Source organism: Equus quagga, chromosome 3 (assembly GCF_021613505.1).
Source record: "Equus quagga isolate Etosha38 chromosome 3, UCLA_HA_Equagga_1.0, whole genome shotgun sequence".
In the NCBI taxonomy this organism is placed as follows: Eukaryota; Metazoa; Chordata; class Mammalia; order Perissodactyla; family Equidae; genus Equus; species Equus quagga.
In genome coordinates, this window is record NC_060269.1 from 65,413,834 (window position 1) to 65,558,012 (window position 144,179).

General features: G+C 38.5%; 1 protein-coding gene across 2 annotated transcripts; it reads right to left on the reverse strand.

Moving 5' to 3' along the window:
- Nucleotides 1–10,700: 10,700 nt before the first annotated feature.
- On the reverse strand, nucleotides 10,701–92,301 carry PPP2R2A (protein phosphatase 2 regulatory subunit Balpha). Of its 2 annotated transcripts, none has more exons than XM_046656387.1 (10): nucleotides 91,986–92,301; nucleotides 90,085–90,159; nucleotides 40,658–40,755; nucleotides 27,133–27,298; nucleotides 21,099–21,211; nucleotides 19,982–20,159; nucleotides 18,540–18,704; nucleotides 17,436–17,605; nucleotides 14,944–15,035; nucleotides 10,701–11,701 (listed from the first exon to the last, which is right to left on the reverse strand). In XM_046656387.1, exons 1-10 carry the CDS (start codon nucleotides 91,990–91,992, stop codon nucleotides 11,422–11,424), a joined length of 1,344 nt encoding a protein of 447 aa, XP_046512343.1. In that variant the 5' UTR covers nucleotides 91,993–92,301; the 3' UTR covers nucleotides 10,701–11,421. The 2 variants fall into 2 exon arrangements, with proteins under 2 accessions (XP_046512343.1, XP_046512344.1); XM_046656388.1 differs by lacking the exon at nucleotides 91,986–92,301 and adding an exon at nucleotides 56,355–56,484.
- Nucleotides 92,302–144,179: the final 51,878 nt, after the last annotated feature.

The window sequence follows — 144,179 nt, forward strand, 5'->3', positions numbered from 1 at the left end:
TGAGGAAGCTAAAGCTTAGATACATGGAGTAGCTTGGGCAAGGTTATAGAGGACTAATCAAAAAGTCAAGGTGTTCTTATTCATTCATTCACTCAATAAAATATTCTCTGAGCATTTATTAAGTGCCAGGCATGTTTTGGGTCCAGATCACTGCAGTTAAGAAGTCAGTCAAGGCCTCTGTTTTGTAGCTTCCTGTCTCATTATTGAGACAGATCATTATCAAATGAGTGATGGACATTCCTTCAGACAGTAACAAATGCCATGAAGAAAGCAGAAGACCTGGAGGTTGGTGATCGAGAAGGCAGTGGCTTTAGTCTGGAGAAAGCTCTCTGAGGACTAGACATTTGAACATAAAGGAGACAGCATTATGATAGTCAGAAAATTGGCATGCTCAGAGAAAAGAAAGGAGGCCGTGAACGGGAGCAGAGGGCACAAGGGAAGAGTAGAAGATGAAAAAGGAGTGGGAGACAACAGCGTATTATTTAGGGCTTTGTAAACTACAATAGGATTTCCTTGGTATACAGAAGAAGGTTTCAGTTAAGGCAAACTGAATTACTGAGTAAAGCCTGAATTACTCCCAATAGCCCTGGTAAATGTCCCTTTCTCATGTTTATTATAAGGAGAAAAGCCACATGCAAGTGAGATCCTAGTTAGTGGCAGAACCTGTGATCTAGCTCCCCACTTTGGGGGAAGTCTTGAGGATGAGTCTGTAGAGTAAAGCACGTTGTCACGAGGGGAAATTAGTCTTGTATATTTGAGTTAAACTGAGTCTGGATGTTAGAGGGTTTGTACATACTACACTGTATGTCCTTTTTCCCATTGTCTTTATTCAAAACCAGTTAGATAATAAATCAGGTAGAATGGAAGCTAAAGTTATTGCACACTTCATACGTGCTAGACGTTATAAGTACTTCATAAATTTCCTATTTCTCTCAACAATCTGATGAGTTAGGCATTACTACTATATTACAGATGAGAAAACTGAGACACTTGCAAGTACCATACACAAGATGACAGTGATAGAGCTAGGAGTTGAATCCAGAACGTTTGACTCCAAAGCACAGACTCACAGCTACTATGGTCCCTTTGCATTTTAGCACAAATGTGAGTGAAGCAACCAGTCTATTCTGACTGTAGTTTAGTTTCTTGGCCTCCAAGGCACTGTCTAGAAAAATGGCTCTGGTTGGGCCGGATCCTTCTTTACCCAGAATTACAGAGATCCCACCTGGACACACGTTGAGATACCCTACACCATCTGCACTGCCAGGCACACTTCTTCAGAACCTCTTATTAATCACAGAGTTCCTACTTTCATTTATGGGCTTATACAAAGTTCAATCTATGAGGTTTAGTTATTTAGCAGTTGACTTTTAGGGAGGATTTGTTTCCTTTCAAACGCTCACACTAAAATGTTGGCTGCCTGTGTGTTAATCTAGAGAATGGTCTCTCTCAATTTATAGTTTTACCCTCCTGTCAAGAGGAAGTTAAGATCCACAAGTATATCATGCAGAAAATGTTTTATCTTGATCTCTGAAGTTTCATCCAGTTCTAGAACTCTGCAATTTTATTGCTCTTAGAAAAATCAGCACCAAACTTAATATAAATCAGTAAGGAAATAGATGTTTTGATCCAAGATTTGGGGAACTGCTTTGGTACCTGTAATGCTGATATCTAACTTAGGACCTTAAGCTTGTTTCAATATCCAACAAAGCTTTGTCTACAACCTTTCTGGTGGACAGTTATAACACCGTGTATCCAGATTTAAAATGTATAGTCTATTGATCTAGAACTTTCACTTTCAGGAAATCGGTATAACAAAATAATCAGAGTACTAGATGTCTGTACGTGGATAGTCATTGCAGCATTATTTGCAACAAAACATCAAGACGTGGCCCACAGGAAGTCAATTTAATACATGAATGGCATATCCTTGTAACACAGTCATCAAAAGTGAAAATGTTTATCAGTGATGGGAAAATGTGGGCCATAATGTGAAAATAATTTACAAACAGTATTAATAGCCTTCTAGTTTTTGTATCTATGAAAGCAAAACAAACGATCTCTGAGATGTGGAATTATGTATGAACTTTTTTTCTTTTCTGGCGGTCTAAAGTAGTGGAGACGGCTGTGGGCTTTGGAGGCGGGCCACATAGGTTTAAACTTTGGCCCTACCACTTACTAGTTGTGTGGCTCTAGGCAAGTTACTTGAGAAAATTAAATGAGTTAATTTATATAAAATCCTTAGTACAGTGCAACTATCATCATCATCATCATTACCATTATAAAATGGGAACAAAATACATTTGTCTACAATCTCAGAAAGGTAGCGTGTCTAATACAGCACAAAAAAACATGGAATCTGGAGTAAAAAAAACCTGCGTCCAAGCTTACCGGTGGTGAGATCTTGGGCAAGTCATATCCTGAGCCTGATGTCAAGGGTAGAATGGGGAAAATAATCCTCTCTCACCATCTCAGAGATGTAGTAGGGATCAAATGAGATGTTTAAGAGTGCTACATAAACCATGATGTACTCTGCAAAATACCTTATTATTAATTATGAGTATTGATTCCATAATATCATACCCAATTACAAGTAATTTTGCCTGGTTTTGGCCCTAATTCTAAAGCAGGAGAGGTGCTAACTCAAATGATTACAGAAGGAAGAGAAGTAACTAACTGCTGTGGAATAAATTGCAGAGTAATCTGTTGAGAGGCATTCTCATCCACTGACTCAATAAACTTGTCTGCAAGATAGGTCAGCACCCGGCTGCCATGTGAGAGTAGAGAGAAGATAAGAGGAGGAAGAACTTTGTTATATTTTCTTAAACTGGCAGGGTTCCTAGTGGAGCATTCCATGACATCCTAACCACCTTGTTCTTTGCTACTTAAGATAACTGCGTAACCTCATCAGTGGATCCATTCAGGCATTACTAAGTAGACTGTTGGGCAACAAGAGAGTTGGATCTAGATTTGGGCTAATAAATTATTTTCAAAGATACTTGAGGAAGCAAAACGTCACTTGGAAAACTTCATTCTGGTGCTTCATTTTGCTGACTCTGCTGGGCAATTCAGAGAATAACACAGTGATAATACATCTCAGTTTCCCAAAAGGAAGTACATTATAGTTCTTTTCGTAGAGTTACTCACAGCTGTGTGACCCTTGACAGCAGAGTTTTATATTCTGTCATCTTTCAAATGAGGAGGTTGGCTTAATGAAATTTGAGCTTCCTTTAAGCAATAAAGTAATTCTTTATTGATCTATAAGTCAAGATTAGTTAATGCCAATGGGACACATTCTTTGGTAATTTGGAGTGAATACTTTACCTGTAATAATTTTTACCTATTATAATCTTGATGGAGTTCAGAATTAGAACAAGAAGGATGTTTTGGAAAAGACAGTGACCACCACGCAGATGCCTCCTCACCTCTTGCCACTCCACCCTTCTCCACTGGAGTGGCTGAGAGTACACTGGGGTGAAAGGAGCAAGACCACGTTAAAGCATTGAGAGAGACAAGATCAGCTCATTTAATCTCATGAAGCTGGCCCAGTCTTGACAAAAACAGCTACTCACAAAAACTAGAGATCAATCTCATTTAGAATACAGAAATACAATTTCAAAAATATCATTCATCACTTTAGTAGTTCAAAGGGGAAAAATAAACTCAATAGACAGCCACAGCATTTGGTATTGTTACATTTGATTAAAAGAGAAAAAAACTTAGTAAAAATAAGACTAGTGAGAGTTTTTCTTAACACGATAGAGTATTTCAAATCAAGAGCCCACGTTATACTCAATGTAAAACATCAAGTCTTCTGTGAAGTCATGAAGAAAACAAACATACTGTTTCTGCCCCTCATTAAGCATCATTCTGTAAGTTTCTGCAATTAAAGCAGGAAAGTGAAATAAGAGATATGATATTGGAAAAGAAATGAAATTATTTGGAGACAATATAATTATACAAAACACCAAAGAATCAACTGACATACTAACTAGAATTACTTATTGCTCTAGTTAATGGCTAAATTTAAAATATAGTGAAATTAATATCTCATGTATCATTAATAGAAATGAAAATGCAATGAAGAAATAAAATGATACATAATAAAAGCATTAAATGTAAAAAGTGAATGGAAAATAACTTTTTCTCATTTTAGGTTGGGGAAGGACCTAAATGTAGGAAGGACCTAACCATAAATGAAATAAAACTCTTTGACTACCAAAAAAAAAGAAAGATGAAAACCATATTATATGTTAAAGGAAGCAAAAAAAAGCCTGGGAACATTTAAATATATTATAAAGATAATACAAATTCTAGCCAGACTGACCAAGAAAAAAAGAGAAGAGTCAAATTACCAATATCAGGAGTGAAAGAGGAGACATCACTATAGACACCAAAAACATTAAAAAGATGTTATGGACTGAATATTTGTGTCCCTACAAAATTCATGTTGATGCCTTAACCCCCAATATGGTGTTACTTGAAGCTGGGGCTTTCGGGAGGTGATAGGTATAGGTGACGTCGTGAGGAGGGGCCCCAGAGGTGGCATCGGTGTTCCCGCAAGCCAGGAAGACAGCCCCACCAGACACTGAATCTGCTGGCACCCTGCTCTTGGTCTCCCGGCCTCTAGAACTGAGAGAAGTAAATGCCTGTTGTTTAAGCCCCCAGTCTAGGGTATTTTGCTATAGCAGTCCAAGCAGTCACTAAGAGAAAAAACGTTATGAATAATTATGTTCATAATCATGACAGCTTAGATGAAATGGACAATCTGCATAATTCTATGTCTATTAAAAAAAATACCTGAATTCAGATAAAAATCTTCCAGTAAAGAGGCCCAAATGGCATCACTGGTGAATTCTACTCAACATTTAAGAAAGAAATTATATGACTTCTACTCACATTCTTCCATTATATAGGAGAGGAGGGAAACTCATTTTATGAGGTCAATATTATACTGACCAGATAATGACATTTAAAGGTAAGGAAATTACAGATAAATATCTCTCACGAACATTGATGCAAAAAATACTCAACAAAATACTACCAAAAGGATCCAGCAATATTTTGGGAATGCAAGGCTGGTTCCAGAATTGAAAATCAATGTAACTCACCATATTAATGTTGTGAAAAAAACTACATGATCATTTCAGTAGAAGCAGAAAAAACATCTGAGAAAATCCAACATCCATTCATGATGGATGTTTCTTTCTCTCAGAAAACTAGGAATAAAAGGGAATTTCCTCAGCTCGATAAAGGCAATCTACAAAGCTCCTACAACTAACATCCTTAATGGTAAAGACTAAATGCTTGGCCCTAATATTGGTGGCAAGGCAAGGCTGTGTCTGATCTCACCATTCTTTTCACCGTCATCCTGGCAGCTTTGACCAGTGCAGGACAAGAAAGAGAAGAGGCACTGGAAAGGAAAACTGTAAAGATTGGAAAGAAATAAAAATTTATTATAATCTGCAGACAACACAACTAAGTAGAAAACGCTAAAAAATCTACATAAGTGAATTTGGCAAGGTGTCAGAATACAAGGTCGTATACAAAAATCAATTGTATTTCTAGATATTAGCAATGAACAATTGGAAATGGAAGAATTTTAAAGTCCCCTTTACCATAGCACACACACAAAAAACATTAAGCACTAACAATATGTGCAAGATGTGTAGTTAAAAACTAAAAACACTGATACAAGAAATTAAAGACCCACATAAATGGAGCCATATGCTGCATTCATGGATTGGAGGACAAATAGCAGGACGTCCACTCCTCCTGAACTGGCCTATGGAGTCAGTGCAATTACCAAAATCTAAGTGGGTGTTTCTGTCCTTGTTGTCAATGTACATAAAAAGGTAAAAGAACTGAAATTTTGAAAAAGAACAAGGTTGGATTACTCACTCGTGTAAAGCTCCAGTAATCAAGGCACTGTAGTGTGGGTGAAAGCACAGAAATATAAACTAATGGAATAGTTCAGAAATAGACTAAAACTGTTAGTGTTAACTGATTTCTGACAAAGGTGCAAAGAAAAATGAATCTCAATCCATATCTGGTACATATATAACTCTCATATGTACCATACATGAAAACTAACTCAAATGGATCACAGATCTAAATGTAAAAGAAAACTATTAAACTTAAAAAAAAAAATCTTTGTCGACTTAAGTTAGCCAAATTTCTTAGATATGACAGCAAAAGTATAATCTACTAAAGTTGATAAAGTGGACTTTGTGAAAATTTAGAACTTCTGCTCTTCAAAAAGCTCTGATAAGAGAATAAAAGGAGACAAGCCACAGACTGGGAGAAAAATTTATAAAGCACATGTCTGATAAGGGTCTTGTATCCAGATTATAGAAATTAATATCTGGCTAGAAATATGGAAACACAAATTGGGTTACTTCTTTTCACTTTTTCAAACTGACAAAGATAAAACATAGGACTTTTGTCCATCAGTGAGCAGGTGAAGATATGAGTAATTCCATATACTTGTGATGGGACTTTCATTTTTGGAACAGAAAACAAGATATATACGAAATCTCCAATGATTCCATATCCTTTAATACAGTAATTATATTTCTAGGAATGTATCCTAAAAATCTTACACACCATGACTGGTATGTATGTTCACTATTCTGATACTTCCATGCAAAAATGAAAACAAAAATCAGTTTTGACAAGAGGGATTGGTCAAATAATGAATTATCCACAATGTCAGGCTATGCAGACAGAAAATCTTACTTAAGAATACTTGATGTGTGAAACTGCTCATGACATAATGTTGAGTGGAGAAATAGGATGTTAAACTGCATACATGATTCCATTTTCTATTTAAAAAAATTATGCCCAGAAGAAAAGAGAAAACAAATACAAGCAAATGCGACTGGGCGTTTTCTCTACATGAGATGACTGCTGGGGTATCTTTCCTTTTTTTTACTTTCTAAAGAACATGTATTCAGAACACAGAAGTTACTTTTTATAAAGAATTTAGACATTCCAGGTTAATTCAGCATAAATGCACATGAAATTCCTGGTCTCCTTGTAAAGGAGAAAGCTAACATGGCACATAAGGACCTGCTTTCGCAAAGGGGTAGGCACACTGAGTCATCTATGATTGAAAGAAAGGGCAGCTCAGAACTCTCCTCCAATTTCATTTTTGCTGCTTCCCCAATAAGAGAAGACCATGATAGACATCTTCGCTGACATCTGGGTCCATCACTGGGTCCTCATTCACTCAAAGGTCATATTGAATAGTGGCTTTATTTGGGCATAAATACACTTTGGACTTTCCCTTTATTTGGTTCTCATTTGTTTTAGGTTTTTTTGGTGGTGGTGGTGGGTGGGGTAAGATTAGCCCTGAGCTAATATCTACCTCCAATCCTCTTTTTGTTGAGGAAGACTGGCCCTGAGCTAACATCCGTGCCCATCTTCCTCTATTTTGTATGTGGGACACCTGCCACAGCATGGCTTGACAAGCGGTGTGTAGGTCTGCACGGGGGATCTGAACTGGTGAACCCTGGGCCGCTGAAAAGGTGCAAACTTAACCGCTGGGCCACCAGGCTGGCCCCCCAATTTGGTTTTTAATAATGAAGCTCTTCCAGTGCAGAAACAGAATTACCCCATTTATGTGTTCTCAAAAGTACTTCATAAATGCTATTCAAGGCTTAACTGTCCCGCCCTAGTGGGAAAGTCCTCAAATAACTTGTTACTGTTCACATATTACAAATGAGCCTAAGTGTAGACCATTTAAAAAAGACATATACTAGCTTCCTCCTTATGCCAGTTTACTTTCGTTTGCCAAATTCCTCCTTTTGGAGGAAACTGAACTGTGTAGTGCCTTCAGTTTGATAGGTACTGTGCTAAGGGGGTCTTTTTCATACGTACTATCAACTCTAGGTCTGTACGGTGGGTGTTTGCTAATTCTTACATAGAGATAGTAGGCCACAAAGTCTAAGACCACGATGCAATAAAACATCAAGGAGACAAAACTGAATTTTCATCATTACACTTACTGAGAATACCCAAAACTTTGTAAGTTTGCTAAGCATCTGATTAATATTGAGTTATGATGTTTTGACCTCTTATGCATAATTACAAAATGAAGCACGGTCAGTTTCCAAGGCTTTTTGGGGAAGAGGAACATGTAAAAAACTTTTTTCGAAGACTGGCCCTGAGCTGACATTTGTTGCCAATCTTTCTTTTCTTCTTTCTCCTCCTCCCCAAAGCCCCACCCCACCCCCTGCACATAGATGAATATACAGTAGGTCCTTCTGGCTCTGCTATGTGGAATGCTGCCTCAGCATGGCCTGTTGAGCGGTGCTAGGTCCACGCCCAGGATCCAAACCGGCAAAACCCTGGGCTGCCAAAGCAGAGCGTGTGAACTTAACCACATGGCCACAGGGCTGGCTCTGAAAAACATTTTTAACCATGGTAACACACACACACACAGCTTAAATTATCAACCATCTGAGTCATGCGCTCAAATAGTAAAGTAGATTGACTTAACTCTTGATTACCCAGCATACACCTATCTTTTCTTTCTTTTTGGCTTGGTTTTGTTCTTCCAGAAGTGCACATTAATAGATCCACTTTAATTTACTGGTAGAGAAAAGATGCTGAAGCAGTGCTCCCTTAGAAGGTAATGCTTTAAATTTTACTAAAAATACTTCCATCAGTACTATTTAGCTTTCACATATAATTTTCTAATAAACACTTGTATAAATAGTTATACACCAAAAGAACCCCAGTTTTCTCATTTCTAGTTATCTTTAGGAATATCTCTAACCAGAATAATTCTCACATTTAAGGTTTAAAAAAATCCTTAATTTGAAAGGAAAAAAGTGTGGATGCAGTTTTGTATTCCAAAAGACTAAGGGCTTTACAGAAGTTTAATATCCAGTATTTAGTTGTCAAATAAACATATGCTTATATAGAGATTTTTTAAATAACTATTGCCCAGCCACTAAATAAAGATCAAAGGAGATCAAAAATTCTTTTTCCTTCCGTAGTCTGTTAATTTTGAAAAAAGGTTCAGACAGAAGGGACAGAATATGTATATGTTTGTAGGTGGCAAGAGAATAGGTGAATACAAGCAACTTGACAAGGCTAAGTTCATTCTAAGTATAAGTTTTATTAATAAGATTAACCATGACCATATAAGATGAGTGGCTGGGCTTATAATTCGCTACATCAAAGAAATTAAAAATTGATACTTGAGAATATTGTTACAATAATTTATAATAGCATTCCTTTATAGAAGCACTTTAATTTTAGCAATGTTTCTCTTACATATATTCACCTTAGTGTCATGGATGAGAATCATCACAGCTATTGCCGAATCAAAAAAGAATTTCCAAGAGCAGTTTGGTGGTGTCATCTCAAGATCTCCACCCAAACTTTAGGGAGACAATCTCCTAAAAAGATCTTCTGGAAAACTGCCTCATCAGAGACAGAGCATCAGTGTGTGACACCTGTGGCAGGGGCATATCCCACTTCCAAGTCAAGAGTGAAGAATAACACAAGTATGAATGCACCCAAGATTCCCAAATAAGTTAGTAAAAGTGCCATTATTTTAAGAATTATCAGACATATAATCAATGTGTTTAAATACAAATTCAAATTTAAGTCAAAAAATACAGTTATTTTATTACATAAAATTTCTCCTGTGTGCTAAAAATGTCAACTTACAAGACATAATATCTGTATAAGTGTAGAGGGCATTATGGTCGAATTGTTTAATCACTTTTCACTGCTGAGAACAGAACAATGGGTCGTGGACAGCTAAGAAGCTCTCCGCGTCCTCTAAAACTCAAGGTGGCTGTAGTACTGCTCAACCCAAACATACTACCATTCTCTAATAATACATATGCCTACTCAATTTACCTTTGAAAAATAAAGTCCATTTTTTTTCCATTAAAGCTTCTGCAAGATTGATAAAGGTACATTCTACCTATTAAAAATAGGGGTACTCTTCATCTTTGGCTAAGGTATCACCACTTAGGGAAATGTAGTCATATAGAGATTATTAAATTTTTATTTGAGGCAGCTGTTGGAGTCCATTAAGCACTTTTTGAACACTGTACCTTTAAAGTTTGTCTTTAATATTAATAGCTTTGGAAAACCAAAAATAGAAGAAAAACATCTATGGCAAAGTACATTTCATTCAGATTTGATAGCAGTAAAATACAAAAAAAATATTTAGTGCAGTGTCAATCTTATCTATGTAAATCACTTGAGGATAGTTTTATGTTTTATGACGGAATGACAAAAAAAAATTTTAACTTGTTAAAAAAGTCTTTAAAGTCTTTGAGTTAGTATTTAGAGTAAGGCAAAAATGAAATTAAGCACTGTAAAAGGCCTTTAAAAACGAAGTTCTACAAATTTGGTTCCCATTTACAACGATTTCATTAACAGAAAATGAGCTGAGTGTAGATACAATGTATCCAATACCCTTATAACTACAGTAAAAAGAAAATCTCTAGTAGCATTTATAGATTGTGAAATCCTTAGTAATACCAATATATATTCGAAACATGTTCATACAGAACCAATACCGCTCCTTCTCCACGTAAAAGAACACTTGTTAAAAATAATTAACAAAATATCAATGTAACAATGGAAACTCATCTCATTTCACTGTGCCCAAAGTTATGACACAAAATACTGGCTTAAAGAGGTAGATTAAAAAGAAAAAGAAAACCAGATTCTCCATTCTTTGTCACTTTTATTCAGTAGTAGTTTTTTTTTTCCTTATTTTCAGTGCCAGACACGGCAAGGAGTGATTACAGCCAACTGTTATTAAAACATTTGTTCGCAACATATACCCCCTTTACCACTGACCCCAAACTGACTCATTTTGTGTGCTTTCGTTCTTTCTTTTTTTTAATATACCACCACCAAGAATGGGTGGAGGGGGCAAGGGCAGGAGAGATGAGGGGAAGAGTCCAGGAGGCCAGAAGAGGAGGAATGCTACAAGCCACAGTAAGAATGAGCTGTATTTAATTTAAAAAAGGGGCAAGGGGTGTACCCCACAAATGATACAGTAATGAGGATACACAATTAAATCCCGTAAGCATGACTGAAGGCTTTCACTGTGTTTGACGTCATCACAATGGAAGGCATAAAAAGTGGAGTAAATCAATGTTGATACAGTCCAATCTAGTCCATTAGGCAAGATGGTGCAAGAAGTCATTTAAATTAAAAGTGCCCTACCCTTACCTAAATGGCTAGCAGACATGGAGAACACCACAGTGATGAATCCACAGAGCTTTCTCCATGTAGCTATAAAAATGTGTTGTCGAATGGCACATTGTCAAACACTGGAAAGGGGCGCCACAATGGACCTCTCTCTTTTTTAGGTACGAATGCTAGATTCAACTATCTCAACTAAGCAGGAAGTGGGCTCTTCTGCTAGGAATGCCAACCCTAATTCACTTTGTCTTGAAATATATACAGATTGTTTGTAGTAGCTACAGCAATGATATTTTCCTTGGGGTGCCAGGCCGTATGAAGTATTTTCTTGTTGAAGTCTAGGCTGTCAACACTTATTTCATCTTTCTTTCGCTTGCCACTTGCACAGACTTTGCGTGGCTTCAGAACCGTGCGGGGTTTATTGTTTTCCCGTGATGCTTCTAGGGTTATGTCTCGCTTTGTGTTCCTGTCAAACATTCTGAAGAAATTATTGTAAGATCCAGTCATGACAACACTGTAAAAGTAGACAGAGCACTCAGTCAAATTACGTCAACAGTTTGTTTTCAGTAAAATGATTCAGTCATGAAACCTAGCGTAGGACTCTACCGGAAACAGCTACCTCAAGCAGATTTGAATTCAGGGAGAGGGCTGCTGACACCAACTCAGGGACCAACCATTAGAACAAACTAGAAATATGGTAGTAGTTAACTTGGTTTTCTATTAATGACTCCTTTTCATGACTACCAAAACTATCATTAAAGTTGAAAACATCCTCAAGTAAAGCTTGTCAGTAGTACTGAATTATCTTTGTTCAATATTTTTGCAACTACAGGCTATGCAATCAATCAGACCGGCCAGCTTCTTGAAATGCCAACCCACTGTGCAACTCGCAGGTTCTAAAACCAAAAAAAAAATGCATGGTATACAGCTGTTCATAAGAAACCAATCCATTACTTTATGATTTAAATTATAAACTATTTAATTTGTTCCCAGGACATTGTCTGGTTCGGATAATCACATCTTATGAATGCTTATAAGAAATCTACTTCTGAGAGTATTAAGTAGCACACACAATTTTTATTAACAGAAAATCATTTTACCTATAACACTAAATACATTTTAAGCAAAATTTTTCTGACTAACTTGTTTAATAGTATCAGTTTAAAGGAGTGTCAAATTCTTACTCTGTCTAAGACACTTTATCAGTCCTACACGCCATCCATCACTGCTCAACATTTACTAAGTATTTCAATAGGCAAAGCTTCAGTTTGAAACCATTAATAATTTGGAAAGAGTCTGGCGCTGTTATTGCCTACTATATTCTTTGCACGTTTAAATCATTGTAAATAAGACAACAGGATACCAAAGACCTGTTTAAAGTAATGCTTGAAAACAACCCTGAGTATTTACAAATATTATACATTACACAGATCATATGTTAAATACAAATGATGACCACCTATTCAGTAATGTCAACTTGGGGGCAAAGGAGACTTGACAACGTTTTAATCCAACTCAAGTTGGTGCATGTACCTGAAGGTAATAACACTTTATCTTTTAAAATAATTTATGTAATTTAAACTGGCATCTCCCTATTATTTGAATTTGTGAGGTTTTAATGAATTAGGACACAGTCTATGGCTATTTGTAAATTTTAAAAGGTGTTGTTAGGCCAGCATTTCTGTGGTATTTCTGCCCCAAAATGTATAACTGGAATATAATCATGAAGAAACATTAGACAACACTCAAATTAAGCAACATTCTATAAAACATCGGGCCGGTTTTTTTTTTTTAATTTTTTTTTTTTTTCTTCTTAAGATTGGCACCTGGGCTAAAAACTGTTGCCAATCTTCCTTTTTTTTTTTAAGGATTGGCACCTGAGCTAACAACTGTTGCCAATCTTTTTTCTTTTTCTTTTCTGCTTTATCTCCCCAAACCCCCCTGTACACAGTTGTATATCTTAGTTGCAGGTCCTTCTAGTTGTGGGATGTGGGACGCCGCTTCAACGTGGCCTGACGGGTGGTGCCACGTCCGTGCCCAGGATCCGAACCCTGGGCCGCCGCAGCGGAGCGCGCGAACTTAACCACTTGGCCACGGAGCTGGCCCCAGGCCTGTTTTTAAAAACTGCCAAGGTCACAAAAGACAAGGAAAGAATGAAGAATGGCTCCAGATTAAAGGAGGTAACCAGATATGACAACTAAACGTACATACACTTTTGAAGTGGATACTTGGCCAGATCTTTTTTTCTCTGCTAGAAAGGACATGTTTGGGAGAACTGGTGAAATTTTAATGGGATCAGTGGATTACAAGGCAACAGTGCATCAAAGCAAACTTTTCTACTTTAGATACTTGCTCTGTCATTATGTAGGAGAGTGTCTTTTAGGAAATTGTCATTAAAGAACTTAGGGGCAATGGGGCATCATGTTTGGAGTACACTCCCAATTAGTTCACAAAAAAGTGTGCGTATCTATTTATGTGTTTATATTATATATATATATAATACATATATATGTGAAGAGGAGAGACTGACACAGCAAACAGCAATAGGGAACCTGAGTAGAGGCTAAATAAGAGTTGTGTTACTCTTGTAAATTTTCTCCAAATTTGAAATTATTTCAAAAAACTGTTTTAATGTTAAGGGAAATAAATAACTTCTTTCTGACAATGGAACATAAAACTGCTAACAATATGTTTACACCATGCAAGGAAGAACTACTTTTGGCAGTGCACCATATCCTATTATATCTTCTTTCTCTTCAAATTTGCTAATTCCTTCTTCTCTCTTCTTCCCTTTCCTTTTTCCTTCTTGATGCCTTACATTTAGCTGTGGCACTCAAAGGCAAAGTTTGCTTATTCCTACTCTAAATTTACCACGGCCAGCCTATGACTGGGCCTCATATTATAATCAGATAAAAATAATTTTAAAAATCAGACAAAAGATAATCCAAATTCTATTATCCTCTGTAACATATAACACCACAAAAACCAAATCATATCAAGCTTCAGTGATAAAACTATGGTTGAATAAAGTACCTCTAATACCTTGAAGGCAAGTTCAAGTAATTCCAAAATTACGTTTTTTACTATTTTCTGTTCTACTGGTACATAATAAATAGTAATAAATACTCACAACTCAAAATTGAAAGATTAAGACTTATTTATCCTTGGAAATAATAGTACACATTTCATTACATAGTAAAAAGGAATCATGCTATAGCAAAGTTGCAGATTATAAAAAGCCTAATTACTCATGGTAATATGGTTAAAATAATATATCGTAAATAAATTAATGTATTATCTGGAAAAACTGGTGTGTAACATTCCAAATGAAATATCTATTGCCTAAATATTTCTAAAAACAGTTTAACAGTAGAGTAATAACCAAACTGAAATTTCACCATTTTAACTCTTGGCATGTCAAAAATGTGATTGATCTGGTTCATAAAAGGAAAAATATTAAAGAAATTTAAACCAATTTATGATATCTACAATTTCTTGTATATTTCAAATTTACTAGTAAAACACAATGTTTAATTTTTATCTGCCAATATTGCTGTAAGATTACTAAATTTATTTCGAGGAAAGTCTGGGGAAAACTGAAGATTTTTTAAAGATTCGTAATTCATGTCAACCCAAAAACAGTTGGCCCTATTTTTAGTGAAATGTGGCAACCATACCAGAAGGAGTGAAATTATAAGTTTCTTTCCTCTAATGAAATTCATGTTTGAATGACAGGTTCAAATTATAATCAATTACCTGTCAGATCCATTCCAACAACATTCAAATTTGTCAAATATGCAGTCATTTTCATACAGTGAACAAAGTTTACTTCTGAGGTATTCATGCACCTGGAGAAAAACAAATATATATGCATATATACACTTAGTTTACACCTCAAGATCTATGGAGTGAAATTAGAAAAATGATTTAACAAGCCCTTATTTAAAAAAAATGCATTTATAGACACATACACATACCTTTTAATCTTATTAAAACACAATTCCCTTAGTAGCAATAAAGCCATTTTTATCCTTTTGCACACATGAGCCCCCTTCCATGAAACTACTGTACAACACAGGAAGATACCCCTTTGGGCATGGCACATGTACTCTTTATAAGCTTGACTAAATATTCGGGCCGGAAAACATTTGAAAATGGCACAGATAAGAGACTCATTAAAGAATATTACAGCAATGTTTGAATATGCGAACATTTGGCTTCAGCCCATAAATTGCTGATTAAAAAACTCAACTTTTTTACTTCCTTTTTAAACACCACTTTCTGGGTATAAATAAATAAAGTCTACATTATCATTAAGTGCCTTTGCTCTGCATACCATGGCCATGCCCGGTCAGGTGATAAACCACATGGTCACTCTAGGTATGCATCACTGAAAAATCTGCTATCACCTGATACTGCTAACACAATATCAAAAGCTAATGAAAATGTACCTGTTTTTTGAAATATTATTCTACATTTACTCACTAGTATTTCACAAAAAGATAAACTAGAAAATAAATCTGGTATTTAAATAAGTATTCTGAGAAATGATACAGTTCAATATTAATACTGTTAAATTACAAAGGAAAGTTCCAAAGCATTTGTTGTGATGAGAGAGAAAGAAAGGAGTCTATCTCACTATCCTTTTTACTTAAGAGAACCTTAAAAAGGTAATGATGGAAAAGAGAAGGCACCTTCTAAATGCTTACAATTTTCTATTCTTTATGAAACAAGCTAAAGTCATTTTAAGTGTTCATTTCAACTCTTAGTGGAATGATTCAGGCCATGCCAACGTGACATTAAGTGAAAATTTGTTAACACAGAGGAATTGCAACTCATGTGGGGTTAGGTTAGGTTTAAAAGTGAGCATGTAAGGCAAAAAATGAGTGAGATCAAAATTACCCTTCCATGGTATTATGTTAAGTGAACTAAGCCAGACAGAGAGAGGCGAACTCTGTATGACTCCACTCATAGGTGGAGGTTGAACACAGAGACAAAGAGAGTTGACTGGTGGTTGCCAGGGGAAAGGGGGGATGGGGGGAGGGCGCAGGGGGTGGGGTGGTGCACCTAACACATGACTAACAGTGATGGACAGGTGAGATTTCACAGGGTTGTAGACTATCATGATCTTGATAAAAAGTTAAAAAAAAAAATTACCCTTCCATGACACATAGCTCAGCAAGATGCTTATACAAAATGAACAAGAATAGAAGAATCTGCACATGCCACACTGAGTATGATGAGACTAATTCAGCATAGGCAGGAAAACTGCAAATCAGGTAAATCAGAACAATTTAGCAAAGTTTTAGAATGCATGTACAGGATTTCTCACCAAACAATTGAAGAATATGAAGTTGAGACAGATCACAATCTTGGCAGTTACACAAACGTAATTTGAAAACAAAGCAGTATTGTATTCCTTTGCTTTTGTTTCAACGTGGCATTCATTTTGAATTTTCATATAACCATTAAGGAGAATCCCAAGTAGTTTATGTTTGTCAAAGAGGATTAAAAAGTCTGACAAATAGCATTCTAATTTTATTGAAAACATACAACATAAAGAAAGTATCATTTATAAATTACGTATTCTTAAAGCAGCGTTAAGTGTTTTTCCTCCACTGTAGCCTAGGGTCTAACAGAGGTTTCTGCTGTCCCCTACCCTGTTCTCAGCTGTGAGAATCTTCTTTTCTCTTCTGTAGAAGGAGGAGATAGGGGGACTAATAGTAGTGGGTGGTTGAAAAGAAGACAATCCAGAACTGACATCCTACAACAGACCAGCAACTCTTAAAGCTGCCCGCTGGGCTTTAGCTTAAGACGACAGTTGTCAGCCAAAACGCAGAATGCCAGTCCATTTGACTTGGCACGCTAAAGGTAAGCTCTAGTTCAACTACTCCTGCACATACTCCAACCGGGACACCCTCCCAGGACTGACTATTCTCCCCAATCCTCTCCCCCTCAGAGCTTAAGAGAGAGTACTCTTCCCTCCTCACTTTAAATGCCGGTAGAAGCAGGAAAAAAAGTTCTCAATGTTGAACCAAACCGGCAGCAAAATCAAATTGACAACACAACCTACAAAAGTATATGTAAATTTAACATAAGGAAAAGCAACATACTTGTGAATCTCTGAAAAAACAGTCTAATGGTGAACAAACTCTGTATTAGGATTAACACATAATACAAAATCCTTCTCTATAAACACTTAAAAGAAAATTGGGTATACGCTCATTGAAGAAAAAAACCGCAAATACCTGGTATGTTTCCACAGGCCTGTTTTCCATATTTAAGTCCCAAATTTTGACAGACAAATAGTCTCTAGTCATCATATATCGACCACTATGGCTGAACTTTACATCAGAAATAGAGGAGATGATTTCAGAAAAAAAAGACCTGTTACTGGGATCTTCAGGTTCTTCAAACACTAAAAACAGGAAAAAACGGCAATTGGTATAATATTCTGGCTTGGAAAAGCATTTGCTGAAACAATTCACAAACTTCCTAAGAGAGAGCTAAAAATGACAGGCTAATAAAGAACTGAAAACATCTCTCTGGCTATAAGAACAGAATCTCCCTCAAAGTTCCTTAAGAGAATGACTGAATACTGGAGGCTGAAGATGCCAAAGTAGGTAGGACACTTCCCGAGTCCTCGGCTAGTTTCGCAGAACCAGACTCACCCAGGGCTTCCGGCTTCAGTGCACCAGGTTCGCAGATTCTGCAAACACCTCACTGACTTTGCCTGTACTGCCACCACAGGAAACACACCATTCTCACCATCCAGATTCATATCAGCATTGCATTTTTTCAGTGGCCAGGTAAAATTACTTTGATTAACAGGCACGTACCTATTTTCATGAGTTTTAAAATACTCAACAACATGAAGCCAAGAACAATACAAGCCCTAAGTTTTTAAACCAGTGCTTTCCAAACTTTTTTTTATGCCAACGAAACCTCTTCTCAGAAGAAATCTTCCTAGGAAGCTCAACAAAGAAAGGAAGAAAGGGAGGAAAGGAGAGAAAGAGAGAAGAGGGAGCAAGGGAGGAAAGAAAAGAAAGAAATGCTCTACTTGAATACAGGGTTGGAGAGCCCCACCCCAAGTTCCCAAAGAAAAGCATTCCATTAAAAATATATCTACTGGGATATAACAGACATGCCTCTGAGAGAAGCTTCTAAGTTCTTCCAGTAGAATAACCTATAATGCCTCATGTGGACTTAGGCAACTTAACAAAGGGTACAGGAGGTCCTGGGCACACAGGTTTAAGACCTGTAAACCTATGCAGATGTTGTTCACTGTGTCCAAGGCTAGTTTCAGATTAACAGAAAATGTTACCATTTGAAAAAAGACGCAATAAACTTACGTTTAGAGTGCCTATCACAGAGGGCAGATGCCCTCATGTCACATAACCGAATAGTTCCTTTACTGCTGCTGTATACAAATGTGTTACAGCTGTTGGGATGGAATTCTGCTGCTGTAATCACCTCTGTTAGTTCCTCCATATTGGCAGGCTTGATGTCCACAATATCTGGATGGCATTTCATTAAGGAATTTCCATTTAGAAAAAGAGCAAATATAATTTTACATTTCTCAAATCTAAAATTCATTCATAGATTGAAACACAAGTATTAATTCTGAATTAAATTCTAGTCACTATATGAGTATAAATCTCAGCGGAATTAATGCTTAAAAAAATCTTAGAAGAAAACATGAGCAAATTTTAAATCATTTTAGAATGCAGAAGTCTCTTTTTTGAGTATGATACAAATCCCAGAAGCCATAAAGAAAAGATTGATAAGTTTATCCTACTAAATATTAAGAGAACTTAGTGTACATTCCAAACAAAACGAAACAAAACAAAAAATCCTTAAAGGGGCAAAAAAGAGGAAACTATTTGCACCACAAATGATGGAGCTAATTTACCTAACGTTAAAAAAAGTGCTTTAAAAATAAAAATAAATAAAAATGAAAAATATGCACAAATCCAATGACAAAAGTGGAAAAGAACAAAAGATATATAAATGGTTGATAAATGTAAAAAATGCTCACATCCACTCATGATCAAAGAAACGGAAATTCAAACAAAAAAGGACTTTTCACTAACTAGATCGGTAAAGTAATAGGCTCTTTTATAACACTATTGGTAAAATATGAATTATAGCCATGTTAATTTTTCAAATGGTATCTATTTGGAAATACATTAACAGTAGTAATAACTACTAACATTTATCAAGAACTTTTTAAAAAACATACTTAAAAACAAATATATTTATATACATTTCTATATTTGTATGTATATAGTATTTGTGTGTGTGCCAGGTATATATGTTTATATATCACACACTTGTATATGCACAGAAAAATTTCAGCAGGATAATATAAAAATGAAAATGGGGTTTGGAGAAGTATTTCTATTGCCTTTATACCATCATGCATCAGGACTTGTATGAATTTTTTTCCCTTAATGAGAATATTTTTATAATTAAAAACATTTTTAAGAACAATAGTCCACAAATTTATTTTAACAAAAAACTATTAAAAAGTTTCTTTTTTCATAGACACTACAATAGACGAATTCCTTAAAATTTCAAGAATCCAATTTTTAAATCAACACATTATGCCCTTTATCAACAAACACTTCCCCTGGTGTTTCATCACTCACACACAAGAAAAAAATGGCATAAAAAAAGAAGCCATTATAAAAAAAAGGAATCAGAATACACTAAGGAGAGATGAAAAGAAATCTAGTATGGGCGCAACATGCCTTCTTTACCAAACACCAAAAAAGAGAAACCAAATGGATACTAAAACTCCTGTCTGTAATTTCCAGATGCCAAAGATTAATCCGCAAATCATCTGCAGATAAATAGGTTTCGTAATCACTATTAATAGAAATTGAGTTGATGTGATATGTATGAGCATTGGCAAATATTCTTCGTGGACTGGCCTCAACCATTAGATCCATGGGCCTAAAGACTGGCACCTGGCAACAACACACACAAAAAAAAGTCATTACAATATGTTCATTGTTTACAATAAAACAAGTTTCAGAACACTTCATTATTACAGTTTTTGAGAGAATATAAACAGTATAGTATGACACAGACAATTTTAAAAAGCAACAGATGATCCTTTAAAGTACTGAAATGGGAAGAAGGAAAATGAACAATCTGGACAATTTACCTTGTATTACAGATGGAAATACTAATAGAATTTGCAGTTCTTCCTAGTTCCTTTCGCTTGAAACACGTGCAAAGCTAATAAATGTTTATAGTTTAAATCCAAGTGGCTAAAAAGGGAATTGGCCCAGACCATCTAATTCTTGATATTTTTTAGCTACAACCAGAAGATCTGATCTCTTTCTATTTTTTTGATCTCCAAAGAAAATCTTGAAAATTAACCTTTTAATAGCTGACAATCAAACTATGAAAGCAAAAGCGAGTGTGGCACAGTATAAAACGCAGTCTTGTGCTGAGTCCTAGTTTGGCCTCTGGCCACAGTGAGGTCTCAGTGTAGTCAGGGTCTATTTAAAAAGGGAGTTCTTTTTTTTTTAAAAAGATTTCACCTTTTTCTCCCCAAAGTGCCCCTGGTACACAGTTGTATATTTTTAGTTCTGGGTCCCTCTAGTTGTGGCATGTGGGACGCCGCCTCAGCATGGCTTGATGAGCGGTGCCATGGCTGCACCCAGGATCCGAACTGGCAAAACCCTGGGCCGCCAAAGCGGAACACTCGAACTTAACCACTCAGCCACAGGGCCGGCCCCATAAAAAGGGAATTCTTAACATGCCATCTAAGTACAGAATTGTTAAGAGGGGACAGACTGTAATTGTTCTTATTCAAGTTCTGCTCAGGCTCTAGACTATGTAACATGAATAGAGAACACCATTCATCAGAATTAGAAACAGCTTTCTTCTGTACTCACTCGTAGTGTCGTGACTGTGGTAGGGTCTCTATATCTTCCATCTTCCTCTTTCAAGTTATACCCTTCTGGTCTTTTGTCCCTTTCACTGATTTTCCATAATTTTATTGTTTTATCTGGGGGAGACAATGAAGAAAGTCCTCAAAAAAACAGTAATACTAATTGAATAAAACTATTTTAAGGCATATTTAAACATGCTACTTCATATTTCACCTGAAAGAATACCAAGAATAAAGTCCCTTATCAGACTTAATAAAAAACGAATTTCCCATTACCCGATGAATAAAAACACATACACATATATACTACAGAAATCACAAATTTAAATGTTAATGGCACTCATAAAATTCCATGTGATCTTAAAATCAAGTCACAGCCAGGTCCTTATCCTCTAAAAATCAATAAAGCTAGGTGGAGAAAAACTGTATATGTATATAAACACTGTGTGTCTACGCATACATACAAACATATACATATATACACTCAATATTTAATTTTTAAAAGAGAACAAACAACAAAAATAAATTTTTATTTAGAATAAAAGTAGTAAGGAATATCTATCTCCCTTGGTCCCATACTTCATTAGCAAACCCTATCAAAGACTCCACAAATTCCTTCATAGGCCTGGATTCCTCTGTTTAAATCTCTCTCTTCCCCTGTTGAATGAGGGATTCATAAGAAGGTAACAGGGCCTGAAAAAAATTGACTGATTAAGGGGGCCAGCCCTGTGACCAAGTTGTCCATGTTCCGCACACTCCACTTTGGCAGCCTGGATTCAGGTTCGGGTTCCAGGTGTGGGCCTACTCCACTCATCAGCCATGCTGTGGCAGCATCCCACATACAAAGTAGAGGAAGACTGGCACAGATGTTAGCTCAGGGTTAATCTTCCTCAAGCAAGAAATAAATAAATAAATTGACCGATGACAAGCATATGTCCCCAAGTCCTTCAAGACAAAATTCCTAGGGTATCAAAAATATATAAAATTGGGGCCAGCCCAGTGGCGCAGTGGTTAAGTGTGCACGTTCCGCTTTGGCAGCCCAGGATTCGCCGGTTCGGATCCCAGGTGCGGACATGGCACCGTTTGGCAAGCCATGCTGTGGTAGGCGTCCCACATATAAAGTGGAGGAATACGGGCATGGATGTTAGCTCAGGGCCAGTCTTCCTCAGCAAAAAGAGGAGGATTGGCAGCAGTTAGCTCTGGGCTAATCTTCCTCCAAAACAATATATATATATATATAATAGTATGTTTTAAAATAAACTTTTATTTTGGAATTAAGTTTAAAGTTACAAAAAAGTTACAAAGACAGCACAGAATGTTTCTATATACCCTTTACCCAGTTTCTTCTAAGGTCAACATCTTATGCAACCACGGTCCATTTGTTAAAACTAAGAAAATAACATTAAACATTACTATTACGTAAACTCCAGTCTTTACTCAGATTTCACATTTTCCACTAACATCCCTTTTCTGTTTCAGGATCCAAATAACTCTGCATTTAGTTGTCAAGTCTCCTTAGTCTCTCTGACTTGAACAATTTCTCAGACTTTCCTTATTTTTCATCATCCTGACAGTTCTGAGAAGTAGTGTCTTGTAGGATGTCCCTCAACTGATTATGTCCGCTGTTTTCTCACAATCAAACTGGGATCATGAGTTTTTAGGAAGACAACCAGAGATGAAGTGAGGGTACACATGGTAACCACCTAACTTTTCCCTGGTGATGTTTGCTAGCTTTGATCACTAAGTGAAGGGGAAGACAGTATCTGCCAAGATCCTCCACTGCACCATTACTATTTTCCCCCATGCCATATTATTCTTTGGAGGAGAGTCACTAAATCCAGTCCTCACTTAAAGGGATAATTAAGTTACACTCCCCGTAGGGAGGAGTATCAATCCACATATTACGTGGAACTCTCCAATAAGAAGCATCCCTTCTCCCCACTTTATTATTCACTCAACCATTTATTTATATTACTCTGGACTCATGCATGTTTATTTAATACTTTGTGTTATAACCCTAAAATTGCATTCATATAAAAGTATCGTATTCTTACGGGTCTTTCAAAAGCAAATGGGCATAACACAATTTAAAAAATAGTGTATCAAGGCATTTTATAAAACTCTGCCATATTAGAGAGGCAGCAGGGACTCCTCTAGCATGGCTGCCTCTCTTTGCCTAGTAGAGAAGAGTAGATGCCCCTGTGGATGCCCTCAGTGAAGATGAACTGTAAACAGAGAAAAACTGTTAACTTTATTAACTTGTAGTCTAGTATTTCATCTAAACTCTATGTAATCTTGTTTATGGTTATACTATAGTTAAATTACATGTGTTTTCTATGTGCTATTTAGTCTATACATATTTATATAATTTAGGTAAAGAAGTATATATTTTAGAATTATTCCACTTGTCCTAAATACAATCTATAATATAAATGATCAAGCCTAAATTCCATGTTTTGGGAGAAATTACAAACTAAAGATGATGACGATGACAAACTGATTCCCCCCTGCCACTCAATCCCCTTAATCATCTTATGGGGCTGTTCAAATTCATCATCCTTATTAAAGATCCAGATAAAGAAATGACAGTATACTTATCAAACTTTCAAATGAGATGAAATTAATTTGTGGTTCCTAATAGTCTTATAGGAAGAAAATTATTTTAAAACAATCACGAGAAATTAGGTAATTATTTTCTAAAACAAATTAAACTTCAAAACAAAAATTTTAAAGTGACAAAGTTTGTAAGGAGGTAAAAAACTTTTTAATAGTATAAACACAGGATACAGAAGTGCTACACAATTTCAGCGTAGTGCTTGAGGACAAGGCAGGTTGGAAATAAAATAGTATTTTAATAATTTTTTTAAAAAAAATCAAAATTCTTATACCCTAGAGTCATGACTTTTTTATCTAGAGTTTTTGGCCCATAGGTGGAGATCCATAAAACTGCATGCAAAATTATATGAATAGACACACTTTTCTGTGAGGGGGATTATTAGATTCTCAAATAGATCTGCTACTTCCAAAAGGTTAAAAATTACTACTGCTCTATGGTGATTCCCTGTATTGTCAACACTAATAACTAAAGAAGTGTTCCAGAAGTCCAAAAGTTCCAGTTGTTCCTCTTGCCACAAGCAGAGGGTTGGGACAGGGAAAACCATGCTACCAAGTTTCCTTTGTGGGAATGAAGCTTTATATAAAACCCAAAAAGCTTCTTAGTAACAAGCTGTTAAAACACAACCTATCTACAACTGAACTTTGTCGATGGTTAACAGGTGAGAGCTGGATGTTTTTGCAATGTGGAGGAATCAAGGAGAATGCAGAGAAACGCAAAAGAAGATTAAAGAGAGAGAATAAAACCACTTGAAGAAACAGGAAATGAACTTGTGTTATAAGAAGGTGACTATGAAGTTAAGTGAAAACAATATGGGAAACACTGAACAGTTTATGATGATCATGCAAAACCAAAAATAAGATCAATTTTGGATAATTAAAGCTGGAATGTTTGGTCCTATTTTTCTACCATTCTCCCATAGTAGGAGTGTAAATAATCTCCAGATTATTTATACTCATAATCTTTTTTTATGAGTATAAAGACCCTTTACATTTGGGGGGAGGAGGTATTATTATGCTATATCTCAGAGAGAAGACTATACAAAATAATATAAAATACTATTCAGATTTAACAGATATTGACATTGTCCCGTAATTGCCTTCTTTCCTTTTAAAGTATAAAGCTTTTCAGATATAGTTCAAGTTCACTCTTCCATCCTTTTTCGTATCCCACCACACAGAGACACAGTAGTTTATAAAATCCCCATACCTGTTCTATCCTTTCACACTGGACTCTATTTTTGGCAGAAAAAAACAACGCAGCCCTCAAATAGTTGTATTTTATTTAGTATTCATTAACAAGAACAACAAAAAGACAAAAACCTACAATGCACTGTGCAGTGCCCTTTAAAATAATTTGTATTATTAATCAATTATTTTTCAAATTTACATAGTAAATATATTTGGAAGACAATGTTGATTCTGTCTACAGAAAAGAACTACAGATCCCTAAATCCCTGACCCAAGCACGGGAATTCTCAGAGGTCTCTACCTCCACTGAGCCTGTGTAGTTTTCAGCATCTAGAAAGGCTCGTCTGGTTATATGTTGCCTTGCTTATTTCAAACCACAGAAGAGCACATGGAAGCCTGCATGGAAGACACACATGGACATAAACTGAGAAGCAAAAGATATTTAAGATTTAATCCATAAGTGAATTGAAATGGGATTTGCTTCCAAATAATACTGGAAAGGAGTGGAAGGAGAAGTCCCTGGAAAAGAACTGGCTACCAACTGAGAATCGCTGGGTATGTAGAATTTCATTATTACTATTCTATTTCAGCCTGTGTTTTTAAAATTCCCTTTTATAAAAAGCAAAATGACTTAGCCTATAAGAAGTGAACTGTCAAAATTATTAGGGACAAATACTCCAATACATGAAATGAAATGTATAACATACTTCCTTGGGACATTTACTTCCAAAAGCAGAAAATATACAAACGGTATAATTACGTATTATTTCATGTCAAAGAAAATAGTAGTATGTGAAATGCTATTTGAAGTAGTTTAGTTTACTATACAAATTAAAACTGAAGCAAGATTAGAGGCCAACACATAACATAAGTCAACACAGTTCCTCCATCTACGATGTTGTTGAGTTACAGGCTTTAAACCGATATTTCTATTTCTCTTTCTTTTAATAAGGAGAAGCAAGGGGAATGCAGTTTATGTGAAAAGAGAGGGAGCAGAGGGTACTATTTCAATGGGTTAGTTGGTGAGAGCTTTGACAATCAGAAAAATGGGCACCTGAGAGGAGGCAAACATTTATGGTGTCAGCTAGTGGCGTCGTTTTGTGGAATGTACTTCCAAGCACTCGATAAAGTGGGCAATGAGGCCTAAACTGGATGAAGGGGGCACTCCTTTGTGTGGAAAATGGCATTTTTCCACCATGTCGCCCCAGAAGTCACTTGAGTTTACATTCTTTAAATCGTCAAGAACGGTAAAGTCTAGGTGCTAAAATATGATTTTATTAATAGTGAGGGGATGAGAAAATATGAGAGGTTTTCCCTAATCCTTGTGCCAGCCTCAAGAGAGTTTTAATCTAAATGTTTACAGACTATGGCTATCCAGAACCTGGAAGTATCCCTCAATCACTCTAATGACTCTCTTCAGACCTAAGTCCCCAAGAAGAAACCAAGTCACAGCAACTCACATGGAAAAAAACTTACAACAAAAAAAAATTACCCAATTCTTAACCTGTCATAAAGGACTTTGAATTCCGGTAGTCATTACACAATTCCAACCCTCACTTAATTCCTTAATTTTCTGAGCAAGCCGAAACAGTATAATATGAAAAATCTTCTTTCAGCCACGAGGCTTGTTGGGAAGAGGGCAATATGTCAACTCCAGTTTGTATCTTTGCTGGATGAGCATCAAGTAAGAAGAGTCCTAAATGGACACCATCCTTTGACAGAGTATTTAGTATTTACAGTTTGAAATACTCTTTGGAGAGTTTAGACATACTTAAAAAGGAGGATAAAAGGAAATCAACATTTACTGGGTGCTCATTATGTACACTAGGAGTTAGCACATTTAATACTGATAACAATACTATAACATAGATATTACCATCTCCAGTTTGCAGATGACAAAAACTCGACTCAGTGTTAGCAACCTGCGCAAGGTTACAGAAGCTGAGAAGTGGCAGAACAGGATCTGACTCAAATCCAATAGTAAAGCCCATTCTTTTCACTACGAATTGCGTGTGTGCTGAAAGTAAACTGACGCCTGAAATCTCCTTCACAGAATTCAAAAAACCGAATAAAAAAAGGAAGACAAAAAGGAAGAGTTTACATCCCGTATGGGGAAGAAATATTTCCAAATGTCTATTTGCAGAGATCTCTTAACTAATAAGCTTTGATAAGGGAAAAGTACCCTACAGGATGTGCATACAAGTGGGCACAAGAAAAGAAAAGTTAACACTTACCATTGGTAGACAATAAAAACTGAGCAGCATTTTTCTGGGGTAACCACCTAATTTTGTTGATCTTTTCTTCTATTTCTAAACTTTTCAAGTAGTCAAACTCTGGTTCATGGCTCTGAAAGGTGCTGTAAACATTATATTCTCCTCTGCTATGAGACTGGATTTTGTTCTAAAATGGAAACAAAAATATTTGGACCATTGTTGAGAAATATTTCGAAACAGACAAACGTAATTAATTCCAACAGACCTTGCAAATTTCAGTTAATTTATAACTTGCATCTTATATATAATTATACTGTTTTTCATACTGAAAAGCTTTCAAGCAATAAATAAGAAAGCTTAAAATAAAAAAAGGAGATGCTAACTAAAGCCTAATAATTAAGACCAATTCAAGAGTAAAGTGACACTAAAATATAGATCAATCTGATTACCATTATATATTAAATAATATAGAAGCATACTGATAAAAATAAATCTGAGCATCCATAAGAAGGGAGCTTATCTAAAAAGTAAACATTAAATAAGAAAAGCTTGTCAGAAACAGCTGGCTGAGGCACACCTTCTTTCTCTGCCCACTTTAGTGTCAATTCTCAGTCAGTTATTTAATATGATGTCTTGTCCTCCTGCTTTCCCTTCCGATGCCTGCCTTTAGGTCATTTCAGTGCCGAGAAACTCTTTAAGAGAAGAGCTCTAATAAATGTGATGGCAACATATGACCTCAGCCCCCCACCCCAAGACCACTGTTACTCATTAAGCCCACACTCAGCACTACCCAGCAAACCTCACTCCAGAACCCCATCAACAAGTGCTTACCCTCCTTAAATCAGCTTTCTTATATTATGAGACTAGCACACACCACTGATTTCTTTCTTTTAGTATTAGTGTGAGTGAATATAGCTTAAGCTATTGGATAAAGAGACTACTTGTTAACTTCTTCAGTTAACACTAATACTTTAGCAAAAATGAGAATTATAACCCATGGTCAGAAATTCATCTTTTAACCTATCATTACATGATTAAAAACCTTTCCACCAAAAATATTCAAAGTCTAGTTCAAAGAAGAACCTATGGAAAAAGTTTAAATGAAAGGTATTGTTGATAGTCCACTATTTTAAGTAAAAGTGAATTATCAAATGAAATGTTTAAGATTACTTGATAATAAAATAGCCCATTAGTTATTATTCTCCATATAAAAAGAAAATCTTACTGAGTATCTTGAAAGCATGTTTTGAGTTGTTTTTTCCAGTAGCCTGATTATCTGAATTGATCATTCATTGTTACACTGTTCTATTTGGACCCTCTGATAGCAATATCAATTATTATTGAGTGGATTTGCCAACATTAAGAATGCAGAACATACCACAGAATATACTCCACACTGGGGATACAGAAGGGGTAACAAACTCAGAACCTTCGTCTCATTGCCATACTCACATCAAATTAGATAACCTAATCCATTACATATGTATATACTAATACCACTTTGGAAGAAATTCCATAAATCTTCCACCTAAAATTACTTAATCTCAAAAGTGTTACATTCTCCAAGAAAACCAAGATAAGCAGCAATTAAATTTTTAATATGAATGCTAGGTTTTAAAGCAAGAAATTACAGCACTGTGTACATTAGATCTTAGAGAGAGAGACAAATTTACTAACAGAGAATCTCTATCTTTAAGTAACTTGTGTATGTGAAACTTCAGTCAAAAGCAGAAACTGGTCAAGGTCCATAAAATTCAAGTAAGCAATAGAAAGAGTCAAGGGCAAGCACACACCATTCTATATGCAAAAACTGGGCCTATATGGGTCATGCTATTTAATGATGAGTAAAGAAAAGCACATACATATAAAAATATTTTCTAAAACAAAAAAAGAACATCAACCTAAAAACTCAATAACTACATGGGTTTAAACGTGATTTATTAATGATCCAGAAGCAAAATCATGGAGATGTTTGGCAGTCTCAACAGATCACAAGAAGCAGTGTTTCTCTGCAACAGGAAAATATATATATCACAGAAGAAGAAAGTTACGTCTAGAAAGTTAAAGATGCAAGGCTGGGCTCATGTATTAGTACCTACTCTCTCTTGAAATCCACTAAAATTACATTAAAACAATTTTTAAAGACAAATTGACAAGAACAAAGAGTAAGAGCAAAGACAGCAGCAGCAGTAACATGGAAGAGGCCGTGTAACAGATGCATGAGTGGAAAGTGACTTAGTGGACTGCAGAGAGCTGGGCCCTCAGCCAGCAGTGGGATTTTCCCTAAAACTTGGGGAGAGGTGTTTACCTTACAATGATCATGACAGCACCGTTCTCCACATGAACTAAGTACAGTGAGCAGATAAGAAGAAAAGGAAACATAATCCCATGGCTTCAACACTGTGCCACTTGAACAAGAATGCATAAAAGAATGTTTTTGTTTTAAAAACTCTTCTACAATCGTAGAGAATTGTGATACATTCTACAATGCCTCATATTTGGGTTTTCTTGCACAGCTATTTGCACCTCCCTCTTTTTTCCCCTAGCTTGCCATTATGATCACTAAGAGAGAATCTCTTTACTTAACCATACAATCTACCTGTGTAAAATTTTCTATAATAAATTTACAAGTGCTTTACCCCTACCTGTAATAATGCCTAACATATAACAGGCATTCAATATAGATTTTCTAAATGAACAATAATAACAGTAAAAACAATGAATAAAAGGTGGTGCTGGTATGGTAATGGGAGATTGGAGTTAAACTGGTGGACAGAGTTTGGTGCAGAAATTACAAGGAATGGGTTAAATGCACACATAGCAAGACAGAAAAATCTTGAAAACATAGCTCTTAGTGGAAAAAAAAGTAGGACATAATGAGATGCAAGACAAGAGTATTCTTCACATACATTTAAAAAACAGTACACAAAAACAAAATTACCATTTTCAACATAGACAAAACAGAATTCATAAATATATAAAGAATACTATTATCACGATCAGAATTTAAAGCAAAGTAAAGAAGACAGTGTGGTACTGGCAAGAGGACTGAAAATCTATCAATGGAATACAACAGGTGGCCCAGAAACAGGCCTGAATTATGACAAAAGCTGCCTTGCTGCACAAGGATGGTCTTTTCACTAAATGTTTTTTGATAAAGTGGCCATTCATATGTAAAAAACTAACCTTGACCCCTACTACCTCAAACCACACATATAAATTGATTGCAAGTGAATCAGAAATATAAATGTGAATGTTCAATAATTAGGTTCTAGGCCAACACAGTCTGACAGAGCTTTCTGCACTGATGAAAATACTATTTATCTGTGCTTTTCCATATGGTAGCCACCAGCCACATGTGGTTATTAAGCACTTGACATGTGGCTACTGTGACTAAGGAAGTAAACTTTGAATTAAATTTTAATTAATTAAAATTTAAATTGCCACATGGAGCTAGTGGTTACCACACTAGACAGTGAAGTTCTAAAAGATAACAGGAATATATATCTTCCTGATATTTCTTACAGAGGACAGAAAAAGCAATAAGCCTAAGGGAAACAAATGATAAATTGTATTGCATTTATATTAATAATCTGTTTGTCAAAATATACCACTCGGAAAAATGAAAAGGCAAGTTGTAGAATGGAAGATACTTTTAACAAATATAACTGACAAAGGGTTCATACTCAAAACGTGTAAAGCAAGCCTACAAATCAACAAGAAAAATGACAGACAACTCAGTAGAAAACATGTGAAAGAGATTTTAGTAGGCACTTCACAAAAGATGATATCCAAATGGCCAATAAACGCATTTAAAAATGCTCAACCTCAGTGTTAGTACAAATTAAAACCACAATTAAGATATACTCATAACCTCCAACAAAATGTTTGAAATTTTAAAAAGACCAACAATAGGAACAGCCAGAATTTTCATATATTGTTCATGAGAATAAAATTGGCAGAAATCACTTTTTACTGTGATGTCTACTGAAACTGAATGCCTACCCCATGACACAATAATTTCACACATGACTATGTGCACCAAAAAACATGATCACCAGAATGTTCACAGCAGCATTATTAATAACCACAAACTGAAACAACCAAAGGTCTGCATCTAAAATATAACAGACAAATTGTGGTATAGTAATACAAAAAAACATTATATAGCAATGAAAATCAGCAAATTATATCTGCACAAACATAATACTGAGCAAAAAGGCCAGGCACAAAATACTTACAGTATCCTTCCATTTATAACAAGTTCTAAAACTACAGGCCAAGCTAAGTGTCCGAGGACAGGCTTGTAAGAGGCTAACAAGGGGAGGAAGGAGAAATTAGGACTGGAAGGGGAATGAGAAGGGTTTAGGGAAGGGGGAGAAGTTCTGTTTCTTGACCTAGATGTCTGCTGCATGTTAATCCACCAATGTTTTGTGCACTTTTCTACATAAAGTTTTAAAAAATACAGCTCACAAATGGTACAGCTGCTTTGAAAACAGTATGGAGGTTCTTCAAAAAAAATTAAAAACAGAACTACCATATGATCCAGCAATCCCACTTCTGGGTATAAACACTAAAGAACTAAAAACAGGATCTCAAAAAGGCTATCACAATTGTCAAGAGGTAGAAGTGACCTAAATATCCATTGATGGATAAATGAATAAAGAAAATGTGGTACACAAACACACACACACACACACACACACACACACACAGGAATATTATTCAGCCTTAAAAAGAAGAAACTCCAGTTACATGCTACATGAATGAGCCTTGAGGGCATTATGCTAAGTGAAATAAGCCAGTCACAGAAAGACAAATATTGCATGACTCCACTTACATGAGGCATGTGAAGTAGTCACGCGCAGAGAAACAGACAGTAGAATGGCGGCTGCCAGGGGCTACGGGGAGGAAGAAGGTAGCCAGTTGTTCAGTGGGTATACAGTTTTAGTCATGTAGCATCGGGGAGTTCTAGGGAGCTGTGCACAACAATGTGTATGTGGTTGGCAATACTGTAATGTACACTTGAAAACTGCTGGGGGGTTGAGTTATATGATATTCTGCCACAATTAAATAAAAAACAAAATACATATTACAAGAACACATTCAAATGGTTATCTTTGCAGGGAGAGGTGAATGAGACACATCATGGGAACAAAAAGGAAAACGTATGCGTGCCTGTACACCTATGTGCACATGTGTGTTTGCTTAAAGAAGGGCCATGACCTAGAATAGTAACATATCATGAACTCAAGCACACCCCCAGGGCTGGAACAAACCAAAACAGAGGACAACAGTAAAATCCAATGGTGTTAAAGCCAACCATTTGGGAAGAGAACTGAAACTTCACTTCTTACAGAAAAGTAAACTGCAGAGGGAATAGTTAAATGTTCAAAAGTAAATAAATAAAAGCAGCAAAATAAAGTACAATGGTGAATTTCTACATAATTTTGAAGTGAAAAGGTGCTTCAGAAAAATCAAAGCAAAGAGCAAAGAAAGGTTGACAGATCTGACTAGGTAAGAAGTAAAATATTTAAAGGTTGACAAAAGTATAGTGGGGAGAAAAGCGTATCTTAAAACAACAGGTTACTATCTTTCATGTATACAATGTCCTTAAAAATCACTAGGAAAAATATTAACACCCTCTCTTGAAAGATGACAAAGGTCAAAAATTGACATAAAAAACGGTCAGTAAACATATGTATGACTGCTTATCATCATTGGTAATCAAAATTAAGGAATGTTTTGCCCTTAAACTGGTGAAGAATAAAAAACCATGAAAACGACCATTGTCTCAATGATGGGAATAGGGACAGTCATATATACTGGAAGAACTTTATACAGCTTTTGTGGAGGATAATTTGTCAATACTCATTGAAAGCCTTAAAAAATGTAGATACTCAACAATTCCACTTCAAAGTATAACCTAATGAAAAACAATGTATGCAAAGATGTATAAACAAGTTAATGCACCAACAACCTAAATGTCCATCAGGTCAAATAAATTATGAAACATTACAGAGCCAATTAAATTCATATAGCAGATCAATGTTTCTTAACCATATTAACTTATGTGCAATGCTTCCTGCTACTATCTTCTGCAGATTCCACAAGCTACATGTTTATTAAACTTTGTCACTTAAGTTATAAAAACAGACTGGATAATGTTCTTCCGACCACACACACACACCTTTCCACTCAATGGTTCCAACAACAGGCTCTTCACTTCCCGGACTGAGGGGCAATATTTCAACCTGAGAAAATATCACTGTGCATTGTGCTCTTACTAATTTCCTTCTTTCTTAAATGAAATTAGAAAACATTTACTTTGCTCCTTGAAAAAAACATTAAAACTTTCAGAAAACTTTAAGTATATTTTATTACATTCATTTCACATAAAAGAGAATGGATATTTTTTTCAGCCCCCAAACAGAACACTACTAAAACTTACTGTTTATTAACGTTCCTTTAATCTTACATTTGTTATAGGCAATCGTTTATTTTATATTTCAAAGTAGTTTAAAGAGTTTTAGAGTCTTGTGAAGTGGCCATTCAGGGACAGCGACAGAAACGTACAAAACAAAATCAATTCATATCTGATAACAAACCACTATCAATGCACTTAGCAAACAAGGGAACTTTCCAGAACAAAGCAAAATACAGCACAACCAATGATGTAAGCAGAAAAAAAAATTTCAAACTTTCCTAAACTGATCACAAATGATGACGGTAGCAGTGAGTACTTCAAGAGTTTGGGGGATCTTATTAAATTATATTCAATACTAAGCTAATGCTCATCCACTGAGCGCCTATTATGTACTATAGTAAGCAAAACACAATTTAGAAGAACATCAGTCAAAGTTTCCTAGACACAAAACTATAAGATAGTGGAGGAGAGAGAAAGGCTAACACAATTAGAAAATCAAATCAAGTATTATTCTTTGCCTATAGTATCTGAATAAAATTTAAAGGAGATTTATAAGTTATAATTAATATAATACTTTAACATGTCATAAAATCTAAAATTGTTAATGTGCTATCCAGATCATCTAAATAGCTAAAATGTCTTAGTTCTAAACCATGCTTTAGAATAAGGGATGAAGTTACATAGGATGAATGCTTATTTACTGAAGGTTTTGCATGCTGCTTAAAGGAAGAACAAAAACCCACACACACAAACTTTGCCTCCTCAGACCACAGCCTTCTTCCCGTTATACATCACTGAAAAAGAAGGTAGATCTCAATGCTCTCTGATCCATGTTTCTCTCAAATAGGAATTCAACTTAGACCTTTAAGGAGTTGGTTTCTTTCTCATACAAGATTTAGCAGATGAGCCTACTTGAGATTTAAAACGAAAAAAAAAGGAGGAAAGAAAGAGAAGATTTTTTCTAATTGTCTATTTTTACCTTGCAGGTTCATAATGTATGACAATCCTCTGGACCTCGACTTCCTCATATGTCAAATAGACTTTACCCCCTCTTACTTCTGAAGTGACAGGGCATTTTTAAGAATTAAATGAGAAAGTGAGCAATGTTCAAATATTAGTTTCCATTCCGGAGAGGGACCAAGTCCAGGGAATCCACATTACGCCATTTAGAGACAGCAGGACGCAGCTAACACACAACGGCCTGGAATTAATTCAAGGAGCCTAATTTCAGTCTCTTCTCTGTGTCTCAGCCGGAAAAGTGACAAAGAAGATAAAGACTGAACCAGATGATCTTTAAAGTCTTATCCACTGGTAATATCCTAACAAGCCAGAAACACACACACACACACACATACACTCTCTCTCTCTCTCTCTCATAATTTGACTATAAGGTGAAGTTCGCTAGAAAATTTGACTTTGCAAGGCCGCAAGTCAAATCCTCCTTAATAACTAAAGCTTCAAATTAGGAAACCTACAATCACCTTTATTCTGATTAAGTGTTTACTTTCAAAGAGCCTAAAAAGATATTTGAGAAAGAACCCAATTTCAAAACATTTCAAAACCTATCTACACAGCTCAATCACAATACAGAATAGAAAAGATCAGTAGATCAACATCCTTAAGGCATTAAAAAACTAAAATACAGTGAAGTCTAGCTGCAACTCCATAAAACAATGTTCTGTCTGATAAAGGTGCATTTATTAAAATCAGTGTAGAAAAATTTTCAATAAATAATGTAATAATCTGCCTGGCAATTTGGGAGTGGTAAGGGAGGTAAAAAAAGGAAAGATCTGTGTATCACATAATTTAAGGTAATAAATTCCAACTAGATAATGAATTCAAATGGAAACAAAGTATGGGTAAATGTTTAAATAATTTAGGGGCAGAAAAATCAACAAAAATAAACAAAAAAGTAAACAAAACTTAAATGCAGCCAATCTACAAAACTGAAATACATACTGTCTCATGAGAAAGAACTGATGCCCTCACAATACACGGCCAATACAAATCAATTCAATAAATACCCCATTCGAAAAATAGGGCATAGAGCAAACAATTTTAATTATTGGGAGTATTAGGAGGTAAAGGATAACTAAAACCCAGTAAAATATCTTTTCAACTACCAGTTTGTCACTTTTATTTCTTGTTTCACTGTATTTAAAAGAGGGAAAAAAATACCAACAACTCAAGGGGAAAGGGGCAGTCTCGAAACTTTTGGTTGAAGTATATGACTTGGTAAAATTTTCTGGAAGGCGTCTGGGAATGTAAGCCTTAAAATGTACATACCCTTTGATCCAGCTATTTTCCTTCTAGAAACACTCTAAGGAAATAATAAGTGCTTCAAAGATTCAACTACAACGTTTTCAATGTCTTTTATGATAGCAAATAAAAATAAAAGACAGAAAACAAGAACTAAACAATCTAGGTATCTAACAAGAAAGACTACTTTATAAAGAAACTTCAGCACAGCTCCTTAACGGAGTATCATGTAATGATTAAAGATGATTTAGAACACAGTATGTGAGGAAAAAAAATTATACAACCCTAAATATATTATAATCTCATTGTAGAAAGATAGGCCTTTGATATACACCAGAAATGCCTGTTTTTGTTTGGTGTAATTACAGGTGCTTTCTTTGCCCCTTGTCCATATATCCTAAATTGTCTACAATGAGTATGATGAATTTTAATAAGTAATTTTTAATTAAATAACCTATGATAAGAATACAATGAAGCAGCATTTTATGTGTGAGATTTGGGAAAAGATGACGTGAAGAAAAAAGTAAGTAAATTCTAAAATTACTGGGTATTATTAGTTTCACAGGTTTGGATCTGTTTCTTTGTTGGGAATTTTCTGGACAACATAAGAAATGTCGTTAATTCAAATTTCTCAGCAACAGTTAAAATGAGAAAATTATTTTACTTTAATATGTCAAAAACATACTTTAAAGATCTAATTTCTGGCCTTAAGAAAACTAACATTTAAAGGAATCCTATCTCGTCTAACAGCTGTTAGTGACATTCATACTGACATGCTCGGCAATCAGCAAAGGTATTTTAAATGATACACCACTTCCGGAAAATATACTACTTTAATGAGTTGGAACCTCAAAATGAGTAGGTAACTGATAAGCATGTGATTCTGTGATAAGCATGCTTTCTAAGGTTTCTTCTATATCCCGTTAAAGAGTTTGGGGAATACCACATAAAGAACAAAAAATGAGAAAGATATCCTAGAAAGTTCCAGCAGTCCTAGAAAACAGAAAACAAAGGCTGTACAATGATCTGGAAAGAAATGAAAAAAGGAACAACTTCCCTTCTCAACTTCTCCTTAATTCTCCCTTAAAAAACCACTCTCCTTTAGCTTATCATGCACATCAGAAAGCCTGAGAGAAAACTCAAGGTCTGAGCAATCCAAAGTCAACACGAAACCAGCTTCTTAAACAACTGGAGTCACCTAATTTGAGCACCCATAGAAATAACTAAAGATCCCCTAAAATCTACAGAACACCACCTACTCTAAAAGTTCCTTAGAATCTTTCAAGAAAAACTGTATTAATAACTTCATTATCAAGAAGACCATATCCCACCATTTACTTTGTTGTCAAAAGCTATTATAGATAAGGTGTGAAAATAAGTTAGTACGATGGTCACCTATTTTAGGACATGCTTTACACAACACTGGATTAGATATCAAAGTTTTGGACCCTTACTGACCACGTGATGGGTGTGATACCTCATGGAAATCACTTTACCCTTATGCCTCAATTTCCCTATATGCGCTGCTTCTATCAGAGATTCTATCAAATAAAAAACTATTCAAACATATTAGTCATAAAAATACTATTAGGGCCAGCCCTGATGGCCTGGTGGTTAAAGTTTGGCACACTCCGCTTCAGTGGTCCAGGTTCCGCTCCCAGGCGTGGAACCATACCACTCGTCTGTCAGTAGCCATGCTGTGGCAGTGGCTCACACAGAAGAACCAGAAAGACTTACAACTAGGAAGTACAACTATGTACTAGGGTTTTGGGGAGGGGAAAAAAACCAAAAAACTATTAAATGACAGCAAAAAATGTTACAAGGTCACCAGGCTGAAATATATTTGAACTGAATGAATCAGTTTCTCTGACTGCGGAGTAGATGGACAGGCAGCAAGAGGTTCCCGTTAGGAGGACAGGAAGGAGATCTGCCATGAATGAAGGGTAAGAAGCGAGACAAAAAGGTGGTTTTTAAGATGGCAAGGTTGATGTGCCACATTCACTGCTGCTTCTGTATGACCTTTTCTTTTTAATTACAGATAATAAAAAGAGTGAGTGGAAATATTTTGGTCTCCAGGCAGGCGAAGTTCAGCAAGGAAACCTGCCACTGAGTGAGAGAATAATGCTACAACAGTGCAAATGCACATCGTGTGTGCAAACAGAGCTGGCATCATTATTTGAGACTAAGAAATGCCTGCTGGACAGGCACCAGTGTACCCTGGAACGTATGGATAATAGCTGTATTTGTTAGAAGCAGCTGGCCTAAAATTCAGAGATCCAAGTTCTAATGCCAAAGCTTTGCTATTAAACTAAGCAATATAACCTTGTTATATCAACTTTTCCGGGGATTATCTAAAAACTAGGAAAAGATCATCTCTAAGTTCTCTTCCACTTTTCAAACTGTAACACTATTTTACAGATGTATAGAAGTGAATTCTTAAAATCTAATATAAGCATGTTAGGCACTGAAATACAGGTGCCTCTAAGTGTAAGGTACTATAATCAATGATGTAGACACTGATTTTCCTGAAGATAGCACTACATTAGAAGGTCCAGTATAAGACAGGGCTTGAAAATGTGGAAAATAAATTAGGTAAAATGTGCCAAACTACTACAACAAGATCAAGTTTTGGAGGGAAAAGTCAATTATTATGATCATCATTATTTAATCTATCACTTAAAAAGTACATTGATATTTACACTAAGTAATTCTCAAAAGACACACTACTAATCTGAGGTTCTAGATAATGAATCTCTGTCTTGAATTCTTAAATGCAGTTAAGAATGACAGATGCATGAAAAAGGAAGTCCTTTTTTTCTACCAGTGGCCCTTCTCAAAAAGTCAGTAATAGCACTTTAGAATCTTCAGTAGACTCTTCAGAAAAGCATCACAGAAAATGATTATTCTTTAAATTTTTTGGCCTTATTTTCCAATATAAGTAAAATGTCTGAGCAGTTTCAGTAACTCCACGTTAGACTTTTAATTCCAATTTAATATATTACTGACAGCCTTTAGGAAAATACTAAACTATTTCTTTGACTACATTTATCGACCCCCTATTAAAGCAAACATCTCCTCCATTAAATGAGTCTTTTTTCACGTTTGATTTTGACTGAAGAACAAACCACCAACTACAAAAGGTGAAAATGACCTCACTGTCAAGCAAAATATGACTCAATCAGCTTTTGACAACTTATGTTTTAAAATAATATAAAGCCCTCAGTAAAAATGTAAACTCTCTTAGAAACCCTCAATGTAAGCCCATGTATTATATACTTCAAGATGGAACTGATTAGGAAGCAAAATTAATTTTGAATATTTTTCTCCAAACACCTTTCTTTAAAACAAAAGCAAAGTGTAGAAAGCCATTAACTTTCAGTAAAAAAAAATACATTCAAGAGCAGAGAGTGCCTATGGGAAAGCCAGTTCTAAATTCTGAATAACAAAATTAACATTCACATTTTGGTTATCTAATAGGAAAGGCATCAAAGAACACTGAAAGATGACATGTCAGAAGTTCTGGGTTCTAGTTCTTGGTTCTGTCACTAAGTAATCAAGTGATCTTAACATCTTGACTTTCTCTGTAAAGAAAGGGAAATTGTATGATCTGTAAGGTTCCATTTCAACTCTTAAGTATTTCAATATTCTTATGGTCAAGTTTTTAGAAGCTTAAAAACAGGAAAAGAAAACTGATTTTGTCCCCCCTTCCCACAAGAACATTCTCTGTCAAGAAAAGCTTGACTCTTATTTTCATATCTTCTTCCAACCAAAATAAATAAATAAATAAATAAAAGGAGACATATTTAGTGTTTGTGCATCTTCTAATCAGACACTATTAATCATTTCTTTTAAAATTAAATTACCTACCTCACTGGGGTGTTGTGAGGATTAATTCATTAGTGTTTGTAAAGCACTTTGAGATCCTCAGGTCAAAGGCGCTATAGAAGTGCAAAGTAGTAGTATTATTACTAGATTCTTTGCTTATTTAAGGAATTTCACAATCCTTTAAAACCTAACTGTGTTATGATTCAGATATCTATTTGTAAAACCCTGCAATTTATCCACATTACTTTTAACTTTCTGAATATATTATAAATAGACAGGGGCAGGATGTTTCAAAACAAATTATTTTAAAGGTTTAACTTTGATCCTCAAACAGTGGGAGAGAGCAAGGGAAAATTCTAGTGTGACAAATTTTGTTTAGCATAAAATTTAGTGAGAAATCTTGTCAATCGGATTTAGAAGTGTGCCTAACTTGTACTCAAAACAAAACAAAACCCACTTTAATCACAGATACTGTAATGAGAAATTCCTTTCTTCAAAGAGAAAAGGAAACAATTTTTAAAAGGTTATAAATTACATTACACGCTTATACATGCAACTGTCATTTAAAACCTTTGTATTTAAATCACAGTAACAGTATTAGTATGAACTGACGTAAAAATAATTGATTAGAATTTCTTTAAACTAGCCTCCCACCCCCAATTACACAAAGTATACTAAGCATTGAGAAGAGGTCAAAGCAATTTTGCTATATGGAGTTTTAAGAGAAAAAACTGAGGAGGGCCAAGGCTTCAAAAAAAATTAAAATCTTGAATTATTCCACCACTTCCCACCCCTTTCTCTAGCCAAATATTTTTACAATTAAAGCATTATGTTTTTAAATCAAAACCACACACACACGTACATACGCACAAAGCTAAGAGAACCAGAGCTATCTCCACATTGGATATTCTGCTTGACAAAGACACTTCTTTTTAAAAAAAAATGCCAACATCCTCTGATGAGATTCTCCAGTGCAACACAAGCTCCAGTCCCAAAAGCAAACTGAAATTTAGATATTAAACTTTAAATGCTTACCTCCTGCTCCTGTTGAAAGATGACGACTCTACCACCTTTATCTCCTGTTGCTAGTAATTCTCCAGAATGATTAAACTCTACTGTAGAAATTATATCTGCTGTATAATTGAAACAAAAACGAAGATATCAGTTTTTCTTTCCCAACTAACTACAGTTTAAGAATTTAACATGTTTTTCCAAACACATTCTAAGCCTATATTTATTTCATGAATACTTTGGTTCACTAAAAACTAATTATCCCCAGAATAAATCAATATGAAACTACTTTAACAAATAGGAACACAACAAACAATAAATATTAGTGGTTTATATTAATATTTCACTAAATTCATGAATGTAAAGAAATTAACAATTTGTGAAACATTCTATGATAGCATCATTAAACAAGAACAATTATCTTGCTAATCTTCTTTCTTATATACTTCTGATAAGGTTCTTTACACAAATCCAAATATGGTTTATAAAATTAAGGCAGATATAGCTGAAACAGGGAAAATTTATTAAATGTAAAAATAATTTCAGAAGAAATTTTAAGTCATAAATAAATTCAAATTAATAAAGTCAAACAAAAATTTGCAAATAGAACACATTTATACCAGAAACGTTTTGTGCTATGCACCTTCAATATGCACAGCTCTTCTTGTGGCTCCCAAACACTGCAGGGAGTACTAGAATCAGTCATGCTACACCCAAAGTCGGTGCTAACTTCACAGTCAAGTTCAAATAAAGTTATCGGGGGTTTTTTCCTTGCTTTTTGACACCAGAGCCATTTTCCTAAGAAAAAAACCTAAGTTACAGAATTGGGCATTAAGATGAAGCAATTACACTGTACAATTCACCACTGTTATGAACAAGTTCTTCACTATAAACGTAGTATGCCAAATTAGAAAAGACCCCATTACATACATTTTAAATAAATAACTTTTTTTTTTTACAGAAGATAAGGGTCATTTTCTGGTCTACATTAGCTCACTGTAAGAATTTAAGAATGGGACTTTATATAATAAAGAAGACTATATACCTTAAACTAAAAAATTTACTGACCAACGTATCTTAACAATAATCTGTCCAACACTGGCTCTTATTTTCTTTTTAGTGATTTTTCCAAGTCCAGCTTGATTTTGGAAAGCTTTCTTTGCTTCCTCCATTGTCTAGGTCCAAGGACTTCACCCGCGTGGAACCCTCTGAAAGTTAAACGCGCTCTCCCAAGAAACGGCACATGTTTATACTTAAGTGCACACGAAAACCTGCATGCAATTCAGAGGGTCTGAACGGCACCCCACCTCCAGGTTAAACACCTTAACCCAGACAGCCCACCAAGGTCAGCGATATCAACAGGAAAGAAATTTATTGTTCACACTGCATGCATATGTAACACAAAGGCATAAAGCTGAATACACTGGATTACTCTGTAAAGCCAAACATGAATAAGTGCTTTTAAAAGCCATTCTATTAGGTGCTCTGTACTGTACTTCTGTGGTGAATATAATAAAGAATTAAAAATAGAGATAGTTCCTGCACTTAAAGCACAGTAGAGTACAGCTGGAGGGAGAAAATAAGTAGCAGCTAACTATATCAGAGCATACGGAGTCACATCTTATTCAAAAGTTAGGTTCTAAAATTAGGCAATAAGGTGAAAATCATACACAGTAAAAATTATCTTTAAATTCAAACCCCTCGGACAGGTATCACTTTGGAGATGCAAATTCTTTCTCTTCTAAGTCCAACTCAGCCAATTTCCCCACAGCATTAATAATTTGTGGTTCCTGTGGCTAACTCATCAAATGAACTAGTGTATTTAAATATAAAGTCATGCTACACCAAAAACACTTATCTTTGAATTCTAGAATATGCTCTTGGCTTGGTGAAATGCTCACAGCTGACACCAACACCAGATTTATTCTCCTGTTCACTCAATGGAATAATAGGGAGAGTTGGCTCAGTATTTAAATTCTTACATCTGTTCTCCAGGTCCAAATTACTGCATTCATCTAAATTAAAGTAATTACGACTCCTTGTTAGGAAGATGAACTGCCATGGTTGAAACTTACTAAAGCAATATGTCAACGTTCACAGTATGACTAGCCTGACTAGCCTCTCTGCTGAGCAGTAGTGAAAAGCAGGGGGAAAAGGTGTGCTGCAAGATGGGCTCAATTTCTAGTGGGGGAGAAATCTTCATCTTCCTTGGTGAGCTGGAAAGGAGAAAATCTAGAGATGATTACATCAGTAAGGAGATCATTATAATAAAGGATTGAGGAGATCTGGGAAGCGGGTAGTGGTGGTGGGGATTTCACACTTATTCTTAGAAGACTGAACAAGAATCAAGTAACAAAGTAGCAGGCACAATACCCACCCCAAAGTACTGACTCACATAGCTAGTTATAACGTGTTCACTCAATATGTGATGGGAGAGGAAGAAAGAAGCGTGTGTATATGTGTCTGTGTGCTCGTGGCGGGTCAAAAGGGCGGGACGGGGATGGAGAAAGGGACGGGGAGGGAGAGGGAACAGAAAGAAAAAGACCAATAACTTATTGCAAGATGCAACAGGAATAATACACCTGCTTTTACAACGTGTCACTTCTCATCCCAGGAATGGTTATTTTACAAGGAGACTTCCAGATAGTGATGATGTGTGTTTAGTACTGAACCAGCTTTGTAGCAAGGGTACAAAACTTAGCACAATGGAGACAGGCTGAGGAATCCTAGAGACAACTGGCCTAAATATCAAGAGATGCTCAATGTTAAGACAAAACAAGAATCGAACATTTACACCATAAAAAGTCAAGCTACTTTAAATCTTTGAGGGAGAACAAGATTGGGTGAAAGGCATACAATTTTCTCAATTTATAGATATTCTTCAGACACTGGTGTTTGTTAGTACAGTCATCCCTTGGTATCTGCAGGAGACCGGTTTCAGGACCCCTGGCAGATGCCAAAATCTGTGAATGCTCAAGTCCTTTAGTGGGCCCTCTGTATCCGTGATTTTTCCATCTTGGATTCAATTAACCTCAGATAGTAAACATAGCACACGATCTGCGGTTGGTTGAATCTGCAGATGCAGACAGCCAACTGTATTTACCTTGCCAAAAGCCAATGAAAAAAGAGAAATTTTTAGAAATAGCCAACGAAGCCACTGCTTAATTGAACAGTGTAAAGAAATTTTATTTGGAGAAAGGGTGGGTGGACTGACTCATAGCCGTCTTCCTGGGATTTGAGGGTTTTTTTGGTGAGAAAGATTGGTCCTGAGCTAACACCTGTTGCCAGTCTTCCTCTCTTTGCTTGAGGAAGATTGTCACTGAGCTAACATCTGTGGCAATCTTCCTCTATTTTCTATGTGGGACGCCATCACAGTGTGGAATGATGAGCAGTGCATAGGTCTGTGCCCAGGATCCAAACCAGCGAACCCCGGGCTGCCAAAGTGGAGCATGCAAACTTAACCACTATGCCACCAGGCCAGCCTGCCTTCCTGAGATTTTTATGCTGCATGTATTTAATATATCCATATTTCAGAAGGTAAATTATTTTCCTGGTTTGTATGATGTCATAGTGTTCCTGTCTCTGCACCCCCCCCCCCAAAAAAAAAAAAAAAAAAAACACTCCCTTCTTGATAGTTTGCCCTTCTTTATAAGTGTGAGAGCCACTGTATACATTTGTACCTATTTAATGTCCAAGTTTATGAATGCTTTTAAAGTTTTTCTGAGTTGTAAAATGCCAAGATCTCGCAAGGTCTCACTGGGAATATGACACATAAAAAGGATGAATAAAGGGAGAATGAAATCAAATTCCGCTTCTAGATCAAGACAAACATAGAGGAATCAATTATAGACAACACTATAAAACTGAGCTTTGAACCACATGTGCCACTGCATGTTAGTGTGCCAAGAGCAGGTTATGGGTGCCTGGATACTACAGAGACGCAAATCTGTAATCTCCAGTTGTAAACAATCTTGTTTACCTCAGTGTGCCACACAAACATTACTATTTCCTAGTTGTGTCATGATGTGCAACAGGTAAGGAAGCATGGCTCTAAAAATGGTGCTACCAGATCATGCCATACCACAGGGTGGTCAAATACTGGTATCTGTGCTTTTGAAAATAACAATAAATCTATTCCTAGAAAATAATCTTCTCATGTTCTGATGCCTATACCACTAACAAAAATTCGAGTGGATGATGGCAGAAAATCTATTAATAGCACTATTCAATAGAACTTTGTTACAATGGAAGTGTCCAATATCTGGACTGTCCAATACAGTAATCACTAGCCACAAGTGGCTCCTGAATTTTTAATTTTAGCCATATGTGGCTAGTGGCTACCATACTGGACAGCCTAGGTCTAAAACATTACTGAGTGGACATAGACTTTTATTGCAAAGCCAAAAACGCTGCAACTAAGAAAATTATGAACCTTTAAACATACTCCGGGTACAATAAAACAACTATCAAACACACACACAGATTGTTGCTCCAAGGAGGAGCAGGCTGAAAATGTAAATACATTTCATGAAAATTTAGATTCCTGGATGCTAGTTTTACAATAAACCATTAATGAAAGCTACGAATACTTGAGAATACTTTACTCTTGAGATTCTAGTTTTTAGAAAAGCAAAGACATTAACCTCACTGTTAGAGCCATCACACTGAACTCGAGGTATGGTTCAGTATGACAAATCAACTAGGTCATGTTCTCACACACCAACAATAACCAACAACAAAAATCCAAGAACAAAAAACTTCCTCTTTTAAAAAGAAAAATAAGAATCTTTCCTATGACCAACAAAAATGTTATTTCACAATAAAAAAAATCTGTTAATCTTACAAAAGAACATTCTAATAAAGTTAATAAAAAGGAATTACTCCTTTTCAGAACATTAGTCAACTGCCTTACTGTGCAATAAGCCAAGACACAGCAATTTTAGGTACACGTTGACTTCAAATTGTGCAAGACAAATGCAGTATTTAAAAGGCACAAATTTTTTAAAGAAAATTTAACACAATGTTTTTGACCTTTGTTGTTAAAATCTATATACTATTAACACCAAGGAATTTATGATGTGTTATATAAAATGGAACTCATTTCTTCCAACCCCTTCTTTCTAAACTATCAGCAGCTGGGTTTCAGCCTAAGAAACTGAAATAACCGCTTTCTTTTGGGGATGGAGTGGTAGTTGGTAGTGGTGGCAGGAATGACAAGGGCAGTATTACTGGTCTGTTTCTACTTCACAAGGCACACCACACGGTTCCTTCTTGCTACCTACCTACTTTCTCTATTTCTTATGGGCTATAATCAACAGAATAGGACACAATCAGCGAAAGGTTCAAAAAAAACACTCTCAGCATAAAAATCAAATGAGAGAATTTAATATATAGTATATATAAATAGCAGTAATTAACAATAATTCCTATATATTAAACGACCAAATTATTATTAGCACTGACATTCTCTAAATACTTCAACCCTTATGTTGTGAGGCACTTTATGGGGTTATTCACTGATTTTAAAGTTCTATTTGAGGACTATGGCTCAAATAAATAATCTGAAAGAAACCAATTAAAATTAGCACCAACATGGTTATAGGTATATTATCTATCCAGTAGTCTTCCCTTATCTGTGGTTTTGATTTCCATGATTTCAGATACCCAAGGTCAATCACCATGTGAAAATATTAAATAGAAAGTTCCAGAAATAAACAATTCCTAAGTTTTAAATTGCACATTGTTCTGAGTAGCATGAAGAAATCTTGCTCCATCCTGCTCCGTTCCACTGGGACGTGATTCATACCTTGTCCGGCATGTCCACACTGTATATGTTACCTGCCCCTTAGTCACTCAGTAGCCTTCTGGTTATCAGTTGGACTGTCGCGGTATCACAGTGCTTGTGTTCAAGTAACCCTTATTTTACTTAATAATGGCCCCAAAGCACAAGAGAAGTGATGCTGGCAATTCGGATGCCCAAAGAGAAGCCAAAGTTCTCGACTGAATAAGGAAAGAAAAAAATCATATGCTGAGGTTGCTAAGATCTACAGTAACTTTTATTACAGGATATTGTTATAATTATTCTATTTTTAGCTATTGTTAATCTCTTACTGTGCCTCATTTATAAATTAAACTTTATCATAGGTATGTGTGCATAGAAAAAATATAGCAGTAGGGCTCAGGACTATCTGCAGTTTCACGCACCCACTGGGGGCCTTGGAACGCATCCCCCATGACTACTGTATAACAAAAAAAGCTGAACAGACATCAAACATCCAGTAATTAGGAAATATAAAAGTAAATTCTAGTACACAGGTTGGAAAACTACGGCCTACCCGCTGTTTTTGTAAATAATGTTTTATTGGAACCCAGCCATGCCCATTTGTTTGTATATCGTCTTTTGGCTGCTTTCACTCAACAGCAGCAAGGTCGAATAGTTGGCAAAGACTGAAAATATTTACTCTGTCCCTTTACAGATAACGTTTGTCAACCCCTATTAACACAATCTGTATTAACATTAAATAATAAATATGGTTTATGTGAATACAAAGACACAACAAACTAATGTCAAAGCACACACTTTACACAGATATGTACAACCATCATGTGCCAAGTACTGTGTGCTAAGTAAGCATTCACATATATTCTCATTTAATCCTTATAACATCACTATGATATAGATATCATTTTCAATTCACAGAAGAGTATAAGGAAGCACTGAGAGATTAAGTAACTTGTCTATCACACCTGCATCAACTGTCAGAGCCATGATTCAAATTTAGCAGGTGTGAACAATCATATGAGTAAGGTGACAGCACAAAAGTCTGTAAATCAAAGGATAATGAATAAAGGACTAATGCAGAATATTCAGTTAACTGCCTCTTTTTCATTGCTAAAATGCCTGTATTCAATAAAACAGAGTCAAACTACATCGACTTCATACTATTTACTAATGGTCACATTATAATTACTGTCTGTCTTTCAGCACCTACTACATTTAAGGCACTGGGTGATCCACATTCTAAATTCTACTCCCTAAAGGGGCTTATAAGAAAGTGGAATGTGGGCAGGCCCAGTGGTGCGGCAGTTAACTTTGCATGTTCCGCTTCGGTGGTCTGGGGTTCACCAGTTTGGATCCCAGGTGCAGACCTACACACCGTTTGTCAAGCCATGCTGTGGCAGGCGACCCACATATACAGCAGAGGAAGATGGGCACAGAAGTTAGCTCAGGGCCAGTCTTCCTCAGCAAAAAGAAGAGGATTGGGGGCAGATGTTAGCTCAGGGCTAATCATCCCCCCCGCCCTAAAAAAAGTGGAATGTAATCACAACAGTTAACCAAGGAAGGATTTAGTGAATGTTTAAAAGAACCTAAGAAGGAATATCATAAGGCAAAATAAACAATACAAAATAAATTCCAGGCCATAAGGACTGAGTAAATATATAAAGATGTTCCCTCTTTTTTTAGACAAAAATAAAGGCGGGGTGGAGGGAGCTCAACCAGGAAGAACTGCTTACATATTTCTAACCATCTGGATTACAGATTCCCAAAAGTTCCACTTGAAAGAGTTAACAAAGCATCCAGTGGATGCTGACAAACCTGATTCTGTTATTTTTCTCAATATGATTAGGCTTTAAAGATAAATAACACAGAAGAAAATTTAAAAGGCTGAAACTCATAAAATACTATAAACATTGCAGCAGCAAATAAGTAACTCTAAAAAGTGCCTTATGCGACACAAGACAGCATAAATCTTAAGATAATCAGGAGGTTCACAAAAACTTTATAACCACTGTTTCTTAAAATTCTGGATTCTGAACACTATTTCAAAAGGGACTGCCCTGGTGAAAAGAGCAAGTGTCTGCAAAGATTTGCTCCAAGAGGAACTGCCAGTGTGGTATTCTAGATACGAAAGGAAACTTCCATACCTGGAAGAAAATGAACTTATCAAGTTGGCTGTACTGAATCTTATCTTTTGACAAACAATATTTGATTTCCCACAAAACTCTACCAGGTAATCAGTCTCTTCCCGTTTTTGTTACATTTCAGTAAAAACAAAGACTAACAAAGAATACTACAACTAACCGCATAAACAAAAGTATTCAAAAAAAGTACCTAATAAAAATGTACAGTAACTTAGCACTTCCACTTTGAAAAGGGTGAAGTGAAAGACAAAACTCAAAATTAAAAACCTGTCATCAGTTTTCTGTCTCTGGCCTTGAGGGAGTAAGACAATCTGGATTCATCCTCTTGCTGTGAACAACTAGAAAACGGAACAAAATACATGAAACAACTGTTTTCAGACAGCTGGGCAACATGGAGTGCAGGACTGTGAACCCTTAGAGAAGGGAAACAAAGTGAGCCCTATAGTTGCCCCAGCTTCCTGGACAGGTCAGCGAGCCAGGAAGAAGCCAGAGATCAGCAATCTCACTGAGTTGTGGAGTCAGAAACTGGAGGGTTAGGGAGAACCAAAATAGCTAGAATTTATGGGCAGACTACAGAGAGAAAGCTCAAGAGATCTACAGTGGGATCACTTACAATCTCTAGTTAAATCCTGATCTGAGCATATGTGGTGTGATACTCCACAAGGCCTAGGAAAGAACCAGCAGAAAGCTCAGGAGGGCTCAGAATATTAAGGGCTCCCACCAGCCACAGCAGAGAAACTGCATAATTAATGAGGCATCGGGTAGAGTCCTCAGAAGAGTATACCCTTAGTAGTGGGACTGTATCAGCACTAATGACTAATTTGTCCTAACAAAGCTCAAAAGCAAACTTTGACCAAATTGATCTCAAGTAACTTAACTGTACTAGAAAAAATCCAACACTCAACAATGTAAATTCACAACGTCTGGCATCCAATTTAAAATCACCAAGAACGTAAAGCAGGAAAATATGACCCATAACCAGAAGAAAAATAAACCAAAAGAAACAGAACCAGAAGTGACAAAAATGATGGAATTAAGGTCTTAGCAGACAAAGACCTTAAAATAGCTGTTGTAAATATGCTCCATATGCTCATATAGAACAAATCATGAACAGGATGAGAAATGGAACACAAAGGACAAAAAAGAAACATCTAAGAATGAAAAATACACTATCTGAAATGAAAGATACACTGGATGGACTAACAGATTAGATAACCACAGTAGAAAAGAGCAAGAATTGGAAGGCCTAGCAATACAATCAAAATAAAATGAAGCAAAGAGCAAAAAAAGCACAAAGATCTAACTTGTAGGATAACATCAAGTGTTCTAACATATGTATCATTGCAGTCACAGGAAAAAGGGGGGGAATATTTGAAAATATGACCAGCATTTAAATGCTTAAGCACGGTGACACTGTACGTAGAATAATCAAACCAAGACATCAGTTATAAATGTCACTTCTACAGGTATATAGCAGTGGCAAATCAAAAATCACGAATAGCCTTGCACTGGTGATGTGACTTTGCAAAATCCTGAAGAATTCTTCATAAAATTACAATATTTCAAAGCATAATCTTCTCTTGATTTACACAGTAAACTTTAGTATATACATTAAACCCATGCAAAAAAATACTTAATAAAATAAAGCAGAGCTGGGTTTTAGGCTCAGAAAATAAGGAAGCTTTTTTCGGCACCGTGAACACTTGGTAGAATATTTTAAGTCATGCAGACCATGGAACGATTTTTTCTTGTTCAAGATTGTCCTACAAACTGCCAAACAGCTGGCACACTTGGCTCATGCCTAGTAAATGCCAATAATGCCTACAATCACTGGTAAAATTAAGCAAAAAGAACTGAACAGGTCAAAAGTCTGTAATATGTACACACGGATCAAAGACATGGTGAAGATGCAATAGTCATAAATCTTTACGCCCAAAGAAGGTTTTTACTTTATACATTTCGGGGTTATTAGGAATAAAGGGATTGACAAAAAGCCTAATTATAGTAGAAGACTGACATATCCTTCCCTATGCCCGACCAGACTTAAAAAAAAAAAGTAGACAAGGGGGGATTGGTGGAGGTAGGGAGGAGGTAGGAGGGATAGTCGCTTGAAAAATATAATTGATAAACACACAGGGAAAACTCTATACTGATACAGAAAATACACATTCTTCTAAAGAGCTATGCAATTCAAAAAACACTCATACTCTGAGCCGCAGAGTCCTTTAAAGAATTCTAATTATTAATTTAAAGACTACATTCTCTAACCACAATAAAATTAGCTAAATATTAACAACCACTGTTTCTAATCAACCACTTGGTAATTTTAAAATTCTAAGGGCAAAAACAAAAATTAGTGTTGCAATAAAAATACTTTAAAAAGATTTAGAGGAACCTAAGTATATAAATATTTAAGGTGGTATTGTTTTTGTAAAAAATGATGACAATGATCACTATAAAAGAAAACTGAAAAAATAAAAAGCTGAAATCCCACCACCAAGAGAGAACCACAAGTAATAACTGAACTGAACAGTCTTTTAGAAACTCATGCAAACTGCAAAATATATAGATGTATTTATTTATATACGATATGATTTCTGTAAAATCACTTCAATGGAAATATAATTAACTTTACTCTTTTTTTAATCACACAAATAAACCACTCTGTAAAACAAGATAATCATTACTGTTAACTCCACTTCTGAGAGAACCACTATAGTTACTTTTGTATATATCCTTCTGAAGTTTATCCATGTGTATTTCACATGCTCTGCACAAAAAATAACAGATCTATTTGTACTGAGAAAGAATGCTGTCTACATTATATCACTGAGCTAAAAAAAAAAAAGGTACAAAGTGTGTTTGAGCCTATCTGCCTACCTGTGTAACATAAATAAAACACAGCATTATGCAATTAGTTACCAGAGCTTAGACAGTTCCAGCTGTAGGTCCTTCTAGTTCTGCTACGTGGGACACTGCCTCAGCATGGCCTGAGGAGTGGTACTAGGTCTGTGACCAGGATCTGAACTGGTGAAATCCTGGGCCACAGAAGCAGACCGTGTGAACTTAACCACTTGGCCATGGGGATGGACCCAGGGTTAATGTTTTACACTTCCAACATACACACTTATGCCCATCCTCACGCCTCCTTCTTTAGCTTGGCTGTATTGTCTACCTTGCCTGAAATACCTCCTCTCCTCTCTCCATTCCTTTAGCTCTCATGTATGTGGCCCATAAGAAGAAAAAAGAACTAAATTCACAGCTCTCTGGAGAGGGAGAAATATCGCAGAAGGATACAGCTATAGAAATAAAATAGCTATAGAAATAATAAACAAAAAACACGATTTTTACACAATAACTAAATAAAATATACTTGTTTTTCTAAAAACAATTTATACAACATAGGAAGATGATTCACAGAAGAGGAATGAATACTGGTAAAACATAAGCAAATATCTAGTCAAATCAATTAAATAAATTTTTAAATAAGGTACTATTTTCTATGCCTTAAACTAGAAGAAAATACAAATTGTTCAAAAGACTACTATTTGCCTTTATTGTAGATAGAAGTATATATTATTACTCTGGAAAACTATTTCATAATTTATATCGAAAGTCACAAAGCATTCATTCTCTTGGAACTTTATGTCAGTTCCAGAAGTCATCCTACTGAAATAATCCCCCCAAATTTTTTAAATGTATAAAGGTGCTCACTAATGTCTTCAAATTATCTAGTGTTAGAGAATATAAGAGAAACATCAAATGTTCTTCTTCTGCCAATATCCTTTCACATTTTGCTCTCATTTTTCCTGAAATCCTCCCCCTTTTCAAGTCTTTCCTTACAAGCCTTGGCTCTTCATTAACCATTGAGCAAGAGCAACAAGACACCCAGGGATGAAGCCTCAGCTCTGTTATTAAGTAATAATTTGACCACGAGTAAGTCAATTAATCTTTATGAACTTCAAGTTTCTCATTTGCAAAAAAACATGGATAGATGATCTCTCCCTTCAGAGGATGAGTCTTTCACAGAGCATACACAAGATATACTCAGACACAAACTCAACACATCTGTGAGAGGAAGAAAACAGAATAATGGCTGGAGAAAAATATCATGCTTTTATTAAAAAACTTCTAATATGGAAAATGAAAGACCTGAAAGGACAAAACATCTGCAAAAGTTGCATTCTCTACCCATGATCGTGGATCTCTGCTAGAGATCTCACTCTGACAAAAACGAATCCCAGATTTATTTCTTTTTGATCTAGAAGTCAACAACAACAGTGATTTAATTAAAGTTACTTTCAGTAAGTTATAAGACAATCAATGGTGAAATCAGAATGGAAGTGAAACAATGAAATATGACACTTTCTGCCCCACTCAACTCATACTGCCAGTCCAGCAGTAAAGCACTGCACAGGAGATTCTCATGTCATCAATATTCACTATACTTTTATAAGATGGAATCTTCCTCACTTTTATACATAAAAGTCAGAAACTACTTAAGCGCAAGTGATAATGCATATACAGGTAACAGAAAACATTTTTCAAACATTAATGAACAAAAGCTACATAGCAGAAGAATTAATTGAGCTGAATCTTTTTGTTTTCCATAAATTTATTTTAGCATAATTTTAGACTTACAGAAGAGTTGCAAAGATCCTTCACAGTTCCCGTATACTCTCAGCTAGTTTTTCCTATCCTTTGCATCTTGCGTTACTATGGTTTATTTGTCACAACTAAGGAACTAACACTGGAATATTAACTAAACTCCACACTTTATTCAGATTTCACTAGTTTTTCCCTAGTGTCCTTTTTCAGTTCCAGGATACCACAGACATTTAATCATCACGTCTCTTTAGTCTTTTTAGTCTCCTCTGTTTTGTGACAGTTTCTCACTTTTCTTATTTTTTATGACCTTCTCAGTTTTGAAGAATACTGGTCAGGTACTTTGCAGTTATGTCCCTCAATTTGAGACTGTCAGCTGTTTTTCTCATGGCCACACTGCAATTATGGGTTACTGGCAAGAAAATCACAGAAGTGAAATGTCATTCTTATCATATCATACAAAGGTACATCCTATCAATATGACCTATTGATGACAACCTAGATTATCTGGGTCAAGTCACTATTTTGCCACATTTCTCCACTATGAAGTCGCCCCCATTTATATAAGGTAGTCTGGAAGGAAGTCACTGAGAGTGGTCCACGTTCAAGGGATGAGGGGTGTTAAGCTCCATCCCCTGGTAGGGGAGTACCTTCATAAATTATTTGGAATTCTTCTGTAGGGGAAAATTGTCTCTTCTCCCCCATTTATTTATTTAACCAATCATTTATCAGTATGAACTTACAGATATTTAGTTTATACTCTGGGTTATAATCTAATACTATGTAATGCATTGTAGGTTGCTCAAATTTTTCCAGATTTGGCCACTGAGAGCTCTTTCAGGTTGGCTCCTGGGTCTCTCTGACATGCTCCTATCCTTCTGTTCTTGAGCACTTTCGGAACTTTTTTAAAAACGTGTAACTTTCACACATTCTTAATATTACCACAAATTAAACATGACTTCTAGCTTTTTCATTATATGGTTACAGACCAAGGTTTTTTTTTAAAGATTGGCGCCTGAGCTAACATCTGTTGCCAATCTTTTTTTTTTTTTATTCTTCTCCCCAAAGCCCCCCAGTACATAGTTGTAGATTCTAGTTGTGAGTGCCTGTGCTGGTGCTATGTGGGACACTGCCTCAGCATGGCCTGATGAGCAGTGCCATGTCTGCACCCAGCATCCAAAATGGTGAAACCCTGGGCCGCTGAAGCAGAGAGCACGAACTCAACCACTCAGCCACGGGGCTGGCCCCCATACTAAGTTTTAAGCACTGAACTCTCTTAGTGATTTCTGAAGAAAACAGAAATACACTGAAAACAAAAGGACTACCTAGATTAAAGGTTAGTACCATAACTAACTTTCATCCTTGGAGTATCTGACCATGTCTAAGATTTCTGTCCTGGAATGGATTTCTCTTTTGGTCAGCTGAGGCTCTAAAAGTTAAGAAATTCTATGTGTTAGCTTTCTTAGAAGTGTTAACATACGTGTGCAACATGGATTTTGTATTAATCTGCTAGTACTCACTGCTCTTTTCTTTTCAGATGGTAGAGAGGTGGGGGTGAGAACACAGCAGGTATACTGATCATCTTCACCTCTGTTAAAGTCAAGGGCCTGCTGTCAAAACATTCTGGGACATAACATAGAAATTCCTTCTCATTTTGATCTGGTTTGTTTCAACACTTAGAACTCCTATTAGGAAGAATGCTATTTTGTTTGGACACATGATCCATTTTCATGATCTTTTCTCCTTTATTAGTTCACTATACCCTCTAAGGCAAACACTGAACTTTAGGATTGGCCCCACATAGATAAACAGAATACAATTAACCCAAACTTCTTCTCAAAGGTAACTAAATTACTCTTCAATATAAGAAAATATTTTACTGGATGATGCATCTATAACATGCTACTTTCTCGCTAAAGGAGGCGGCTAGCTTTAGATATAGTTACTTCCCCACAGACCACTATGATGCTCTTTTATCACCGTTGACCTCTAGAGGGAGCTCAAAGTTCTTGTTACTTTTTCCGAAAGGTCAGGACACTCCTCCCACAAATGTGGTATCTTCAAGATTTAAGATTTCATTGTGGCCTAAGTAAGTAAAATGTGCACCATCCTTTTAGGAATTTCTTGCTTCTGAGAAGTGAATAAGGCTTGACCTGCTCATCTGCTCCTGAGGCAGTAAGCCCCAACCATTTCTTCCTCTCTCCCTTCCAGACTCCTAGGACTCCCCTCAAACGTTCTCTTTCCCACTTGGCACTGACTAGGGCATATTACTGTAGCCTGAGAGGCTGAAGGGAGGATGGCTGTAAGAACTGGGGGCAGATGCTCCCTCTTGCTGACTCTTGTTACCATCTGCATGGTAGGCAGTGCACCTCCACGTTCTTCATGCCAGGGCATACACAGAACGTACTTGTATTGCACACTAGTATAAAGGTAAGATGAAGTTGCTTGTATCTGCCCAGGAACTCTAGTCAGCCAAGCTCCCACTCAGGCACCCACCCCCAAGGACTGGAGGGATCATTATCTCAGCACACCTATAACACATTCTTGGGGCCACATCTATAGGGAATTTGTGCATGAAGCGACCAGAAGTCAGACTGATCATTTCCCCACTGTCAAATCCCCACTTCACCTGTCTATAGGACCCTGAGGAAGCAACTTAGCCTTTAAAAGACTCAGTTTCCTCATCTTTAAATACCTACCTCATAGATTTGCTTTGATGGCTAAACAAGCAATAAATGCAAACAAATGAGCTTTGAATGAGGCACATGATAGGTACATTGGTAAGCAGAAGATGTTGGCTGGGGTTTGGGCTTGTTGCACAAAAAACAAGCATTTAAGCACTTATTTGTTTCTAGGATCTTCAGGTCAACCTAACCTAGGCAAATAAATTCTCCAAGTGGTCCTGCATAACTCCCTGTAGCCTGAGACTAAAGCCCAAACTAGTAAAGCTGCTCCTTTGTATATATGCTCAAGAGGCCTCAGGGTGAAGCACCACTGGTCAAGGACAGGATATTGTATTCCTTTGTCTCTTGGCCAAAATATCACTTCAATTACACCATGAGTTCCAACAACAGAGTAAGTGCTAACAGCCGTTATAATAACCTCTCCTCAACCTCTGACTCAGTGAACAGGAACATGTTATGCGATAAGCTCAACAAAGACCACCGGCTATTGATGCTCATACAGAACCTACATTGTAATGTTGCCATGAGAGCCAGGGTAATTTCCAGAGATGTGTTCTGGAACCAGCCTCCCTTCTTTTTAACTTGTTCCTGGATAATCTGATATCATGTTTGGATAAAATGGAATGGAACCATACCCTCCTGCAATAAAGAACAGAAAGATAAACATTTGCTAATACATTTAGTCTACAGGTGTTATCTTAACAAACAAGTCTTGGTGTATTAACGTTATATATAATGTTAGAAAGAAGAGCTCCAAAGTGACCATTCTAAACCTGAAGTTACCATCTTCATTAGATGTTCACCAACTTTTAACTGGCTTATAATTGGTTCCACAGAGCAAATCACCTCATTAAGTTGCCTTATCAAAATAAAACGCAAATAAGTTTCTCAAGGAGATTACACAAATAGTATTGCACAAAACTCCTGCATCTTTACATGCATGCCTATTTTTATAACCAGAATGGGTATATGATTATTAATTTCTACATAAAATCTTTACACACTAAGAGTATTACAGCCATGCTATAAGAACCAGAAAGCACTTCACTGTCCATTTGTCTTAGTGGAGTCAAACCCAACTCAGTTGTTTTCTGACAGATTTCTCCAGCTCACTGACAAACTGGGTACAAAGGTACAGAATATTCAGAGAAAGAAGCTAGAGATCTTTAAGGCATGTTACAGAAAATTTTATAGACTTTTATTCCAATGGCAAAAAGGAGCACACCGGGCAGTTTGGAGTTACTTCAGAAATCCCCGTAAGCAATGATAGTGATCTGAGCCAGTGTAGTACAGTAAAAATATTATCATAAGGAGATAGCATTTAAAATGCACATATAGTACGTTAGGTATTTAATCCTCATAAAACCTAAAAAGTTGGTTGTATTAATATAGCCATTTAATAGATGAAGAAACTAAAGTATAGAGGCACATGAGATGACAGAAGTGTACAGGTTTTAAAATACGTTTATGAAGTACATAAAACAATGCTTGATAATTGATAACGTGTGGAGAGCTAAAGATGAAATCAAGAATAATGTCTAGGTTCTCATGCTGACTGAATGTACTTAATACCACTAATAGATATTTACCTTACATTAAGTGTTATTTAACAGCATCTACATAGCAGGTACAACATCAAGTCAAAAAAAAAAGTGAACCTCCATTGGCTAAATAATACAAAAGATTATGTCAAGATGATTTCATCACAACTCTTAACCAAAAGGAATATATCATATTACCATATCATACTATTACCAAAAAATTTAGCTCAGAAAATTCTTTTTGCTCATCTTTTCCTTTTATCATCCTTTTCCTCTCAGTTCTGGTAGGTTATTTTGCTCAAGGTGGTAATTTTCTGACCTTGTTTTTAATTATATTTGACTGCAACTCATCGTCTCCACTATATTTTTTAAACTATTGTAATCATGCTTTTCAAATGATTTGAAAGTATTTTCACATGATTCTATTTTCAAAGATGCAACTGCTTTCGTGAATCTCACTGAAAAACAGAAATATTAAAGGTTTTCTCCATTTACTAGAACTAAACATTTATTCCTCTAATTCTGAAAACTGGTCTTATTTTTCATAAATCTTGTGCATTTTTGTTGTTTTGCTCATTTTTAAGAGAGCCATTACTTCAACGATATTTTACTGAGCATCTACTCCATGCCAGACACTCTAGGTCATGCTAGCACTACCAGGTGCTAGGGATACAAGAATAAGTAAGATAGACCAAAATCCCTGCTCTCCTGGATCATACAGTCCAGTGATGGGGGCCTATTATAAACAAATGGATAATATAAAATCTATCAGGTAGTGCTAAGTACTATAATACTGTAAAGACCAATAAGAGGATAGAAAGTACACAAGAGGGTGGGAGATTATTTCAGGTTAGATGGTGAGAGAAAGCCTCTCTGAAGAGACTTCCGCAGAAACCAAAATGAACAGGAAATCAGTCATCCAATCTTGTAAAGAAAAGTATTCCAAGCAGAGAGCCTAAGGAGAAACGAGTTTGCTAAACTTGGTTAAGACTAATGCAGAATAAGGTGGCAGAGGAGATGGAGCATTTACTTAGCAGACGCCAGACTACATACAACCTTGTAGGCCATGGTAGGGCTGTAGATGTGTTCTAAAAGTGATAAGCAGCCATTGGAGAGTTTCCAATCTACATTTTGTGATTATCTGTTGTGTGAATACAGTGCAAAATTGGAAGAAAGAAGAATGGTTTGTAAGTTATTGCAGTAGCCTAAGCAAGAGATAATGATGGAATAAACTGAGGTGGCAGCCATAGAGAAATGGATGAATTCAGAACACATTCTGAAGATAGCACTCCCAGAACTTGTTGATGGACAGAGGTATCAAAGGATGATTCCAACGTTTTGGAACCAAGCCCAAATGGAGGAAAGGCAGTGCCATTTACTGGGGAGAGATGGACCAGAAGAAAGCAGGTTTCGGTTAAGAAAGGAGGCAGAAATTCCATTTTCACATCTCTGGTGCTGATTTCAACCAGACACACAAGTAGAAACGTCATATAGGCAGCTAGACAGATTTGAAGGCAGTTTAAGGATGGAAGAGGAGATACAGATTAGGCTATCATCAACTAAATGTGACTTCCTAGTGAGTGAATATAGCTAAAGAAAACAAGAGCTCTGGTCCGAGAACTGAGCCCTGAAGGTCTCCTACACCTAGCACTGAAGAGGAGGAACCAGCAAAGAAAGGAGACTATGCAGGAACTGCTGGTGAAATAGGAAGAGCTTTTCTGGAAGGCAGGCAAAGATAGTGCTTCTCGAATGAGGCAGTGATGAAGTGTGTCAAAAAGTGCATATAGATGAAGTAAAGTGAGGGCTGAGAATTCAGCTTAGATTTGACAACAGGGAGATTTTTTGGGTGACTGCAACAAAACTGGTTTCAGTGGATTACTCTTCCTTAAAACAAAAGCTGTTTTCTGTAGCTTTATTTTACAGTTGTCAGAAGGAGAAGCAACTCGAGTTGAGCTGTATAGGCTGAAAGCACTGACAGCCTGAGATTTGGCTTATGAAGGGTATCCTCTCTAATTCTGCCATCAATGAAGACTTCCTGACTATTATATGCCTTGGGTTATTCTGGGAAACAGAGGGTTAAACAAATAAGGCCCTAAAGCTGACTCACCATGCTTCCGAGATGCTGACTTCTCACCTGGCTGGGTGTACTGAGTAGTATGCTTTCAAGAAAAATACTAGAGGGGCCAGCCCCGTGGCTGAGGGATTAAGTTCACACGCTCCGCTTCGGTGGCCCAGGGTTTCGCCAGTTCAAATCCTGGGCGCGGACACGGTACCTTTCATCAAGCCATGCTGAGGCCACATCCCACATGCCACAACTAGAAGGACCCACAACTAAAAAATACACAACTATGTACCTGGGAATTTGGGAGAAAAAGGAAAAATAAAATCTTAAAAAAAAACCAAGAAAAATACTTGAGTGATACATTTTGAGTCATTCCAACTCTGAAAAATGCCATTTTGTTGCCCTGCCACCTATTTAAGATTCTTAAGTCATAACAGTTTTTCCTCAGTTCTCTAGATCCCACTCCCCCATCTTTTAGCACAGCAGTGTCCAACACGGTAGCCACTAGCCACATGTAGCTATTTACTGAGCACTTAAACTGTGAGCTACGAAACTCATAAAATGAATTTTCTTTATTTAAATTAAACCTAGCCACACATGGCTACTGGCTGCCACTAACTGGACAGCACAGTTTTAGCACAGAAGACAGATGCAATGTCTATCTGATACACCTTCCTCTGTAGGTAATCTGTTTCTTCTCTGGATACTTGTACTATTTATTTCTATATCCTAAAATTTAAAAATACACTAGGCTATTCCTAGGTATGGATCTCATTTATTTTGATTGGCATGCACTTTAGTTATCTGTAAGAGAATAATATTAACAGGCCCTACCACATGGGGGTTGTAGAGAATTCTAAATGAGTTTCAACTCGCCAAATACTTGGAACACAGTAAGTGTTTAATAAACGTTAGCTCTATTCCATAAGCCCTTTTGACCTGTTCTCTCTGGCTCACAAAAGTTTTTACTGTTTCTCTGACTTTCTTTTATCTGTTTGCTCCAGCCTGTCATTCTGAACTTTTATTACGCATTAGATCTATTCTTCGTTTCCTACATTTTTGTCTACAATCTTCATCTTACTTTTTCCTCCAAATTGTGGGAACATTTCTACAGCCCTGCTGCTCCCTGCCTTCAAAGAGTCAATAGCTGAGAGTCACAAATTTCACTTAAGAACTCCTTCCTGCTCTCTGATTTTTTTTTTCTCCTTGAGAAAGTTAGTTGTTCTTTAAATTTCAACATTTTCTCTTGTTTCTTGCAGTAAATCTGACATAGGAAATCAACTGCTCACACTGGTCACCTTTTTTTAAAGTGACTAATACACATACTGAGTCTGCATCTGTCTCTTTCTCTGTATTCAACTTCAAAGAAAAAGTTCTATGTTTATGTAATACTAGGAACTGAGTTGGGTTCAATCAGAAAACACCTAGAACCAAGTTCAAATCCTTTTTATGTGGAGCAGGTTAAATTGTTACTTCCTGTATTAGCTCTCAAATGCCGTCTAACAAATTACTCCAAATTTAGCAGCTTAAAACAATAAACATGTATTATCTCCCAGTTTGTGTGGATCAGGAATCTGTGTGGCCTAGCTGGGGGCATCTAGCTCAGGGTCTCTCAAAAGGCTGCAGTCAGTTTCTCAGCCAGGGCCTCTGTCATCTCAAAACTGAATGGTGGAAGGACCTGTCTGCAACCCGAGCTCACGCACACCGCTGCTGGCAGGCATCAGAGGCCTTCACTGGCTGTTGGCCAGAAACACCAGCTTCTTGCCACAAGAGTTCCATAGGGAAGCTGACAAAATGGAAAATGGTTTTCCTCAGAGCAAACGAAAAGAGAGCAGCCCAACACAGAAGTCGAAGGCTTTTTGTAAGCTAACCTTGAAAGTGACAACCCATTACTTTTGCCATACTTGTAGAAGCCAAGTGGTTAGGTCCAGCCACACTCAAGAGAGGACCAGGTACAAGAACATGAATACCAGGAGGCAGGAATCATTGGGGGCTATCTTAGAGGCTGGCTGCCACAATTCCTTGGTCAGCTTACAGCTTCAGCAATATGTGGTCAGGGACAGGGAGTTTCAACTTTGTGCTTCATGGTTAGTCTATCTCCTGCAACCATGGTTAGCCAGCTCCTCTCCACTGGTCATACTCCCCTTGGTAAGAACCATCCTGAGTCATTTAGTCTTTAATCTCTGCTTCAAAGTACAAAATATCATACCAATCAACTGTTCTGTGGACCATCCTCAAATTCTAGCTCTGGCTGCTCCAAGTAGGTCCCTTTACTCACATCCCAGGAGGGCTTCTCAACCACATAAATGAACACAGAGTCAGGCAGTAAGAACTTCTCTCACTGTGTTCTCATTTGTAATGTTTCCTGCCAAAATTCTTTTTAGTTTAGTTATGGCACACTTCCAGGGTTTCCAAGGAGACTGAACTCTCCCCATTATGCTTGTTGGTCATTTCAGTGTGTGTTTGTCTGTTTGTTTTAACACACAGGATTAGATCATCCTCCTCCACCGGAAGTCAACACAGCTATTTATTTAAGTAAAGCACTTTACACATTCTTTAAAAGACTCTGTTTTGATAAATATGACAGGAAAGGCTTGTTGGTTTTCTTAGCCATATAATTCAATTCTATTGTTGGATAAAACAAAGATGTTTTAATCTACATCATCAATTCCCAGGATATCTTCTACTATGGTAATTTAACTAAATTTTACTGATTTCTAACAAATGCAATGTCACCAAACTTAGTTCAGTTTAAGATGTGACTAATTACAAAACTTAGTAAGCACAGAAACACTTTAACAATATATCTACAATTTGAAAAGGAATGAGACACAGCTGCTCAGCGAGATGAACTCAGCAGGATTTCACACAGTTGCAAAATAGTCCTTACAACTATGTGCCCAGTAATAGGCACCTAGCACTGTGGAATGGACATAGTACTTAATCAAAGAAAAAGCTTAAGTCAGAATACCAAGGGTATTCTCACTCACAAACCAAAATATCCATTTTTGGTTAACAATGGAAAAAAACTTTCCTATACCATATTACTCCTCTATGCCACCCTCATTTCCCTGAAGATTATTTATTCATCCTATTTCCTTAGAATACTAATAAAGAGAGTAGGAAGAGAATCAACAAAAACTAAGTCAGATGTCAACAAATTTTCTGATCTGATACTCAGGTACAGAGTGCATAATCTACTGGATAACCAGAATTCAGGTTCTTTGTCCTCTGCTGATGAATATGTGGGAAAGAGAATTAAGAAGGGAATTAACACAAATATGTTAAGCAGACACAAGGCCACCACATACTGCTACACGGGATCTAATCTCCCCAAGCAGCCATCCTGTACAGACATATTTATAAAGCAGAGCACGTGAGGGTTAAAACCCTGTATCAGATTTCTAGGTGATATGTTCTTAGTCAAAGAAAAGGGATTTTCAAACATTTCAGCACTTAAGGAATAAAATTACTTGTTATCTCAGCAAAGTTGTAGGATACAAAATGGACACACAAAAATCAATTCCACTTCTATTCAACAGCAATGAACAATTTGAAAAGAAAATGTATGGAAGCAATTCCTTTTACATAGCATCAGAAAGAATATTTAGTAATAAACTTAATCAACGAGGTGAAAGGGTTATACACTGGAAACTACAAAACGTTGCTGAAATAAATTAAAAACACAAATAAATGGAAAGACACCCAATGTTTGTGGACTGGAAGATTTAATATTGTTGTCAATACTACCGTAAGTGATCTACAGATTCAGTGCAATCCCTGTCAATATCCTGACAGCATTTTTTGCAGAAATAGAAAAATCCATCCTAAAACTCATATGCAATCTCAAGGAACCTGAATAACTGAAACAATCTTGAAAAAGAACAAAGTTGAAGGTCTCAGACTTCGTGATTTCAAAACTTACTACGAAGCTAAGTAATCAAAATTGTGCGGTACTGGCATAAAGACAGACATACAGACCAATGGACTACAGAGTCCAGAAAAACACACTGTATTCTATTCCACATATGGTCACATGTGACCCTTCCACATACGGTCAAATGCTTTTTGACAAAGTCTTTTCAACACATGGTGTTGGGAAAACTGGATATCCACATGCAAAGGAATGAAGTTGGACCCTTACCTTACACCATTTATAAAAATTAACTCAAAATGGATCAAAGATCTAAACATAAGAATTAAACCTATAAAACTCTTAGAAGAAAACACAGGGAAAAAGCTTCATGGCATCGGATTTGACAATGATTTCTTGAACGTGACAATGAAAAAACAGGCAACAAAAGAAAAAAATAGATAAATTGAACATCAAAATTAAAAACTTTTGTACATCAAAGGACAAAATCAACAGAGTGAAAAGGCAACGCAGGAAATGAGAGAAAATATATGCAAAGGATATATGTGATAAGGGGTTAATATCCAAATATATAAAGAACTATAACTCAACAACAAGAAAAAATCCAACTTGAAAACAGGCAAAGGACTTGAAAAGATATTTCCCAAAAGATATACAAAGGGCCAATAAACATATGAAAAGATGCTCATCACAGCTAATCATCAGGGAAATACAAATCCAAACCACGAGTTACCACTTCACATCCATTAGGATGGCTATTACCAAAAACAGAAAATAACCTGCGTCGGTGAGAATGTGGAGAAATTGGAACATCTGTACATTGCTGATGGGAATCCAATGTGGAAAACAGTAGGTTGGTCCCTCAAAAAGTTAAACAGAATTACCTTATGATCCATCAATTGCACTTTGGGTATATACCCAAATAAATTCAAAGCAGGGACTCAAACAGATATTTGAACACCAATGTTCACAGCAGCATTATTCACAACAGCCAAAAGATGGAAGCAACCCAAACGTGCCTTGACAGTGAATGGATAAACAAAATGGTATATACATACAATAGATTATTCAGCCTTAAAAAGGAAGGAAATTCTGGCACACACTACAACATGGACGAACTTTGATGACTGTTATGGACTGAATGTTTGTGTCTCCCCAAAATTCATATATTGAAGTCCTAACCCTCAATATGATGTTATTAGGAGGTGGGGGCTTTGGGAGGTGATTAGGTCATGAAGGTGGAGCCCTTTATAAAAGAAACCCCAAAGAGCTCTCTCATCTCCTCCTGCCATTTGAGGACACAGCAAGAAGAAAGCCGTCTGTGAAGCAAAAGTGGGCCCTCAGCAGACACAGAATCTGCCAGTGTCTCGATCTTGGACTTCCCAGAACTGTGAGAAATAAATTGTTGTTTAGGCCACCCAGTCTATGGCAGTTAGTTATGGCAGCCTGAACAGACGTAAGAAAAGGACATTATGCTAAGTGAAATGAGCCAGTCACAAAAGGACAAATACTGTATAATTTCACAGAGTAGTTAAATTCAGAGACAGAGAGAAGATTGAGAGTTGCCAGGGGCAGGAAAAGCACGTAACGGGGAGTTACTGTATTGGTATGGAGTTGCAATCTGGGAAGATAAAAAAGTTCTGGAAATGAATGGTGGTGATGGTTGCACAACAACGTGTACATACTTAATGCCACTGAACTGTACACTTAAAAGTGGTTAAAACAGTAAATCTTACGCATAATTTATCACAATAAAAAATTATTTGTTGTCTCCCATAAGAAGTCCCAAGGTAGGGCAATTAAATCCATGATTAGTTAATTCACTAGTTTATTTCATCAAGGATCCAGGTTCTTTTTATCTTTGTATTCTGACAAAAGATAGGTACACACAGTTGGGAACTAGGGCTCTCACTGTGGGAGAAAAAAGATACAAATACAGAATGCGGGAGGTAAAGAAGAATTCTGTGGTATTCAACCTAAATTGGCAGATCAGTATAAAGTGATATTTTAAAAATTTTATCACAGAGTAATGTCAGTCATATACAAAAGTAGGTAGAAGAGAATAGTATAAGGAATTCCTGTGTACTCAGTACCGTGCTTCAACAATTACAAATTTATGGCCAATCTTGTTTCACCTATAAAGCCATCCCATATTATTTTATGCACATCTCAGATATCAAATTATGTCACCCATAAATATTTCAGAAAGTATCTCTAAAAGGTAAGACTATCATTTTTAATATAATCTAACACCATTATCATACCTGAAAAAAATCAATAGCACTTCCTTAGTATCAAATATCCAGTATATGGTCAAACTTCCAATTGTCTTATGTCAAAAAAAACTTTTCAGGGGCTGGCCCTGTGGCCGAGTGGTTAAGTTCGCGCGCTCCACTGCAGGCGGCCCAGTGTTTCGTTGGTTCGAATCCTGGGTGCGGACAAGGCACTGCTCATTAAACCACGCTGAGGCAGCGTCCCACATGCCACAACTAGAAGGACCCACAACAAAGAATATACAACTATGTACTGGGGGGCTTTGGGGAGAAAAAGTAAAAAATAAAATCTTTAAAAAAAAAAAAACAACTTTTCAACTGCGTGAATTAAGATCCAATAACATTTTCAAACTACAATTGCTTGATATGTCTTTCAAGTCTTTTTAAATCTACAGGTTCTCCCTCTATTTTTTCCTTGCTATTTATCTTTTGAAGAACAAGGTACTGTTGGTTTGTCCTATATGAACTCATGATTTAAAAAGAAAGCAAAACCCAAAAATCCTTCTAATTTTCTAGCTCTGTCTAGACAACCATGACAGGACCTAGAAATAATGACATTCCAGTCACAAAAAACACACTTAGCACATAAAATGGTTTCTAAATACCATTCCCTACTAAAAGAACCCAAGGCTTCTTAAAAAACTATTGATTCCAGATCTGAAGCAGTAAAAGTACAATCTGAAACATCCTATGTCAGAAAAGCAGGAGCGATCAAAGACTGTGACATATAAAGGGGACATGGGAGGGACTTGATGTGTCTCTCAACCGCCAAATTTAGGACAATTTGAGCATCAAAAGGAATGATGGCAAAGATTGGGTGGCATTAACAGACTGTTAACACACAGAATGAGAAAAGAACCTAGGAGGGGCTGGCCCCGTGGCCGAGTGGTTAAGTTCGCGAGCTCCGCTGCAGGCAGCCCAGTGTTTCGTTGGTTCGAATCCTGGGTGCGGACATGGCACTGCTCATCAAACCACGCTGAGGCAGCATCCCACATGCCACAACTAGAAGGACCCACAACAAAGAATATACAACTATGTACCGGGGGGCTTTGGGGAGAAAAAGGAAAAAAATAAAATCTTTAAAAAAAAAAAGAAAAGAACCTAGGAGTCCACAGTGATACCAAAAAGGAGAGGAAGGGGTGGAAGATAAGAAAATCACCATTCTGCATCCACCAATGTAAGAAACGCCTCAGCCAAGGGCCATCAATGAATCCTTACTAGGGGAAAAAAGGTTCTTTTTTGAGAAATCTGGCAGACACTACATGACCAACTGATCAAACTAAGAATTATCAATACTGGGACAAATTTACATTATTTCATGCACCAGGACGTACACATTAAACACACTTATATAATATGTCTTGACCGAAATATTTAACCTGGATTTAATTATGAGGAAACAGTTGGTGAAATCCAGAAAGTGAGACATTTTAGGAGATGATAAGCCTTGACTCTTCAAAATTAAGAGAATGCTTGACTGGATCCTGGATTGAAAAAATTTTAAGGACTGTTTTTCAGCCAGTAGGGGAAGTTTAAACATGGTCTGTGTAATAGAGAACATTTCTGTATTAATGCTAAATTCCTTGGGTATGATAATGGTATTGTGGTTGTGTTAAGAGAATATTCTTGTTCTTGAGAGAGAAATATTTAGGGGTAAAGCGTCATGCTGTTTCCAACTTACCTTCAAAAGATTTGGGGGCAAGAAAGTGTCAGTGTGTGTATAGCTGAGAGAGCAAATGTGGCCAAATGTTTACAATTGGTGAATATACATAAAAACAATTATAGTTGTATTTATTTTTCAACTTCTCTGTGGGCTTAAAATTTTTCAAAATAAAAAGTTGGAGAAGGAAAGGAAAGAGGGTGAGAATAAGAGCAGCTCCAGATACATTCTCATACACTGTAGCAAAAAAAGAAGAGCTCTTTCCTGGGTTTCTTTTTAAAGGGGTGTTGAGCCTTTCATGGAACCATCTCCCTGGGCTCCCGCCCCCCACAGACAGCTCTTCATATTTCATTGTATAGATCTAATATCTGTCTGACCTCATTTCATATTTAGCTTAGTCCTAAAACCATGAATCCACCTATAATGAGGAAAAAAAAAAAGCCAGAATGGTCTTTTCCCACCTAGCCAGTATGAAAACCAAGATCTAAGCTGGCATGTTTCTCCCAAACTATCAATGAGCCAAATAATCTCCCCTATTCTAATCAGGCTATATAGGGCATTCATAATTGGGGAAAGGGGAATTATGACTTAAAAAGGAGACGCAGGCCTATTAAAGTCCCCATTAAACAAGATACACCAAACCAAAGCTGAAGATTTTGTTACTGCTCTGTTACTACTCTAGAACCTATTTCATTCTGCATTAAGCAACATTTCATCTGACAATGAAGGTCACAGTAACACTTTTATTTTTTAATTTCCTGAAGAAAATATTGATGTTAGGTGCAGCTGAAGGGGGAAGGAAGGAGCATTGAACTAGGGAGTCAACAGGCTTGGGTAAAAGTTCTAAGAATTACAGCTGTCCTAGAGACTAACTGTCCCTGCCAGTGGCCATTTCCCCCTTTCTGCTTTTAGTAACAGAACACCCCAGCACCCTACTTCCCCCAGCAAAAGCACACACAGAGTTTTGAAAGAAAATTAGAGGTTACACTTCTTAGGCTCTTCTAAGGCCATGTGACCAAGTTCTTAACAATGGGATATGAGTGTAAAATTTCCACGTCACATCCTTAAAAAGAAGCTACTTGCTCTCCTTTCTTTGTCTCCCTTCCGTGGGCTGAACACAGATGTGAGCCAGACTGAGCCCTGTAGACAAGAGTAATCTACTTCGGAAGGGTGAACACTAAGGCAGAAGAAACTTAGAACTTGGATAATCTCTGGCAAAAAAAAGCAGCTTATCCACTTGGGACTCCTCTCTACCACTGGGTAGTTACATGACGGAGAAATAAGCTGCTAATTTTTGGAACCATTGTGTATTTGGGTCTCTTACAGCACCTTGGCCTATAGTAGCTTGTGTGACTCTGGGTACTTCCCTGGGCTTCATTTTACTGGTTCACAAAACTGGGAAGAATAATATGAGTGCTATTAACTTCTTCTTCAGCTTACTGTATTTCCTATTTTTTAAAAAACTAAGTATGTATATGCAGTAAAATATAAACTTGAAGCTTCAAATATTTTAAAATGGGATGATGTGAACAAAACCTTGCACAATTTATCTACCCATTCAACAAATAATTACAAAATGTCCACTAAGTGCCAGATGCTTTTATGTACCTGAAACTATTCAGGACACTACAAATAAAGCGGTAGAACAAAAGAAACGGAGTTCATTCCTTTGTGCACGAAACTTAAAAATTCAGAGGAAGCCTACAATAAGCAAGCCAACAACAAATAAACAAGATTATTTCAAATAATAAGAAAGGAATTTGAAAAAGAAAAAAAAAAACCCCTAACATTAAGCATACTCTGGGGTTGGAAAGGAAATCAGTTACACAGGGTAGTCAAGGCTGTGCAAAAATCTGCGTAAAATATTCCAGGTTAAACAAGGCAAGTTCAAAGACGTCAGCAAGAACAAGACAGCGTATGCTCATGGACCATCAAAAAAGCTCCCATCCCTGGAGCTACTGGTGAACAAGGGGGAGAAGGACAGAAAACATCTTAGCGGTAGGCAGAAGCAGTCTGGTATTAAGCACACAAATGTTCTATTACTTCTATCAGGGGATGAGTGCTCCTGATGAAAAAACAGAGAGAAACTATTGCTCCCTTTATTCTGTCTTGGTTTCAGGACAAATGATAGTCCCAAGAGAAAACTATGATTTTAGCTGCCCTGCAATCATTAAGTGTCTTTAATCTTACATTCTACTTATGAATGTCTTTAGTCTGAGACAAACATTTTAATTAACTAAAAGAGATTTCAGGAATAAAAAACAAAGTCATTCATATCTAATAAAGCTAAAGTTTTCTCTGATATGATAAATATATGAACAAATTTCAATATGTATTCAGTCAATAAATATTTCATAAGCACCCACTATGTATGCCAGACACTGTGGCAGGTGCTGAAGATATAGCAGTAAATAAAGACCTGGTCCTTGTAGAGTTTAATAAATCAGAATACATTTCAAAGTTTAAAAACAGTGATAAATTTTTTAAAGCCTCTGCTTTTGGCTGACTCTCTAATGCCTAAAATTTAGGTTTGAAAATGCAAGTCAGTGTCTTTTATTTTAATTTCTCTCATTTTTTGCTGTAGTTGACAAAAAGAATTCCAAAATTTTCCAAGGCTTAGTATATTAAGAACAACTGTACACATTAGAATTTAGATCTAAGAAAACAACTAAATCTACTTTCATATAAAAAAAATTACCAATATGAATTCTGTGAATTCTCCTGTTCCATGGCAGAGAAAGTGATTACTAAGTGTTGTGGGACATGAAGGAAAGGGAACTATAAATATTTTATTGATCCACTTGTTAAACATGGAGATTCAAAACACATTCATTTATCTCTCCCCTCTAGATCCCACTAAAATGACAATAAATGAATAAAAATAGTTTAAGACAATAAGAATAAAGGAACATGCAGAGAAAGAGCAGAAGAAAGACAGCAAGAAGTGCGCTGGAAAAGGGAAAGCAGTCAACTTAACAGAATAAAGGAAACTGACACCTAACAGCAGGTGGAAGGGGGCTGCCAGGAAGAGGCAAGCAGATTCACCCTGTAGACCCTGAAAAGGGTCAGGAAAGCATGACAGTGAGGCTTGGGGCTCAAAACACGGCTACTGGTTGAAATTTCTATATAAGATACAGAGAAGCCCCACTGTAAAGGAGAGAACTACTTTACTTTCTGAAGAAACTGAACCAGAGAAGCTATCAGTTGGAGCTGAGGCTGATGGCGAAGCATCAAACTGAAAACAAGATTAAGTGAAAGGATGCATACTAAACCATGAGCTGCTTAGCTACCTTCCAGGATCTCAGAATATAAGCAGCCAGGATTGAGTATGACACACACCCCCCCCCCCCACACACACACACACTTCCCTCTGAGACAGGACACTGGAAGTTCCTTCTCATATTGAAACAGCCAGAGTCCTTGGCTCATCACTTTACAGTGAAGCCCAGCAGCTGATGGGCTCTGCCAGTGAACAGAGCATTTCCAATCTACTTTTCAGCACCTCATTCTTAAATGCTGATAACCAAGGATCACCAGATACTGCAGTCTGCTAATACAACTAAGAAAAAAGGAACTCAAAGGAAATGGAATGCCAAGATGAGAAAATTTTTTTAAAAAGTAATCTTCTCAAAGATACTCTATTTATAAAACACAGGTTGCTGAAAAAGGAACACTCCAAAGAAAAGCTCTTAAAAATACAATAACTGTAAAAACTGTAAACTGTAAAAATCAGTGAAAGAGTTGGAAAAAAAATTGAGGAACTCTCTCAGAACGTACAAAAAAATATAGAGAGGACAGAAAATAGGAAAAGAAAAAAAAATTAGAGGATCAGGGCAGAAAGTCCAACATCCATTTATTTTTTATTTTTTAAGATTTTTTTAAAAATTTTCCTTTTTTCTCCCCAAAGCCCCCCGCTTCATAGTTGTGTATTTTTAGTTGTGGGTCCTTCTAGTTGTGGCATGTGGGATGCCACCTCAGCATGGCTTGACGACCAGTGCCATGTCCAGGCCCAGGATCCGGACTGGCGAAACCCTGGGCCACCGAAGCAGAATGCGCGAACTTAACCACTTGGCCGTGGGGCCAGCCCCCAAGATCCATTTAATAGGAGCTCCAGAAAGAACAAATAAAACAGAGAAGGAAAAAACGGAAGAAAATGAATCCACAAGTTAAAAGGGCCCAGTGAGTACTAGCCCAGTTAATGAAAAAGACCTACCCAAAGGTACATCATCCAGAAAGGAAAAAAGAAGAAGAAACAGAATGGCATCAGGCTTCTCAAATCAACACTGGACGCTGGCAGACAAAAAGAAATGTCTTCCAATTTCTGAGGAAAAATGATTTCCAATAACTAGCCAAACCTGGAAGTGTGAACGCAGGATAAAGATCTTTTCCAGGCAGACAAGATCTCAAAAATTGTACCACCCATGAAATCTTTCTCATGAAATCCTGGATACTGTACACCACTAAAATGAGGGAATAAATCAAAAAAGAAAAAGACATGGGATTCAGGAACAAGGAGATCCAACACAGGAGAGGCAAAATGAATTCCCATGATGGTGACCTGAAAATAAGAACGAAGAAAATCCAAGGAAAATAACTGTGCAACAAACTTAGAAAAGACCCAGCCCAGACTTAAGGAGCATTGGAGGGATAGAGTTCAAGGTTAAAGTGACACTAACAGAACATCTGACGTGCTTCAATACCATGACAGAAGACACAGTCTCCTGTCAAAGGATCTGAGGATGATTTACTGACAGAGTCACAGGAAACAAAACAAATCACTCCAGACTGAAACATGATGGAGAACACCGGGGGAGTGCTGACAGGTTTATCTGATTCTTTTCACCATGTAGAAAATTATATTGAAAGGTGCAGAAAGAAAACAGTGACAGTAGGTTAAACAAAACAAAACACAATGGAAAAACAAGGTAATTATTAACTCTAGAGAAAACAATGTTAAAGAAAGGATATAATCGTAATTCATTACCTGGTAGTAGTGAACAGTACTTATATGAACATGATGTACACTCTTGTACTAGCTTCCTATGACTACTGTAACAAATTCCCACAAATCTGGTGGCTTAACACAACACCAATTCATTCTCTTACAGGTCTAGAAGCTAGAGGTCCAAAATCTGTTTCACTGGACTAAAGCTAAGGTGTGGGCTAGGCTAGCTCCTTCCAGAGGCTCTAGGGAAGAAGCTGGTTTCTTGCCTTTTTGAGGTATTGGAGGCCACCTGCATTCCTTGGCTTGTGTTCCTTTCCTTGCATCACTACAACCTCTTTCTTCTGGTGTCACATCTACTACTTCCTCCTTAGATCATCTTATCTCCCTCTTTTCCTTATAAAGACCCTTGTGATTACATTTAGGGCCTAGGAGGATAATTCAAAATAATCTCCCTATCTCAAAATCCTTAATTTAATCACATCTCAAGTACCTTTGCCATATAAAGTAATCCTCACTCATTCCGGGGGTTAGGATGTGGATATCTTTCGGGGGTACAACTGAAAGGGAGTACAGCCTCCTACAACTCTGAACACTGGTTTAAACAGTAATAATGCTATAACTATACTGAGAAAACAAGGGAGGAGCTGTAAGAAGGGCAGAATAGACCTCAAGTCTTCGCTACCATTTACATCTGAGGATGTCTAAAATTGATAAAGAATTGGCTATGTGAGCACACTGTTTAGAAACAGGACTGTATCCGAAGAAAAGTTTAGGGAAGGGGAGTCAAGGTAAGGATAGTTGAAAAGCACAGAAACTGTTAACTTTCCTCACAAGCATTTTGAACTATTGACTTGTACTGATAAAATAACAACCTAAAACAAAAGTAACATTAGGTGGCTGGGGGGAGAGAGAGAAATCCTGATTGGAGACTGAAATGGTACCTCAAGGCAAACACAAAATCAAAAACATAAAAATTAAAAGGGTACCATTTATACATATTAAAAACCTGTGTTAGGTTATGAAACAATCAATTAAGGAGTTAAGATTTCAATTCCTAAATTCATCCTTTTCACAGTACTGGGGGGGAATCTAGTTAAAAAGGCAAACTACTTAGCAAAAGTAAATCTTTATGTACAGTAAAATCTTGGCCTGAGCCAAACTTGAAATACAAACACAAATTTAATCTAACAATTAGGGATGGCTAACATGTAGTACTATGATGCAAACTGCTTTTTAACAGCTAGCTCCCCAGGAGGTGTTTATTCATTTATTGAACAACCGTTAACTGATGTGAGAACAGCACAATGGATCTATTCAGTCCATCAGAAATTTTCAGTAAAAGAATTAAGATACTACCCTACCTGTTCTCTCCCATAAAAAGGCTGTAAGCTGTCTTCTCACTCTTGAGGTGTAGAGTGCAGACCATCAGAACAGCAGTAGCAACAACATGGCCATCAACGGAGCTGGTAAGAAATGCAAACTCACAGGCTCCAGCCCAGACCTACATTCAGAATCATGATCTGCACTTTAGCAAGATTCCCAGGGAATTCCTCAGCACATGAAGCTTGAGAAGTACTGGCTGTTTTGACAACAAAACACAGCACACTTCTGAATAAGGAATCAAAGAGAGAAATAAGGGTGTTCATTGGTACAAGAAAATTTGCTTTCTCTTCAAGACTCCTGTAGAATTTTTTATGGGCTCTACATATATTCATCAGCCTACTCAGGTCCCGTAAAGGGTTCAGATCATCACAGAAACATCTAAGGAGTGGAGAAAGAGTAGTGAGAAAATATTTATAATGTAAAAAAATATCGCACTCACAATGATGCCTCAGGCAACAAGGGGAGGAAGGACAGGGCTTTTTAGAGCCTCAACACTTAAGGGTCAGTACTTCGATTTCCTGAGATCACACTTTCAGGTGTCCCAAACTCCACTCCCACCTGGTAGGGAAAAATGAAACTACTAGGGAAGGACACTCTGGGCTCCAGCGCATATTCAAAGTCTCCCAGTCTCACTCCCAAATTACATTATTCTTGAGAGAAGATGTAGAGTATACAATCATAGGGAAGAACAAAACACTGGAGGAACTTGAGGAAAAAAGGAAAATGAGATAAAAAATAAAAAAGGAACAAGCTTGAACTTTTGTTGCCACATAATAGTTTTAAATTAGTCAAATTAATAGTCAAAGTTCCAGGCCCTAGTCTAACCCCAATTCTGATGAAACTACTCTTCCCACTTCTCTCTTTGGATTTCCCACTCCCAACCCAACAAAATTACAGTTGTATTCATTAATGCAACATACACTTATTGAAAGTGCCTATAATCTGCCTCAAATTTCAAAAACAACTAGCTGATCTTCGTTTGTGGACTCGAACAGGCTTTTATTCTTCTGTTGTTCATCTGTTATTTCTGTCAATCATGCATTAAATAACTAAATAACTGCAGTGAATAAATTTTCTGAGCATTTAGTATGTATAAAAACTAAGCACTCATGTACATTAATCCTTGAAATAACACGCCAAGTACTATTATCCCCGCCTACAGATTTTAAAAAACCCAAACACAGTAGTTCTCAAATGTTTCCTTATCCTCTGCCCTCCTTTGCCTGTCAAAAACAAATGAAAAATTACTTCATTTAGAAAGCCTTTCCCATCTACTCCAGACCCAAATTATTTCTTCTTTGAGCTTCCATAAAACTTTCCTCAGCTATAATATGATTCAAGGGGGAAAAGGGACTATGCTATTACAAATGAATAAGAACGACAAGCATCTCCAAAGAACAAACAAAGGACATGAACAGAATCCACACACTTAAAAACAGTAAAACAATTAAGCAGGAAAGAATTTTCTGAATGGTAATATTTTGCCAGTCAACAAGTCAGGAAATGGGCACTCGCATTTACTGCTGGAAGAAGAGAAAATCAACAACTTTCTCAGGCAATTTGGTAACACATATCATAAGCCATAAAAAAAGACGACACCTTTTGACTAGCCATTCCACTTCTAGAAATATACCCTAAAGGAGTAAGATTCTCACAAGGATGTTCATCATAAATTTATAATAGCAAAAATCATAAAGACTGAAATAGTGAGACATGATTTTTTTTGCTTACTTGTGGACGTTCTGAAGTCAGAAGAACCAAGGTTCAAGCCCTGGATTCCCCACTGACCAACTCTGTGACCTTGGCTAAATTACTTTACATAATCTTTAATTTCCTCATCTATAAAAGGAAAATAATAATAATACCTATCCTCAGAGGCTGGTTGAGAAGATTAAATGAGAGAATGCATGTAAAGTACTTACACTAACAGTTAGCTAAGTTTCTTGAGGACTTATTTTAAAAATATATCAGAGGGGGCCGGCCCCCTGGCCGAGTGGTTAAGTTCTCGTGCTCCACTGCAGGCAGCCCAGTGTTTCGTTGGTTCGAATCCTGGGCATGGACATGGCACTGCTCATCAAACCACGCTAAGGCGGCGTCCCACATGCCCACATCTAGAAGGACCCACAACGAAGAATATACAACTATGTACCAGGGGGCTTTGGGGAGAAAAAGGAAAAAAATAAAATCTTTAAAAATATATATATATATCAGACATTTTATGTTTATATTCAGGAAGCTATTTTTCCTTAAAGAATAAAAATTCTTAATAGTAACAATTACCACACAGCAAGAATTTAATGAAGCTGCATTCTCACCAACTTGAGCAGTATACAAATCATGACATTTTGGCCTTTTAAACAATGTTAACAAAATTTCCAAGAAATTCAGTTAAGAATTAGAGATGGTGCACATGTGAACAAAAGGACCCATTTGTTTACTGAACAGTCAAAAAGACACATTAGGAGGAAAAAAAAAAGACACATAAGATGTTTAGGATCCAGGGGTCGGCCCCGTGGCCGAGTGGTTGGGTTCGCGTGCTCCACTTCAGCGGCCCAGGGTTTCACTAGTTGGGATCCTGGGCACAGACACGGCATCACTCATCAGGCCATGTTGAGGCAGCATCCCACACAGCACAACAAGACGGACCCATAACTAAAAGTATACAACTATGTACTGGGGGGCTCTGGGGAGAAAAAGGAAAAATAAAATCTTTAAAAAAAAAAAAGATGTTTAGGATCTAGCCTACCGTATAACGTTTATTATAGTCCTAATTAAATAATCACCAAAAGACCTGGTCACTTCACATACCATCAGGAACAGTAAGATTCAACTGGAGAAAGCTCAAGGTCTAATTTAATAAGGGATAAGACAGGGATAAGACACAGACTCCAAGCATCAAAGAACCAAAATGGTTATTTTTAAAGACTTGGATATCTTAGAAATTAATTACTATAAATTTTACTTAGTTTTAGTTACAGTCCACTAACTGTATATCTAGGTGCATATCCCAAATGTGTATAACCTTCTCAGCAACTCTTCCGACTGAAGCTATGGAAATCATAGGCCAGTTACAAGAAAATGGTAGATATTTGGACAATTCATCAGATCCTCTCTAACAAAGGGCCTATGGACCTTGTCTATCATGGATTTCTGGAATATATTTTCCCATTTTCAAACCTAAAATGATGAACATGCTCTGTTAAATTGAAAACACATACAAATATAAAATACTTCTGGACAATATATAAGAAATTTGTGATCGTATCTCTGGGGATATAAAATCTTGGAGAATGGAGCAAGAGGGAGACATACTTTCACTGTATACCTCTTGTTGTATTGTTTGGATTCACCACTGCATGTGTGTGGGTGTGTGTATATATTTAAATCTAGTTAGTAAAAGATAAAAATAGCTGCCTTATATTTAGTTTGTAAAAAAGATGTGCAAACTAGATTTGCGTAATATTGTGGAGAAAGTCAGATGTAGGGTGGTGTGTGTGATAGAAGTATTGCAAAACAAAAGCTTTTTCTTTTATAACCATGAGTTTTTTACTGGCTCTGGAAACTCACTTAAGAAAGGGAATCCTACTCTTGGTCTCTCCTTATATTTTTTAGTAAATTTACTATTTCTTCAAATTCGGTGTACAATTCACAGTACTGTTCGACCATCAACACTATCTAATCCCAAAATATTTTCATCACCCCTTACAGAAATGCTGTACCTACTGGCAGTCACTCCCCTTACCCCTGCCCCCCAGCAGCTCTAGCAACCACTAATCTACTTTCTGTCTCAACAAATTTGCCTGTTCTGAACACTTCACATAAATGAAATCATACAATATGTGGATTTCGTGACTGGCTTCTTCACTTAGCATAATGTTTTCAAAGTTCATCTACGTTGCAGCATGTAGCCATACTTCATCCCTTTCTATGGCTGCATAATATTCCATTGTTTGGATACACCATCTTTTCCTTATGTACCATCAGTTGACAAACAATTGGTTTGTTTCTACTTTTTGCCTATTACAAATAATGTTGCTATAAACGTGTACAAGTTTTTGTGGACACATGTTTTCAATTCCCTTAGGTATATACCTAGAAACAGAATTGCTGGATTATACACGGTAAGTCTATGGTTAACTTTTTAAGGAACTGCCAAACTGTTAAAATTAAAGTTTTGAAACCTGAGACAGAGGACAAAGACAAAAAAGGCTTGTAAGCTACCACAAACATTTACCTGGAGAAATCTCTAGTAATACTATTCATTAATCAATTCAATTCACAACCGTTTGAAACCATCAAAAGGCGTATTTGTGTCTTAGAAAGACTTGAGATATATGCGATTTTTTTCATTTAACCCCAAGGAACAACTAAGTACTTGTACAACAGCACCATCTCAAAATCAGGCAGCATCATGTCAACTGGGAAAAGGGAAAAGAATTTACTACTCACATTTCAGCATTACCTGTAATTTTTTTTTTTTTTTTGAAGCAGATTAGCCCTGAGCTAACATCTGCTGCCAACCCTCCTCTTTTCGCTGAGGAAGACTGGCCCTGAGCTAACATCCATACCCATCTTCCTCACTTTATATGTGGGACACCTCCCATGGCATGGCTTGACAAGCGGTGCATAGGTCCGCTCCCAGGATCTGAACCAGCAAACCCCGGGCCGCGAAAGCAGAACATGGGAACTTAACTGCTGCACCACCGGGCCAGCCCCTCCTGTAAAATTTTTACATGGAATTAGGCGGGGATCTCCTAGTAACATAACAGCTTAATATCAAAAGCCACAAAGTGTTATGGAAAATGCTTATTTTAATAAAACTGACCTTTTTAATATACCTAAAGTGAAGGAAGCATGTCTTCTATTTCCTTCACATTCTCCACAGTACTTGTCACTCAACATACACCTGTTGACTTGCGGATGAATAACTACGGTCTCACATTAATTTCACCCCCTTCCTATGAGAACCAGAGATTCAGACTTAATCAAACAGTATTTTTTAAAATTGAACCACACAGAAGCAAGGTGGGAGCCTAAAAAGTAGACAGAATAGTTCTACTAACTCATAATCTTAGACCAACACTGCTCTTCACATACAAAATGACAATAACGTCTATCTCAAAGGCTATTTTAAGAAATGTGACCTTGATCATTCCTTATCTACAATTTCATTAGAAAGAAATGTAATGCAGTTATCGACTTTCCCTATTATGCTGAAGACTTTGTCTAATTAAAACATATATGAAACAACATACAGGTTGCTTTATTGTTAATATAAGAAGTTTTACAGTAATGAAACACTGACTTACAAAATCCACAAGATTTTCTGTTTTTAAACCAGAAACTGCAAAACAAATGAGGTGAAACTTTGGTCAAAAATCTGGATTTTGTCTAATCCTATCCTGAACGAGTCTACGAAATATAGTAATCCAGTTCTAATTTTCAAACTGTTGTTTCAAATCTAGGATAACACATTTACCTCCCAGAAGTACCAATCTGTATTCTTAATATCCTCTAACTGATACCTTCATGTTCTGCCTAAGGTTCTTCCTGTGCACCTCCAATCACTTATAGATAGTACTTACGCTGTTCCTTCTCACCGAACCCCAACCATATATAAAAAGATTGGAGCGGACAATAGTTAAGAGGTGGAAGCAACCTAAATGTCCATCAACGGTTGATGGATAAACAAAATGTGGCATATGCATACAATGGAATACTATTCAACCTCAAAAAGGAAGGAAATCCTGTCTACATGCTACAACATAGATGAACCTTGAGAAAATGAAATAAATCAGTCACAAAAAGACAAACACTGTATGATTCCATTTGTATGAGGCATCTAAAGCACTCAAATTCATGGAAACACAAAGCAGAACGGTGGATAACGGGCTGAGGGGAAAGGAGAATGGAAGAGCTGTTTAATGAGCTCAGCTTCAGTTTTGTAATTCAGAAAAGTTCTGGACCTCTGTTCCACAATAATGTGAATACAGTTAACAGTACTGAACTGTACACTTCAAATGGTTAAGATGGTAAACTTTATGTGTCTTTTACAACAAAAAATGCATAAAAATGTAAGGTAGTTAAAAAATATTTCTGAAAGAATTTATTCTGCTGCTGGAAAAAAATAAGTAATTCTCTTTCTATGTCAAGGGGAAAAAAAACACTAAAAAGAAGCAATCCCTTCTCTACTACCAATTCCTATAATAACCATTTTTCTATGTTGCATCCCTAGATAGAGAATTTGACAAGATTTATTGCCTACAATAGCCTGTTTCTCTTGAAATAGAGCCTTCACAATTTAGTAGCCAATCTAAGATATTAAAGATTTCTCTCATGCTATCTTAGAAACACATCTACTGCAGGACCACAAGACTCTTACCCTATGGTAAGATGGGGAAAAACAGATACCAGGTAACACCAAAAAGGTTCTATTTCCACTTTCACACAGAGCAGACCTGAAACTACAATAGCAAATTCTAAAAAGTAACATTGTTTCAGATCTTTAGGAAATTGAAAATATTTTCCCATCAATTCCTTTTATATGCTTTGGTTTCTCTCTTAATATCAGCTACTGAAGAATAATTTAGATTCCTTCAGAATGAAGTATAAAATGAGCAACTGACTCAAAATCCAATATATTCCTAATATTTTTAACCATGGTTAAAGAGACAGCAGTTTTTAATTTAAAAAAAATTAAGATGAGAATACAATAAAGCTGTCAAGCCTAACATCTTAGAGAAGATTCATCCCTCTAATATTACATCAGGAACACTAAGTACTAAGAGGATTCCTAAGAAAGAATACTTTCTTAATAATCTAAAAACTATCACTATCATAGAAAATATCCTTGACTCCTCCAAATTTCAGTAGGCATATAATCACAGGCAAAACTTTATAGACTAGGGCAGAGGTTCTTAACAGGGTCACTGGCCTGTGAACCCCCTTGAACTGGATAAAACAGATCATTCATGGGGCCGGCCCCATGGCCAAGTGGTTAAGTTCATGCTCTGCTTCAGTGGCCCAGGGCTCTGCTGGTTCGGATCCTGGGTGCAGACATGGCACCACTCATCAAGCCATGCTGAGGCGGTATCCCACATGCCACAACTAGGAGGAACCAAAACTAAAAATACACAACTATGTACCAGGGGGCTTTGGGGAGAAAAAGGAAAAATAAAATCTTAAAAAAAAAAAATCATTCAAAGACTTCAGAAGAGAAAATTCCAGTTGGTATTTGAACATTCAGAGAGGAGGTCAACCAACAGAAACTAAAAACACAGGAGTATAAACCTAGGTATAATGACATATAGAAGCATTCAATATGATTTGCTAAGGATTCCACATATGCCATGGGCAAGGATCTATATGACATTGTAATCAACTACAGCTAATATTAACTAAAAATATTCCTATTAATAAAAAAAACAGCTGTGTTGCTCTTTTAATAAACCCAATTTCTAAACATGGAGGCAAAACTGGTACAGCTAGTTTTAAAAGTACTACATAGTTGGGCAGATTTTTTTTAAAGGCTACAAAAATAGCCACAAAAACACTGAAAATACTTAGCAGTAAATAGTTGATACTGCACTCTTAGAATGGGAAATGCAGCAATTATTTTAAAATAGAACTATTTTGTACTTTAAAGTAGAATTTAAAGAAAAACACTGTTCCTCCTCCTTTTCCTCCCTTTAGTAGTTAAAACAGTTGGGAAATAAAAAGTTACTAAGCCGATTTTATATCTTTCTTACATGAAAAAACAACACATCAAACTGCGACATGTTGGGCTCAAAATAAAACACAATGTCAAGGGCACCAACTCATTTCTAATGAGCAGGTCGCCAACGCAGAAATGGCACTAGACCAGGCTCTGAGGAATTTAGTAATTCTACGTTAAGTATTAATGACAGTTGTACCTGAGCAGAAATAGCTGGAAAAGCCCTACAAAACTTTTAGGGTTAAAGCATTCTGGCAAATATGTCCTGGTATTTAATCTCTCTAGGGAGAGCTAAGTTTACAAATAGGTATTTTAAAGTCCTGAAGGTATCCTTAGTTGACCAAGCTCACCAGAGGAAAGGGCTCATGGCAGATCTAATCAGGGATGTGAAGAACAGCAAGGGAGTAGGCTGAAACAATTTGCAGTCACAGAAACTCTTTCACAGGAACGCTTTAGACAAGCGTGCACAAAAGCAGCACACCATTCTGATCACTTATCCTGTGGTTCATGAGACTCTTGTAAGGCAACAGCACAATGAAATCCAATAACAGACTAAACCAACAGTTGTCAGATATTTCTGGGTGGCAGGTACACTTTTAAAATCTGAGAATCTCAAAGACCTTTTAAATTTTTAAGTATTTATTCATTAAAAACAGTAATAATAAGCCCTACGCATTAACAAAAAAAGTACGAAAAACAACTATATTTGCCCCCCCAAAAATTAATAAGAATGGTATTGTTTTACACTGCTGCAAATCTCTAATGTCTGGCTTCACAGAAGATGCCTAGATTCTCTTCATTGCTTCTGCATTCAACATACTACACTACGCTGTCTCAGTTAAATATATGAAGAAAATCCAGCCTCACTCAGGTATGTAGCTGGAAAAGAAATATTTTAATAGTCTTTTCAGGTAGTTATGGATATCCCTTTGATAATACACCAAAACTCAACAATTGGTAGTTTCTTAAAGGTTTGTGGAATCTGATACCATATTGGGTTGTCTGTTATGTTAAAATGCAATCCTCCATCTTGCACTTTTACTTATATATGACTTTTTAATATCACAGGCATTGGTCATTTGCAAAATACTGATTCAGAGTTATGCAGATCTTCCAAATATTATACAATATTAAAAATCACAGTCATTAATATTACTACTGATCTCATTTGAAAAATCTTTACTAGGAAGTTAACAAGCTCAGGATGGCAGATACACGTTTTCCAAAATTCTGACTTTTGCTTAAAAGCTCAAATTTTACCACGGGCAGCAAATACGGTCCATTGAGGCAACAGTTTCACTGTTCATTTGAGAAAATATCTGCCAACTATCCAAGTTTGAATAACCATAGATTGTCAGCAGCTCTTTCTAGGAAAAATAATGTTCCATGAAAAGAGCAGCTAGTTCACTCTGAAACAAATAATTGTACCAAAGCTTCTGCTGCAGACAACCATTGTACTCTGGTCTATAGCAGAATTTTGTCACATAGAATGTTTAACAGACATGTACTCGTGTCGAGATTTAAAAAAATTAGTAACGTATACTGCTTCATCAAGGACATTCTTAAGTAAAATTGGCATTTTTAAACTGCTGGTACATGGCAATGAAGATTACCATGACTACTGGGACATTTGGTGCCAAAGCCTTGATTCATGGTAAGGTGCCAGCACATTTACCCATACTCCTTCTGTGCCATGGGTGCAAATGTCAACATAATAAAAAAGGCACAGCATCTTAGCATTACTATGAAAACAGTTTCGACTTCATAGACCTCTTGAAAGAACTGAGTGGGCGCCAGACCACGCTCTGAAATGGAATAAATGATAGCTGTTACAGACCCTCTTGGACCAGAAAAGCGCACATATGTACATGCACACACAATATAATTTTACATACAACTTGAGAAGGTTCACACAGCCCTTACAGCCCGTTTATAGCAGGTTCTTAAGAATTCCACTAGAAAATCCAGTAAATCTCCAAACCAAATTACTTCAAAACAACAATAATCTATTAGGCATTACAAATAAACTCTGTTATAAATAAGTCACATTCCAACAACTTCAAACACCCTCACCTAACCTAAAAAAGGCAGCTCAAGTTTGGAAATAAATAAAATTACATTAGGAGAATTAAAAGATTTGAGGTAAGAATCCCAAGTCCACCACCTGCTCAAGGATATTTAATAAATTAACCTTCCTAGCCTAGACTCTTCATTTGTATGGGAAAACAGTGTCTACTTATTTCATAGAGTTTTTGTGAAGATTAAGGAAGTAATATATATATATAAAGCACCTAAAACAGTACCTGGCACATAGTTAAGTACTCAGTGAACACTAGCTGCTGTGAGTACTTACGATGGCCATGCCATCTCTTCCTTATATTGACTCTACAGTGGTAAAAATCAAATTCAATTATTTATAAGAAATCTAATTTATATTACCAGGTGTTTACTTCTCTTTTCCTTCTACTAAGGAAGCAACTTGCAGACCCTTGATTACTCAAATATAATTTTCATATCACCTAAGAGAAGGGAAAAGAGAATATTAGCTAAAACATCTATCTCCAACCCTTCAATTTTACTATTTAACAGCATAAGAAATTTAAGATATAGTTTACCCTTCCTCTTGCAACTCAACTAAACTAAGCAAATAAACATGTGCAAATACATAATATATGGGAACTTATTACTGATTTCACAAAATAAATTCTTTGTTTCAAACAACCTCTTAGCATTCTGCTTATTCTACAATCTTTAAGGATTTTAAAATTTAGTTCACAAAGAGAAAGTATTAAGAAATAACTAAGTTTAATTTTTGGCTTATTTTAATAACCTGAGACAAAATGTCAGCTAACTTTCTTTCAGAACCATTATCTCTCATAATTTCTCTTTCAATAAAGGAATAAGAAAAAAATTTTTAATATCTTAAATGAAAACAAAGACACTGCCCAATACTAAATAAACAAGGTCATTGATGTTATTTAATGGGCAAATTTACACTACTTTAAGTGATTGCACTGCATGAGAACTAGACTTTTTGTCAGTAGTAATGCTAATATTAAGAGAAAGGAGGAGTGTCACATGACACAAGGCAAGAATGGTATCTAAGACCTTTGCTATAGATCATTAGGAATAGGTCATTTGGAATATAGCTGATGTGCCAATATTTTGAAATCTGGAAATAACTGGTTGTACTATTTTTTCTAATTGACACTAGTGCCTAAATCTAACATGCATACACCTCTAAGAAACACAGAACACAAATGACCTTAAATTCTGTTTATATTGTAGCATTAGAAATATGGAATGGATTTAAAACTATTCAATTTTAGGTGATACCCGCAAAAATTATTTGTTTCTCAAAATTTTATTTATATCCTTATTTGGGGAGTATTTAGACTCTACCATTGAAAAATTGTTCCCAAGAACCAGTCCACAAGTCTAAATCCTACTAAAAATAAACAGGAAGCAAAGTGTTGAAAAGATACAATGCATTTGGATCCAAGTTTCATAAAAACAGGCCTCATGTAATAAAATCAAATTCCTAAAGTAAGTTCCTACGAAGGAAAGTTTAAGATTGTCAAATACAGCATTAACATAACAAAAATTATTTAACATTCAGTAATATTAAAACAATATTAGAGTAAATAATAAAATTAACATTAAAATAGCCATCTTGAATGATTGTTTCATATTTTTTACCAAAAATCATACACTTCAGATTATTCACATGTATTTGAATTTTTAATAATTTCTACAAAATTTAAATAAACTAACAAATTATCAGAATGGCTACTGCAAAAAAATCATTAGGAAAAATTCCTTACTGTTTCACTTTAAAATGAAATTGGTTTTCTAGTTTGTTGAATTCTGATTTTAAAAACAAAATCAATAATATTTCTACTATTAAATAAACAATGGTCTGGGAAAGGAGTTAAGTGATGCAAGTATAAATGGGGCAGCGCTAGCCAGGGGTTGATGATGTTGGCTGATGGGGGTTCATTTTATTATTCCATCTACTTCCTGCAATGTTCGAAAGCACTATAATGAAGTCTTTTTAAAAATGCAAAAAGAACCAGGCAAATTAAAAAACAGGCAATTACCTTCAGGAAAAATGAAGAGACACACAAGAAATGAGCAACATTATATAATAGTATTAGTTCAGTGGCAAACATGTGCATGGTCATAACAATGTAAGCACTGACTTCTAATTTAACCATAAAGTGTGATGTAACACTGGGGCATGAGAATGATAATTAAACAGCTTAATCTTCATATACTAGAGAAGGAAGTCAATTGGAAATGTCTAAAATTGATGAGAAACAGAAGTATCGTTTTATTCACAAAAAATGTAATTAAGCACCAGGGAACACAGCTAAAAGAATTCAATGTAATTGCCTTTAGGAGATGGACCAGGGATTAGGGAGTGGGTGAGGCAGAGATTGCCATTTTTCACTCTAAACCCTTTAGTCCAGTATTGAATTTTTTAAAACCCTTTTTTATTGTGAAACCTAACAAATACAGAAAATAAAAAATGTCCAAGTTAATCAGTTATTACAAACATCTGTACAACCACCATCATCCATCCAGGTCAAGACACCATCCACAAGAGCCTTCCCAGACGCCCCCCCAATCACAGCTCCCTCTCACTGCTTAAAGGCAACCATTATACTGGCTTTTACAGTAATTACTGCGTAGCTATTCTTTGGAGTTTTACCAGCTTCATATATGTCTCTAAACCTATGGTTTACTTTTGAATGTTTCTGAACTTCATATTAATGAAATCAAAGAATATGTATAAAACATACATGTACCATTTTCTTCACTTTGGCTGACGAGAAACTTTTTCATAGCCTTTAAAGACAATTCTCCAGTTTCTTCACTCTCCAACTCTCCCTTTTTTGCCATAAACGTTCAAGTAATAACAATAACTAAACCCTTATAAGGCTCTTACCATATGCTGGTTTCTGTTTTATGTATATTAACTCATTTAATCATCAAAACAACATTGTAAGACAGATTGTATTGTTATCCTCATTTTTAGAAGGGGAAACAGGCACAAAGAGGTTAAGTGACCTGCCCCAGATCACAGGGCTAGTAGGTGACTGAGTAGGATTCAAACCACGCAGCCTAGCACCAGAGTCTGTGCGCTTACCTACTGTCTCATGAGAGAAAGCTCTTAATAAAGGAAAAGTTCAAAGTATACAATACGATAAAATGTTGTTACTGCTAACCACGAAGATTAAAATGAAAAACTGCACGACACGAGAAGATCCAAGTGATAGAGATTTTAGTGCCTCACCCTTCTCCCAGACAAGTAGCTAGACCAAAGATAAACCACTTAAAAGTGCCTGAAGAGAACTGGACACAGAATAAGCATCCCCATAGAGGCTGTAAATGTCCTGGAAGAGCCTAAAACAGGCCCAAGGTCAATGAAAGTATTTGGTTAAATGTCAAAATTCTGTCTTAGCTCTGTAATGTACTTAATGAAAAAATCTGAGCTTTGAGTAACTAAGTCCAGTGAAGACTTATTTTTAAACTAAGGCCTCCAGGGACTCCAACATCTCAAACAATTTAACTTACCAATACTAGTAAAGTTGGGCGATTTCTCTTCTAAGACATCTTTGAGAATTAACAAGATCAGAGTATAAGGAACAACAGAAATCACTTAAGCCAGTCCTGCCGTCTTAAGGCTCAGCCTACTGGAACCCAGAGGAGTACTTATCCAAAGTGACATATACTAGTTTGTCACTAGGATAAAAACCCAAGGTCTCCTGACTTGTTTCTATTATATAGCTGTATATCATCAAGCCAGTTATAAAGCCTGCCAAATCAATAAATCCATCATTGCCAGAAGTATATCTTGATCATCCTAGCTTTCACCTTTCTCTTCCCCCTTCATAACCTCATAATAATGGTAACACTTACACTACTTCATTTAATAAATACTGAACAGCTACCATATGCCAGGCATTGTTCTAAGCACAGCAAGTTTATATAGGATGTCCTGTATAGAGCACAAAGACACATGAGTCCTGCACTAAGCTTACAGTACAACAGTACAGGTTTTGGCTACTAAATATTATAGAAATAACGTGCTGTGAAGAAAGATTCTAAAAGTATTTCCAAAAAAGGGAGATAAGTAAAAGGGTTACAGGTTTGATGTGAAGGATAGTAGGATTCTGATAAGAGAACTGTGGGAGGAGTTTCAGGCATTCCAAGGTGGGAACAGCAAAAAAACAAAAGACCCAAAAGTAAGAGTGTACACATCTTGTGTGAAGAACAGTATCCATTTAGCTGGATCATAAACCATCCTAGGAAATAAACTTAGAGAAGCACAGGTCATATTGGTGAAAGGTTGAATCATTTGAAAGTAATTCATAATCCCGTGGATACAGGAATCTACTTAAGATTTCTGAGGAAAATAAAACTGGGACTGCATTTAAGATTAACTTAGAAGTAAAACAGGACAAGAAGCAAAGAATCATTTAGGAAGTTACTGCAATCCTGATGAGAGATACTGAGAACCTGAACTAAAGTGAACGTGGGTATGGAAAGAAGATTAAAGCATTAGAGAAGTAAAAATGGTATGCCATGACAGCTGACTGCATGGAGGAGGGGAAAGACAGACAATTTGGAGCCCTTAACGGAAAAGAAATTGGGATGTATCACTAATAGAAAACAGGCAAGCTAAACTATAAGGCTGAGATAGATAGAATCTGCTTAGAGATGAGAGTTTCAACCAAGGGGGAAAACATATTAATAGTTTTACTTGATTTCACAAAAGGAAATCTTCTCTTAGTTAAACATAACAGACTATGATACACAAACCATAGTTTGCAAAAAGACCCAAATTAAAGCAGTGAAACCTGAAAGTTGGATGCTTTTTACACTTAATACAGTTGTATAGACACAAGCACCAGAACAGTCATATTTTTATTAAAATATACATACCAAAACTCAGCGTGTTAAAATGCTATGAATGCACTGTACGTCAAAATGATATTTAACCTCAAAAAAAAAATTTTTAATGAACCAGTAGCAAAAAGCAGCTAAGTATTAGTAGAAGACAACTACAACTGACCCATCATACTTATCACAAACTATCACTTGATGCAGTTACGTAAATTTAGAACATCAATTTCTTCTAATTAAGTAAAACCCATGCGGTTTTTCTGCTAAGAAGTAAACTATGGTTTCTCAAAGGGCAAGGTTTATGTCCTCAACACCTTGTGGCCCCAGTGCTCAGCATTTAGGAAGCCCCAAAAGATCCTTGATAAAGGGAGTAAGATGAATTCAACCAAGCAATGTTTTTCAAGTATACAGAACTTTCATAACTTGGTGAGTATTACACAACGGCGTAGAACTAATGATCCAATATTTGACTGCCTACTATTCAACAGGTAATGGTGTTACAAAATGAGTAACCCATGACTCCTCCCTTGAATTTAGAATTTATTTCTCTAAACAAGTCACACACCACAGGCTTTACCAGAAAACCCTGATTTCCAATATTTGTGTGACCATCAGAGAGTCTCTTAGCTTCTTTAAGCTTCTTGTTTCTCAAGTGAAAAACGGATGAGGACTCAATAGAAAAAAAAACATGAGATTGCTCTGTAAAGCATCAAAAAGTATAATGTTACATGTCAACTGGCTCCCCCACAGGGTTCACCAAACTCTGACCAAACTTCATTAAAATTGACACCCACACAAGCATTTACTGGCTCATCACAAAGCCATCACCCTACCAGCACCTAGAAAACTTCCCAAACAGTACTCTAGACAGCAGGTAAGAAACAGGATCTTAATATGAGAACAACACAATCTTAAAAAAAATGATTTATAAATTTTCACTAGAGAAATGTTTAAAAATTAAAAGTACGTTTTAATATCTGAGTTTTGTTGGAAAATTCCTACTGTAATTCAAGACAATACTATTAAAATTCAATCTTTAAATAACATTTCTGAACAATGAGATAATGCAACTACTTTATGGAAAAAATGCCTCCACCACTTAAGACCATCTCAAATAAGTGCAAAACCCTAAAAAAGTTTCAAAACTTTAAACTTTAAAATACATTAATAAACAAATTTTTGGGAAAAATTAAGACTTAAGTACTTCAGCTGATCAAATCCAGCTTCTAACTGCACAAGAATAAGCTTCCCAAAAGTCAAACTATATCCATAGCATTGCTGTTTTCTTATTCACCTAAATTAATCCTTACAAGACAATAAAATGCATCATGTGAACCAGCATTCCTTCACAGAATATGCCAATCAACACTACATTCTCAAAGTAGGCAAGGTCATAAAAAGCTAAAAATCTTCCCTCGAAAATAAAAGATGCAGTCAAAAATGTTTCTGAGCTAAATGTTGACGGCACCTGTTTCAACTTACTCATCCAAAAACAATGTACAAACATGAAAATGCATCACCATTTATTTGTACGTGAAATTTATATAGCAAGGAAACCTTTATCATATGGACCTTAGATTTTTTCTTCTGATGGTTTTATATATATATATATATATATATCTCTCTCTCTCATCATATAGCGCTCCTTTCAGTTAATTCAGGGAAAAATAATAACAAAACAAGGCATTAATTATAAAAGAGATTTAAGACTATTTTTCAGAAAAGTGACTTTTAAAACTGTTTTTCCATTGCTTGGACAACAAACACAAAATGTTCTTAAACTATTACACACTCAGTTGCAAGGAAATCCTTCAGTAATCAAGATTTTGAAAAGATTTATATTCAGATTTTGCATTATTAAGCAAGCTTTCTTACCTTCTGCTACATCATCATCTACTGCTCCTTTCACCTGAGAAAAACACCACTGAATATCATTCCCTCCTCCAGCTCCTGGAAAAAGAAAACATACCAATTAAAACTGAGTCCTGTTCATGTTTACTCCCGTAAACACAGAGATGGTATCCACGGCTGGCATGATACTAATAGCCTAGTACTGCCCACACATACAACTACCACCCCAGAGCACTAATTTGGAAAAAGGTTAGTCCCCAACAACTGGTACTGCATTAAAAAAGAGAGATTGATTGATTCCAGGTAGGAAATATTTAAAGGCCACGTACTATCGTTAACACTGAACCTCAGTTCAAAACTTCCTTCCATTTTCCCTTCCCCTCAATAAAAGCCTTACATTCAAGCAAGACCTACCAGAAAAAAGTAATTATCAAAAGTTAGAGAGGTTTCCTTTAAGTGTACAAAAAGCCTGCAGAAAAGTTAATAAGGTTAAACTACCATAAAACATGGAACGAAGAGAAAACTTCAGGAACATTACTGCCTGGGTGAGGAGTAATGATTCATATGAACCCTATCACCAAAGCGCGCACACGGCAAACAACCTCACCACCCTTTTCTTTGCATTTCCTTACCAGCAAATCACTGGATCCAGAGAGCGAGGGAAAGAAACCGAAAGGAAAGCTTGCGAAGAGACTGTCAAAGGAAGCTCATTTCGCCTCCCTTCACCTTATCCCTCTGAGTCCAAAGGACCTTGCAAAGAATTAATTTTGCTAATTTATCATCTTGAGCAAAACAATTTTAATTTCATTTAATTATTCAACAAGGCCAAAGAGCAACCTGTTCATAGCAAACCGTAAGTCAATTCAACATGTTAACTTTTTAAAAGGTTTAATTATCTAAACATTGAGAAAAGCACAGAAAACTGGTTTAGTCCCTGAATATTTCTATTTCACTTACAAGCACTGATGAGGAAATGTCCGGCATGTACGGAGAAAGAAACAATCGAGATCTACAATTGATTCTACTAGATGAAGACAGATATTCAGGAACACCGAAATGCATAAAAATAATCTTCAAAGCCATTACCTTTCCCTTCCTTCATCACCACTCCTTGCTAAATATTCCAACCTGGTTTTCTCTAAGCATCCTTCCTTCCCTCCCCCCGCACAAGCTTTTACCTAAATACCTCTCTCCCGTTGGCTATTTATATCACTGAACTCCACAACTATTTTAACTAACTCGATGAAACCCTTCTGGGAAAAGGACATGGGCACAAAAGCTAACACGCAAAACGGAAAGTTTAAGTTACATTTTTCATGCAACTTGCTGTATTAAAGGCCTTGCACTCTTTGGACGTAAAGGGTAAGTAACGAAAGGGAGATGGTTCAAGACAAAAAATTCAGGCTCTTAAGTCTCAAAAATATACGCACCCACGGTGGGAAAAAAATACACATATGTCCCCATTGTATTTTAACTTGTAAAGCACTCTTCCTTCTCAGTGCAAAACATATGTGTATCAACACCCAAGAAGGCTTGCAGCCGAGAGAAAAACAGGAATTAAACGAAGGAAGATCCGCAGGAAAACCCGGGGGGGGGGGGGGGGGCGCGGAGGTTACACCGGGCTCCAAGGCAGTGGGGACAAATCTGCACTCGCCCCCACCGCCCCGCCCACGCCTCACCCCGCTGCTCCGGGCACGCACCCCACCCCCCGGGGCCGAGGTTCCAACCCTCATTTTAGAAGCCCTTTCGATCCCGCAGCGACCCCTCGCCTCTCCAGAACCCTCCCCACCCCACTGGACCAATTCCCTGAAATCCAAGGGGCGCCCCGTGGCTCTACCAGAGGCACAGGCGGTCGCTAGGGGGTGATGGAGGGAGGAGGAAGGAAGCGGTGCCTTGTCAGTGGACGAGGGTGATTTCTCCTTTACCTGCCATGTTGCGCTGCAAATGGTGACCCTGCTGGGTTCCTCGGGGTCTCTGCTTCCTGAACTCACCCCCCTCACCTGGGGATGGGGGGGTAGAGAGGGCGGATGGCGGCGGATGGCACCTGTGGGGGGAGGGGGTGGGGGTCGGGGGAGAAGGAAGGAAGGCGGGGCGGGCAGACTGGCCAGCAGGATGGTGGATTTCACTCTGGGGCTTCCCTGCTCTTGCTCTTTCTCCAGCAGCGGCGGCGGCAGCTACGACAGCGACGGCGGCGGCAGCGGCAGGGGCAGGCGACTCCACTTTCAAAATGGCGCCGGCCGGCCTGGCTAGTGACGTCACCGGGGGCGGAGCCGCCGGGCTGGGCCGGAGGGGCGGGGCGGGCGAGGGCCGGGGCGGAGAGCAGAGGGGGAGGGGCGGGGAGCGGCCGGGCGGGCTCCTGACCACGCCCCTTCCTCCCCCGCCCCCTCGCTGCGTCCGGGCCTGGCCCGGGCTGGCCTGCGCCGCGCCCCGGCTCGCGCCCTGCTGAGCGGGTGTCCTGCGGTGCCCTGTGCCCCGTTCTACTGGTGCCAGTCCGCGGTCCTGCTGCGCATCACAGGGTCCGAAGCCCTCGCGCCAGTGCCCAGACTCTGGGGCGGGCTCAGCTCGCAAGGATTCATGGGGTCCTGTGTCCTTTTGGAGAATACCCGTATTGCTACTTAAAATAGTGACATTGTGGGTTAGCCCTGAGGCCGGTGAAAGAAAGGGACGGTGGTGCAGACTGGCTGCTTAGCCAAGGTGACAGTTCGCGGATCTGAGAGAGAGGTATCTGGACCGGTTCCATCCGGGTGAATTAAATTACCTTCTCATGGGCCTGGGGAACTGTGGCGAGGGTCCTTGGTGACAGAATGCAGTTAAGAGTGGTTTCTAAACAGAAAACGGGAGTTTGCTAGTAGCAGAGTATGGCTGAAAAAGTGGCCCATATTTGGTCTGTGCAACTAAAAGTGTAAAAACAGTAGTTAAGAGCTGGGCTCTGAAGCCAGGCTGCCAAATGCTGACTCCACTTGTGAGATGAGGGTAACAATCCTACCTTATAGGCTAGTTTCGAAGATTAAGTAACTTAATTTGAGTGCATGATAAATGTTAGCTGCAGTTATTGTTAGATTTGTATTTAAAGCATCTTCAATAGAGTTAAAAGGTATAACGAAGAAAGTAAACTGGAGCCACTAGTCATCAGCCAAGACGGGATGTGCACTTTGTTGAAAAACGCACTCATGAGACAGTCACTATATAGTGTACACTTTATGTATCTCACTAATCTCCACAATACTCCCATGAGATAGATATCTGCATTTTACACATGAAAAAACCTGCAAAAACCTCCAGAATTTAACATTAAGGCTGAAAGGAGTGATAAGGCATTCAGATACCAAGGGGAAATCTATAATATTTACTCCTCCTCTCCATCATCTCCACCTTCTACCTTATTCTTGATCTCCAGAGCAGTTCAACTGTAAAACAAGTATCAGAATTCCTCTACATAGAGCCAACCCTGATGGCCTAGTGGTTAAAGTTCGGCACTCTCACTGCTTTGGGGCCTGGGTTCACTTCCCAGTTGCAGAACCACACCATCTGTCTGTCAGTTGCCATGCTGTGGCAGTGGCCCACCTAAAAGAACTAGAAGGACTTACAACTAGGATCTACAACCATGCGCTGGGGCTTTGGAGAGGGAAAAAAAAAAGAGGAAGATTGGCAACATATGTTAGCTCAGGGTGACTCTTTTCCAGCAAAAATAAAAAAGAAGAATTCCTCTACATGGGACAGCTGTACCATTGTATTATTATTCCTCCCAGACCACTCTCTAATTATTAGGGCAATGTGTCTCACTTTACCAATGAACAAACCAAAACTAAAAATCTACCCTGTATCTGTCATCTTTCAGCTACTTGTACAAACAGGTACAAACTTCAATGCACTGTGTGCTGTATTTACTTCTATTTTGGTTTATTTCATAGTGTTTTTCTCAGGATATGTCTCTACAATTCGTTTTCCTTTTCCTGGTGAGAGCTCTCCACCTTAACCAGAACTCAGGGGGAAAAAGAGAGAGAACAGACCATTAAACTGGAGGACTTGGCATCCTTGTATGCAAGTCATTCTTCTCTTTTGTGCTTCAGTTTTTGCCATGTGTAAGATTTGAATCTTCACATATCCTGAAAAATGATTTGGTCTACATCAATGATTTGTTCTTCTTAGGAGCCAATAAAGCTTGCCTAGAAACTGGGATAATTGTAACAAAAGTTCATATAGCACTGGCTATGTGCTGGGCACTCTTCTAGGAATACTATATAGAGTCTTGAGGGTACTAGGTGCCTATGAGATGAGCTGAGATGGATCTGATAATCAAGGATCAGTGCATCCTGGTGCCCAGGTACAAATGACCTGGCAGTTTCTGACCCTGAGCAGTCATTTCAGTGGAACACAAGCTGCTTCCCTTTCTTCTGAAGGGAATAGAGGCCAGGAGACCCAATAGCCCAAAGGCAAGAGTTGCTCTTGTCTATTTCCTTTTCCTTATCTTACATTCTATCTTCAATCCTCTGTACTGGGGCTTCCTTCTCTATCACTTCACAGAAATGGTTTCCGTCAAGGTCGTTCGTGATGTCCATGTTACAAAATCCAATGGTCACTTCTTTGGTTTTGTCTTTCTCTATTTCCCAAAAACATTTGAAATGGCTGATCACCCCATCCTTATTGAGACTCTTCTTTCTTGACACCTTATTGGTTTCCCCTCAACCTTTCTAGCCACCCCTTTCAGTTTCCTCTGCTGGCTCCTCCTCCCAGACCACCCTCTAAATTTTAGGGTGATGTGTCTCACTGGCCTCTCTCCTGGATCCCCTCCTCTAACTGCACACTCTCCCAGGTAACCTCACTCAGTATTTACAGGTCTTTGCAGATGTAAATAACATGTATATTCCAGTGACTGCAAAATCTAGTCTCTATCTCAGTCCTCACCCCAGAACTGCAGACACACACACCTCTACCTGCCTCCTTGACATTTCTGCAGATGTCCAATAAGGATTTAACACAAGCCTTCCCAGAACACAAGGCTTGATTCCATGTCCCCTCTACCTTGGCTGATGTTGTCTCTTTGCCTGGAATATCACCATCCACTCACCCAACCCTGCCCCAACATTCCCACATGGCCATCCCTCTTTCCTTCCTCAGCCAGTAAAACTCTTTCTGGTTTTTTTAAAAAACCAATTCAAATGTATCTGCTTCCAGGAAGTCTTCTCTGATATTTTTTCCCATTTTCTACCCACCTTAAGCTGGACTGGCTGTGCTTCCTAAATATTCTCGTAAAATCTAATGCAGTTCTCTCTTACTAGATTATGTTTAAATTATCTAAATATGTATCCATTATTAGCTTGAGTTCTTTGCGGGTAGGAAGTATGTCTTATTCATCTCCATATCACCAGCCACATAATTTGTTGCATTAATGGATAAATGAATAGATCTCTATGGCTTGGGAAGAAAACCAGTGAAATGTTGGCTCCTTAAAGTGTGCCATATCATAAATGTTTTCACTCACTTTTATTATCCCTGGAACAAAGAGGCATTTTACAAGTTATCTTGGTCATTCTGTTCTACATTTGTTAGGCAATAGTTGGTTAAATATGTAAATTGCTTATAGATGGATTCATCCCAACTACTTTCAACTGGTCCTTTGTTGCTGAATACGTGTTAATCCAAGAGAATCCCATAGGACACCATTCCCTCATCCACATGATCCACATACTATGATGCAAGCATTTTTTCATGTGAGCCACTAGCCAGAACTTCAACAATGACCACATGTAAGATGCACCAAGTAATAGTTCCCTGGAGAACTGAGTTCAGCATAGGCACACCAAGAGGAAAACTCCCTCTGGGTTTTCCTGGAGGTGTTCTCCTTCCAATCTGAGCTGAGAGGCGCCAAGTATACCCATAATCTCACCAGCAGAATGGAGCTAATGAGACTCACTTGTGGGGTTTTCCAAAACAGCTTTTTAAAGTATATTATACGATGAGAGGAGAATCACTTGAAAGATGTTCTTTTCCTTGGAGTTGAGATGAACCCAAACCCTCCTCTACACTAAATGAGAAGCAGCATGGTTTAAATGCTTCTCTCCACTAGGCAGTTAGAACTAGGGGTGTCTAAGAAAGACCATGAACTCAAGGGGAAAAGGAGAAGTCCCTGATTAGAAAATGATATGGTTTAAAATGTTGGCAAGCCCACCACAGCCATGCTTTCTGACATGGAGCAGGTGCAAGGACTTTACAGGGAACAATTATAAGCAGTTGCCAGCCCTTTATATACTTTCTTAATATCTACAAATTTGGCCTGGATGGCAGTTTTCCAAAACTCTGCAGAGTCTAGACTATGATGACAACTCACACCACAATTTCAAGGTGTAGAACTCACTATCAAATCACCAAACTATCCTACACTAGCAGGTGTTGAAGAAAAAAGACAGTGAATCCACCAGGCAGATGATTATGTAGTCAAGCGTTTGTAAAAACAGAGGAAATTGCTTGTGCTTTATAAACAGGATACAAAATGCAGATACAATATGATCACTAGTGTGTACCACAAACAAACACAAAACACGTAGAGCTGAAAAGACGGGAAGGAAATGTACCAGGTGCTCCCAGAGGTGTCTCTGGGCAGTGGACAAGGGGCCATTGTTTCTCCTTTGATACTTGCGTTTCTCCAAATATTCTGTAATCGGCATATATTAAGGGAAAGAATAAACTTAATTTTAAAAGTCTATTGTAATGCTGGTGTTAGAACATGATGATAAAATCTATGTTATAGATTTTCCACATTAAAGTAAAAGTTGAAGTCCATTATAACTGTATACACAGATGTGATTTAATCCATGGTTTTACCATAAAACAGAGAAATATTTTGTGTTGGTCTTTTAACAGTGTGCATACTTAAATATGAAGGAAAGTTTAGTAAATGCATGTCATTACCTTCTGTTTATAATTACAACCAAAAATCTTGTTTTATGCTTTCACGGGAGGTACAGTCTATAAATATATAACCTGAATATCTCTTTGGTGTAAAATGCAAACTTTATGAAATTAAACATTATCTCTGAGATCTGTTTTCAGTGTTGCTTATTAAACGATCATAAATGTCCCATAATGTACACAAATTATCCAAATAGCCTATTTGTTTGAAGTATGAGTCTACTTCCAGGCTATAGATTTTTTAGGTGGCATTTGAGATTAGCTGTGACACTGGTATGTGTTTTGTGCCTAAATAACAGAAATATATAGGCTCAAGGCTGGAAGGAACTTTAGCACTAAGTAGCCCAATTCACTCGATGGATACTTGAATTCCCTATTCAACATGCCTTTACTTAAAAACTTCCAAGTAACCAAGTAACCAAACTTCCTCTATTTTGTATGTGGGTTGCCACCCCAGCATGGCTGACGAGTGGTATAGGTCCACACCCAGGATCTGAACCTGCAAACCCAGGGCACTAAAGCAGAGTGCATGCAACTTACCACTATGCCACAGGGCTGCCCCCAGATTATTCTGTTTTTAGACAGCTGTAATCACTAAGTAATTCTTCTCCATATCATACAGAAATGAACTTCATTGCAACTTTCTTTCTGCAGACCTGACTCTCCTGTTTGGAATCTCTTTGACATGAACACAAAGGTCCTTTGGATATTGGACTATAACTCTGTCTCCCACGTTTTCTCTTATCCACAATAATCAACTCAGCTTCTTCAAAGCGTCCTTTCTTATCCAGCTTTGATCTGTGCATCAATGCATTATCTCAGTCAGTATCCTTTGCATATGGTCCACCTGTTCCAAATGCCTCCAGTAGTGATGCCCAGAACTAAATGTAATGATTCAGGCCCAACAATTACACATCTGAGTAAAACTGTTACCTACCCTCACCTGCAAACCGTAATTCCGTTAATGTAGGCATGAGTCCATTGGATTTGACAATCTCATGTTGTGATCTGGGCCCTTTACCATGCATAGCTGTTAATACACAGCTCCCTAATCTTTTTCCCAGTGTCTTATTTTTTGAATTGATACATAATCTCTGGAACATAGTAGGAACTTGATAACTATTTGAATAAACAAATGCAAGTTTTTATCTTATTCTCTATTAATTGTTTTTCATAGTTGAAATTTTATTGGTTACAATTTGATGATTGGTTCATAGAAACTAAGAACAATTTGTTCAGAAAATCTAAAAAGTCAAGTAGTTGTAATTATTTCTGGAAAATTGTTTCAGTGACTCCAGCTTAAAATTTGGTAGCAAAATGTTATTTAAAGGAGGGTTTCAAATGTATTATCTTAAGCCATCGATAAGTGGTTACATCTAAAGTCCCCTGAGTTCACGATTTATTATCAGTCATACTATATGTATATGCCCCAAAATTTATGCATTACACGTTAACAAATTATTAGGAACGAGTAGACTACCACAACCAAACATGTGACAGGTAGCTCACATGTCTGATAGGGGAGCTTTTTAGAATGAGAACTTTTAGGTTCTCACTCCAAAGATTCTGATTTAGTAGGTCCTTTAAGAAGTTTCCAACCACATGATCCACCAATCCTATTTCTGAGTATATATCCAAAGGAAATGAAGTTAATACCTTGAAGAGATATCTACACTCCCATGTTCATGGCAGCATTATTCACAATAGCCAAGACATGGAAACAACCTAAGTGTCTGTCAAAGGAAGAACAGATAAAGAAAATATGAGTTATTTAAAGGAATATTATTCAGCCTTAAAAAAGAAGGAGATCTTTCCATTTGCATAAACCTGGAGGACATTATACTAAGTGAAATAAGCCAGTCACAGAAACAAAATACTGCGTAATTTCACTTATATGAAAGTCTGAAAAAGTCAAACTCATAGAAGCAGAGAGTAGAATGGCAGTTTCCAGGGACTGGGGGAAAGGAGAAGTGGGGAGATGTGGGTCAAAGTGTAGAAAGTTGCAGTTATGGAGGATGAATGAGTTCTGGAGATCTAATGTGCAGCATAATGACTATAGTTAATAATGCCATATCTATTATATACTGAAAACTTGCTAAGACAATAGATTGCAGATGCTCTCACCACACATGCACATACATGGACACAAAACAGTAACTGTGAGGAAATGGATATGTTAATTAGCTTGACTAGTAATCATTTCACTATATACGTATATCAAAACATTATGTTGTGCACCTTGAATAGATACAGAATTTTTATAAAGAAGTAAACTTCCAGGTGAAGCTGATGTGCGGTCAAATTTAAGAATCATTGACTTATCATATCTACACATTTGATCAGCATGGTATAAAGTGTCTGACTGAAGTCATTAATAACAAATGTTGGGGGAGAGGATACTCAGAGCATACCCACGGAGCAGGTTTCTCAATCTCTTTTCCAGAAGATATTAAGTATTCTGTGAAAAAAGAGGATTCTACAGTCAAAAAAATTGGGGAACACTAGATGCATAAAAGAGTTCTTTACTCTGTAATTTTTTTAGTAGACATCGTGAATCTGCAGCTGGTGAGGTTTAACATGAAACATTCCCCAAACTCATAGGACAAAAGACACTGAGCCACTAACAAGCATTACTTGAGTATAATCATTCCCAGTGAAGTATTAACTTAAATGAAGAAGGATCTAAACCTACATTTTTTCACATTTTCCTCATAAATAAAAGAATATTTCACTGATAGGCCTTTCTCCTTTCATATTTCCTTAAAGATGCTCTGAGGTTCTTTCACTCATAGGCAGTGATGCGCTGGAACCAGCTTGCACTGGCTCTCAAGAGCTGATTGTTAATTTATTTTTTAAAGGTATGCTTTTTGGTGGGGAAGATTGGCCCTGAACTAACATCTGTTGCCAATCTCCCTCCCTTTTGTTTTTCTCCCTGAAGCCCTCCAGTACATAGTTGTATAGCCTAGTTGTAAGTTCTACTAGTTCTTCTATGTGGGATGCCACCTCAGCACGGCCTGACGACGGGGACTAGGTCCACACCCAGGATCCAATCCCATGAACCCTGAGCCGCCAAAGCAGAGTATGCGAATTTAACCACTCCGCCATGGGGCTGGCCCTTGGTTGTTAAATATTTAGGAATTTTGAAAGGTGGTTTTTAAAACAGTCATTATTAAAAATTAAGTTATATAAACTTACAATTAAGTTATTTATATGGTAAAGGTAATAAATACTCAGGTCTCATCACTCCCTAATTATTTTACTATTTTCTGTGCTCTTGGGGTAATTTACATCTATTGTAGCTCTATGTTGGAAACTGGTCATGATGGGAATATTTGCACCTTAGAAATCAGCAAATGCTAGAAACCAGGGCTCCCCCTAACCCCCGCCAGAAAGCTGGTTGTTAAACATTTACCAGCGCGTCACTGCCCATGGATTCATTGACTTCCACATAAGTAAATCTCTGCCCTACAGTTACACTCTGCTCTCCTTCCTAATCAGTAGATTTTTACCCCAAAGCATTTCCTCCCGTTGACACATTCCAGTTATGATGACCCTCATCTCCATGACGAATCTGAACTTTTTATTTTATTATTTCAGTTTTAGGATGTTTACTAAAATATGCCTGAACATCAAATGTGAACCTTTTTTCTCTTGTGATGGCAAAATAGTGATGTTAGAATATATATAGTCATGAATGAAGACTGACCAATCAACATCAAAAGAAATCTGTTTATAAATAAAGATTGTTTTTGAGTTGCAATAAGGATCGATTTGGATATGCTAGAAGCTATTACTTATTCATTTCTAACCATACTGCCAATTAGTATTGCTCCCACATTTTCTGCCAGCAGTCAATCCACAACTCTGCCCCAATGTTTGATAATGCACTTTAGGACTTATTTAAGCTATTGTTTCTGGGCTTTATCCTCATTTTGGACATCCATTATATTAGGTTTATTGTGTCTTGGCATTATCCTCTCCCTACTCATATCTAGCTCAGGGCATTCTGTAGCAAGCCATGAGAAACTCTTTAGTGCTAACGGTTCTTCCAAGCCTCCTGGCTGCAGATTCTGCACTGTCCTTCATTATTCCACTGGATTCATTGACAACACTGACGAAACAGTACTTCCTTGAGTCCTTGGCCTTGGAACACTCAACTCTGAATACTAGATCTTGTGGTGTGCCTCCCCCAGATCTTCTATTCATCAGTTCTGAATTAGCTACTTGGATAGGCTATTGGGTCTGGTACGTTCAAGAACCTAGGGATCTTCTAATATTGATTGCTGGATCCTGTTCTACCATATCCAAGTCCTGTCCGTGTTGCTTGCAGGCCCCTCAGAGCAACAGTTTAATTGTCACTTAACCATCAGGAAGATAGCCTTTGCTATTGACACACACTTCACAATGTCCCACCTCAACAATAGCACTTCTGAATTCAACCCCTGGTTCAACACTGAGTCTGCCTTAAGCACTTAAAGCCCCTAAAGAGTACGCCCATGCAGGTCTTCCTGTGTTCACTTTCCAAATTTTTAAAGGCGTCCAAGTCCTGCTCATTTCAGTTTTTACCGTAATTCAGGTTTCAAATCACATATTATTATTCATGACAACAAAATCAACAATAATATTCTGCATTTGGACCGTACATTAGCTTTGTTTGTGATAAGATAAGTGAGGACTCTTGTTCTAAGAGATTAAGGCATTTGTTGTTAAACGCCCAGTAGCTTGGAGTCATCCCGCTAGTTAGTGGAGAGGCTGGGAGCTAGGACCCAGTTTTTGGCTCCCAATCCACTCAGTCTAGTGTTCCTGCCGTTATCCCACCAAGCTGATAATTTCTCTGCTGTTTATCTTGGTACTATACTTTGATCCGGAGCACTTACAGAAGATGTGTCCTCAAACACACACATTTTAAAAACAATCAAAATATAACTGGCTGAGTAAAAATTCCTTGGGTGTAAAACATGTAAACTCATTTATGAGGCCCCAAAATATGGCCTGGTATGACTGTACCCCTCATCTTTAGAACAGACGTCCCCCACAAAAAAGGTTATGAATGCTTCCACAAACACTTCAAGATGGCTTTAGAGAAAATTGAAAGCTTAATGAATCAAATCTGGCTTATACTTAATAAACCTGCAAAGACCTCTCTGACATGTTATGTTGGTAGCTTTGCAATAAAAATTTAAATGTAATAACTTCTTAATTTGGAAGGCAATAAATCTACAACAAAAGTTAAACTTCAAAATTGCTTCCAGCGAGGGAAATTAGATGAGACGCCACTCTTCAAATGCTATTTGAAGCACCACCTCCACAATCTAACCTCCTCCACCACAGCAAAGTTCAGAATCCCCACCAAGCTGCAGAAGGAAAAATGTGTGATTCTTTTGACGGTCACATGAGAATGCTATTGAGTGTCCCTCCTATGGTCCCGAGTGGAGTCCTTTCCAACCTAAGTGGATTTCCCTCCAGCTTAGGTACCTACCTCCACAATTTAACCTCTTTATTCGCTATAGGCTTCATGGCCCCAAGCAACTCATCCAGAGCAAAATACTGCTTTGTGTCTGGAGAAGGAGGCTAATACAAATCAAGACAACATGATACAGTAGTAATAGCTTCAACAAAATTAGAGACGGTGCCACAGCTAAAGTCGTGACACATCCAAGAATGAATGGGCTTAAGCTATTTCCATATAGCAAAAGTCTACAGTAACAGCAAGCTAACTGATCAGTACCAATGGCTAGTAAGCCACTAAATTTAAGATAATTGAATTAATCAGTTACTATGTTTAGAAATCTGAAGATGAGGCAGCAACAGTTGGGTGGACATTGAAGTATTGACAATTGAAATTTATGTATTTTATAGGGATCACATAACCTTGACTGTGTCCCGCTCCTGACTGGTCCCAATCTTAATTACAAATGGAGTCCCAAAAGCCAATCTCAAGAGTTTTTAATAGGACTTCATTCCATACCAGTGCTGAGAGATCATAAAGGGGCTTACCAAGTATCTCAGAGTCTGGTAACTACCTTGGGCTGCTTGGAAAAAAAACAGATGGTGCAGGAGATACATAATTAGCCATTTGGAGACAGCACTCCTCTCCTGTAAGGAAATTGCATTCTGTTCTTAGAAGGTCCCAAAAGAATAAATTTTTAACACAGGAACATATGAGCAGCGCCTACAGAAAACTGACTAGAGGTGCCATTGTTGTTGCTGACTACTTTTGGCAGATCTTTAAATCCTGCCTTAACTAAACAGGGCCTAATCTGGAAAGAGGACAGATCTGTCTTTTAATAAGCAAAAAAGTCACAGAAATCAAAGCATTGCCTTCTCAAAAAGGAAACCTGTTGAGGGAAGAAGAAATAGTATGCTCACTTGGGAAGCGACACTGCCTCTCTGGGAAAGAGAAAAGTCAACTCAGAGAGGCTCCCTACAGGGTGCAGATTTCACACACAGAAACTCCACAAGGAAGGAAGCAGAAAGCGAGGCATCGCACACACATCCGAGACCTTGCTACCACAGCAGGTGTGTTTGTGAAACTGTTCTCTTAAGAGTCTATGCGTTACCCTGTGGGAATGCTAGAATCTAGAAGAAAGGAAGGAAAAAGAGAAGTAACAGGAGTTAGAACCAGGCAACATTTCTTTGGATTAACAACTTGGCATTCTCAACTGTAAAAGCTGGCAGATGAGCCGAAGGTCATTGAAAAGCTACTAAAAGCCACTGTCCACATAGTAATATTATTGATGGTAGAATTACCAATAAGGGGCAGAAGAAAGATGGCAAATGGGTTTTAGAGAGAAATAAGTCCAGGTTTGCCTGTTGTCCCTTTTTACTCTCAAAAGTATCTGGGTTTAGACGATAAAGTGTATGGTGAACTTATTAACGAGTGACAGTAGCTTCCTCTGCTCACCTGATCTCTCTTGTCCACAGGAGCCCCAGGAAGCCCGGCATCATGGAGGATAAGAGAACACTCTAAATTCAGGAGACCTGAGCCCACACCTGACCCTGCCACCACCCACTGAGACCTCAGGCAGGGGCATCACCAACATGGGTTGCTTTCTCATTTATAAGATGAAAGAAATAGCACTCAAGTATCTCAGTGGTCTTTTCTAACTCTAAAATTATGACACTATAGGAAAAAAACTTTTCTTTTTGCCTACGCAATCCCACCTACTCGTCTTCACCCTATTCTTCACCTCCCACAGATGAAAGGAACATCACTCCTTAGATGTTTCTGTCTCATCTCTGGACTTCCTCACTCATGCAGATTTAACTGAGTCATCTACCTCTTCAAAATCAGCTTTCTAAAAATTTTTTTGGCCACCACCACCTCTTTGTCTTCTGTTCTTTTGGTAAAGCACACTCATGAGATTGGATGGAGTTTAATAATGAAGAGCAGCTTTTATTTGATTACTTCTGCTTCTTTTTCTCCCCATCATAACCTCTGAGTCAAATAAAGTTTTTCTTAAGTGGTAGTTGAGCAATACATTTCTTGGTGAGATACTAACAACATGAGGGGAAAGCCAATTATCAGCTTAAAGAGGAAAATGTTATATCCCATGCAGAAGACACAGAAAGGAAAATACAGGGTTTGTGAGGGGCTGGAATGCCCAGATTAACTGAATTATTCTCTTCATTATGGAGAGGCAGTAGAATACTGTTTCTCAACCTTGGTTGAGCATCCAAATCTCCTGGGAGCTTTAAACACTACTGATGCCTCGCTCTCATCCTCCAGAAATTCTGATTTAAGTGATCTGGAGTATGGCTTTGGCTGCACATTGGGATTTTTTAAAAGCTCCGCATGTGATATGCCCAAGGCTGAGGCCCATTGCAAGAAGAGAAGTTAAAAATAATGGCAAAAATAATTGGATCCTGTTAGAATGGCTATAATTACCAGGACAGAAAATAACAAATGTTGGAGAGGCTGTGGAGAAAAGGGAACCCTCATATACTTCTGGTGGGAATGCAAACTGGTGCATCCACTATGGAAAACAGTACGGAGATTCCTCAAAAAAAACTAACAATAGAAATACTGTCATGACCCAGCTATCCCACTACTGGGTATTTATCCAAAGAACTTGAATTTAACAATTCAAAGAGACTTATGTACCCCTATGTTCATTGCAGCATTATTCACAATAGCCAAGACATGGAGGCAACCCAAGTACTCATCAACTGATGAATGGATAAAGAAGATGTGGTATATATATATATAATGGAACACTAGCCAGACATGAAAAGAGACAAAATCGCCCCATTTGCAACAATGTGGATGGACCTTGAGGGTATTATGTTAAGAGAAATAAGTCAGAGAAAGATAACAACCACATGATTTCACTCATATGTGGAAGATAAACAAACACAAAGGCGAAGAGAACAGATTAGTGGTTACCATAGGGGAAAGGGGTTGCGAGGTTGGCGTAAGGGGTAAAAGGGCATGCATATGTGGTGACTGACAAATAATAATGTACAACTGAAATTTAACAATGTTGTAAACTATTATGACCTCAATAAAAAAAAAAGATTAAAAAAATTGGAATCTGAGTTTCATCTTATAAAGGTGTGGCCCTGGAACTTTGCATTTGAAACAATCACCATGGAGATGGGTCTCAAAGAATTTTGGAAACAAGATCCATTCCAGAACTTTCTTTTTCTAGCTCCCCCATGTCTATAGCAGGGTAATCCTAACTTGAGATCAGTGAACCCCATGCTATTGCATGCAAAATATTCTATGCATATGTAAATGTACACTGTTGGGAGCAGAGGGTCCATAGTTTTCATTAGATTTTTAAAGGGGTTCATGACCCAAAATACTAAGAACATCTGATTTATTGAAAAGAAAAAGGTCATATGAGATGATTTATTTGGGATAGCAAATATCCTTATGTTGATAGAATACTGGTCCTTTAAGGTTATTCCTCATGAATCACGGCCCCTGCTTAAAAAATTATCAGTTGCAATGAATTTGTACTTTGATTATGCCCTACACCCTGATGAAATGGGGTTAATACTACCCGTTCTGTCCCACAGCTAGTAACAAATGTTTTGAAAAAATAATACTGCTGCAAAGCAGGTGCTGCTTGTCATCCTCGTTACCATTATTACTGGGCTAGAAATTTGAGGTGACAATAATACAATTGGATGTATTAGGATGACAATACTAGAGTTGAGGGAACTGGAGTATAATGCAATTAAATGTGTTCTATTTCTATTTATTTACAAAGAGTTTCCACTCACTTAAAAGTTGCTACTGAGAACATGACCTCTCTCCTAAGTGCTTGTGGGAGACACGTTTTTGAAGAAAGGCAGAATAGTTACTCCAAGTGTTGAAGATGACGAGCAGGCTGCTTTGGTTTTATATGGAACAGTCATCCTCAGTCCTCTTTGTCATGGGAGTGAATCCCTCTGCAGAGAGTCTGAAAGCCCAGTCATGAAATACGTGCCATTTTATACCACCTCCATCAGGTGACACTCCATAAATGATTCCATGCTAAATACAAGTCCTACTGGTCACCAAAGGGGCCCCCTCCCCCAGGTCATGCTTGCAGCTGTGCTTCAAGCGTTGGATCTCAAAGGAGGAAGAATTTGTCTGTCCTTCAGTGTGAACTTCAGGTCCTTCCAGAGAACCTGACTCTATGGTCAAAACCAAAATGTTGATGACCTTCACCATGTTACTCCAGCTCTTATTAATTGATGGAAGGAGCTATGGTATTTGTGCATGTCCCTTTCATTTTTTTCAGTCAGCCAAAGCTTTGCAATTTCGAATTTCACTGTTAAATCCTGAATTTCCTTCTGCAACTCAATGGCATGCACTTGCTTTGCCTGCAAGTCTCCAGGAGGCCCCTCTTCAGTCCCGCCATGGGCAGCAGTGTTGAAGGGTACGCTCTCCTCTGCCACCAAGCAGAACATCCTGGGGGACTGTACAGCCATGTTACTGATCTTGTCTGCCTGTGTTGGCATCAGAAGTCACATAGTGACATAAACAAAGCATGGGGGGACAGAAAGGCAGACACGTGACACCCTCACCAGCCCAGAGGAGTTGAACATGTTTCTGTAAGTGTCAGAAACATGATAAAACTGTCAGAAGTTGACTGAATTGCCTATATGTTGTAAAATGTCACAGGTTTGTTGTTTTTTGGCAACAGTGTAAAAACTGCAAAATTTTTCATCAAAATAGAAAAGAAAAACAGAATAACTATGAGCACACTGATATAATTTAATGGATGATCACAGCACCTTCGCTGTCCCATTCCCACCTGGCTGTCGCCACTGTGTTTGTTTACAGATCTGCTCACAGGCTTTGCATTTCTTTGCGCACAGGTTTCTGACTCTCCCTCTCGACTGCCCTGCTAAGAGACACTGAATCTCTTGAAGGTTTCCCTTGGACCCTTCCTCCCAGTTACTTGGCTTCTCAGCAGATGCCCTGCCTACTGAGTGGGAGGGAGACAAAGGAAGATCAAAACACTGACCTGGGAGAGAGAGAAAAAATATTTGCGGGGGTGTAGAAGTCCCCTTTTGTCACCTGATTAGTGTGTCTCAAATGCAAAGAGGACTAATGCGCCAGCCAGCCAGCCTGTTACCCGGGACATCAATCTAAAAGGCGTGTTCAAGCATCGCTGGAGGAAAGTTGAACAATCCCAGCCAGTTAAAGCAGGTTTCTTACCTAATTGGTGAAAGATAAATCAGTCCTGCTACCACCAAAGTAGAGAGTGCCCTGGAAGAAATACAAACCTTTCCTGGTTTTTGTACCCCTGATACCTTTAGCATTTTGTGACACATGCAAATTCCAGGTGCAACTTCATTCGGGTCCTGCCCTGGCCTTGAAGGCAGCTAGCTGACAGTTGCATGAATAATAGATGACATCATCTTGTTTACTTGAAACAACTTATTTTTATTTAAATTTGAAACTATGCTATCTGCCTTCTAAGAAGTTGTCTGGCTCAGAAATTCAGAAAAAAAATTTGTGGCATAAATCTCTTATTTGGAACATAAAGAGGTACACAATACGTATGCATCTCTTTAAAAAATGCACTTCTCTCTGACCCCACTAAATACCTGATCATGAATACATGGGTTTAAAGAGTGCATGATAACTAGTCTGGCTGAGGCCCTGTTTGTTGAAATCAAGCTCTACATACTCACATTATATTAGCCTAGTAAACTAGTCCGAGGACTGGCATCTTTTGAAAACAGTCAAAATGATATGTCGAATGATTTTACGTGGGAACTGTTAGAAATATCCGGTATAGTGTGGTCTATGTTTTGTCCTGTGCCAGAATCGTCTGGAAAGCTTTTCTCTTTTTTTTAAGAGCAAATTTATATGTCCTAGCTCAGACCTACTGAGTCATTCAGAGATGGAGTCCAGGAATCTGTATCTTTGAAAACCCCAGCACAATTCTGTTTTTGGAGAGCCAGGGTTTGAGAAGAACTAATTCAGTCCACTGATCCCAGTGAACCAACCTCACGCACACGAGGAATGTGTGGCCCAGGAAGGCCCCAAGTTTATTCAACATGTGTCTATTGAGCGCCTACTGTGTGCTGGACACTATTCCATGTGCAGAAGCTACATCAGTGGACAGAACAGGCCAGAATCTACTAGTTCAAAGGTTTGTTCAAAGTAACGCATTAGACAATTATTGTGGACCTACGATGTATTTTGTTAAGCTTAGTTCTGGAAATACAAAGATAAAAGAGGCATTGTCCCTGTCTTCAGGGAGCTTCCAGTCCAGCAAGAGACAAGCATAGAAACAGATAATGAGAACCCAATGTGATAAATCCTATACAGTAGAGACACGCACACACACACACACACACACACGTGGCAGGACAAAAACAGGAGTGGAAACAGGGAGGACTAGAGACCATTTTTGCCCAGGATGCTTTCAACTTTACTCTCCATTTTTGTGTAGTATTATTATTCTGCTAGTACAGCATTTAGTTAGTCATGTGGGAGAGCTCCTAATGAGATGTTAGATTGGAATGCTGGTTTCTGTTTCTGGTGTCACTTAGAGAATGAGGCCTATATGATTAAACTACAGTACAACTGCGTAAAATTAAGTGCTAAGCTGGGAAGGCACTGATAAAAAGTGTCATTGGGGGTAGGCAAATAGGGCTGTGGACCGGTGGGGGAGAGTCCAAGACGGGAGGGGAAGGCAAATGGACTTCTGTAATTATCCACAATATTTCAGGCACTTCACATCTACTACTTTATTAAATCCTCATTTGAATCTTCAAGGCAGTCGTTATTACCAATCATCCCTCCTTTCATAGAGGAAGATACAGAGGTTCAGAGAGGCTGTGTAACTTGCCCAAGGCCACACAGCTAGTGAGAAAGCTGGCATGCAAATTCAGGCCTCAAAGACTACCCACCTTCGGATTCTCCTACTCCACCTCCCAAAGCCTTGCACTTCCTGAGATGCAACAACAGAACTCAGACCCCTTCAGCAGATCTAACAAAGCTCTAAGCACTACCCTCTGCGCTTGATTACTGACTGGAAGTTGCACTGGAAAGGAACTTGAACCATGCACGGGTGCCCTGAACCTCTAAGCATGAAGCTTTCCTAGGCGTCCTAGTCATTACCCAGGGTTCAGCCAGAGGAAAGCATTGTTTGAGGAACCAGGCGCCTGTGATGGCCGGGGTGAGATAAGACTGCTGACGAATGCCGAGAGGCTGCTGCCGGGCCTGCTCCATTCAGGCAGGAAAATGTGTCACTTCCTCCCAGCTCCTATATCATTTCTCTGTGGGGGAGGAGGGGGAGGGATCTGAGCCTTGAAAGAATTTAGAATGGGTCTGGGTGGGGTGAGGGGAAGGCCAGTCAGAGTGGAAGAGTAGGATTTAGCCGGCTCTGGCAACACCCTATTTAAAAGCTCCAGCGTATTTTTACTTCTTGGCTCATTCGCAGCCTACCCTTCTAACTGCGTCCCTGTCCTTTTTTTAATTCAGTGCTGGAATCTCAGCACATTTGCTCCTCCCCCACCTCCTTCTCATATGCAAAATCTTTGCTGCATCTATTTTTCTGCAAAGCTGAAACATTTAGAGCTGGCCCCCCTCTACAAGGCCCCACCCAATAGAAATGTACACACACACAGCACTCAGCGCCTGATTCCCACGGAATCGTTATTTTAGAGAGTCCTGGTTTCTCTAACAGCCACGCTCAGCTGTTTCTCCCTCATTGTCTCATTGAAGAGTAACGGAAGGAAAGGAAAAAATGGGGTTGATGCTGAACCAATTTGAATTTGTAGCAGAGCTACAGGATTTAGAAGAGCATACTGTGTTAACTTTTGTTCTGCAGATGAGAAAACTGGGACCCACAGAGATTAAATGACTTATTCCAAGTCTGACAGCTAGCTAGGGGCAGAACCCAGACTATGACTTCGTCCCCTCAGTGGACTTTGCGCTGTCATTAGAGATGGAGCCAGAAGTGCCTTCGTCACGCAAACGTTTCCAGTGCACACAGCTCTTCTTCCTTCTGTAATTTACTGCATGCGCTGAATTGCATCACGTGTACTTTTGTGGCATGTAAGGGCCTTCCTTGCACCCAGCCTGGCATCACTTCTTTCCTCAGACATTCCTGAGAGCTGGGCTTGCCGCTCAGGTGCGTCTGGAGTTTCACTGATGGTAACGCCTCTAACCTCTGGCATTCTGAAGCCACCTAGACTTTGGCCACAACTAGTTTTCTTATTTGCCCTGTAACTTATTTGGAAGCAGCTGAGCTTTCCCCAAAACGTGTTGGGACAATTCTAATTGGCAACGTGGGTGTCAACACTTCTAAACTCACCGGCCAACTTGCATTGTTCGCCTTTCAAAGTGGTTCCAGGAGAGAAGCCGGTTCTCTTCCCAGCCCTCGCTCGATACCACACACACCCAACCCACGGGATCAGAAGGGCTTGTGCAAGGAGAATTTCCTGTTCTGCTGACTCATCTCCTGCAATGAGATGGAAGACAGTTTATATTTTCTTTTCCAGCTTTTAAAGGGAAAGGGAGTCTTATAATTTTGGATCTCTTTGAGATAAGATCAAGTATGGGCAATGCCCGGTACGTAGTAGGACTAAATAAATGAGCCTTGAATGTATTTATGGTGGCCCGGATCGCTGACTCAGCCTGGCGAGCATCAGGTTGGGGTGCACTGACCGGCGGTGGAACACAGCTAAGGCACAGCTAAGGGGCTCTGAGCTTCCATTTTGGAGGGAGGCTCTTGAGTACCTGCTGGCCGAGAGGACGGTTTCAAGGGGGCATGCCTGGATTTCACTTGTGAGTGGGTAACAGTGCAGCAAACCGACTTGCTATCCCATATGCTTTCTGACTGAGAACAAAGGCATTCCTCTTCTCCTAGCCGAACCTAAATCGAGGGAAGGATGATTCAACTCTGTGTAGGAAACAGCAGGAAATCCGTCAATAGCGTGTACATTTGGGAGGCAATGGAGCCAGGTTTTTGCCAAACAATATTGGAATCAAGGGAAAAGAAAGGATCCTGATAAGATTTGTGCATTTCAGTGTATGTAAATTTTACCTTAAAAAAAATCTGTATATACATAAAATGGTGGACTTGGGGGTGGAGAGTGCATGAGCGTCCACTATGTTCTATTTATTCTCTAAATGTTTGAAATTTTTCGTAATAAAAATATTTCAAACACTTGTATCCTATTTTTGGCTCTCATTTTCAGTGTTTTCTTATGACCTTTATTCCTATACTTCAGCATCTTCATCTGTGATATAGGGATCTCTGAATGTATCACCTCTTGGTAACGATGTTTAGAGGATTTGTGAAAGCATGTATAGGAAAGTACTTTGTAAATTACAATGTTCTGTTGAAATGTGGTAGTCAGGAAAGGCTCATGATTACTTTACCATGGTAAAGATAATCTGGACACATAAGAAAAAAAAATCAAGCCATCCAAATGGTGTGACGGGACAGTCCCTCCCCGAGAATTCTCCTCCAGAAGCAATCACTATTATCAGGGGAATTCTATGGATATGAAATTGCATATTTTCCTATGAAATTCTTGAAGTAACTCGAAACTTCGAAGCCAGGGGTCTCCGACTTGGGAAAGAGTCACTGAGGTGGACCCCAGAACTCCGAATCTCTAACCAGCCTTTCAGTGGCACAGGGATCCCCTGGGGATCTCGTTGAAATGCAGGTTCTGATTCACTGGTCAAGAGTGGGGCCTGAGTCTCTGCATCCCTAACCAGCTCCTACAGACTACCGGTCCAGGGCCGCACTTTGAGTAGCAAGGCTTTGGGGATATCTCACTCTTCCAGGAAAACTGCTTGGGCTTATTCCAAATACTTGCAGCGAGGTAGTAAAGCACATAGAAGTCTACGAATCAATTTCATTTCTTCTGGGCTCTAGAATCTAGAGCAAAAATAAAATCCTCTGTGCCACCCAGCTGGTGCCTCCCAAGTAAAAAAATCACATTTTTGTACCAATATATAGCCTCCAATTTTTTTCACTTCATTGCCCCTCTCCAATGACAACTGATCTCAAAAGCTCTTTTGAGCTTAGCCTCAGATTTTGTGGGCTAAAATTGAAGAGGTAAGGTTCCCACAAATTTATATATGTGTATGAAATTTACATATATACATGAATGAAATTTGTATATATATGGAATTTCGGGCCCCTTGCAGGTTTGTTAAAAGGTTTGTTTAGCATTATTGATTAAAATTTTGGGAAAAACTATAAACAGCACCTCCTTTAATATTTGGAAGAATACCTATGAAGTAATCCAAATTATGCCATGGTGGCATAAAGGTTATCTCGAGCTGAAGACATTTGAGAATCAATAGATGCAGAAAAAGGCTTTCTCTGACCCGCCCCCAACAAACACACGCCTATCTGACTAAAGGCAGAAACTTCTAGGAGTGAGATTGCCCTAACTCCTCTCATCTGGGCAGTTTCCCTCCCTAGAAAGAGACCTCGAATGACGAAACCATAAATCCCCATCTCCAGGGGAGTTTCATGCCCCAGAGAAAAGGAAGAAGACCACACACCCACACACCCCCGTAAACAAACATTATCACAAATCATCTTATCTCCCATTTTGTTCTCCTAAGAGCCCATTTGTCTTTCCTAAAGAAACCCATTTGTTCTTCCCACAGGAGCCTTTTTCTTCCCACTCCGTTTCCCTGTTCAGTTTGTTGTATAAACCCCTAACTTTAGCTGTTGAGTTGAGCGCTTTCTTTGTGAGCTCCTGAGTACCTACTGAATAAACATTGGTTTTTCTCTTACTAATCTGGCTTTTCTCAGTTTAATTCGCTGGCCCTCAAGGAATGAACATAAGAGGGTAGAGGAAAAGTTTTTCCTCTGGGGCACCTATTAACACTACCTCATATATCATAGAAAACTCTTGATGGAGAGCAGGTGTTACTTCTTGTCTATTTGAAATTCTTTAAAAAGTTGTGGTAAAATACACAGAACATAAAATTAACCATTGTAACCATTTTTAAGAGTACGGTTCAGTATTATTAAGTATATTCATATTGTTGTGCAACCAATCTCCAGATTTTTTTCATCTTGCAAAACTGAAACTCTGTCCCATGAAGCAACAAGCTCCCAGCCCCCCTCCCCCAGCCCCTGGCAGCCGCCCTTCTACTTTCTGTGTCTACAAGTTTGACTACTCTAGGTACCTCATATGCGTGGAATCTTACAGTACATGGTTTTTTGTGACTGATTTATTTCTCTCAGCCTAGTGTCCTTAAGGTTCATCCATTTATTTCCATTTTGTTAAGAAAATGAATACTCATTCACAGAGATGTTCCAGAGTCAGTGTTCTGTGAGGTTTCCTATCGTCAGATTTTGTTATTATAAGGACAAGTTTTGGCTTCAGCGTGTGTACGTGTGCGCATGTGTGCATACACGCATGTGCATGCCTTGTGCCTGTCTATAGGGTTGCTTTTATTTTTCTTGTCAAGGTTGTTACTGCACCGTCTGAAAGTCTTTAAGTGACTTATGTCATTGTACCTCACACTGTCCCTGTTAAGTCATGAAGCTTAAATAAGTAGACATTCCAGAAACAAGTTAAGTCATCGGTCGAAAGTGAGATTGTAGGGCTGTTGTGTTTGTGGCAGGTTGGCTCCAGTGCTGTTCCAGGGGAGACAAGGTCTTGGCTGTAACCCCTGAGTGGGTCAACTTTCTCATGGTGTGTGTTCTGTGGGCACCACATCCATTTCTAGCCCCTACCCTGCCTCGATTCACAAAGGGGTGCATGACCACGGTAGGGCTGTCTATGAAGTCACCCAAGGCCGTGTCCTATGGGCTCTGGGACAGTGGCATCATCACTATGAATAAGGACACATTCATGTCCCTGGCTTCCTCCCAAGTGTCCTTCAATTTCTGCCAGAAGGGCTGAGAAAAATGAGGCTCCATTTTCCTGGAAATTGTCTTATTTTTATCACTCTGAATGCTAATCCTCTGAGGAGGCAAGGCCAGAGGTCTTCCCCAGGGGACTGTGATGGAGGGCGGTGGGAGAGGACAGAACTTGAGTTAGAGCCCTGGCACTGCCACTCGTGTCCCTGACAGGAGCCCACTTGCTGCCATGCTTGGGACGTGCTGGACATGTGGTAGACACCCAGTAACTATTTACTAAGAAACATGAGTGAATTTTCCCCTGTGACCTTGGACAAACCAGTTAACCTCCCTTGTCTTCAATTTCCTTCTCTGCAAAACGGAATAACGGGCTAGAAGGAGCTCTGTTTTTCCTCTCAGCTTGAGTATTCTCTGATTTGAGAAAGAACTTTCTAAATTTAACTGTTATCGCTTCTATGTCAGCATGTTCTGGGTAAGGATAAATTCCAAGAGAACAGTTTTAAAAATGTATCTTCCCAGAGAAGTAAAATTGTTTTTCTCCTTAGGGTAACACTTCAGAGTTGGGGGTTGGGCAGAGAAGAGCACAGTTTTGGAGATTAGTCATCAGCCTAGAATAAGAGTCTATAGATGGTTGCTTGTCACTGCTTCAGGTCACTTTTGGGACGTCAGGAATATCTTGGTAAGGAAGACAGAAAGATGCTCTATTTAAAAAATCTCATTATGAAAGAGAGGAATCAATACTATCCAAATTATCCAACAAGGATAATAAATGCTTATGGGCATGTGAAAGACCATCACACTTTTTACAGTTTACTATGCATATCAGTTATACAGGATTTTGGCCAGTTTGTGCTTAAAGCAATTTGCTTTTAAAGAAAAGAAAAAGAGAGAGGGCAGAAATCTGTGATAGGCAAAGTTTTCCTTCTCTGATAGGTTGATTATTCTGTGAAGCACTGGGTAACTTACCACTCCTGCTGCCTTAGAGCAGGACAATGAGACAACTTGTTGTGGTTCTATTTTATAGTTGGGACATTTCCGGTAGAGGCAGGCTTGGTACAAAATGAAAGTATAATCGTACTGTTGTTCAAAATGACGTTATTTTTCACTCCTGAAGAAGAGCGTGTGCTCGTTATCAAACCCTAAGAAAGACACAATGGAGCTAGGAGTAAAGGCCCCTGGGAGCCCTGATTTAAGCAGTATCTTTTTCTGCTTCATTATCAAACATTTTCATTATTTCACAGCTATCGAAGGAGGCACAGAATTTTGTTGGACGGATACTCAAGACACTTGGCACAGAGCCTGCATCTGGGTAAGGGGGTGGTGACAAGGAGACTGCAGTCAGGTTGAGAAACAGAAACTTGGTTTTCATAATATATTTTTTTATATTTGAATTTTCCAAGGCCGTGTGCATATAGTACATTTTCAACTTTTACAAAGAGCTATAAATCATTGCTCAAGCTGTCAGGATAAAGTCCAGTTTAAAAACACAGACCAACTGTCAACAGGCTAATATGTAATAAAACATAATAAAACTGTACAGAAGAAAAGCCGAGGAAGACGTAATGGCGTGCTGAAAACAATGTTGGAATGGCAGTCAAGAGGGACTCTACTTCTGTCTAGTTTGATCATCTTGACAGGTTATTTCTCTTTTTTGGTCCTCAACGGCCCCACAGAATAATAGGGGGTTGGTCTAGGTCAGTGGTTCTCAATCCCCACCCCACCCCACCCCCAGCTGTATAGCAGAAAAATAGTTTAAAAAAATAGTGTTGCTTGGGGCCGGCCAGATGGTGTAGTGGTTAAGTTCACACGTTCTGCTTCGGTGGCCCGGGGTTCACCGGTTTGGATCCAGGGCACAGACCTACACACTGCTTATCAAGCCATGCTGTGGCAGGCGTCCTACACATAAAATAGAAGGAAGGTAGGCACTGCTGTTAGCTCAGGGCCAATCTTCCTCAGCAAAGGAGGAAGGTTGGCAGCGGATGGTAGCTCTGGGCTAATCTTCCTCAAAAGAAAAATAGTGTTGCTTGGATCCCAGTTTCTTCTAGTTTCTGTTTTAATTGGTCTGAAGACACTGATCTATCAGTGTTCCTCAACTTTTTTCCCATTATTTCTACTCTAACGAGCCTTTTTAAAGATATATTTTTCCTCATTTTCCTCTCCCATAAAATTTTAATACCACTAGATATACTGTATATCCGTTTATGTATTGTATGTATATCTGTGCTTTATACATAAAAAGAGTATGATTTTTTTTTTGTCCATGTTGCGAATTCATGGTCTAGATGAAGTTTGAGGTCCCTTATAAGTTTAACAATTACGTAACTCTATAAGTTTAACTTATCCGGAATAACAGAGGAAAGAAACGAAAAAGAGAAGAGAGTGCAGCGTGAATTCCAACATAGTCTCCACTGGGGTTTGATAGTCAGTTGTACAATATCCACATTGGGTTGGATGTGCCTTAGCAGCTCAAGACATTACACTCAGTGAAGGAGGCAGATGGGGGGAAATGTCAGACCCACATGCAGAAGATCCATCTCACCCCTGGGAATTTCCTGACCACCATAGCTGTGTAGCAGTGGGCAGGTCTGCCCCCCACAGTACTGATCTGCCAACACTGGGAGGGGTCAAACAGAGGCCAGATAGAAAAATGAATCCCAGAATTTGTTGGGAGTTTGAATTAAATAATCTCTAAGGGCCCTTTTAAACATAATTCTATAACCAAAGCAAGAGTGAGTAATCTGAATGAAAGATAACCCCATCTCCCCTCTCCGGGCTCCCGTGGCAGGTGGATGCATGTTGGGTGGTACTAACGACCTGCACTCGTACTGGGGAATTTATAAACATGTTTATGGTCCTCCTGCTATAAAAGGGGCAAGAGGAAAGCTCAGCTGCTGCCCATTTAGTGGGCAAGACAAGTAACAGCTACAATTCTCAAAGAGTGTGGAATGACTGCCAGTGAAATGTTTTAACTTAAGTCCTTTCGGGCCTAGCCCCATGGCCAAGTGGTTAAGTTCACCTGCTCCACTTACGTGGCCCAGGGTTTCGCTGGTTCGGATCCTGGGCGCAGACATGGTACTGCTTGTCAGACCATGCTGAGGCAGCGTCCCACATGCCATAACTAGAAGGACCCACAACTAAAAATATATATATATACAACTGTGTACCAGGGGGCTTTGGGGAGAAAAAGGAAAAATAAAATTAAAAAAAAATTAAGTCCTTTCATTCTGAGGGAATCTTTTATATGTAGGCTGGACCCCTCACAGTAGCATTTGCTTGATTTAACAACGACAACAAGAAAAGGCTCAGAAAAGCCTAAAAGTTTTAGATAAGATTTGTAGATACACAGAGTCCTAATTTTAAAAATCAAGCTTGATCTGAGATACGTACAATGCCACCTGTTGTGGGCATGATCCCAAGTGCTGGAGCTTCCTTGCCCTCTGACTGAACTCTGTGTGCTCTGTGCTCCTCACCTCATTTTCATCTGAATGCAACTGTGAAAACTTTTTGGTTTAAAGTTGAAGATTCAGGGTCAAAGGAGAGAGTGAGAAGTGGAAGGGACATGTCAGCCTATAAAATAACAAATAGCAGATAAACAACAACAACAATAATAAATCTGGAAACTCAGGCTGACCTGTGTGCTCTCAAGGATCTTACAATACAATTGGTAAATCAGATCATTTTTATGAAAAGCTAGGTAGCAATATAAGGCATCATTAAATAGGAGGTACAGATCATAAGGAATTTAGAGGTGGGAGTGCTCCCTGAATCTGATGTCAGAGACATTCTGGAACGCTGGGGGTGGAAATACCTGCATCTATATAAGGCAGGAATAAAAGCCAGCTGGAGACTGAAAAGGAACAAAGTAAATTGGGTTAAACTCTTCAAAAGAAGTTTCGAGTGAAGTTTCCTCTCTTAATTCTGGTCCTTCAAGGTGCTGCTTCTGGAGCTGTTCCTCTGCCTAATAGTGCAAGTTCAGAAGAAAATGAGGTGATGTTTGCACAAAGGTACCTGGGCACCACCTTTTATGGCCTGCAGATGGTAAGAACTCTCGTGCTCAAAATAAGAGTCACTAGGGACTTCATGGTGGGCAAAATCCAGGAAATGCAGCAGTTCTTGGGGCTAAATGTGACTGGCAATTGGATGCATCTCCTCTGGCAATGATGTGCACACCTTGATGTGGAGTACCCCATGTTCACCAGTTCAGCACAATGATGGGGAAGTCAGTATGGATGAAATGTCATGTCACCTACATAATCAAGAATTATACTCCTGAAATGGTGTGGAAGGATGTTGACTATGCCATCCCAAAGGCTTTTTAAATATGGAGTGATGTGACCCCTGAAACTCAGATAGATTAACTCCAGTGAGGTTGATATTATGATATATTTCACACAAGGAGCTCACAGGGACGCTATTCCTTGTGATGGCAGAGGTGGAATGATTGCCTGTGCTTATGGACCTGGAGCTGGTCTTGGAGGAGACTCACATTTTGATGAGGCTGAAATCTGATTAAATACACCAAAGGCTTAAACTTGTTTCTTGTTGCTGTTTGTGAGTTTGGTCACTGCAAAGATCCAAAGGCTATTATGATCCCCCTCTATAGTTATGATGACCCCAACCAATTTCGCCTCTCTACTGATGACATCTGTGACATCCAGTCTCTCTATGGAGACTCATAAAAACACCAACCTATGTCGCATTCTTAACATGATAGAACCAGCCACCTGTGGTCTCAATTTGAGTGTTGATGCTGTCACTACAATTGCAGGAAAAATCTTTTTCTTTAAAGATGGGTTCTTTTGGTGGAAGCTTCCTGAACGATCAAGCCACTTTGAAATTGGAGCCAGGAGTCAAGTTTTTTTTAAAGATGACAAGTAGTGGTTAATGAGTAATCTAAAACCACAGCCAAACTATCCCAAAGGCACACATTTTCTGGCCTTCCCTGACTCTGTGAGAAGATTGCTCCTGCTGTTTTTAATGCATGCTTCTACAAGACCTACCTCTTTGTGGATAGACATTACTGGAGGTGAGAAGAGAGAAGACAATTCATGGACCCTGCTTATTCCATAATGACTACTGATAAATTTCCAGGAATTAGACCTAAAATTGGTGCAGTCTTCTACTCCAAAGGATACAACAATTTTTTCCAAGGATGTAATCAACTTGAATATGATAAGCTATCCAATCTTGTTACCAAAGGCTGGAAAGCAATAGTCGGTTTGGTTGTTAGGAAAGGTGTAACCAACGGTGTACATCAGTTTACTTCAGCTTATGTATTTATTGCATGTGGGCTTTGTGTCTAACGTCTTTATGTAGTGGCATCTGAAAATAAGAAGGTAAAATTTATAGAGAGACCATAGATTAATGATTATGAAAAATATAAATTGAACTTTTTGTAACATTTTTCAATTTTGAAAACCTCCAGGATATAGCCTTTTCATTTTCAATTTTTGCTGTCAAGTTTGGAAATAGAAACCCTCAAAGGCCAAGAGGAAACCTTTTGGAGAATGCTCAATAAGTTGGTTCCTAAAAATCCTCGGTCTGAGAAATTATAATGATCCCCCTCTAGCTTGCCTACAATTAAAAAGTGACATATTGATTACCTTTACATTTTTCAATAAGGGCATCATTTTAATTAAGAGTAAAAACAGAATACACCTTAGAACTCAAAGAAAAATGGCGATTATATAAGTAAACTATTTAAATTGTGATAATAAATTTTATTCTGTTTCAGGATTAACTTTCTCAATATTACATATAAAGTATATATAAAGTAAAACTTTGAAAGAAAAAAAGCCCACTAGAGCAGTGTTCTGTTTGAACACCTTAATCCTGTGCCAAAGGCAACCTCCCTTTGGCTTTGACCTATTTTGGATTCCCAATCTCCACTTCTGTGTTCACTCCTGGGCCTGTTGCAGCCTCAGCCTCCCAATGACCAGCTTTGGCCTTTGCTGGTGGCCAACTCCCAGTGAGGCCCTCCCAGGACACACCTCCACCACCATCTCACCTGTGGGATATGGCAGGAAGCAACTGGACCTAGGCCGTGTGGGCAGCTTAGGACTTAGGCAAGTGTGGGGATCGCAGGAGGGCATTTTATGCAGGGGGAATGATCTGAAGGAAGATGCAGAATGGCAAATGCGAAAGGTGTCCTGGGGGCTGTGTGTTGGCCATTTTGCCTGGAACGGATGGTTTGCAATGGGGAGCATTGAAGTAAGGCTGGAAAGGGAGCTCAGAGTTCTACAGGTGGAAGCTTCTGGATGCCAAGCCAAGGATTGAACTCAAGGCCTTTAAGACCCAAAGATACAACAGAACTGACCCTTGAACTCTAGGTACCGTAAAGAAGTAAAACGCTGGGGGAAGGAGGGCAGCATTAACTGCTGACATCTAGTTCCCCCTGCTAGTTGCTGGATCTTCTTGCACAATTTTTAGTCGGGCTCTTTGGGAAGGAAAGTGGAGAACGTCTCAGAAAAGGGTTAACTTATTCTCCCAAACGGTGGGCAAATCCACATTTCACTAGGTTTATAGAATCATAGACTCTCATGGTGAGAAAGGGCCTTACAGTCCTATACTCCACGCCCTTGTCATTATTTAGAAACCCACAACATCTGGTAACGGGGCATCCAGCCTAGGCTTGAAGCCTTCCCTGTCAGGTGGCTCCCTACTTCTTGGAGCAAACTGTAACCTTCATCTGTTTTAGCTAAGTTCCACCTCCTTGGGGTTACACAGAGCACCTCTAATCCATTCCCCAGGTTTTCTCTCCCCTTATTTCCTGTCACTACTCCGGGTTGAGCATCCCCAGGTCATCGAAACATTTCTCATGTGACATCATTTTGAGTCTCCTCCCATTCTCATTTATGTCCTTGTAATATCTTTCTTTATACAGAATAATGTTTATGGGTAGTCTTTTAAAAATGAGATTATGATATGCATACCATAAATTCACCCATTGTAAGGTGAATTTCAAACACTTCCACTCCCAAAAAGACATCCTTGTGCCCACTGCAGTCAATCCATATATCCACCTCTAGCTTTAGGCAACCACTGATCAGTTTTCTGTCTCTATTGCTTTTTTTTAAATTTAGTGTTTCTTTTTATATAAAAACTTTTTTTCTATCAGCCATCTGAGACCCCATGGAAATAGCTCTGTATTATAGAACATTCCTTTAAGATGGTCTTCGTTTTTTTTTTTTTTTATTATTATTTTTGCCTATAGGTACAGACAGGGTTAAAAATTCAAAAAAAATTGTTCCATAGTGGGTTATTATATAATTTATCCTTCTAATCACTAAAGAATTATCCAAAGAGTATGACCAGAGGCTCTCCCAAAATATCTCCTGGAGCTATAGTCCAAACACAGAGTACTGAATGGACTATTGATCCAACCCAGCGGGGCACGACATTCGATTTTGATGCCTTGCCTGGGGTCATGGGATGAGGACGGTGATGGAGCACACAGAGCCCTCAGACCCTCCACGCTCAATCCTGCCTTTGTTTACATCCTCCTCCTTGTAAGGGACACCTTCCCTCCTCTCCCCTAACCTGAATCCAATCCAGTTTTTGAGATCCAGCCCAGGTCTTGGATGCCTTCCCTGACCACACACTGAAAAAGCTCTCTATGTTCAAATACCACGTATGTGACCCCAGACCCCTGATTTCTCCCTCCTTTGAGCCCCTCTAGGTCTTTGAACTTTTGTGATTTTCTGCCTTATATCATAGCCCTTTGACTGCTTCATTCTGTCGTGGGTGCTGTGTGGGCAATAGCTTCCTCATCTTTAAGGCCTCCTTTGGGGCCTGAATAGTGCCTTGTGCATAATAATAACTATAAAATAATGACCACCCACATTTGCGTATCACTTTGCAGTTTCCAAACTGCTTTCATAGCCTTTCTGCAATTTGACCCCATGGCAAGTCTGTGGTAAAGGTATTATTAGTAACTCGTTTTACAGACAAGGAATCTTTGCCCAGGGTCCTCATTTCTAAGATATTCTGATGCAAAGTGCCAGTACCCTCTACGCTACCCTACAGCTCAATAGATCTTTACTGAATTGATTTAATGCTAATTGGTTGGTCGCGTCACATCAATAGGGATGAGGGTACAAGAAGTAAGGAGCAGGGCTGGGTTGTTCTTTGTTGTAGCTGTTGTTGCTGTTCATGTCTTCATTATATATTAATCCATTTACTCATTCAACAGACAAGTTCTGAGGACCAACTACGGTCCAGTGCCTGGCCCCGGTGAAGCACTGAGAATGCACAAAGAGTTTCAGACACTGCCCTCAGATTGCCTGCTGCGTTGTAAGGGAGACACACAAGTAAACCAACAATTGAAATGTAAAAATATACAGGGTTAAGGCTGTGGGAACCTTGAGGAGCCTTGACGTCAGTCTGGCCTTGAAGTCAAGCCAGTTTCTCAGCAAAGACATCTTCTGAACTGAGTCTTGAAGCATTAACCAGGGTTTTCTCAGGAGAGAAAAGGATGTTCCAGGCTTGATGAACAACAGCCCTGCATGCTGTGGGGAGGTTGGGTGGGTGGTGGCGGTCAGATTTGCTCCAGGTCGTGTCAAAGTTTTAGCAGGATAGGAGGCAGATGGAATTAGCAAGAGGGGCTGGACCTACCAGCCACTGCCTTCCGCTCTGCTTCCTCTGAGGAACATGACTCCCTCACCTCACAGGGCAGGGCAACTGCCCCCTGCTGCCTGGATATGCCCGTGGTAGCAAAGAGAAGAGGAGGAAAGGTGGGAGAGATGACTACAGCACAGAAGCACAGGCTGAAGCACTGAACCAAAAGCGAGAGGGTAAAATTGGGATTAAAATTGAGAAGTGGCAGATTTTGGGGGAAAAAATGTCTGTGAAGTTCAAGAGCAAAATCCTCCTTTTCCTCTGAGTCTCGGGAAGGTTTTCCCTAAGTATCTCCTTAGACGAGAAAATCGATGCTGCAGTTCTAGCGTTAGGGACCTCAGCCCCCTTGTGTGTTTTCTTCCCGATGGTTTACTATTTCCAGTTTGCAAAACACTGTCACGTATAGCGTCTCTTTCAAATCTCACCACAAGCCACGATTTTATGCCATGACGACAACGAGCCTGCTTCGTTTCACAGGTGAAGAAAGACTTGGAAAGCCAAGTGCTCTGACTGGAGGCGGACAGAGATCACCCTGATTTAGAGCTTCCTATAGAAATATCCCTTAGCTGGTACCAAACGGAGCGCGGAGGCCAGAGGCCTCTACAGGCAACGTCCTTGGAATCAGAACAAGGAAGGCTGGAGGAAAGCAGGCATGTTCCCATCTATCGTTGCTGGGTTTATGGCTCTTTAAACACATCTGTTAGCACAGGCTGCCGTAGAGTAAACACAGTGTGTCCGGGAAGCACCAGGAGACGGCAGCGGCCAGCACTTGACCGCAAGTATGTGGGCGTGAAAAGCCTGTCTCCATCCGAAAGACAGAAAGGTGGATCCACTTTGGCTGGTTTTCAATGTGCTTTCTTGGCTTTAATTTATTTCTGTTAAAATATCTTTTCCAGCTTTATTGGGATACAATTGACCTATAACATTGTGTAAGTTTGGGTGTAAATGTGATGGTTTGATACATATATGTACTGTGAAACTACAATAAGGTTTACCACAATAAGGTTAGTTAACACATCCTTTAACTGACGCAATTACCATTTTGTTGATAACGGTGAAAACACTAAAGCCCTACATTTATAGCAACTTCCGAGTATACAATACAAAATATTCTTAAAGGAATAATATATAGCTTAAACACTTTGGGAGATTCCCCCATGATATGGTCCTACAGACACCCTATGGAACAATCTACCTGCCGTAAGCAGGTAAAATAGGAGCTTCACAGATGTACACGGTGTTTTTATTTCTGTGGCCCACACCGTTTGTAATATGCAGTGTCTTCTGAAGTACTTTACATGTTTACCTCACATAATCTTCACGGTAAATCTATGAGGTGGGAATTTTCATCTCCATTTACAGATAAGGAAACTGAGGCCCAGAGAGGCTGTGACTTCTCCAGTGTCATAGAGCAGGTGTGCTGCAGCAACAGGATTCAAAACCAGGTCTGTTTTTCAAAGCTAGGGTCTGTGTTCTTTCTTCTCCACTTATTATATCACAAGGAATTTGGCTCTTGATTAGAAACGGTGTTATTCTTTTTTTTTTTTAAAGATTTTATTTTTTTCCTTTTTCTCCCCAAAGCCCCCCAGTACATAGTTGTATATTCTTCGTTGTGAGTCCTTCTAGTTGTGGCATGTGGGATGCTGCCTCAGCGTGGTTTGACGAGCAGTGCCATGTCTGTGCCCAGGATTCAAACCAACGAAACACTGGGCCGCCTGCAGCAGAGCGCGCGAACTTAACCACTTGGCCACGGGGCCAGCCTCAGGTGTTATTCTTTTATTACTCTTTGACTTCATGCTTTAATTTCACCTCTTTTTTGCACAGGACATAATGATTAATTTTTAGATGTAAAACTAACATTTATCGCAATGTAATCATTTTAGGTAGATTTGTGGGTATTCTCCCAGATGTTTTTCTTAGCATTTGAAAATATATGTTGAGGACAGATACAAATATATTATTTCCATTTCATAGATGAGGAAAATGGAGCTTCAAAGAGGTTAAGGAATTGGCCAAGATCAAATAGCAGGCAAGTGATGAAGCTCGGATGAGAACTCAGGCTTTAAAATGCCTGGCCCACGTTTCCACTCCCACTTCTCTAACTAGCCTTCGGTCCCAACACAGGAGCCAAGTAGAACATGGCTCTTGGCCAATTGTCAGCTTGACTGTAACACATAATACTTGCTATCAGATGAACAGCTTAGGGTACCCCATGGACTTTCAGTTTGTCTATTTGAAAGAAGATTAAAGATGCCTTCACCCTACTTGGACCACAGTGGTGCTGAGAGAACTAAGTACACAATGTCTGCAAGTACATGCTGAGCTCCTAGGAGAAAGGCTCTGCGCGGATGCAGAGGGTGTTGGGTGGGAACATGCTGTCCCTCACGCAGACGTGCCCATGCAGCCTCCGGTGGAGAGGTGCAGCCTTGTTCTAGAGTTTCTCTCCAGCTGACTCATCTTGTGACCTTGAGAAAGTTCCCAGTCTCTCTGCACCTTTGTTTCACACTCTGCTGTAAAACAGTGCTAATAATACTTTCTACTTGTTCACAAAAGAGAGGAAATTAAGAGACAAGTCCTTATAGTATCTTCCTGCATAGCTGGGACCCGAGCTCCAGCACCTGCACAAGTCAGAGGAGATGACTAAAGCACCGTCTATCTTGCTTTAGACAAAGAGACTGGAAAAAGCGACCATGGAAAAAGAGAACACATTTTAGCCGAAATGTGTTTCTCTAAGGAAACAGTGCTTCTTAGATCCTCAATTTTGCACAATTTTTCACCTCGTGCCTTTGTTAAAATACTTTGCTTCTCCTGAAATGTCCTCCCCCATCTCTTCTTGTGAAATTGCACCTGTCATTCAAGGTCCTGTTGAAATGCCACATTTCCATGAAGTTTGCCTCTATTCTTTCAACTTAACTTCATTTCTCTCTCCCCTGGACTGTTTGAACACGGTTTATCCTCTGTGAATCTCATATTCTGCTAGGAATTACAGTGATTTTTTAAACACAAATCTCATTCTCCTAGTAGACTATAAGTATATTGAAAGTAAGAATAATATCTTATTTCTGTAACTCCTTGAGTTACTAACACAGCTTCCTACATAGTTTTGCTTAATAATTAATTGCTGAATGAGTAAGTGAATGGATGGAATATTTATAGAGGAAAAATTTAAAGCAGTAGTGAAGATCTGGTGAAGACTGACACTACAGAGTGTACCAAAGAATTTTTGCTGATGAGTGTTGACCTGTTAAATTCGCACCCATTGATGGATCCATTGATCCATGGATCCTTTGAATAAATGCTACCTGAGCATCTGCTAGTGCAGGATGCTGTGCCAAGTGCTTCAGCAAATAACTCTGCAGATCCTAAGTACTTGAGGGAGTCCTTCCACTCTTGTCCTGGCTGGGTTTCTGGGCAGAGTTAAGGAGTCGTGTTTGTGTTGAGACACTGGGGTTCTGATCCCTGCCAGCTATGTAACCTTGAGCAAGTCAGCTCATAAATCTCAGTTTCAGCTTATGTAAAAAGTTAAATTGATAAAGAGGGAATAATACCATTGTGCTTGTTTGTCTGACTCCCAGAAGAAGCAGAGGGAAAGTGTAATAACAAAGTGAAAACATTTTGCCTTTTGTAAGAGCACTACGAAAGACCTGCATACATACATGTATATACAAATATATATACACGCACTCATATATATTTTTAAATTAAAATGGTGAAATGCATCATATATATCCAACAAATTACAAACAATGCCCTTAGGTATCTTAGAAAAGCTCAGTAGGTTCAATTTATGATACACACTCTGGAAACAATACATGGCAATTATTTGTTATAGGTTTTTACAGCAAAAGCTAAGAACATTGAAAAAATAAAATTCTAAATTTCACTATAAGACACCTACTGTTTCTTTGACATGACCTTTTCTGGTCATTGTCGTTGTGCATACACAATTTTGCAGACTGTAACCTGTGTGTATATTCTAGTTGGTGTTCTAGTTTTATTTTTCGAATTATCTTGAACAAAACTTTTCATATTTACAATTTTAATGGCAGTATTATTCCCCTGTCTATCTATCTATCTATCTATCTGTCTGTCTATCTATCTATCATCTATCCAATACCAGAATTTATTTAACTACTTCTCAATTGTGGGTCATCTGAGTAATTTTCAAGTCTTCATTATTACACATGGCCTATTTTTAATCACATGCAGATTCCTACTCGCCACCTACCACATTCTTGGCTTGGCTCCCTCTACTGTCAGTTGATATATACCCGAGTAATGCCAACTCATTTTATTATTAGCCTGAGCAAAACAGAATTAGCAAGGAACTACAAATGTTTTATTTTTAAAATCAGATTGTGCATTTCCATGATGGGTCGTGAACAATTTCCTTTGGGAGAAGGGAGTTCTAGACCATTGCACCATAGCTTTAATCTAGTGGGAAAGAAGGGTGCAACCTACTTTATTCCAGGGGCTCAATACATTTATCAACTATTTATTGCTCTAGGCAATGCTCTAGGCAACCAAGAAATGCTCTAGGCTGAGGAAAAAAGGGATACTCCTCACCCTCAGGGAGCTTCAGTTCAGTAAGGGGTCTAGACCAGCGATGGGAATGAGAACGGCAAACACAATGATTGTGTAGTGTGACAAGTGCTGCTGGAGCAGTAAGTTCAGGGTACACACAAAGGAGCAGAAGAGCAATGCTAGTCTTGTTGGGGGTCCTGGGGAGAAGTGTCATGGAAACTGAGGCCTGAGGACAGTGGCATCAGCCTGCAGGGGAGCAGTCCAAGCATGGGAAACAGTGTTTACAGGAGCTCAGATGAGACAGAGGATGTATTTTTTAGGGACTGCTAAGTTGTGCATAATTAAAGTATACAGTTTGAGTTGGGGTATAGATGGAGATGAAGGTGGAAAGGTTGACTGCAACTAGATTTGGAAGGGCTTTGTAAACCACATTAAGGAACTTGGATTTAAAATATCTGGGGTGGTGTAGCTACTTTAGAAAACAGTCTGGCAGTTTTTTAAAAAGTTAAACATAAATTTACCACGTGACCCAGGAATTCCAATCATGTCTTGCTAAGAGACACAAAATGCATATCCATTCAAAGAGTTGTATGTGAGTGTTCATAGCAGCATTATTCATAACAGCCAAAGAGTGGAAACAACCCAAATGCCCATCAGCTGATGAACAGATAAACAAAATGTGGTATATCCATACAATGGAACACTAATCAGCCTTAATAAAGGAATAAAGTACTGATACAACATGCCACAACATGGATGAACCTAGAAAAAATTATGTTAAGTGGAAGAAATCAGTCATAAAGGACCACACATTGTATGATTCCATTTATATGTAATGTCAGAATAGGCAAATTCGTAGAGATAGAAAGTAGATTATTGATTGCCAGGGGCTGAAGGGGGTTGAGGAAAACTAGGAAGTGACTGCTCGTGGGTATGGAGTTTCTTTTCGGTGATGAGAATATTCTGAAACTGATTGTGGTGATGGTTGCACAGTTCTGTTAATATACTAACACCGTGGAACTGTATGCTTTAAATGGATCAATTGCATGATATGTGAATTATATCTCAATGAAGCTGTTAAAAAATATCTGGGGGGCAATAGGGAAGTCATTCAGTTTTAAGCAGAAAAGTGCTCTCATTAGATTTGCTCTTTAGAACATTGTCTCTGGAATCACTGTTGAGGATGGTTGGGTTAGGGCAGAGCCGACGGGAGTGAGGCCCATTAGGAGGTAGCTGCAGTAGTGGGAGAGCCATACGGAACCCTGAACTGAGGCTGTAGTCGTACAGAGAGAGAGGAGTGGACACATCTGAGACGTTAAGGAACAAAATTGACATGATTTGGTGAGAGCCGGGTGCGGGGGATGGGAAGTTAGGGATCTCACCCAGGTTACTGCCTCAGTAACTGCCCCTGGGAGGCTGGAGGGGCTATTTGTTCAGATGGGAAACCAGGAGGAGTTAGTTAAGGAGGAAATGGCCAGTTCAGTTCTGGACATGATGAGTTGGAGCTGCCTGTGGGGCGTCCAAATGGCATTGGTTATATGATTCTGGAGCCCAGAGGAGAGAGCTAATCCATAGATGGTGCACAATATGTCATTTTATTCTCTTACCACCTTATAAAGTAGCTCTTAATCCACTGGATAAGAGTATAGCAGTAGCTACTGTAGCATATAATATATACAAGGTTGGCTCTCAGCCCCCTTCCATCAAACTCTAACATGAAATATAGCAATATTTTTTGACTCAGGGGCACAAAGTCAGTTTCTCCTATTGGCTTATTGTAGCCAATATTTGAATAGCTTCAGGACCATATATATATATTTTTGCAACCCTCCACCTTTTGCTTTATTTTTTTGCACCCTTTCTTTTTTCTTTCGGTAAGGAAGGTTGTGGCTGAGCTAACATCTGTGCCAATCTTCCTTTGTTTTTTGCATGTAGGATGCTGCCACAGTGTGGCTTGATGAGCGGTGTGTAGGTCCGTGCTTGGGATCCAAACCTGTGAACCCCAGGCCACCGAAGTGAACTTAACCGCTGGGTTGGTCCCTGTTGCACTCTTTTTAAAACAAAACTCTTCAAACAGTTGTTTTTACTTGCTGCCCCATTTCCTCAACACCCGTGTTCTTCTCCACACATACAATCAAGATTTGGAAGGACCATATTTTTTTAAGCTTAAATTTGGACCCATTTTTTGTCAACAGTTGGCTAATGGTGTAATGAAAAGAAGTATGCGAACCTAAGCTGAGCTTACGATGCGGGCTGGTTACCCACGACATGCATCCCTCTTGATAGCAGATACCGGGGAGCATTCTCATGGCTTCCTTGTAGTGTGCTCTTAGCAAGTTCTCTGATTCTCAGATTTCTCGCCTGAAAAGTGAGAATAACTGAAATACAGTTTATCTGACCATGTGTCAGATTACAGATAAAAACTTTGGAAGTGCCTGGCTGGCACACGTAGGATCTCAATAAATAGTAGTTATTAATATGGTTTTCTAACTTAAGTTCTTACAAAGAGATTTGATATAGTGCCAGAAAGTAAATGTTCTGATTCTCTGTCTTTTGTGCTCTCCTAGTTCCTAGATCTGTTCCGGCTACATAAATCAATCCTGCCTCTTGGTAAATGTTATTTTAGACTAAGAATATTTTAAGTTTGTTCCCTTAATGAATTGCATGATTTTAAAAACTGACAGCTCTTTGATCTAATTTGCTGGCAGATTATGCAAGAAATAAATATTTTATTGAAATGCAAAAGCTAGTCAGTTTTTGCATCTCCCCTCTTCTCTCTCTCTGCATGTGTATAGTAGGGAGTGAGGCGTGCTAGCAGGCATGGAAGTGAGTAAGGTAGAGGAAAAGTTTTTGTGTCTCACTCAGACCCAGGTGACAAGGATCTTAAAGACCTCTGTGTGCTGGTTGATCTTGGTTCCCCTGTTCTCTTCCACCTATTTCTGCACTGTCAGCAGCATCTTTTCTCTATCAACCTTTGACCTCTCTGACCTTCTCTATCTTTTTCTTCTCTGGGGTGTCCAGCGCTATCTGGCATTTCCAAATGACGCAAGGGGGCAAACTGGGATCTATCTGGACAACCATAGGCCAGAGGGGAGTAGTTAGGGCTTCCTCCAGCCGGAGGTAGGGAGGCAGGCAGGTTGGGGAGGGCCCCACTGGGACCTGGCTGCTTGGCAGCATTACTTTTGTTCTTTCTCCAAAAGACGCTCTTGGGAGCTAACCAGAAAGCTTTCTGTGTTCGTTTTGTATCCTGGGGCAAACACACAGCTTTGGCAAGGGGACATCAGACCTATAATAATAATGCAGTTCTCTGACATTAACATGCAAAAAACATTTTCCATGACAACTTACAATTAATCACCACCACTTGCTGCTTATATCCCTCTCCTTTGTGCAGTGCCAGCTTTGGGACAACTGTTAAGGCAGCCACATGGCTTCCAGGGAAAGAGCTTGAATTCTGCAGAGGCAATTGGCAAAGCTGATTTTCTTCATTCCCTCTTTTGTCCTGGAGAGGATGTGCTTTCTGCTAACAGAGTGTAAGTCAGGGCTGGTAATTGATCATGGAGAACAAGCCACAATCGACTCTTACTCTTATGGGTGGGATTATAAATGCATCTGGAGCTCTTAGTGACATTGATAAACCACCAGAGACTCCCGCTGTGCAACCCAATGTTCCGGAAATTGTTTCTATGGTCTTTGAACTCACATCAAGGGAAAAGAAAGGAGCTTCTGCATATCGCTTTCTTTATCCTGCTGATGGAAATTAATAATCAAACAAATTTTATCCAGACAACTCAAAGTAGAATTGTTCAACAGATGTTTCTTTGTTTACTTTATCACTTAGGAAAATTTAAAATTAGTTGCTGCTCATGGTAAAAATTTCGAATTCTATTGGAGGGTAAACAGTGAGCATGAAAATTCATCCTCCTTCTCTGCTGCCTTGGTCCCACTCTGTAGAGGTTATCAGTATATAAGTTTTCTATATACTTTTCAAGAAATTGTTCTTGCACACATAAGTCTACGTGTGTATGTGTATGTTGTGTGTGTGTGTATTTGCACTATACAACTGGCTTTTTTCATTTAACAATATATGTTGGACACCTTTTCACACCAGAACCTGGAGATCTACTTCATAGTTTTTAATGCCACAAAGAGTTTCTTGGTGTACATGTATTTATTTATTTAACTGGACCTCTAATTCTGGACATTTGAGCTGTTTTTATTTGTTTTCTTGGTTTGCTACTATTAACAACACCACGAACTTCATTTTTTTGGACTCATCTGTTTGCACAGTTGTAAAAGCTTATCTGTAAGAGAAATTCCTAGAAGTAGATTATTTAGGTCAAAGGGTATGTGCAATTTAATTTGTGGAAGATTGTGAAATTGTTCTCCACATAGACGATAAATATGTACTGAATGCTATCTCTATGCCAAGCACTGTGCTGGGTGCTGGGGGTAAAAGGTCCCAGTCCTTTCCCTTGAGAAGCTCATAGGAGACACACAGCCTTATTAGAATGTAACGTGGTGAGCACTGTAACAAGGGTTTTGTAGCACTTGTCACCTTACTGTGCTAGCTACTAGTTTTATTCCTTCACTGTAAATTTTTAAAGATTTTTGAAATATTTTTTATCTAAAGTAACTTTTTGGACTGTAATATGTTTCCCAGGTTAAAAAACAAAATACAGGGGCTGGCCATGTGGTGCAGCAGTTAAGTTCCCACGTTCTGCTTCGGTGACCTGCGGTTCACCGGTTCGGATTCCAGATGCGGACCTATGCACTGCTTGTCAAGTCATGCTGTGGTAGGCATCCTACATACAAAGTAGAGGAAGATGGGCACGGATGTTAGCTCAGGGCCAGTCTTCCTCAGCAAAAAGAGGATGATTGGTGGCAGATGTTAGCTCAGGGATAATCTTCCTTAAAAAACCCCCAAAAACAAAAACAGGAAACCAAAGTGGGCTTCGCAGTGATAGCATGATGAGGTCCAGTCAACATCTGAGAGCCTTCCATATCCCAAACACTCTTGTGCCCATTGTATCATTTAATCTTAGTAAAGTTACGACTATTCAGATTTTACCGACAAGGAAACTGAGGACAGAAATGGGTAAGAATTTGCCCAAAGTTGTGCTGTTAATGAATGATGCGGTTTGGTTTTGCATCTGGGTCTCTTTGATGGCAAACCCAGGGCGCCTTCCACCAAGCAGTTCAGCCACGCCACAGTGAGTCACGCTGTCCTCGAGGATCCTAAACCACAGCCTCCACAACAACCATGAGTTTACTGAGCAGAGGCACAGTGCCAAAATGGAGAAAAACAAGTAGGAAGATGACCCACGACTTAGTCTTGGAAAACTCATTGCTTAATGGGGAAGAGAGGTCTTCAATTAAATATACGTGAACCATACCATAGTCACCCAAATTGACGTCATTCCAGACCAATGTTGTGGCCCTGAGGAGAGGACGATTCTCTCGAATTAAGAAGATTGGTTGGTTTGAAGGATGAGAGGGTGGTTCAGGAAGAGAGGGAGCTCATCAGCATGGAGCTGATGGAACAGGACGGGCAAGGATTGGGAGGGCCAGCATGTTCAGGTTGCTGGATCTTGATGTGCATGGGTGTTTGTGTGGGTGTTAGGGCAGGGGAGTTAAGTTGGGGGCATATTATGGAGATGTTCAGGGTCACATCCAGGAGTCTGAACTTTCTTCGTTAAGTATGAAAGTTTTTTGAACAGGAAAGTGACGTGAACTAATCTGTTACAGAAAAATGAAAGTCAACAATATGCAGGAAAAATTAGACTGAGGAACACTTGGAAGCAGGGAAATTAATAGGGGACCACTGTGAAAGTCTGCATAAAAGGAACTGATGGCCTAGACAGGGGAGATGGGCACAGAAACTGAATGGACAGGGATGGGTATCAGAGATGTTGTGGAGTTGGACTCAACCTGATTTGATGTAACAGGTTTGCTGAAGGAAGGAGAGAGAAAACTAGAGATTGATAGCGCAGGGTGAGTGGTTAGGCCATCGATGGAAGTAGGGGAACAAAAGAAGAAGAGAATGTGATGGGCGAAGATTAGGAGTTCAGCTTTGGTACATGGAGTTTGAAACCAGGTGGGACATGCATATGGGATGTCTAAAAAGCAGTTGAAGGATACAGTCTGGAGATTGGGAGAAAAACCAGAGCCACAGATATAGATTTAGGAGTCATTTCTAGAGGTTGTAGTTAAAGCTAAGGGAGATTGCTCGGATGAAGAAGAGGACCGAGTGGTAGATCAATGGGGAAGGCCTAAATTTAAGGAATTATTAGGGGGAAAAGCTAGGGAAGAAAACTGAGAAATAGAGAAGTATGTGAGGATGCAGGTACTATAGAAACCAAAGGAAAGAGTTTTAAGAAGAAAGGTGGTCAGTAGCTTGTACATTGCAGAAAATTTGAGAAAATATGAGTTGAATGTCATTAATTAATATGTTGAGTGTCATAATTAGGAAAGCTGTGAGATACTGGGTCTACTTGAATAGAACAGTGAAGTACGTTGGAAGCAAAGTTGCAAGTGGGCTGAAGAGGGTAGAAGAGGTAACTTAAGCTAACACCCTCTCTTTCCCAAAGGCAATGGGAAGTGGAGTAGAGCTGAGGTTATCTAAACCATTTCTTTCATTTATTTATTTTTTGAGGAAGATTAGCCGTGAGCTAATATCTGCCACCAATTCTCCTCCTTTTGCTGAGGAAGCTTGGCCCTGAGCTAACATCTGTGCCCATCCTCCCCTATTTTGTATGGGGGATGCCTGCCACAGCGTGGCTTGATAAGCAGTACGTAGGTCCGCACCTGGGATCCGAACTGGTGAACCCCGGGCCACCAAAGTATAGCACGGGAACTTAACCACTACACCACTGGGCTGGCCCCTATCTAAACCATTTCGGCCAGAAACTGGGCCAGGACAGAATTTATAGTTGGCGACATCTGAGGACTCGGCTACCAGGAACTGAGTCTGAGGTTCAGATCCCAAAGGGTATGGGCATGCTCCAGTTTGAGTCAAACAATATTTCAAAGCATTTCTATGAGAGGACAACTAAGTCATAATCTAGCAAGCCAAGTACAAATGAGAGGAGAGTCTGAGGTAGCTGGTCTTCAGAGTCCAGCAGGTGGGCAGTGACCATCCTGCACCAAGAGGCCTACCATAAGAAAGAGGACCTACCACCATGCTAGGTTTAATAGTGGGAACTCCAGGCTCTGGGAAAAAGAACCATCAAGAGTGAGACAGACAGCGGGGACAAAGCAGGAGCCCCCTTCGCAGGAACTGGGCCAGGGATGTGGGAAAAATGAAGTCAGTGGAGAAATCGACTGTGGGTCCAATTGGCATTAAAAGAGTCTTTAAGGGCATGAGAACACAAAAGAACTCCTAGACCTAGGGAAAAGCTAGGGCCTGACGAAACAAAACCCCAGAGGAAGATTGACAGCCAAGCTAACGAACCTTAAACCTCAGGGCCTCTCACTTGCACTATTCCCTTCCACGACTCTATGGGGGGTCCTAGCCATGTGTTCACACAATTGTACACTTTAGTAAAATTCTCAGAATTAAGACATTTTAGCCATAGTTGATTAAGACTGCTGTCCATTTCTTTGGTCTTGCTCTCTGTCACATTTCCCCTCGTGTTGGTGGTACTGGAATGGTCATGGTCATTTTGGGATCCAGGTAAAAGGAAGTCGATTTGTGGATACATTTGCTCTGAGTTTAAAGGGATATGTTCACGGGGTTCAGAGTCACTTCTATGTCTACTTAGGTTATCGCTGGGCAACCAGGTGTGGTGATATGAAGATGTGGGGTTAGAGGACTTATCATGATACAAATGTGCCACCACACCCAGCCCCAGAAGTGTGAGGAGAGTGGAGGAGAAAGAAGCCTTCAAATGTAGAGTCAAAATTAAGTTTGCAGAAAATTCTTGCAAATTCTACAGCTCATATGAAAGAAATTTGATAAAGGTTTTTTAAATTTAGTAACAGCTCTAGAAATTGGAATTATCAGTAATAAAAAAACAAATTTCAAAGAATCATGTTAGAAAAAAGGAGAGATTTATTTTTCTATTCTCTTTATAAATTATGTTATAAAATCATTGTGAGATAAAGTGATCAAAGACAATGTACTAAAAAATGCATGAAAAATGTATTAAAGAAGGATATTAGCAGCAACTTGATAAAAATACTGCATTACCCTTTCCGGATTTTTTGGTCAGCTTTTCTAGATGTATCAGCTTTGAAAATTGCTATTTCTTGTGATTTATTTTCTTATTTTGATTAAATATTCATTTTCATGTCTAATTTGAATTCCATAATTTTTCTCTGAAAGTAGGCCCCCTAAATTGTATAAGCTTGAGACTCCGTAAAACCTGGGTCTGCCCCTCTTACATCCTTAAATATTTATGGTGCCAGGAATATTATTGATTGTGAAAGGACCTTTTTATGTCTAAGCAAGGAAGAAAATCTGGATATTGAAATATGTGTGCTCTATTCTACTGTAACCTTTTTACTCGACATTATAGAGAGATACAGATCTATGATTCATCCTGCATAGCAATGAAGCATGACTGAGAATGAGTCCTAAACACTTTAACAGACAAATTTTTTGGAGCAGAAGTGCACTTTTGCTGAGTTGAGGAAAGATGGTATGTAACTATATAGTCCCTACTGAAAAAGATAGGAATTTTTGTCATCTAAGGGGAGCTAGTAGCTGGTGGCCATAATCATCACAGTTCCAGGTGACCTTCTTCCTTCTCATCAACGAGCCCCTTCTCCTCTCATTAACCAGCGTCCTCTAGGGTAAAAGGTGGATCCAGACAACGGAGCAGAAAGGATTACAGCATACATTCATTCATCAAACTTTTATTGACTATCTACTAAAGCTAGATATTCGGCTTGTGTCAGCAGCTTGGGTGTACAAAAGTGATCACACATCTTCTATTTTTCTAGTTAATCATTCAAGATCTCATATGTCCAACTTAGCAGGAAGTACATCTTCTTGAGGCATCTCTGATTTACCCAAGAGCCGCACACGCTTGCCTAGTCCAAAATGCTAGGCTAGTTCTGGTTCTGCCGGGCAGGGAGAACAGCAGTGAATCACCGTGCTGCTGACATTGCTTCTTTCACACTCTCACTGTTGCTGTTAGAACTGGTCCCACTCACGCCTAGGATGCTCACTCCTTATGTTGAGGATGCCTTGCTTGCCTAGACCCCACATTAGTGGTAGTGGTGCCACAACTTCGGACTTCAGGCTTAGAGCTCTTTTAACTCACACTTACACGCTTCGGCGTTATTCCAAAGCATGATCCTGATGCCAAGGAGTTGGATCTGGAGATGTTTCATGGCATTAGGCTCCCTCCTGGGAACCGGCTCTCACCCAGGAACGGAGGTCCAGGCCACTAGTTCAGAATTCTTCTCCCTGTGGCAGTGCACCTCTGGGGATTTTCCTGCCAGCATTGACTTCATCAGGGAGTTTCTAATAATGTTGAACTTCAAAAAGAAAAGAATTGGAGTCTCAATCCATTTGCTTGCTCTTGAAAGAGCCTTTGGATGCTTTGCAGATTAGTTCATTTCATCTCCTCTTACCCGTCTGTAAACAAGAACAACCACCAGACAGCTCTGCAGCCTGAGGGACAGTCAGCGGAGCTGAGTCCATTAAGCCCACTGGTCGGCAGCCTATCATGCATATAAAAATGTGAGGCTCTGAATCCCCAGGCACCCCATTAGAGCTGCTATAGCTCAGGCTCTAGTGTTAAGGATAAAGATGCTATCTGGCTTTCAAGGAGCATACAGCTTATAAATAAATAGTTTCAGTGAAGGGTTGTACATGAATGTGCAGCTTGCAAAGTGTACGCAGGGTGCTGGGGAACCCGTAGGAGGAGTGTTTACATCAGCCAGGCACAGCAACAATCCGAGTGACAGACACAGTGCTGAGCCCAGAGCCGCCCTTCCCCCCCCAGGCTAGCCCGTTATCTTTGAGCAAATGGCACCTCTACTCATGTCCTGAAGGTTCCTTTGCAGACTCTCTGTGACAGTGGCAGAGGGGTCCCCCAGGGCTGGGATGAGGCTGAGGCAAATTTTAAGGAAACACCAAAAGCTTCAGTAATCAAGATTAACGTAAAAAAAAAATAAATAAATAAAGGCAAATTATGGCCCTGGTTTTATAAATAAAGTTTTGAACCAATATAAGAATTAGGGTGAGGTGAGCGAGATAGGACCAGGAAAGTACAGGTTTGGATCTTGTCTTTATTTAAAGTTGTGATAGTTTGTTCATCATGGATTTTTTGCATGAATTTTGACTTTCTAAAATATTATATTAGATGTTGTCTTGATTTCTGAGTTTTTATTGCCCCTGTAAATTGGGTGCCCAACTCACCTCACTTGCCTCACCCTGGTCCTGGCCCTGGGTCCACTCTCACAAGCCTTTCAGACACATTTGGTCACGTCTGAGTCATAAACGCAGCTGAGATGGCTGCTGTATGTATAGAATTCCGAGATGGCAAGTTCTAGAAATGAAAAGGGCAGGTGACTAGGAAAGAAAGTAATATGCAGTAACTACTTTAGATTTGGTGGTATCGGAGGACCTCTCTGGGAAGTGCCATTTGAAATAATCTCAAACTTGGAGAAAAGTTATAAGAATGGCACAAAACTCCAACACACCCTTTACCCAGATTCAATAACTTTTTTTAATTTTAAAAATGCTGCTTTTATTACTCGGTTTGTCGGTTTTGAGGAAAGTGCACAGACTCCCAGTTATTACAGATATAGCAATGAGTAAACTTATGCTCTTACCTACTTTCTCTCTTCCTTTCCCAATATTTGTTAATTACATTGTTTATGTATTGTCAATCACATAATTTTTACATCCTTTTCAATTACCCTAACGTGCAGAATTATTTTAGTTTTAATCTGTAAATGTATTCAAAGCTTGCAGCCAACTTTTTTCCATAATTCCCCCAATGATCTCCTAGTTGACTGACATTCGTCCTCTGGTAGTTTGCTCAAGGAAACGTTCACAGAATGGATATTCCCTGAATTCTTTTGTGTTCAAGATGGTCTGTAGTCTTCATAAGTGAAAGATAATTTGGATGGATATAAAATCCCTGGGTAATACTTTTTTTCCTTGAAGATCTTTAAGTATTGCCCCACAATCTCCTGGCATTGAATGTTCCTGCAGAGAATTCTGAGGCCAGCCTGATCTCTCTCCTCTGTAAGTGACTTGATCATTTTGTTAGACAGAGTCAACAAATTTTTATTTATTTATTTATTTATTTATTTATTTATTTTTAAGATGTTATTTTTCCTTTTTATCCCCAAAGCCCCTCGGTACATAGCTATGTATTTTCAGTTGTGGGTCCTTCTAGTTGTGTCATGTGGGATGCCGCCTCAGCATGGCTTGATGAGTGGTGCCATGTCCACACCCAGCATCTGAACTGTGGAAACCCTGGGCCGCCGAAGCGGAGCACGCAAACCTAATCACTTGGCCACAGGGCCGGCCCCAGAGTCAACAACTTTTAACATTTTACCACATGTGTTTTATTTCTCTCTCTCTTTCTATTCTTCCCTCTGTACGAACATGCATACTCACATACATACACACACATTATTTTCAAAATACATTAAAAATGAAAGAGAGTAGTTACTACCAAATCTTAGAATCTGCCAGGAATAATCAACACGAGAGAAGAGATTGAAGACTAAGGAAAGAGAGGTGATAAACAATGGTTTGGGGGTCCCTGAACAAATGAGACAAGATGGGACTGAAGACTTACTTGGAGGAACTGAGTTCTGGGAGGAGAAAGGACTCTGCCTTGCAAGAGGAGTGAAAACAGATGGATGTAGTGGCAGATAGGTCTGTGGATTTTGTGGTGGGGAAAGTGAGGAAATTTTTGTCTGGTGCTTCTACGTTAAAAGTTAGGAGTAAGGCAAGGTTAATCCTATGGACTGAATGCCTGGGTCCTCTCACACCCCAAGCCCTAACCTCTAGTGTGATGCTATTAGGAGGTGGGGCCCTTGGGAGGCGATTAGGTCATGAGGCTGGAGCCCTCATGATGGGATTAGTGCTCTTATATGAAGAGACAAAAGAGAGCTTGCTTCCTTTTTCTTTCTCCACCATGAGGACACAGCCAAGGTGGCTGTCTACAAACCAGGAAGAGCCCTCTTACCAGACACAGAATCTGCCAGCACCTTGATCTTGGACTTCTCAGCCTCCAGAACTGTGAGGAATAAACATTTCTTGTTTAAGTCACTCAGTCTACGGTATTGGTTATAGCAGTCCAAAGTAAGACAGCTATTAACTGAGGGTGAAGGGAGATATGAAGAAGATATGAAATAGTTTTTGTAGTGAGGAGGATAAAAATCACATTAGAAAAGCACCATAACCTTTGTTATGACTGGGCTTTGTTAGTGGGCTATGTTAGGAGTGGGCTTTGTTAGTGTGCTGTGTTAGGAGTGGGCTTTCAATGAGCATTTGAGGTTGGTGACCAAGAATTTAAAGGGCCACCAATCTGCCAAAGTGTGTGATTTTTCCCCACCATGCCTGAGGCATTGGTGTAAGTTGAAACAAAGCAAATTTCTGGACTCATCCAGGGTTGGAATGTCACAGAAGAAGAACGGTGCTGGGGAGGCGAGAGGATCTGAGAGAGAGTGAGTGCCATGCTGAACTGTGGCCTCTGAATGGGACATCCCCCTTACTGCCTGTATTTCTACTACTGGATAGCCTGATACTCTGAACCCTTGATCCGAGGCCATTTCACCAGAGCCTGGTGTGGGAATTCCCTTTGTAAATCTATGGTCTGGAGGAGGAGTACTTTGAGAGAAAAAGGCTTTCCTGACAATAGAAACATTTAGTGGGGATTTTTCTCCCTTTTGAGCTTTTCTAAGATGTTTATACTCATAGTTGGAATAAAAATAATATGATTCCATTTCTTATAAGCATATAATTGTTTATGTCTTTCTTAAAAGAGCTTGGAATATTTCCCAGAGATGATATTTTTCATCGTTACCTACCAATGAGTGAAAAATGTGAACTGGTAATTTTAAAGTGGAAAAATTGAGCATTGAGATAACTTTCCTGATATTACCAAGGAAAGCAGTTATAGAGGTAGAACCCCCCCTCCCCCCGGATATTCAGCTTTCTAGTTTCTATTTACCAGGTCATATTTCCACAGGGAAAAATTCAGAAGATTGACTCAAACAGTTACTAAGCCCTAAGGATACACGTGGACCGTGTTCATCAAGGTTTGCAAAGCTTTCAGAGAGCTAGCAATGACTTTGGTGGGGGCGTGAAAGACAAGATAATTTTAGTTCACTTTTGGAAAGCTTCCCATCCCACCTTGTGAGAAGATGAATTCAGTGTTAGTTGGGTGTTTGCTTTGTGGAGTTTTTCTGTAACACCCTGTCGGCCCAATCTCTGTGCCTTGCCCATGCAATCACCCCTTTTTACCCACTGTCTTCTCTTTCCTCTCCATTATGCAGATTCGACCCAGCTCCTCCCCCAGGAGACCCTCTTCCAGAAAGCTTTTCCCTTAAACTTTGCCATAGCGATCTCTCTCTATAAGTGTTATACTTCATTGCTCTCTATGCTTACTATTAAAGGGCAAACATCTGCCCTTTGGAGGTGGAGTCCATTCAGAGGGTTTCTAAGAAATGCCTAACAACCAGCTCTTATTTAAACAAAAAAACAATGACCCCCTGGCCACCTGATTTGTAGAGTTTGCCAACTTCCATGGTGTAAATGCTGTCATCACAACCGATTACAAGTTACCAACGTAACAACACTGAACACCGAATTGGGAAGGAACGTGCATAATTGGCTCTAGGGAGCCGATGTGAGTTGGCTCCAACATATCGATGGTGCCTTAGAGATACATTACATGCCTTTTCAGATTTTCTTGGCCTCCTTCATCTCTTGGACCCATAATTGCTTTCCCCATCTCAGCTGCTACCACTGACTCAATGTAGGTTGCATGGTTTTATCAACTGAGGTTGACAAGATGCTTACCCTGATCACCCTATTTAAAATTGATATTCATGGTCCACTCTGCATTCCTAATCCCCTTATACCATTCTAGCTTTCCCACAGCACTGAAAACTTTCTTATATAGTTTACTCATTCATTAGATTTATTGTTTTTTGTCTATCTCACCTAAAAAGAACGCCCCCAGAAGGGCAGGTACTTTTTTTTCTGAGTGTTTTGTTTAAGGATGTACCCAAGATCTTTTGCACAGTGCTTTGCATAGAGGTGGTCCTTAAAGAAATATTTGTTAAATCAACGAGAGACTATGGATTCTACTCTCTCACTTCCCACCAAGCACCTGAGATTGTGCAAATAACTCAGACGAAACAAACTCTTGTTAATTGATTGACTTCTGAGAAGTTGGAGAGTGAGTCCTTGACAACTACAGTGGAAATGGACAGTTTTCATCAGACCTTGAAACTGCTGTCACTGAACGAGTGCACAGCTCTTCAGCAGGAGAAATCCAGTGCCTTCTCGGTGTCAGAGAACTTGGCAAACAGTTCTTATTCACAGTGTGCTTAAAGCATTATCTGAACCCCCTCAGGAATGGGAGAAAGAATTCATTAAGGTCTCATCAATTTAAATTTGTTTTCAGGAAGCAGAAATCAATCTGTCATCCTTAAAACTCACTTGGGCTTGCACACCAAACGGTTCAATCCTGCAGAATCCGCGAGCTGCTGAACTGATTAGATGTAGTCATTGGGAATGCTGCGTCGAGTTCACATGCAGCCCCAGCAGAACGCCCGAGGACGTGCCTGGCTTGAAAGCAGGTGGGCTGTGTTTCCTCTAGATGAGAGGCATAGAAGATGGGGGATACCCCCCGAATGGATGAGAGACTTTTGTTCTCAGGTTTTTATATTTATTCTGATGCAACATTTATTGAAGATCTCCTCTTTGCTTAGCAGCTTCACATTCCTGTGGGGGAAATCATTATGATCCCAGTTTTACAGATGAGGAAACTGAGACTCAAACTGAAGCTCTAAAGTGCCTGTATCTACATAATACCCACATCAAAAGCTAGAGGCTTGAAAGGACAACCAGGGGGCCGGCCCGTGGCTAAGTGGTTAAGTTTGAGGGCTCTGCTTCAGGGGCCCAGGGTTTCACTGGTTTGGATCCTGGGAGCGGACATAGCGCCAGTTGTCAGGCCACGTTGAGGTGGCGTCTCACATGCCGCAACTAGAAGGACCCGCAACTAAAATACACAACTATATACTGGGGGAATTTGGGGAGAAAAGCAGGGGAAAAAACCAGATTGGCAACAGTTGTTAGCTCAGGTGACAGTCTTGAAAAAAAAAGAAAGACAACCATTTATTTACTTCTTAATTTGCTTATCAGCAATTCATGCTGGACCCGGAAGAGTGGCTCTTCTGTTCTTACCTCGCCTCCCTTAGCATCTTTGGTGAGCTGCAGGATATTCTGGCTATCGGCTGGGTTAATGCCGCAACTAGGCTCTGTGTTTCTCATTGTCCAGCAGGCTTGCACAGGCTTGCTCACATGGCAGCAAGAGGATTCCCACAGAGTGGGTTTCTTGAAATCTAGGCTCAGAACTGGCACATGGTCACTCCCACTTCATTCTTTTGATCAAATCAGGTCATTGGACCAGTCCAGACTCAAGAGGTGGGGAAACAGATTCCATTTCTTGCTGGGAATTGCTGCAAGTGTACATAATAGGGCAGTTCAATCCAGAAAGAAGTGAAGAATCACAGCGTCTGCCATAGTACTTTGCCAGCTGAAGACTTTTGTGCTTATGCTGTCTCACATAGACCTGCCCTTTTCTGAGTTTCTAATGTGCTTGAGGTCTTTGACACCCTGCTTGGTTAGCTCCATTGTGAGTTAAGCAGCAATGGATGAATGAGTTGCTGACCACCGTGTCAGCTTTGGGCCATACTGAAAAACCCTTCCTCTTGCTCTCTACTCTCATCTTCTCCCCAGTGGCCACCAGTTTGTTGCTTAGACATCACATCACTATTTCTAAGAATAAAGGAGTTACAGGGAGTAGCTGTGCCTACAGAGAGCTAGTGATATGCTTATACCATTCTCAAGCTTCCACCTTCTTGGCATGAGTGCTCTGTAGCTCTTAGTCAGCCTACCGTTTAAGTAGAATATTTCTATAGTATATTCAGATTATGTAGAGTTGGGGTGGGTCTAGGACATAAAAGGAAGGAGGAAAAAGCAATTCTGAATTGCTGGTGAGGAGAAACCTGAGAGAAAATGAACTAAATACTTTTTCTATTGTAGAAAGCTTGGGATATGGAGTCTGAACTAGATTTGAATTCACAACTTACCTGCCCCATATTCTAGGGCAAGTTGTTTAACTTCTCTGAAAACTAGTTTCCCAGGCAAAAAAAAAAAAAAAGAGGAAAAGAATATGCGTCTTTACAGTTATTGTAAAGAGTAAATGAAATAAAAATATGTAACTCTCCTGGCACATATTAAATGTTTAAAAACAAGCAGTTTCTTCTGTCTCAAGCTGTTGCATTTGCCTTAATGGGAATCCCCAAATCCCTAACTTCTTCATCTTAAATGGTCCATTTGTTGGAGAATAACTTGACTCAGAGAAGGGAAAGGTCCTTTAGTGGTCTCTGAATGATAATGAGATAGTGTGTTTATAATTGGGAAGCAATATGCCACTCTAGGAATTCTATGTGTGACTCTCCCAGCATCTAAAGGGTGAGGGAAACTGAGGCCTCCAGTGAAGAAGTGATGAGGCAACACTATTCAAGGAGTTAGTGTCAGCTCTGACTATGTGTTGTGGTTGA

Excerpts from the sequence above, each read along its gene's own strand:
- PPP2R2A (XM_046656387.1), bottom strand. Across the intron at positions 40,756-90,084 it reads AGATGATGATGTAGCAGAAG|CAGATATAATTTCTACAGTA; the intron begins GTAAGAAAGCTT and ends TCAATTATACAG. Across the intron at positions 17,606-18,539 it reads CTGTGATAGGCACTCTAAAC|TGTTTGAAGAACCTGAAGAT; the intron begins GTAAGTTTATTG and ends TCCTGTTTTTAG.